This window comes from Macrotis lagotis, chromosome 8 (assembly GCF_037893015.1).
Source record: "Macrotis lagotis isolate mMagLag1 chromosome 8, bilby.v1.9.chrom.fasta, whole genome shotgun sequence".
Lineage (NCBI taxonomy): Eukaryota > Metazoa > Chordata > Mammalia > Peramelemorphia > Peramelidae > Macrotis > Macrotis lagotis.
The window spans coordinates 68,185,521-68,317,007 of record NC_133665.1 but is presented as its reverse complement, the minus strand read 5'-3'; the positions used below and the strand labels follow the sequence as shown (position 1 = coordinate 68,317,007).

Below are 131,487 nucleotides of genomic sequence, written 5' to 3'. Positions count from 1 at the left end.
GATGCAGGAGCTTGTGCTTCTTCATCTTCAGACTGAGTGCTTTGATCCTTCTTGGGCTCATATGCAAAATATTTCTGAATGGTGTTCCTCTTTTTCCTCTGTTTGCTAATTTTCCCAGCCTGAGCCTGTTTTGGGGGTGATTCCTGAGCTTTTGGGACACTCCCACAAGGATTTCAGTGTGTGAGGCTCTATCCTCCCTCCTGGTCTGTGAATGACCATAGGCACCCCCCTCCGCCACGGGGCTGAGGTGGGGGGGAGGCCCTGCTGTTCTATGGGGGGACCTAGACTGTGATTAGGATCTGAATGTGGTCAGAACCCCAGAGTCCTGTTCCAGGGGCAGAGGACAGAGCTCTCTTCACTCCCCTCCCTCAGCTTAATGGGCTCATGCCCTGGGGGCTCCTGCTTACTGGCTCTGCCTGCTTCTGTTCCGGGATCTGGGCTGCTGAAAGACCAAGTTGTTTGCTGTGTGCCCCGAGGGCTGGGCTCCACGTGCTTGCTCTGGCAGAGTTCCCCCTCTGTTCCCCCACTTTGTGCCCAGTGCTCCCGGGGTGCAGCTCAGGAAACTTCCCTGCTGCTGTGAGCCTGGGCTCCCAGTGCCCTGTGGCTGCCTCCCGGAGGCTGAAGCTCTTTCGTTCTGGCGGGCTGCCCCTCCGACCCCGGGGAGCAGAGCCTTTCTGCTCTTTTCCAGGTTACCTTGAGTAGGAGAACTGCCTCTCTGGGTCCCTCTGTGGGTTTTGTCTCTGGAAAGTTTAGAGTCCTTAGCTTATGAGTTTTATCAGAGAGCGCCTAAGACTCGATCCTTTCTTGTTGCCATCTTGGCTCCGCTCTTTCTCTCTCTATTCTTGAGGTTTCTCATCTTCTTGGGGGGGAGGGGGTTTATGTTTACTCTTATAACATTCAATTTACATCAGTGTATAGCATGGAAACCATGTAGAAACTGTCAGACAGCCTTCTATGGAGGGGAAGGGAAGGGGGGGGAATTGTAGAATCGAGAGTCTTGCAACAAATGGTGGGTTCCTAGTACTATTGTATATAATTGGAAAACAAATAAAATGTTAAAAATGTTAAAAATCAATCAATCAATCAGTCAGTCAGTCAATCACATAGCTTGTACCTTGTTTCTGCAATTATTTTTTAGTGAGCCAGTTAGGAGATTGAGAGGGAATCCTGGCTCCTGCAGTGTCCATTTAGAATTCCCTAGAGTATGGTTTGATTGGTTTTTCATTGAGGGAATTCTTGGTAAAATATTACCTGAGAAGCCAAATTCCCCCTTGAATTCAAATTCTTCCAACCTAAAATAAGCTCTCACACTATTGAGAAAAGCTCCCTTCAGGCAATGATGGGATCCAATAATAGCATACTGTAGGGAACCTTCCTGGAAACTTTCTTATTCCTTGGGACCAGGGGAAGCTACTGGTTCAAACTGGAATGATTTTTAAAAAAAGCATGCTATTGAATTTTTTGAAATTTAGTCTAAAATTATAAGAAATTAAGCTGATAATTTGTTTTGGCTCTAGTCTAACACTTTTGAATATTTCAAAATAAAAAAAATTGAGACTAGCTATTGAAAAATCTCATCCATACCAGATGGAATAATGATTTTGCTGGACCACTTTATCTGAATGCCTGTGCCCAAGACCTCCAATGACTTTCTTCTCTATATCCTACCTTGTCCCTTCCTCTTCAATTTCTTCTTCCTAGTGCTAACCTCTCTACCACTTTGGCTTCTCCTCTTTCTCTTCCATCTTATCCCACCTCCTCCTATGACAGATATGATCTCTCTCTTTCTCCATGTGAAGAAGAGATTTTCCTAAATTTGATCAGAATACTATTATAACTCAATTTCAGGCCATTTTTAGAGGTTATAACTCTACCTGGGAGATGTAAATGATTTAATGAAGACTTTATTCTCTCAGAGAACAGAATTGCCATTATTTTAGGTTTGGTTTTTTTTTTTTTGGCAAGGCAAATGGGGTTAAGTGGCTTGCCCAGGGTCGCACAGCTAGGTAATTATTAAGTGTCTGAGGCCAGATTTGAACTCAGGTACTCCTGACTCCAGGGCAGGTGCTCTATCCACTGTGCCACCTAGCTGCCCCAGAACTGCCATTATTGAGGAGTACTTGCTGGCCCTTTGGGTCTTCCTAATTAGCCATAACATGACCCACATTGGAACCTAACATTCCAGCTGGCTACACCAGGCTATAGCAAGCTAGGGAACCTTTGAACAGGGGCATGGAAACATGACTTATCCATGCTGAAAATTGGAGTAAGATCCAAGAAACTGTCTAGGAAGAAAATCAAACCTCTTTTATGACAGAGTGTCTAAAAGTGCTAAGTATGAGGAGTTAGATTCACTCATTCTGAGAGAAATGAGAAGGATTAATTAATTTTTTGCTAGACAAGCCATGCCAGAAATACAAAAATATTTTCATAAAAATTGCCCTGAATGGCATGAAAAGGGTATTGGTGAGCTTAAAAAATCACTCAATATGTTTATGAAGGGAGAAATAAAGAGAAGAAACCTAAGCCCAAACCTCATACAGTCTTGGCCCCAGCCCAAGCAGCTTTGGCTCCATTCCAAGCTTGGACCCCTGCCCAAATAGTGCTGGCTCCCATTCAAGATGTATCAGGGAAGGGGAAAAGGGGCTGCACGAGTGCTTTTATTGTCACAAAAAGTGCCATCTTGCCAGAATGTAGAAAGAACAAGGGGAAATTAAGAAATAGGCATAGAGTGGCCCTGGAGCAACCCAACATCTTTGGCATGAGATTGCAAGGGAGAGGTAGAGACTATAAATTCTGGTAAAAACAATTTTTATATTTTCCCTGCTCCTGATATTTTTGTCCTAATTATCCTGGTCTTTACCTCTCCCAGCACTGGTGAATCCATAAAGCTGCTAACATTATTATAATTGCTTACTGGATCCTGGAGCTTCTAATCAGATTCTGACAGTACTTTTTTTTTTTTTTGCAAGGCACTGGGGTTAAGTGACTTGCCCAAGGCCACAGAATTAGGTAATTATTAAGGGTCTGAGGCTGGATTTGAACTCAAGTACTCCTGACTCCAGGGCTGGTGCTCTATCCACTGTGTCACCTAGCTGCCCCTGACAGTATTTTTTTTGGATCTCTAAATGTTATCTGGATCTCAGGGAGGCCTCAAAGCAATCCCCAAATAGTCTCCCCATATGGTAATTCTTGGCCTTTCTCCTTATGCTCAGTTCTCTTGTCAACTTGTTAGGCTGTGATCTCCTTTGTAAACTTAGGGCCACAGTCCCCTGATGGCTCTCTAACTTTGTATTTCTTAGATTGCCTAAGAGAGTCCAGAGTATAGTCTGTTTTCCATCTATTATTCTTGACTCTCTGTGGACTATTTCATCCTCAGTTTGTTAAAATTCACTGTCCCTGTCACCATCAAGAATAAGGGACCACAGACACACACACACACACACACACACACACACCCCTATTCAAAGGTATCATACTCATTATTGACTCTCTGAGGGATCAAACTTATCGTTTCATGTAAATCCCCTTATAATAGAGGTAATGCTATCCTCCCTGTTAAAAAACAAGCCATGTCCTAATGGTAAAGTTATGCACTATTACTGCTTATGTTACATCCAGACACCCAATAGTTCCCAATTCTGTGACCATCACCTCTTCAGGTCCCTGTGAGGCTGCCTCTTTTACTATGAAAGAGCTTTACTCAGCTTTTTTTCCCCAAGTTTTCTCATTCATCTAGATCTCAGTACCTATTTGCCTTCACCAGGAAGAACACACAATGGATGTAGATTCATCCATGTACCTCAAGGTTATATAGAAAATCCCACTTTATAATAGGATTTAGCTTTTATCATTATCAAGGCCTCCTCTCTAGTTCAGTACATTGATGATCACCTACTATCAGCATACAACATCAAAGCTTGTTAAGACAACAGCCATCATCTTCTCTAACTTTAGCTAGGAGTGATAAGATTTCCAAATCAAAAGTACAATGGTGCTTCCCCAGATGAAGTACCTTGGTTTCATTCTGTTTGCTGGCCCTTGCTCTATTACCCCAGAGTGCATTCAAACACTTCAACAATTGTCAGCTTTGGAAGGGAGGAGGGAAGGGAAGGAGGGAAAAAATGTGAAACTCAAAACCTTGCAAAAAAAATTGATTATTAGGGGGCAGCTAGGTGGTGCAGTGGATAGAGCACCGGCCTTGGAGTCAAGAGTACCTGGATTCATATCCAGCCTCAGACACCTAATAATTACCTAGCCGTGTGGCCTTGGGCAAGCCACTTAACCCCATTGCCTTGCAAAATCTAAAAAAAAAAATGATTATTGAAAACTAGTGCTGCATATAGATGGAAAATAAATAAATACAGTATTTTTTTTTAAAAATCAATCATCAATTCCCATGACTGAAAGACAGTAACATGCTGTTTTGTGAGTAACTAGATGTTGTCATCAGTGGGTTCTGTCCTTTGGTGAGATCATTAAGCCCCTAGTTTTCTTCACCAAAGATAATGTTTCAGAACTTTCACCTTCAGAACATCTTACTGCCCTTACAGACCTCAAGAAACCCTGTTATCAACTCCACATTTCCAGATTATAGTAATCGCTTTTCTCTTTTGCTGAATAAATATAAACAGATGGTTTCAGGGATCCTCACTCAATCCCTTAGATCAGAGCTGTCCAAAATGCCATCCACCTGTGGGTTTACTAAATGCTTCAGTAAATGAAGCCAAGCTACCAAAGAGCTCTCACTAAAATATCAAATCAAAATAAAACTATTACAAGTAAGGTTGTATGGCCTTGCCATAGATACTTGTTTTGTCCTATTGCATATTATTCCTCTCAACTAGATTCAGAGGCTGCAGGGGTTCTGATCTGCTTGAGAGCTATAAACACCATTTTGGCTGAAAAGGCACAATTTGGTTTTGTGGATCAGACTTGTAGTATAATGCCCCCATGAGGTTAAGGCTGCATTCTTGAGACATTGCATTCAAGTTTTCTCTGATCAAAGACTTAATAGGAAATGACAATTCTGGGCAAAAAAAAAATGTTTCTCTAAAATTTTGTTCATTTCTAAACTCACATTACTTCCAGATATACCTACCTCAGCAGAGCTTCTCCATGATTGTCCCTTTTTGTTGACATGGGGCAAGAAACCCCAAAACAACCCCTCTGAGACCCCCTTGCAAAACCCTACCCACGATCCTCTACTGATGGTTCCTCTTCTTTGGGAGATGGCATCTAGTACACAACACTGCCTCAATCTCTGATCTTGACACTGTTTTTAGGTTTGTTTGTTTGTTTGTTTTTTTTTTTGCAAGGCAAATAGGGTTAAGTGGCTTGCCCAAGGCCACACGGCTAGGTAATTATTAAGTGTCTGAGGCTGGATTTGAACCCAGGTACTCCTGACTCCAGGGCCCGTGCTTTATCCACTTCACTTCGCCACCTAGCCGCCCCCATGGTCTTCTTTGATAACAAAAGATAAACGTGATTATTTAGAAGAGGGATTGGCTGAAAGAAACATAACAAAGGGTGAAAATTTCAACATGGAAATGACACTGTTTTTGAGCTGTCTCTCTGCCACCAAATCTCAAGACCCAAACTGCCTAATTGATTGCCCATTCACAAGTTTGCCATCTGGTTGACAGAAAAAGTGCAACCATCTACACTGACTCTCCTTATGCCTTTGGAATTTATCTTACTGTCAAGATTCAATGATTGCAGAAGGATGCCTTGACTTCTGGTAAACTCTAATGTTTTTGTCCTTCATTCTCTAAGAAGGTCATGACATCAGGGAGGTGACAAGTACTTGAATTTGAGTGAGATGGAGCTGTGCTAAGTCACCAGCCTCACGTTCTCCTCCAGAGCCATCAGAGTTCAGTAGTCAGATATGAATCTGTATGACTGGAGTTGGATGTGAGGCAATTAGATTAAGTGATTTGCCCAAGGTCAAACAGCTAGTTAGTGTCAAATGCCTGAGGCCAAATTTGAACTCCTGCCCTCCAGGCTCCAGGACCAGTGAACTATCCACTGCACCACCTAGCTGCCTAAAAAAGAAAATTTACGTGTAGGTGAACTTCTAAGCTCTGACTTGTCCATTGTTCTGATCCTGTTTCAAGGGGTAACAATTGTGCTGACATTGCTGCAAAACTTGCTATCCTTGAGGGCCCTAGTCCTTTCATCTTTCTTTTTCTGACAAAGTTGACTTCTTACAATGACTGAAAATGCAAAGTAGAAACAGCTGGTATCTGAGGTCTGGCAAACCTCCCCTCCTTCTGAGTTTCTATCACTGGGTATGTCTGTCTGTCCATAAGGAAAACCATTTTGGCACACAAGGAATTGAAGGGCATGGGTCACCCCTTGTTGCCCTTGTTGCCACATGTATTTGTGCCTCCTGTCCCACCTGTCAGGATTTAATCAGCATTCATTCTGTACTTACATTTATTTTAAGCACTTACAAATTAATTTCATATATGTGCCTAAGTCTGAGTAAGGTCTGCCTTGTTGTCATTAATCAGCTCATTCCATCAACATTTCCCATTTCCAAGGTCACAGCAGCCTTTATTGCTAAAATTATTTTAACAAACATTATGCCCCACTTTGACCCTCCTGATCACCTCATTTCATTGCCGTGATTCTCTCCCAAATTTATTCCTGTCTTAGGGTAACTCCCAGGTTTCAAATCTTTATTATCCCCAGAGTTCTGGTCAAATTGAACATATGAACAAAGAACTTAAGACCTTGGTTGGCAAACTGCATTGAGACCCATCTTAAATGGTTTAAAGTGCTATTCCTTGCTTTATTTCATCAGCAAAGCAGACCTAGGTGGGATTTTGTATTCTTTTTTTTAAAATTATTTTTGGTCATCTTCCTATAAAAGCAAAAACCTTTCTTCTCAGCATATACATTATTACCAGAAGGAGATACTTTTGTTGCTTCTTACATACAAGAACTGCAAAATAGACAGAGGTAACTTGACAATGCAGGGTTTCAGGTAAAGACTGAGCCCTTGAATTTTTCACAACATGATTTTTCACCCTGGAGATAAAGTCTACATCAAGAATTTCTGGTGGACCAACAGAACTCAACCTGCCTGGGAAGACCTATTCCAAGTATTGCTGACCACCCCAAATGCAATCAAGATCAGAGAAAAAGACACTTGGATACTCTGTACCCACATAAAACCTTCTCTGTACTATTTCACAACAAAGCAATGTATCCAAAAATCTTTTTGTTTTGCTTTATTTTAATACCATCTTCTCCATTGGGGAAATGAAAATTAGTTAACTATGAGAAATTGGATATTTTTTATAATACCATTTAATTTATGCCTCACAATCACACTCTCATATGTTTTAAATCTTGCTTATTTCCTTCTTGTTGCTTAACTCTGATATTATTAACAATTGTTCTTTCCAAATTCTATTCTTCCTTAGGAGGAATGGAAAAGACTTAATGCTGTTAGTAAGCTTCAAAGTGATGTGGGATATGTTTTGTATCATTTTAGAGCAATTGGACCCCATGGTGGATGACTGGTGACCTATCCATTAGTATGGCCCTGATCAATGGATAGTACTCCCTATTACTTAAAACCATCAGGTTATATTGTCTCTGGGTATCCTAAAACACCACCTTTGAAAGGGACTTTTATATCCTTTGTTTTAGTCACTTTATGCCCCCCCCCCCCCCCCCCCCGCCCCAAAGAAAAGTAGAAGCAACACTGACCCAATTTTATGTGATGATTGAAAAGGTTTTGAAAGACATAGTTTCTGGGTAATTTAATAATTTTATTAATAAGATCAGCATGTTATTAATAAAAAGATAGTCATATGGTCATCTCTTAGACCAAAGACAGTGATGGTAGTGGGCTCACAGTTTATATACCCTTCAAAGAGTAGGTGTTCAAAGGAGCTTAAGAGTGACATTATGCCACCTTGGATAGAGACACTATCTCTGCACTCAGACCACCTCCCAGCCTTGGGTTATCTAGACAAAAGGATCTGTCTTCTCTCAGGTCTGAGTAGAATACAATGGACTTCATCTGTTAGATTAAATTCCTAGTAAGGTTGGGTGGGTTCAATCTCATTATCAATAATATACTTCAAGAGACAGAACTTAAAATCAGGACTTTGAAAGAAGGGGAGAACTTTGACGCTGCACAAGATATTGATTATTAATAACAATGTCTCTCATTTATAACAAACAAGTTATTTTCAAATTTAATGGGGCTTTGATGCTAGCAAATTGAGAACTTTAGCTGCCAACCCCTTTCTGAGTATTCATTTCCATGTCACCAAGAAACAAGTCCATCAATATCCATTAGACACTGTAGATTTAGGTTTGAAGGTGTATAGTTAACTTTTGATTTTCCTGATATTATCTAAGTTATTCTTTTATTTGTGCTAAAACATACACATACAGAGAGAGAGAAAGAGAGAAACCCTGTCTCTGTTATGAGATTAAAGACAAGAAGCCTCAATATATTTCTTTGGTCAATCTTTTTTATGACTCTAGATGGACCAAGTATGAAGTAATCTTCAGGACAAATTTATATTATAAGAATTATTAAAACTTTGGGGGAATTAATTATCCTTCTTTAGAAGTTCTTAGGGGACTAGTAATTAGACAATTCTTTGTTTAATGCAGTAAAACTTATTCCTTTCTTCCCTTAAATTGGTTTGGTATATATATTTGATTCTTCCAACATCATCTAACAATACTCCTAGAAACTTGGGAGAATGGGTTTAAGCATCAAAAAAGAAGAGATTTTAGCCAATAGAGATGTGACTGCATTTCAATAGCCTGTAAAAAAAATATGAACTCGATATGAAGATTCTCTGGTTCCTATTCCCATTTTGTAGGGGTCCACAGCACTACAGTAGTTTGCTAGAAACCTTTCACTTGAAATTAAGAAAGTCATACAGGTCATATATGAATTCATCTCTTCCCTCCAAATTGAGATAGATTATATAGCACAAATGGTCTAACGAAAATAATATGGTCTTAAATTTTATTTTAGTTTCACAAGGAAGGACTTCTGGCATGATTAATAAATGTTGTTCCTATATTAATCAGAAGAGACTTCTTCTTGAAATCCAGCAGGTTATAGCAGAAATGCAATTGCCTAGTAACCCCTAATGGCATTAGCTGTTCTAAACTGTTCAAAAGGCCCTTCCCAGTAGTCTTTTTTTAGTGTATAATGTGGATAATAAACATATTAAAAATCTTGTAAATAAATGTAATTATAGAAAGTGGTCCATGGCGGGAAGGGACAGACCTTCCTCCAAAAATCAAAGAGAGAAATTGTAAGAACCAAATTGGCTCCCTTTTGTGAACAATAAGGAAACTGAAGCATAGAAAGGTTAAGTGACTTGACCAAGACCGTATAGGTAGTAAGTGAAAATGTTGAGATTTGAACCCAGGTCGTTTGACTCTAAAACCAATGTTTTTTTTCCTATCTTATCACAGTAAGTGTCTACAAAAAATGTTACCTCAGTATAAGGTAATATACTATCCCTGGGTCTAGCTGTACTACTCTATATTGGTTATCAGCTTCACAGACCTAGAAGCAATCAATCCCTTTACCCTTACTCTAAACCCTTCCTGTTAAGAATAACCAACCAAAAGAACAACCAAGACTGACAATCTATGTTCCATTTCATAACTGTAGATGATAGTGGCTAGAGTAAGCTTGGAGTAAGGAAGACCTAGGGTTAGAACCTCCCTTAAACTCTCTGAACCCTCAGTTTCTTCCCCTGTAATATGAGGGAGTCAGACTAGATGCTCCCCAAGGTCCCCTCCAGATCTAGTAAACAACAGATTCAGTATACAGAAGGAAAAACAAACCCAGAAACCCCTGAAACCTTTGTAATCAATATTAAGAGTTCAATCAAATCAAAGGATTTATGGTTGATTCTATTGCTGCAAAATTAGGATCCAGGGACGCTGGACAGAGTATGATCTGTACAATAGTAAAAAGTAATCTTTCTTAGGATGGTCTTCTGTGCCATGAAAACCATCCATAAAAACAGTGAGTGATAAATAAACCCAAGAACACAGAAACCACCATTAAAAAAAAGAGCAACCCCATAGTATGTTCCTTGAGAGAGAACAGTTGTGACAATAAAAGGATTATATAATTTTCCTTATGTGACAGTTTAGTTTGTGATCTGAAAGAGGAGAAGGGAAGCCCATTGCATGGAAATTCCAAGAAACATCCACATGGATGTACTTTTGGGAGGGGAATTTCCAGTGGTTTCTTGGAACTTTGAGCAATGAGCTAACATTTTAGCTTCTCTTTGGTGTGGACAGAACCAGCACTTCTCCCAGGATATTTATCAGGAATTGTAGGGTCAAGTCTAATTTCTAAAAACAAAACAAAAACACTCATGGGTACACACCACATTCATTTTCTGTTAGTTCCACTTTACTCTGACCTTCCCAGTTCCAGGAAATCCTGGGAATGACAACACATAAGAGAGGACTAGTTGATTTATTAAAGAAATAATTATTTAGCTCCTATTATGTGAAAAGCAAGGCACTTCCTTAGTGAATAGAATGTTAGTATTTCAATGACGAAGACCAGGATTCTAATTCCATTTCTGACACATACTAGCTGTGCAATTACTTAAAAGTCACTCAACCTGGGGCAACTGGGTGATGCAGTGGATAGAACAGTCAGGACTCAGGAGGACCTGAGTTCAAATGTGAGCTTCAGACACTTAATTACCTAGTTGTGTGACCTTGGGCAAGTCACTTAACCCCACTGCCTTGCCAAAAAAAACCCCCAAAAAACAAAAGGTCACTTAACCTCTTTACCATTCAGGTGTCAGATTTTGCTATTGTACTCAAGGTTAGAAGAGGAAGTTTCCATTCTCAATGTAATTCTCAACAATACTGTGATCAATGACAATTCCAAAGGACTTATGATGAAAAATTCTATTCACCTCCAGAGAAAGAATCCATGGAGACTGAATGCAGATCGAAGCATACTGTTTCTCATTTTCTGTATTTATTCCCTTTGAGTCTATGTCTTTTTTCACAATATGACTAATATAATAAGATGTTTTGCATGATTGCTTATACTGTCTTAGGGAGAAGGGGGTGAGGAAGAGATAAAATATGAAATTCAAAAAGTTTCTTAAATGAATGTTAAAAATTGTCTTTATAGGTAAATGGGGTCAATAAAACATTTAAATAAAATTTTAAAAAGAAAGATACTGGAAGCAAATAAAAATGAAAGTATTGATATTTGCTGAGCAGAGTAGAGAAGATTCAAAGCATAGATAAGACATCATCTCTGTCTTCATGCAGTTAACTTTTTTTTTTTTTTAGTTTTTGCAAGGCAATGGGGTTAGGTGGCTTGCCCAAGGCCACACAGCTAGGTAATTATTAAGTGTCCGGGGCCGGATTTGAACCCAGGTACTCCTGACTCCAGGGCCGATGCTCTATCCACTGTGCAACCTAGCCGCCCCATGCAGTTAACTTCTAATGGAAGTATATGACTGTGATTTATAACAAGATCTTCAACGATCCCTTTGAATAACCTTTTGGGTCATTCTCTCAAATAAGCAGCCTCAAGTTGCCAAGAGTTTACAAAAGTTGACTTCTAAATCAGTTGCCTAGAATTCATTGTATTTTCCCAAAGAAATATGATCAAGGGTGTTTAGGTTCCTAAGTCAACCTCAGTAGTCTACTTTGATCGACTAAGTTCTCAGGGCAGCTAGGTGGCGCAGTGGATAAAGCACTGGCCCTGGAGTCAGGAGTACCTGGGTTCAAATCCGGCCTCGGACACTTAATAATTACCTAGCTGTGTGGCCTTGGGCAAGCCACTTAACCCCATTTGCCTTGCAAAAACCTAAAAAAAAAAAAACTAAGTTCTTAGAGTATAGTATTATGTATATAATATAACCTCTGTTTTTAATGGAAAAACCTATTCAGGTTCCACTTGAAAAGCCAAGACAGAGATCACTGATTTATACAATCTCACAATTTGAAGCAGGGATGTATCCTGGAGTAGTTGAATCAGCAGGAAAAGCTGTAGACCAACTAGAGAACTGATGTTAAATTTTTAGTGTAAACTTTTAGCCTGCAGAAATAAAAAAAAAAAAACAGGGCTTAATTTACTGTTTTATTCCTTGTATAGACTTAAGAAAGTGATGGAGGGGCAGCTAGGTGGTGTTGTGTATATAGCATTGGCCCTGGAGTCAGAAGTACTTGAGTTCAAATCTGGCCCCGGACACTTAATAATTACCTAGCTGTGTGACCTTGGGCAAGTCACTTAACCCCATTGCCTAGCAAAAATCAAACCAAACCAAACAAAACAATATTGCTGTTACTGTATGCATTCTCTTGGTTCTAATAATTTTTGTCCTTCATTTTTATTTTGTGCAAGTCTTTCCATGTTTTTCTAAAATGAACAATCTCATGAAATCTAAATCATTAAAACTAGAATGCTTCCTCCCTTTAATTTATGTAATAAATTTTCTGCACCAGTTTTCTACCAATATTAGTATTTTAATTTGTTAAACATTTACTAACCCACCACTGAGTGGAAGAATCCTGAGAGATCATCTAGTCCAGTATGAAAGTGATCCCAAATCCCCTGGACAACAATCCTAAGTGTCCATTCAACTTTACCTTGAAGGCATCCAATTAGGAGGAGTCCTCTCTCTCTTGAGATAGTCCATTAAAATCAAAATTTTTAAATAAATATTTTTTAAAAGCAGTGTTTTGGGATAATTCTAATTACTAGAAACTTTTGGTACTTTTGGTTTATTTATTTTTTAACACCATGCTTACATTTGTCCCTTTGCAACTTACAACTAGCTCTACTGTCTAGACTCAAGTCAGAGCCAATCTAATCCTTTCACAAGATTGTCATTCAAATACTTGAAGACAATTTTTGTGTCCCTCCTATGTCACTTCTTCAGGCCAACAATTTCCACTTCCTTTGAATGATCCTCATATAGAATGATGTAGAGGCCTTTCCCCTTCCTGGCTGTGCCTCCTCTGGATATTTTCCAGTTTATTAATATCTTCCCTAAGATGTGACATCTGAAACTAAACCCCAGACTCAAATGTATTCTGACCAGGGCAGAGAACAACAGAACTATCATTTCCCCACTCTGCCAATGTCTCTCTTGATGCAGCAGCCTAAGATTGCAGTGGTCTTTTTGGATACTAAAGCACACCATTGATTCCTATCTTTTCCAAGCCAAACTAATGTCTTACCCATGTCTATTTGATCTTATGCTTCTGAAATTAATTTTTTGGACCAAAATATAAAGATTTTACAAATTTCCTTATCCTCATTAAATTTTATCTTATGATATTTGATCCAATACTCAAGCTTTTCAATAACTTTTTTAGATCATCGCTATTATCCAGTGTGTTTTCCAGCCTCCTTGGACAGAGCCATCTACCTACTCTTATTATATGTTGCTTCCAATTAGGATTTTTTCTCACCTTAGCCACTGTGGAGGAGAATGGAATCTGACCCCATTCTCTTATTTCTAATGCAATATGATTTTTCCCCTTCTTTTTTCTCTTTTTAATTTTTTGAATTCAATTATATATTCAGTGCCAAATTCACTCCTTTCTCCCTTTCTCTCACTCCCTCAGTGACAATGCCAAAAAACCCCAAACAACTAAAAAACTGAATTACAAATATGTATAGTCAAAGCATATTTTTGAAATTTTTTAAAAATAATAATAGGGAAACAGAAGAAACTTTTCTTTCTAGCTTCTCCTTTTTATTTTAATTTAACTATTGTGGGAAAAAGAAAGGCACACATATAATCTTAGGATTTAGACATGGAAAGAATTTGGAAATCTTTAATCTAGCTCTACATTTTGTAGGTTAGTAAAATGAGGCCTAGTAAGTGAAGAGGTTTGACCAAAATCACATAGCAAGTAAGTGGCAAAACCTAGAGTAAAATCCAGGCCTTTTAATCTTAAATGAAGTGATTTTTGTTTCTAAGGTACGATGGGTCTCTTATAGAATTACTTTATTCTAAATGTTTAATGCTCTACTTAGTATATCATTGGCTTATTTATACCTCCCACACTGGAGTTGTTGGTTGGCTCTTAGCTCTTACTCAAGTTAAATTAAATAATATGAAAGAATCATAAGGTAAGGTATTAAATAAATCTATCATTTATTTTCAGCCTCTTTTCTGTCCACTGGTCTCTTCTCTACTGCCAGGAATATGCCCATATTCCCCCCATTTAAAAAAAAAAAACCTTCACTTGATCCTACCATCTCCACTACCATTTGTGTCTAGAACCTCAACAAGACTGTCAGTAATATGTACCTCCACCTTCTTTCCTCTCATTCTCTTCTTAATCTCTTACAATCTGGTTTCCAACTTTATTCCATTGAAATTGCTCTCTAAAGTAACCAGTGACCTCTTAATCACCAAATACAATGACCTTTTCCTAATTCTCATTCTCCTTGACCTGGCTGCAGTCTTTGACACTATTGATAACTCTTCTTCTTAATGATCTCTTATCTTCTGATTTTGGGGAACACAACTCTTTCCTGATTCTTATACTATCCAAATGACTGCTTCTCAGTCTTCTTTTGCTGGATCCTCATCCAGAAAGTGTCCTCTAATCATAGATGTTGCACAGGGTTCTAATTCAGGTCCTCTTTTCTCCCTCTACACTTTTTCACTTGGTGACCTCATCAGCTTCCGCTGATTCAATTGGCATCTCTATGTTGATGATTCTCAGATCTGCATATCCTGCCTGACCTCCAATCTTACATCTCCAACTGCCTTTCAGACATCCTGAACTGGATGTCCAATAGACATCTTAAGTACAACATGTTCAAAAGCAAACTCATTCTCTTTTCACCTAAACCCTTCCCACCCCCCTCCCTTCCATATTATTGGAAATGCCAATACCATCCTCCTATTTCCCCTGAGGCTTGCAACCTGGGTATCATCCTTGACTCCTCATTATCGTGCACCCCTCATATTCAAGCTATTGTGAGTTTTATCTTTGCAATATCTCTCCAATAAGTCCAATATATCACCTATACCTGGATTATTGAAATAACCTGCTGATGGGTTTGCCTGCCTCAAATTTCTCACTCCAATACATCCTCCATTCAAACACTAAAGTGATTTTTAAAAAACATAGGCATGATCACATATCAACCATCTCTTTCCCACCTACCCCCCTTAAGCACCATTCCCACCCCAACCCAACCCCCTTTCAAGTAAACTTCAGTGTCTCTATTGCCTCTAGTATCAAGAACAAAATCCTTGGTTTAGTGTTTAAACCCCTTCATAATCTAGTCCCCTCCTACCTTTCCAGACTTCTTTTTTTTCAATGTTATTTTTTCCAATTATGTGCAAAGAAAGTTTTCAACATTTCACCTTTTTGAGCTTCTGAGTCCACATTTTTCTACCTCCCTCCCTTTCCTCCCCTTCCTATGGCAATGAAAAATCTGATAGAGTTTATCCATGTGCAATCATGTTTAACATTTTCCCATATTAGTCATTTTGTGAAAGAAGAATAAAACTAAAAGAGAAAAACATGTGAAAGAAAGAAAAAAACATAAAAGAAGTTCTAAAAAGTAGACAAAGTATGTTTTGGTCTGCATTCAGACTCAGCAGTTCTTTCTCTGGATGTGGATGACATTTCCCATTACAAATCTTTTAGGATTGTCCTTGATCACTAAACTGACAAGAGGAGTTGAATCTATCATAGCTGCTCATCTCACAATTTTTCAGTCTTCTTACTCCTCATTCCTCTACACATATCCAGTGACATGGCCTTTTGTATGCTCCATCTCTAGCTCCAGGCATTTCTCTTCATTCCTGGAATGTACTCCTTCTTCATCTCCATTTGCTGGCTTCCCTGACCTCCTTTGTTTAAGTCTCAACTAAAATCTCACCTTTTATTTCTAGTGCTTTCTTTCTCTTATTTCCTGTTTCTTCTGTATATAGCTCATATGTATATTTTTGTTTGTTTGTTGTCTCCTCCCATAAATTGTGAACTCCTTTAGAGCAGGGGATGTCTTTTGCTTCTTTTTGTATCACCTAACTCTAGGGATTAGAACTGATTGTAAAACAGGACCTGGGCATATTAGTCACTAAATAAATATTTGTTAAATGGATGAATCAAATTGGGCCAGTTAATAATAAGCATTTTAATAAAATTTAAAATAAGACAGCTAGATGGTACAGTGGAAAGATTCAGTAAGAATAGAATCCAAATCCTACCTTGGACAGTTCCCTATTGGTTTGACTCTGGGCAAGTTACTTGACCTCTCTGCGCTCAAGTTGCTTCCTCTGCAAAATGAGGAAAATTGTGGTACCTATCTTACAGGGAAGGTTAGGAAGATCAAATGAGTTAACATGTAAAGCACTTTGCAAATGTTAAAGCACTATGTTTTAGCTGCTGTTCAGTTGTGTCTGATTCTTCAGGATCCCCATTTGGGATTTCCTTGGCAAAGAATGGTTTGCCATTTTCTTCTCTAGCTCATTTTCCAGATAAGGAAATTGAGGTGAAGTTTCTTGCCCAAGGTCATACAGCTAAGGAAGTGTCTGAAGTCAGATTTGAATTCAGGAAGATTAATCTTTCTGACTTTATTCTAAAACACAATACAGGGACAGCACTGACCCTGAAATCAGACTTCAAATCCACTCAGACACTTAACAATTATCTAGCTGTGTGACCTTGGGTAAATCACTTAACCCCATTGCCTTGAAAATACAAAAAACAAATGAAAAACAATATAAATGCTAGTTATTATTATTGATATATCTAAGCCTCAGCAAAAGTATAAATCTAGCTAGCCACATCAGTTTTTTGGTGAGAGAGGGTACTGAGATAGGTGGAGGACGAACTCACTATTGTGGAAATTCAGATCAACCATTTGTCTGTAACTTACAGTGTTAAGAAAGTTGTCTGAAACCCTGAGAGGTACATCTGCAATATGCAAACTGAAGTATGTGACAAAGTCAGGACCTGAGAGCTGGTCTTCCTAACTCCCAGCCTGGCCCTATATTCAGAGTCATACAACTACTATATTAGATATAACAACAAGAATTCTTCAAAAATAAATAAGATAAAAAAGAAGAATATATTAAATAACATTACCAAGCTAACTATTTATCTATTTATTAATAATAATAGTTTATAAGGTCATGGGAGCATAGGATTTAGAATTTGAAGGGATATAAAAACTCATCCAAGTGTAGTCTACTTTGTATCTGTTGCTTGGCTTCAAAACCATGGAACGAGACTCACAATCACTTAAAAGAAATCATTTTAGCCATCCACAGAAGGAAAACAAAGTGAATGAAGAAAGTATACTGCCTAGATCATGTCATTGGCAACCCATTGAGTTAGTCTATAGCATAGACTTGTAAAGGGAGCTACAGAGCCCATGACAAACTGATCATTTTTAACTTCAACACCATGCTGCTTACTCAAGCCTTGGACGCTCAGCACCTTCCTACCATCCTCAACCTCCTCTGGTCTTTGATTAGAGGAATAGAAAATGGAGACAAACTCCTCTGAAAGTTTTTCTCTATAGAGGACAGAAAATAGACTCAGCTCACTTCACTTCAACCCATTTTCCAGCTGCTTCTTCTGTGTTGTCCTCATGCTCTGTGAGGACAGGGACTGTTTTTCATTTTCTTATTTGTATCACCAGCACTTAGCACACTGACTGATAGGAAGCACATAATGAATATTTATTGAGTTGAATTTAACTGAAATCCCAATTTTTATAAGTGAGAGAACTGAGGCCCAGGGAGGGGAAGCAACTTGTCCAATGTCAAACAGGTACCATATTTCAAACCCAGGTTTTCTGACTACAAATCTAGTATGGAATAACATTATAGAAACAATCATACAAATGAAATATAACTGCTATGAAAGTTAATTTTTTTTTCATTCAAAGCCCTGAAGTAGTTTAAAACTTTTTCAGGTGATTCACAATCACTTAAAAGATATCATCTTAGCCAACCACAAAAGGAAAATAAAGTGAATGAAGAAAGTATACTGCCTAGATCATGTCATTGGAAACCCATTGAGTTAGTCTATAGCATATCAGTATTGTACAGGAACTACAGAGGGCCCATAATCTGGGCCTAGAACTGAATAATTAAGAACAGATGGTATTACATCCCCAGTTGGACAATCGTTCACTTGCTTCCTGACAACAATGTCTAAACTTTTATAACAAATGTTCTTATGATAGTGCTACTTGGCTGTGCATTATGGAACACATGATCTCAGAAAACTTAAAATTATAGCTTAATCAAGGCATAATGGAAGGATGTATTAGACTGCTTTCTTTGGTAGCTATGGTAACCATTTGTTGACTTTTCATAGAGCTACTGCCACCTGCTGCTTCTCTGCTAAATTGCTGGTGCTATGCTATTACTTTCTTGCAGGGAATAGTAGGCCTCTTTTGGGAAATAATCTGCCCCCTAGGTAGAAGAGTCAAGTGCTTAGTAACACCCAGGTCAAACAAACAAACAAACAAAAAAGTCCCTCAGGTCAAGTATCTCTTTAAAAACTTTTATACATGAGTTTAGATGAGTAAAATTCTTTCCTCATCCATCAAGTCTAAGAGCTAATGTCAGACTCATGTAAATTGTCCTAATGCCAGGGCCAATATCCAGAAAAACCAAAGATTAGAGGGTATGAAGAATGATGACTGTTAAGTGGCTCAGTGTATAGAGGGCCAGACCTGGAGTCAGAAAGGTTCCTCTTCCTGAGTTCAAATCTATCATCAGACATTTACTAGTCACTTAATCCTATTTATATCAATTTCCTCATCTGTAAAATGACAATAGGAAATGACAAACCACTCCAGTATATTTGTCAAAAAAGCCCCAAATGGGGTCAGAAGGGTTGGATATGACTGAAGATAACTAAACAACAAGAACAGTAATGGATAAGGAAAAATGTTTGAAGCAGGGAGACCAATTTCAATAATCCTCTGGATATCTACAGTTATACTCCACTGGTATTTACTTTATTTTGTCCAAAATGAAAGCCATTATCTTCCTCTCCAAAACCAATCCTTTCCCTTTCTTCCCCCGTCAAGTGTATGACCATCCTTCCAATCACTCACTTCCAATCACTTTGGAGTCATCCTTCATCTCTCACTCTCACTCACCCTTTATATCTATTCAGTTGCCAGGACTCTCTATGAGATCCTCCCTATATCTATCCCCTTTCCCTACTCACATAGCTATTGTTTATCCTTAATTTTGAAGCAGACCAATGACATCACAGGGGGATGGCTTGACTTGCATGTGAATTTTATTTAAGTGAGGCAGAATTACACAAAGTAGACAACCTTACTCTTTCTTCTAGAGTCATTGAATCCAGTGATGAGACAAAAGTCAAGATGATTGGCAAAAAAAATAGTCCAGGATGCAGTAGATGACCTTGGCATCTTCAATGGCTAACCAAGCTCTAAGCATTTGACAATACCTATTTCAACTACCTTTATGACTGTTTGAACAAATTGTTCTCATCTATCCATTCTGCCAGGGGAAATCTTCACATGCTTGGGGTAGCCAGTTTGAAGCCTGTCAGGTACCCTCAACCTAGTTTAGCCTTTTTTGCTGAAACAATTTTACCAGGGCTTCAGCTTCTTGGAGTCACAGGTGAGAGTTGGGTGGAGATGGACACCAAAGGTAGATGAGCAGCCCTGAAAAGGGCTTGGCAATCTTTCACATCAGAGGTAAGAGTCCTCCCTGAACAATTCATGCACCCCACCACATAACTACCAGCAAATTTAAGCCCTCATGAATTCTCTTCTGAACTTTTACAAAGTTTTCCTAAATGCTCTCTCAGCCTCTCCCTTCTTCAATCCATCTGTTATAAAGTTGACTGATAAAATGCAAACCTGATTATGTCACTGCCCCATTCAAAAAAAACTCAGTGAATCTCTATTGTTTCTAGGATCAAATGCATATTATTCTATTGGATTATGTAAAGTCCTTCACATTCTGGCCTATATAACCCTTCACAACCTATCATTCTTGACTATTATCACACTTTTTCCTAGTTTATAATCTGCATTCCAGTAAAGCTATTTGTTGCCTCATATGATATTCCATCTCCCACCTCCATACCTTTATTGACCAGGTTATCCCCTGGAATGCTTTTTTTCCTTCGCCTTCATCTAATAAAACATAAATTTTCCTTCAAAGCAAAACTCAAGTACTACCAGCAGACATCCTTTCTGATCTCTTCACTTATTTGACTTCTCTCCCCTGCCCTCCCCATTTCAAGTTCCTTTGTATTTATTCAATATTTATTCTGTACAAACTCATCTAAATTATTTTTTCCCCAGTAGAGCATAAGATGCTTGAGGGTAGGGATGATATTTCTGGAATCATTAAATTGAATTGAGGAATAACTTACTAAGACTGATTAATAAGATTATTCTGATAACTGCGTGAAGGAAGAATTGGAGAGGGAAGTAAATAAAACTGGAAAGATGTGAACAAACTTACAAAAGGAATCAGGGAGAGAAGGAAAATTTGGAACTTGTCAATCATTAGCTGACCAAGCAATCAATCAAGATTACTGAGGAAGGGTGGGGTCAGTGGGAAGATAGAAGGGGAAGAATAGAAAAGAAATATTGAAGAAGTAGAATTGACATTGATTAGAGAAGAGACATGAAGAAAGAAGAAATCAAATTTTAACTCCCAAGATTATGAAATAACAAGAAGGTTAGTCACAAAGTCATCCAATTTTCCACAAAAGAAGCCTTAGGATGACTAACAGAATTTATGGGACCACTCCACCCATTCACACTTGCTGAATTGACATTTTCTTTGGCTGATTTGAGGGAATGATTTCACAACACTTATTTCTTCCAGAATCAAACTCTTCATGATCAAAGCCTGTTAGGTACAATTAGGAAAATATTTCTGGATTTTTCTCTATCTTCTAGGGACCCTTCCCCAAACTCCTTTCCAAAAGCAGCTTTTCTGCTTTTTTCCCCATTAGGGATATCAGCTTCTTGAAATCAGTAAATAAATAGAAATAAGATAATTCAGGCATCTCAAATGGAAAAAAAATCTTTCCATAATGTTGGGATTTGAATTTTGGAAAAACAACCTCCCTTTTTTTCCTCCCTCCTCTCTCCCTGTGCATAAGAAAAGATCATAGCACCATCTACTGTTTTCTGAAATAAGGGCACTTGGATGCTTAGACCAGCTGAAAGTTTTTCAAGTTGAAAGAAAAAAATTTCCATTTCAGGGGAAGAACTAGGGATATTTAGCTTGGAGAAGGGGCAGTTGGGTGGCATAGTAGATAGAAGGAATGAACTGAAATCAAGAAGACTCATCTTTTTGAGTTCAAATGTGGCCTCAGATGCTTGTTATGTGACCCTGGGCAAGTCACTTAACCTGGTTTGCTGCAGTTTCCACATCTGCAAAATGAGCTGGCAAAGGAAATGGCAAACCATGACAGTATCTTTGCCAAGGACCCTAAATGGTATCACAATGAGTCAACCTGATTCAATAACAACAGATAACCTAGAGAAGAGAAGGATCTTTGTGGACCTGGCATCTGTCTTTATGAATATGAAGAGATATCATGTATGATTAGACCTGTACTGCTGGCCCCAGGGATGCTGCTAATTATTTGGCATAGTAAATAGAGTGCTAGAAGACCTGAGTTCAAATTTAGCTTCAGACATTTCCTAGCTATATGAGACTAGGTAAATCACTCTCTGCCCCAGTTTCCTCATCTACAAAATAGGGATAATCACAATGTTTATCTGCCAGGGTTGTTGTGAGAAATAAATAAGACAATGGCAAAATGCTTTGCAAACTTTAAAGTGCAAAATGAATGCTAGCTTTAAAAAAACAGGCTAGGAATAATAAGTAGAAGTTATAAAGTGACAGTCTTAGGTTTGATGTCTTGAAACTCTTCCTGACAATTAGAATTGTTCAAAAATGGAGTGGGGTAGGATTCCCTTCATTTTTAGCAATGTTGTATGACAACTTATGATTCTTTTGCTTTGGGTTAAATGCTTTATCCATTAGACCATTTGCTCTAACTCACATGGAAAACATATCCAGACCTGATTTTTTACATTTTTACAGTCAAATATGTCTATGGAGAAATCTCTTATAAGGATTCTCTTGAAACAGACAATATGGCTGAAATGGAGTTATGCCCAAATGAAATTATACATGCAGATAATAGCTCTAGAGGAGACCTCAGAGGTCATCTAATTCATCCCACTCACTTTTCAAATAAGGAAACTGGATCTTAATATGATTAAACAAATTATTTCATGTCATGGAGGAGGTATCAGAGGAAGAACTTGAGGGGCAGCTTAAGTGATGAAGTGGATAGAACACCAGTCCTGGAGTCCAGAGGACCTGAGTTCAAATGTGACCTCAGACACTAAATAATTACCTAGCTGTGTGACCTTGGACAAGTCACTTAAACTCACTGCCTTGCAGAAAAACAGAAAAAGAAAAAGAAAAAAGCAGAGGAAGAACTTGAACCCAAGTCCTCTGACTCCAAAACCTGTAGTTTCCATTATAAATCAATCATGTATGTAATTTCAGCTTTTGGAATGGGCAAGTTCCATGCAATGTGTTAGCTAACGAGCTTGGTAGGTGTCTGATTCTGCTATAGAACTGAGAAGAAATTGGGAGAAGGTACTGATCAAGAGTAGAGGCTGTCCTCAAGGCAGTCTTATTTGAATAGGACCTTAGCTGTCTTGTAGTCCAGCTCATCATTTTACAGCTGGGGGACCTGAGGTCCAGGACCAGAACCTGAGCCCATGACCTCGGACTCCCAATCCAACTTTCTTTTCACTGAACCTAAAATCTTTGGTCAATTCATAATTTTATTAAGGATTGGCAGTGCTTGCTTAAAATTCTCCTTGATACACCATAACAGCAACATGGGGGTGATGATCAATCAACCTTAATGGACTTGCATATTCCATCAGTGCAAAAATCAAGGACAATTTTGGGGTATCTGCGATGGAGAATACTATCTGTATCCAGAGAAAGAATTGTGGGGTTTGAACAAAGACCAAAGACTATTACCTTTAATTTTTTAAAAAGTTATCTTATGTAATTTTGCTGTCTCTTATGTTTTATTTTTTTTTATAAGGATATGATCTCTTTCTCAACACATTCAACTTAGATCAATGTATAGCATGGAAGCAATGTAAAGACTAATAGACTGTCTTCCATGGGGGTGGGGGGAGGGAAGTGAGATTTGGGGGAAAATTGTAAAATTTGTAAAATTATAAAATTTGTAAAATTGTAAAAAATTGTAAAATTTATTTTAAAAAAAAATTCTGCTTTAATAGACCATCAAAGAAAAGGTAACTTCATTGGAGTAGGTGAATGAATACATAATGTATTGGACTTGGAGACAGGAACATATGAGTTTAAATTTTATCTCAGATGTTTACTAACAAGCATGTCCTGGGCAAGTTACTTGACTTTTCTCTGCCTCAAGTTCTTCATTAGTAAAAATTGGTAAAACTTCCTTCATGGGTTTGTTGTGAGGATCAAATCATATAACATATATAAAGTACTTTATAAACCTCCCAGATACAACTATGAATCAAATTAAAATATAATTGTGAATCTGTTTAACAAAATAAATGAAAATACAACAGTGATAGTGTCAAAGTATGATTTTAAAAGTCAATTTTAGCTTGCAAAGAGGTGTTTCTATTTGATTTTGACACCACTGCCTTACTATAAAAATGCTAGTTATTATTAATATATGATCTTTTTTTTTTTTTAGATTTTTTCAAGGCAATGGGGCTAAGTGGCTTGCCCAAGGCCACACGGCTAGGTAATTATTAAGTGTCTGAGGTGGGATTTGAACCCAGGGACTCTTGACTCCAAGGCCAGTGCTCTATCCACTGTGCCACCTAGCCGCCCCAATATAATGAAATCATTTTTTTTTAGGTTTTTGCAAGGCAAGTGGGGTTAAGTGGCTTGTCCAAGGCCACACAGCTAGGTAATTATTAAGTGTCTGAGACCAGATTTGAACCCAGGTACTCCTGACTCCAAGGCTGGTGCTTTATCCACTACGCCGCCTAGCTGCCCTATATATGATCTTTCTAAAGGACAAATCTGACCATGTCACATCCTTCTCCCACCATAGCTTTAGTGGCTCCCTGTTACCTCCAAGATCCAATATAAAAATCTTCCATTTGGTTTTGAAAGTCCTTCATAACCTTTCCTTCTCTCATATTTTACAGTTTTCTAGGTTTTCTATGATGTAGTGATAGTACCTTTTCTTTGCTTTTCCTCACACATGAAATTCCATCTTTCAACTCTGCATTTTCACTGGCTGTCCCTATGTTTGGAATGCTTCCTCTTTTCTCCCTCCCAGCTTCCTTTGTCTCAGCTAAAACCCCATTTTCTTTGAGAAGCCTTTTCTGGTTCCCTTTAATGCTAATACCTTCCCTCTAAGATTACTTTTCACCTCCCTGTATATATTTTATATGTACATGTATATATACATGTACATGTTTGAATATGTGAGCTCCTGGAGAATAGGTTTTGCTGGGGAAAATTGTAGCTGGCCAAAGATTCAGAGCAAGAACAAGAAAGTAAAGACTGACTGCCCCAGAAAGAATTTTAGGGACAAAAAAATAAATATTGCTATGAGCTAAAAGGAAAGAAAGACTAAAGGGCAGAAAACTACTGATTCCTAAACAAAAGCAATATGAAAGGTTGAGCAGTAAGAAAGGTACAGAAAGGGGCAGCTAGGTGGTGCAGTAATAATTAATAATTACCTAGCTGTGTGGCCTTGGGCAAGCCATTTAACCCAATTGCCTTGCAAAAAAACTAAAAATAAAAAAAAGAAAGGTATAGAAGTATGAAAAGTTTTTTTGGGGATGACACTTAAAAGTGGGCTAGCATACCAATGGAAAAATAAATCATCAGGGTATAAACAGTAAGAAAGAGAATAGCGGAAGGAGAGTTTGGGGGGGATCATGCTTCTGCAGAGTGGGTTGCCCTCCAGAGAATGCTGAGCAGCACAACTGAGGAATGAGCGAGGTTTTCTAATGGATATTTTATTTTATTTTTTCAATATGTTATGAATGTTTTTTCAAATTTCATCCACATGCATATCTATAAGTTACACAATTTTCTTCTACCCACCCTTCCTACCTCCCTCCCTTTCAGGGGTGAAGAGCCTACTGAACATTGTCCATGTAAATTTGTGTTTAATATATTATCATTTTCTGTTTAGAAATTAGGACAAAGGGGAAAAGAGAGAAAGCCATGAATTAGGAAGGAGAATCATAAGAAAAATTTTAAAAAAAAGTGAACATAGAGTTTATTCAGATTCTGTAGTTTATTTTGTCTTGCTTTGTTTTTTCCTCCATCTGGATATGGATGGTATGTCCAAAACAGGTCTACCAGGGTTGTCCTAGCTTTCTGAATTGCTGAGAGGAGCTACATCCATCAAAGTTGATCAACTCCCAATATTATTGTTAATGAGCACAATGTTCTTTTGGTTCTGCTCCCTTCACTCAGCATCAGATCTTATGTTATTCCATGCTTCTCTAGAGTTCAACCATTCATGATTTCTTATAGAACAATAGTACTCCATAACATTCATATACCATAACTTGTTCAGTCGTTCCCCAATCGATGGGCATCCCCTCAATTTCCAATTCTTTGCCTCTACAAAAAGAACTGCCATGAATATTTTGGAATATTGGACTTTTGCTATTTTTTATGAGTTCTTTTGGATATAAGATTAGTATTGGTTTTAATGGGTCAAAGGGGTATATTCTTTGGGCATAGTTCCATATTGTTCTGAAGAATGGCTGGATTAGTTACAACTCCATCACCAATAAATTAATAGGCTAATCTACCACAACTTCACCAGCTTTGATCTTTTTCCCTTCTTGACATCTTAATCAATCTGATAGGTGTGAGTTGGTATTTTTTTTATTTATGAGGTATATATTAATGTAGGTATAGTTGTTTAAATTTGCATTTCTCCAATCAATAATGATTTGGAGCATTTTTTCATATGATTATATACTTTTAATTTCTTCATTTGAAAACTGTCTGTTCATTTCCTTTGACCATTTATCAATTGGAGAATGACATATAATCTTATAAATTTGATTCACTTCTCTATATATTTAGAAATGAGACCTTTATCAGAACCCCTAGCTGTGAAAATTATTTCCCAGCTTTCTGTTTTCCTTCTAATCTTGGCAGCATTGGTTTTATTAGGGGAGAACCTTTTTAATTTAATATTGTAAAAAAATTACTATTGTCAAAACCTTCCATTTTATAATTCATAATGCACTTTAATTCTTCTTTAGTTATAAATTTCTTCCCATTCCATAGATCTGACAGAGTTTTTCTTGACCTGTTGATTGGTCTATGGTATCACCCATAAAGGACAATTTAGACATAAAATCTAAATCCTGTTCTCATTTTTAACCTTATTTTGGGATAGGATGTAAGATGTGGGTCTATGCTTAGTTTTTGCCATACTATTTTTCAGTTTTCCCAACTATTTTTCTCAAATAGTGAGTTCTTATCCCAGAAGCTAATGTCTCTGAGCTTGTCAAATAATATATTACATAGTCATTTACTACTGTTTCTTTTGTACCTTTCCTAATCTACTGGTCCATTATTCTATTTCTTAACCAGTTCCAGGCACTTTTGATGACTGCCATTTTATAATATAGTTTTAAATCTGTTAGAGCTAGCCCACCTTCCTCTACACTATTTTCCAGTTCCCTTAATATTCTTGACATTTTGATGCTCCAGATGAATTTTGTTATTTTTTTTCAAGCTCAGTAAAATAGTTATTTGATAGTTTGATTGGTATGGCACTAAATAGTAGTTTAATTTGAGTAGAATTGTCATTTTTATTAATCAGTTCCACCTAACCATGAGCAATTGACATTTTCCAGTTATTTAGATCTGACATTATTTGCGGGAGAAGTGTTTTATAATCATGTTCATACGGTTTCTGGGTTTGTCTTGGGTGGTAGATTCCCAAGTATTTTATATTGTCTGCAATTACTTTAAATGATATTTCTCAGATCAAAGCAATCCATAGCCATATGAAAAAATGCTCTAAATCATTAATTATTAGAGAAATGCAAATTAAAGCTTCGCTGAGGTACCACCTCACACCTCTCAGACTGGCCAGTATGACCAGGAAGGATAATGATCATTGTTGGAAGGGTTGTGGGAAATTTGGGACACTATTACACTGTTGGTGGAGCTGTGAACTCATCCAACCCTTCTGGAGAGCTATTTGGAACTATGCCCAAAGGGCAACAAAAATGTGCATACCCTTTGACCCAGCAATACCACTACTGGGTCTATACCCTGAAGAGATGAGGAAAAAGAGTAAAAACATTACTTGTACAAAAATATTTATAGCAGCCCTGTTTGTGGTGGCAAAGAATTGGAAATTAAGTAAATGTCCTTCAGTTGGGGAATGGCTTAGCAAACTGTGGTATATGTATGTCATGGAACACTATTCTATTAGAAACCAGGAGGGACGGGATTTCAGGGAAACCTGGAGGGATTTGCATGAACTGATGCTGAGTGAGATGAGCAGAACCAGAAAAACACTGCATACCCTAACAGAAACATGGGAGAGATGATCAATCTTGAAGGACTTGCTCATTCCATCAGTGCAACAATTGGGAACAATTTTGGGCTGTCTGCAAAGGAGAGGACCATCTGTATCCAGATAAGGAGCTGTGGAGTTTGAACAAAGTACAAAGACTATTCCCTTTAATTCGGAAAAAAAAAAACAAAACAGATGTCTTATTGTCTGATCTGGTTACCTCTGAGAATTCTGTTCTCTTTAAGGATATGATTTCTCTCTCATCACACCCAATTTGGATCAAGGTACAACATGGAAACAAAGTAAAGACTGATGGAGTGCTATCTGTGGGGTGGGATGGGGGGAGGGAAGCAAGATTGAGGGAAAATTGTAAAACTCAAATAATATCTTTAATAAAAATTAAAAAAATCTAAGAATACTGACCAACTGATGACTGGAAAAAAATAAATGATATTTCTCTTTTTTTATCTCTTGCCCTTAGGCTTTGTTGTTCATATATAGAAATGCTGATGATTTATGTGGGCATATTTATATTATAATATATCCTTAATTTGTTCATTGTTTCAAGTGGTTTTTTAGATGATTTTTCTGGCATTCTCTAAGTATACCATCATACCATTTGTGAAGAGTGAAAACTTTGCTTACTCATTGTCAATTCCAATTCCTTCAATTTCTTTTCCTTCTCTTATTGCTAAAGCTAATATTTCTAAAACTATATTGAATAGTAGTGGTAATAATGAACATCCTTCTTTCACTCCTGATCTTACTGGAAATGCTCCTAGTTAATCCCCATTATATATAATATTTGTTGATGGTTTTAGATAGTTATTGCTTATTTTTTTAAGGAAAACTCCATTTATTCCTATACTCTCTAGAATTTTTCATAGGATGTTGTCATATTTTGTCAAAGGCTTTTTCAGCATCTATTGAAATAATTATGATTTCTGTTAGTTTTGTTATTGATATGTTCAATTGTGTTGTGTTTTCCTAATATTGAATCATCCCTGCCTACCTGGTATAAATTCTACCTGATTGTGATGTATTATCCTAGTACTTGCTGTAATCTCTTTGCTAAAATCTTGTTTAAATTTTTTTGCATCAATATTCACTAGGGAGATTGGTCTATAATTTTCTGTTTTAACTCTTTCCAGTTTAGATATCAGTATCATATTGTTATCATAAAAAGAATTTGTCAGAACTGCTCCTATTTTTAAAAATAGTTTATGGAGAATTGGAATTAATTGTCCCTTAAATGTTTGATAAAATTCTCTTGTAAATCCATCTGGACCTGGAGACTTTTCTTAGGCAGTTTATTGATGATTTCTTCAACTTCTTTTTCTCCAAATGATTGCTTTAATTTCCTCCTCATTGGTGCTGAGTTCATCCTTTTCATTTTTGATATTGCTAATTTAGTATTCTTTTTTTTAATTAGATTAACCAAAGGTTTTATTGATTTTTTATTGATATTTTCATAAAATCAACTCTTAGTTTTAATTTATTAGATCACCAATGATTTTCTTGCTTTCAATTTCATCATAGTGTTTGTTATAGTATACTCCTTTGATTTTCAGAATTTCTAATTTGGTATTTAATTGGGGATTTTTTAAGCTATAAAAGCTATAAAAATAGTTTTTTATTTACATACCAAATTCATCAATCTCCTCTTTCACTATTTTATTCTTATAAGAATTTAGAAATATAAAATTTCCCCTAAAAACTGCTTTACCTGCATCTCATTAATTTTGGTAAATGTCTTATTTGTTATCATTTTCTTGGATGAAATGATTGATTATATTTCTATGATTTGTTGTTTGATCAACTTATTTTTTTAAAATGAAGCTATTTAGTTTCCAATTAATTTTTGGTTTAATAGTATCATGGCCCATTATTACAGATAATTTTTATTGCATCATGATATGATATGAAAAGTGCATTTATTATTTCTGCCTTTCTGCATTTGATTATAAGGCTTTTAATGTCCTAGTATATGGTGGATTTTGGTATAGGTGCCATGTACTGTAGAGAAAAGGGTTTATTCTTTTCTATCCCCATTCAATTTTCTCTAGAGGTCTAATTATATATCTAAGTTTTCTAAGATTTTAGTCACTTTCTTAACTTCCTTCTAGCTTTTTTTGTGGTTAGATTTATCTAGTTATGAGAGGGGAAGGTTGAGGTCCCCTTCTATTATAGTTTTGCTGTCTCTATCTTCCTTGTAATTTATTCAGTTTCTTCTCTAAGAATTTGGACACTATACGACTAGGTGCATATATGTTTGATAATGATATAACTTCATTGCCTATTGTGCCTTTTCAGATGTAGTTTCCTTCCTTATCCCTTCTAATGAGATCTATTTTTGTTTTTACTTTGAGATCAGGATCTTATAAACAACATACTGTAGGATTTTGGTTTCTAATTCATTTTGTTATCTGCTTCCATTTTATGGGAGACTTCATTCCATCCACATTTACAATTAAGATTATTTGTTCTGTATTTCCCTCCATGCTATCTTTCCCCATTAATACTTTTTCTTTTCCTCTTATTCCTTCTCATTAATGTTTTGCTCCCTTTCCCCTTTAACTTTTCTGTTAAATTTTAACTTTAAATTTATTTTTGCCTTTCCTTTTATGTTTCTTCTTCCCTCTTCTTTCCCTTCCCCCCCACTACTTTCCTAGGGTAGGATAGATTTTTGAACCCATTTGGGAATGTATGTTATTCCCTCTCTAGGTTAAATCTATTGAGCAGGAATTACTCAGTGTTCATACACTCCTTTTTTCCCCTCTATTATAATTTGTGCCTCTTTATCTGGTGCTATTTATCCAATAATACCTAGCCTTTTCCTAGTATAATCCTTCTTATGTGTTTATTGTTTTAACCCTATCTTGTACTTACATTCCCTTTGTCAAAATATACTCCTTTTTTTCTGACCTGATAGAAATATTATTCTCAAAGGTTGATTACCTGATTGATTGATAAGCAGCATTGCCTAATAGTCACTAAGTATCCTCCCCTCTTCTATCTCATTAGAAACACACTTCTCAATAGTCAGGAATCACATCAAATTATAATCTACTTTATAACTTACCTCCTTACCTCCATGGATACACAATCCTCATGAGCCAAAGCATCATGCAAAGTCAAATCATTTCATGAACCATTTTTACCCCTCCCCCAGGCATACTCCCTCAATTGTAGTCAAAGTGCCAAAGCTAAGCAAAATCTTTTCACGAGGTTTTCATGTCCAGTCCCTGTAAGTATACTCTCTCCCTCCATCTCTTTGGTACTCCAACCTTAGCCCTATGGTCCTCCCCAACCAGTATTGGGTGCATTCCCTCCCACTGTCGCTTTAGCAACCCAACCAAGGTATTTAAATCCTTGTTAACTAAAGTATGGATTAAGATAAAATCATTTCGGGCTCGGTGACTGTGCCGGAGCTGAGTTAGCCCGGCCCGCGCAGCGGCCGCAGCAGCATCTCCACAGCCTCGCGCCCCGCTGCCCCCTCAGCCGCCCGGCGTCCCCAGCCATGCCCTTCTCCAATAGCCACAACATGCTCAAGTCGCCCACCGAGGAGGAATACCCCGACCTCTCCTCGCACAACGACCACATGGCCAAGGTGCTGACGCTCGAGCTCTACGAAAAGCTCCAGGACAAGGCCACATCCAGCGGCTTCACTTTGGACGATGTCATCCAGACCGGTGTGGACAACCCAGGACACCCATTCATCATGACTGTGGGCTCTGTAGCTGGAGAGATGAAGAGTCCTATGAAGTGTTCAAGGAACTGTTTGATCCTATCATTGAGGACTGACATGGAGGCTACAAGCCTTCAGATGAGCATAAGACTGATCTTAACGTTGACAATCTGCAGGGTGGTGATGACCTGGATCTCAACTATGTGCTGAGCTCTCATGTCCGAACTGGCCGGAGCATCCGAGGATTCTGCCTGCCCCCACATCGTAGCCGGGGCGAGTGCCGGGCCATAGAGAAGCTCTCTGTGGAAGTCCTGGCTAGCCTGGAAGGTGACCTGAGTGAGAAGTACTATGCTTTGAAGAATATGACTGAACAGGAACAGCAGCAGCTGATTGATGACCACTTCCTCTTCGACAAGCCTGTCTCCCCACTCCTCTTGGCCTCTGGCATGGCCTGAGACTGGCCTGATGGCAGGGGCATTTGGCACAATGAAAACAAGACCTTTTTGGTTTGGATCAAATGAGGGTCATCTCCTATGCAGAAGGGGGAGGGGGGACATGAAGGAGGTGTTCACACACTTCTGCAATGGACTCACCCAGATTGAAACCCTTTTTAAGACCAAGAACTACAAGTTCATGTGGAATCCTCACCTGGGTTATATCCTGACATGCCCCTCCAACCTGGGTACAGGCCTACGAACAGGTGTGCATATCAAACTTCCTCACCTGGGCAAGCATGAGAAGTTTGGTGAGGTGTTGAAGAAGCTGAGGCTGCAGAAGAGAGGGACAGGGGGTGTGGACACAGCAGCTGTGGGTGGTGTCTTTTATGTCTCCACAGATGGTGGTGGATGGTGTGAAGTCGCTCATTGAGATGGAGAAGCGTTTGGAGCAGGGGCAGTCCATCGATGACCTTATGCTAGCCCAGAAATGAGCAGTTGTGCCCTTCTCCCCCAATTCTGTGCTTCCTCATTTATTGGATGAATGAATAACCATCCTTTCCTCCCATGGCACCCTGGGGGGCTCTGAATGCAGTCCACCTAATCATGCTTTAGAGAAGTCTTCCTTCCATCCTTTTGTGTTAGAGTTTTATTTTTGATGGCTGAGATGTTGCTGAATGCAGAAATAACAAACTATTGTTTTGGCCTGATCCTGTTCTCAGTGCAATTAGAAACAAGAATCATGAAAAAAAAAGATAAAATCATTTCCTAATCTCTGTCCAACACTTTTAAGTAGGTTCCCACCCTCTGCCCCATGGTACTCAAAACCTCTAAGTATCTAGGAAAATAAAGTCCCTTCCAATTTAATTAAGTATAGAACCCTTAAATATTCTAAGTACTGGGACACCCTGAACATTTCTCTTAAGAACTTTACAATTGCTTTCCTTTGGGGGGGGGGGGAGTAAGATTGGGAGAAAAATTGTAAAACTCAAAACTGAAAATCTTTTAAAAAAATAACTTTACAATTGATTGTAAGGTGTGGCAGACAATGGCATACTTTCCAGCATAGGATACCCTTATCAGAGACACTGCTAAAGTGAACTAGTTTTTTAAGGGGGTTGCACCATATTTTCCCATGTATAAGATGCACTTTAATTTTGGGACCCAAAATTTGAAAAAAAAGATATATAAAGTTCTTGAATTCATATTTTATCATTGTGAAATTCAAGGACCTTCTGCTCATAACTTTCAGGCATCTTTTGGGTAAATCTAGTGCATGTACATATGCCTAGTCCATTCCATTTCACGAATCTGAAACACCAATTGTGTCCTCCTCTGAAATCAGCAACTTCTTTTTTCATCAGTAAATCTTCTTGCCTCATGCTGAACCATCTTTGTGGACACAGGAATTACAATGACCCTTTGCTTTTCAATCCATTTCTTCAATTCCCTCTCTAAATCAGGCCATTTTGCTGACTTGCCTCTCATGGCCTTCTGCCATGGTGTTTTCATTAGGGTTTCTTCTTCCCATGGCTAGTCTCAGTTTGTGTTCTCAGTTGGAGGAGGACCAAACTTACATTCAGCAACACAATTTCCATTCACTTTTTTCAAACTGGATCACTTTTAACTTGAATTCAGCACTTTGAAAATCTTTTCTCAGCCATTTCTAGGCAGAATGTAACGTAATATACAGGTAACAAATGGGAAACAATGAGAGCAAAGACAACAAGCATAAAAAAGTAGAAAATGCAAGTAAAAAATTACAATCACCATATAAGATGCTTCCAGTTTTTGGACCCCAAATTTTTCAGAAAAGGGTGTGTTTTATACGTGGTACATGGGGGTGGGTAGCTCAGAGAGCAGAGATGAGAAAATTGATGATGTTTGTCCTTCATTTTTGAAGAAGACCATGACATCAGGGATCATGATAAGCACATGAATCAGATTTCAGTGAGGGGATGCTGAGCTAAGTCACCAGTCTTACTTTCTCCTCCAGAGCCACATGAGATCAGCGGCCAGATATGAACCAGGACAACTATAGAAGGCTCTGGATGCGAGCTAATCATTGTTAAATGATTTAACCAAGGTCAAACAACTAGTAAGTATCAAGTGTCTGTGACTCCCAGGTCAGTGCTCTATCCACTATGCCACTTAACTGCCCCAAGAAAATAATTAAGGATATATTCACAAGGAGAAGTAGCTCAAAGATTTAATTCTTTCAGGCTAGGGCAAAGACCATTATTTATTTTGTTGATAGGACTTCTGGGAGGGTAAGAGGGGGAGGCTAAGTGGCAGCAGTGGATAGAGCACAAGCCTTGGAGTGAGGAGGATCTGAGTTCAAATCCAATCTCAGACACATAATTACTTAGCTGTGTGACTTTGGGCAAGTCACTTAACCTCATTGCCTTGCAAAAACAAACAAATAAAAAGTTCATTGATTTCATCTCAATAAGTTGAACAATAGAATGAGAGTAGGAGAAGGTACATGATTAGTATAGAAGATTAAAAACTATAAAACATATCTTTGTCCAATATTTCCCATACTTCATAGGGACTGTTTTTTCCTTTCTTTATTTCCCCATCATTTAGCACAATTCCTGGATTATGGCATTGCTTATTGATTGATGACTCAGTAAGAAGAAAAACTATCCTAAGTACTAACTGAGAGAGAAAATCAGGAAAAACTAACTTCACTAGAATTTCTTTTGGCCTCAGAGAAGTTACATGGTTGGGTGGATAGAGTGCTGGACCTGGAATCAGGAAGATCTGAATTCAAGTCCAGTCTCAGACACTTACTAGCTGTGTGACTCAGGGAAAGTCATTTATTTAACCCCTTTGACTTTTTTCTTCACCTTTAAAATAAGTTGAAGAAGGAAATGGCAAAGTACTAAAGTCAGAAAAGAGGGTCAGAAAGAGTTGAATGTGACTGAACAACTCAACAACTACAAACAGAACTAGGATAATCTAGTCTCTGTTGAGTTTTCATACCTTAATATGGATCCCAGAGGAGTTAATGGGAAATAGGGAAATAGTAGTGAGACTGAATAGAACTAAAGATCATTCTAAATCATATTTGTATCCTCCCTCCAAAATATTTTACATGTAATAAGTATTTTAATAAATGGTTGGAGAATGAATGAATTAATCCCACACCTACACATATATATCTCAAATCTAAGGGTAAAACCACATGAATAATGATTGTCCTTCATTTTCTAAGAAGATCATGATATCAGGGAGGTGATGCCATGCCAAGCACATATATTGTATTTGAGTAAAGGTTGCTGTGCTAAGTCACCAACCTCACTTTCTTCTCCAGATCCATCTGGGTCCAGTAGCTAGATTTGAATCAGGACATCTGGAGATGGCCCTGGATGTGAGGCAATCAGGGTTAAGTGACTTGCCCAAGGTCACACAACTATTAAAAATCAAATATCTGAGACCAAATTTGAACTTCTGTCCTCCTGACTCCAAGACCAGTGTTCTATCCACTGTGCCACCTAAAAACACTAAACTACATATATGGTGTGTGTATATATATATATATATATATATATATATATATATATATATATATACATATATACATATGTTATAACAGTCATTTCTTGTACTTGTGCTTGTTGAGTACCCCCCTTAGTTTCCAATTCTTTACCATCATGAAAAGAGTTGCTATAAATAATTTTGTACATGTAGCTCTTTTCCTTCTTTTTTTGATTTCTGGGTCAAAGGACATGCACAGTTAAATAGATTTTGGGCCATGGTTCCAAATTGTTTTCCAGAATGGCTATACTAACTCACAACTCCATGTGATGTAAAATTTTGAATGAAAACTTATCCACTGTGAGTAAATGTCACAGTTTATTTTAAACCTTTCCTAAATTCACTGCTATTTATTTTTAAAATTATGTCACATACTCAGTGATATTACTGAACAAAAAAGATCTGATAACTGAATAAACAAATGAATAAACAAAACATAAAACTGTATGCCCTTCAAAGATAGGCTAGGTGACTCAGGCCATACATTGTTCTACTATGAAGCCATTGGCTCATGTTTCTCTCTCCTTTTTTTTATCATCATTTCATTTGAGGCAGGGAAGTGGGAAGCCTTAAATTATTTTCAATACTAGTCTACTGCTAACAGCATGACCACTTGCCAGAATTATGTAAAGGAGGAGGTATGGGCTGGACTAGATGGTAAGTGTCTGAGGCTGGGGTCCTTTATCATTGTGAGATTCTATGAAATATGTGAAAGAATAAGATCACAGATGTCTAAAGTGGGGTCCTGGGGCTACCTAGAGGACCATGGCTTGAAGCAGAGATATGTAATCAACAAGGGTGTAATCAATACAGAGCAAGTGGCATCCCACTCTCTCTGCAATAATCAGTTATTGTGGGATCTGTCCCCAAAAGAACATCTTTTCTTGGTCCTCAACATTCCCCTACTCAGTGCCATTCCCTGCTGGTCAATCTTTCAACTGCCTGAGAAGGGCATTGATTCCTGAGAAATTACCCATGCACTCAAAGTAGTAACTTTGCAATTGCCATTGGGAAAATTCCTTGCCCTATACTCCAAAGCATACCTACTCCCTTTCCCCTATCACCTGGGACTTCTCAAAGAATGGGTTTAATGTTCCAGGGCAGTGAATTAGAGCCCTTCCCCTCCCTCCTTTTTATTCGAGTTAAAGTGAGTTTCCTAAGTTGAGCAATTAGGAATGTGCATTGTAGAGCTTATTATATTATCTTTCCAGTCAAACGCACTTCTCTTCTAAGTTCTATTACCAAAGAGGGTACAACTACCTTTCTAGTCATCAGGTTCACAACCTTGTGTTAACCCTCAACCCTTTAGTCTCTTTCACCCCCATATATTCAAATAGCTGTCAAATCTTGCTGCTTCTACCTCTACAACAATTGACACATGTGTTTCCTTCTCTTCACTCACACTGCCACCACTGTACTTTCTGCCCTTTTTATTTCCAGTATTGGATCATTGATTTGGAATTAATACCTCTTTGCCTCAAGTACCTGTCCCTCCAATATATCCTCCAAACAGCTGCTAAAGTGATTTTCCTAAAGTGCAAGTCCAACCATATCACTCTCCTCTTCAATAAACACCAGGGACTCTCTGTTGACTCATATCAAATATTTTTTCTTTATCCATTTGATTTGGCAGAGATTAGCACTGAGTAGGGGAATTTTGATATTTATGTAATGCCCCAAATTAGCAGCATATTAATATATGTATATAATTTACAATTAAGTAACTACATGTGGGAACAAAATTCACCCTGAATGACCAGAAGAGTAACTTAGAACTCTGGACCAAAGCACTTTTGGGACTTGGTCCCAACTAATGAAATGGACCCTGAACCTTCCTCATGATATGAGGTGTTCTCTATTTCCAGGGTCCTATTTTTATTGACCCCAATATTTTAACTTTCAAGAACTGTTATATTAAATACAGAATAATTCTAATGGTTCACATATGCTATATAGGCAAGAATAAACAAAACAACGTATCAGCAGTGTCATAGGTTGGGCAAGGTAGGAAATACCTCCTCTGACTAGGTGATCACAAGATGAATGGGCTACTCCTAAGGTTGGGCAAGAGGAAATGGTACTGGAACATATACTCCAAGAACATTTTGGGGTGGGGGAACTTTCTATGCCATGCCCCGCCCCATGGTTGGTTGGAATTTGAGTCATGGAATTTGAGTAAAACAGGGTGGAGATGTCCACGTGAACATTCTTAACAGTCTTGCAGTTATGCAAGTAAGCTCCAAAGCTGATAAATAAGTATTGAACTTATATTAAAATTTGAAGCCTGTTATAGGACCTTCCTTTTAGAATCTATATTCTTGTGCAATTTATAGAAAATATAGATTAAGAATAATTAGATGACTGACTAAATATGTATTATTAAATGAGTATATTAAAATAATTACTAACAATCATTACTTCTAAAGACATAATAACAAATAACTGATTAGAATCTTGAGTAGGGATCCTCAAGGAATCAATTTTATCATATTATACATATAAAAGCATAAATTTTTGGAAGTAGAAAACCTAGGTTCAAATACTGATTCCCGTATATGACTGTGGATAAATCATTAAACCTTTCTAGGTTCCTTTCTCTTCATGTGGAAAATGAGAGGGTTGGCAAATAGATATCTGTATTTTATATATATATATATATATATATATACACATATATACATACATATACATATATATAAATATATACAATATTATACATATATTGTTTATGTGCAACATTATGCATGCATATATGATATATTTATACACATGCCAGGTATGTGTATGTATGTGTATTTGTGTGTGTATGTGCATGTCTGCATAAAATCTTTATTAAGCCTACTATATGCTGAATACTATGATAAGCACTGTGGGAACTACAAAATGTGGATTAAAACATGGTCCTTGTTCTCTAGAATCTTGCAGTAAGGGGGTGGAGTACTCACCAATTGGGTTCTGGCTGAACAAATTATGGCTATGAATGTAATAGAATAATATTGTTACACAAGAAACATTAAAGGGAATAATTTCAGAAAAATGTGGGAAAATTTGTCACAACTCATTCAGAATTAAGTCAGCAAAACCAGGAGAAAACAGCAACATCTGAAAATGAAGGACTTTGACAGACTTCAGAACTCATGATCAACTGTGATTCAGAGACCAATGATGAAAATTGCTGCCTACTTTCTGATATGACAGAAAGGTTATGTACTGAACAAATGTCTAGAATAAGACACATTTTTGGATTTAGTCAACATGAAGAATTTATTTGACTTAATTTTGCATATTTGTTGTAAGGATTTTGTTATTCTTTTTTCTTTTCTGGGTGAAGGGACAGTTGGAAAGAAGGAAAATAAATTGATTAACTAATTAAAAATAAATTTGAAAAATAAAGGAATACACATTTATACTTCCCTTAGTACTCTGAACGTAGCAGGGGATGAGTTCTGCAATCACATGCTGAATGATCACTTGCCTAGTTATTCCAGTGGAAATTCCTTTTAAGTATGAATTGGATTAGAATATCTTTGAAATCCCTTCTACCTCTTCAATGATTCTGGGACAGTTTCCTTGAAAGAGCCTACCACAGTTCTCTTTTGAGGAAATGTGAAAAGTCTTTTAGTCTATCTTTACCTCCTTCCTTCTTTAGACAGGAATTTCCTTAATTTCAGAATTCTACAACCTCTTTCTATTAGTTATTACAAAATTTGCCAACTCTTATGGGGAAGATTTGTGATTCAGCTCTTATTATCAGGAAAACTTTCCCCCTATACTATTTAATTTATAATATTTTATTTTTTTCCCAATTACATGTAAAAACAATTCCATACATTCATTTAAAAAATTTTTTTTAAATTCCAAATTCTCTCCCTCTCTTCCTCCCTTCCCCTCTCATTGATTGGGCAAGTAATTTGATATAGGTTACACAAGTATAATCGGTTATCTGATTTAAACTAAGTACTATGATGGAAAAAGTAGGAATTCTGGAGTCACTAGATGTTGAAATCTCTCCTCTGACATTTTATCATACAACGCTGGATAAGGTCTTTAATCTCTTTGAGTCTCAATTTTCTTATCTGTAAAATAGGAAGTAATTATAATACATACTCTCCTTATCAGACATTCTAGTGAGGATCAAATGAAATTAGATAGCTAGCTAGATACATAGATGTAAGATGTATACATACATAAATATATGGTGCTTTGTGAACTTTAAAATACCAATTATGTTTATTTTTATTGTTTTTAACATTTTGACATATTGTTGCTTTTACAAATGTTTCTCTTCATGCTGCAAATTAATGTATTTCTTTCTCATCTACATGAAGACTTTGCTGAAAAATGAAGTGAGAAGAACCAGGAGAATTATATACACAGTGACAGCAATCCTAGATGATGATCAACTGTGACTGACTTCAGTATTCTCAGCAATACAATCATCTAAGACAATTTCAAAGGACTTATGATGAAAAATACCATCCATTTCCAGAGAAACAACTTATGGAGTCTGAACATAGACTGACACACTGCTTTTCACTTTCTGTATTTTTTCCCCATGGTATTTGGTTTTGTATTTTTGGTCTGTGTTTTCTTTTACAACATGAAACTAAATATAGAAATGTATAATGTACAATCTATATCAAATTACTTTTTATCTCAGGGAGGGGAAAGGAGAAAGAGAAAATTTGGAATTAAAGTTTTTAAGAACATTTTTACATGTATATTGGAAAAATAGCATTAAAAATGAAATTTGTTTTTTTTCCTAGTTTTAATTCTCTTATCCATTGGAAATGACTTTTTATATATTTTATATTTATTTACTTGTATACATATGATATCCCTTCCATAGACTGTCATCTCTCAGAAGGTAGGGACTATATGGTAGAGTTTGGAAATTTTTTTACCTATCTCTTGAACCAAAGTGATTGTATATGATAGACACATTTTGTGTTGAATTAACTCATTTGACTTAACTCAATTGAATTAACTCAATTAACTCAAACCAAGTTCTTCCTTCTTTTTCTGTTAAGAGGAAATACAAAGCAGCTGGCTACTATTATTTTGGTAGGAGTCCCACATTTATTTAGACTTGTTAAATTACCCCTGCCCCCTGGGTTTCTTCTCCCTAAGGACTAAACCTTTCTTCTTTCCACTCCTTTAATTGCTCCTATATTTCCTTTTTTGAAATCTCTCCAAAGTCTCTACATTTCTCTTGAGTTTTGGAAACCAGAACCAGTCTGACCTGTACCTTGTATAATTGAAGTATTATTCCCAGGGAAGCAATCTGAATCTGCCTTTAATAAAGGGCTATGTTTAAGCAGTCTGACTTCAGGGCCTGAATCTTTCCACAGTACTAGGCTGCCCCTTGTGGTTACTGTATTGGAAGTTTTTGCTTAATTGTTTTTCTTGATTACAAGGGAGGGTCCTGTTTGAGGGACTGGTGGAATAATGATGCAATATAAAAACAAAAGACATCAGTAAAATTTGTATTATTTTGAAAAGGTTGTATTTTCTCTTATGGAAATTATCTCAATCCTTAGATAACTGCTTTATTTGGTAGTGTTTATTATAGATACATATCAGTTCCTTCAGATTTTATTTGGTATATTCATTGTCAAAGTTTTGACCTCAATACCATTCTTTAACTACAAAAGGGTATGTAGTGTTTGTATAGTGGAACCAGCATTGAATTTATAGCCAAATGTTCAAGTCCAGGCTTGACCTTTTATCATCTATATGATCTTATATATATCATGCCATCTTTCTGGTTCTCAGTTTCTTTATCTGTCAAATGAAAGAACTGAAACCAGATAAACTCTAAAGTTCTTTAGAATTTAGATATGTTGTTTACCATTTTTAGGTATTATTTTTGTTGGGCATAGTATTTTTACCTGTTCAATATCAAACTCATAAATTTTGTCTAATAATTTTTTCTGGTTGGTTGATAAAACATCCCTTTCCCATAATTTAGACAAGTATGGTACTATAATCCTTTTTCTTCTAGGTATTTGTTAACAAGTTATTCCATTAAATATATGTAGCAGGATTATATATGTATAACCTGTATCAGATTGCTTCCTGTCTTGTTGAGGAGGGAGAGAAGGGAAGGAGGGAGAAAAATTTGGAACTCAAAATCTTGTAAAAAATGAATATTGAAAACTATCTTTATATGTGTTTAGAAAAAAAATCAATACCATTAAGTGCAAAAAAATAAAAATACAAAATGAAAAAAGAGTTGTTCCATTTAATTTTATCTTACCATTTTTTTAACTTCAATCACACTTTCTTATCATTTGTTACTAACTAAAATTTAACAAAACTAATCTAATTTCAATTTAATCCAGTATGTACTTATTAAATGTCTACTATGTACAAGGTAAATGATTGGTTGAATTGATGTCCACAGGGTTAGGAAGACCTGGATTCAAATCCCAACTCTGACACCTTCTGATTGTATGATCTCTGGCTGTGACTTAAAATCTGAGTGCCTATGCAATGCTCTGAAAACATAAATTGCAAAGCAGGTGCCAAATGTATTGGTAGAGGAAGCTTCCTTGTCATAGTTCCTTATACCAAGGAAATCGCAGGTCTTTATCTTTGTAATGTGAAAAGCTAGTGCTGCAGCTACAAAGACAACAATGGAACACTCTCTTCTGTCCTTAAGGAGCTTACTTTCTACAAGACCAGAGAGATTCAACTTCTATACAAATTGGCAGCTGAGGACAATATTGAGAAATATGTAGGTACCTTTAGTTTGAATTTTCCCTTTATCAAAAATAGAAGCTTCACTTGAATGGATGGTTGTCTAGCTGGCTGGCTGACTGATTGAATGAATGAATGAATGAATGAATGAATGAATGGATAAATGAGTAATTGAAAAAAGAATTTAAGTGCATATTAAATATCAAGCCCTATGTTTAAGTGCCAAGGATACAAAAACAAGAAATCAAGTCAGCTCCTGTTCTCAAGGTGCTTCTATTCTAAATTTGCTGTTGTTCAGTCATTTTCAGTATGGTCCAACTCTTCATGGCCCCTTTTGGAGTTTTCTTGGCAAAGATACTAGAGTAGTTCACCATTTCCTTCTCTAGCTCATTTTACAGATAAGGAAACTGAGGCAAACTGGGTTAAGTGACTTAACTGGTAAGTGTCTGAGGCTGGATTTAAACTCAAGTGCCCATGGCTTCAGGTCTGGCACTCTATCCACCTTGCCACCTAGCTGCCCTTGCCCAATATTGCATTACTCTTTTTTTTTTTTTAGGTTTTTGCAAGGTAAATGGGGTTAAGTGGCTTGCCCAAGGCCACACAGCTACGTAATTATTAAGTGTCTGAGGCTGGGTTTGAACCCAGGTACTCCTGACTCCAGGGCCAGTGCTTTATCCACTATGCCACCTAGCCACCCCTAAAATATTGCTGTTGTTTCACTGTTTTTTTGTTTGTTTTTTAGGTCCCTTTTTTTAGAACACATTATCTGTGTTAAGTGATCAAGGCTCTAAGTCTTAAAGTTTTTATTTATTATGGACCTCTTCTGGTGAAGCCTAAGAACCCCTTCACAAAATAACGTTTTTCAGTGCATAAGATGACAAAAGAAATGCAGTGACCAAAATACTTTTAAGAATACAGAACACAATAAGAATCCCTGTTTTATACAGATTTTTGAGAAAAGTTTCCCATCAAAGGGTGTCTTTTATGAAGAATTCTATGATGGAACTCTTTTTGCTTTCTTTGTTCTAAAAATAAAACTTGTTTGTTGTTCTTTTGAACTGTGAACTTGCAAGGGCAGTTAGCACTTGAATAATGGGTGGTGTCAGAAACTGATTTCCTTAGATACTTTGAGTGGGAGCTATGAGTAATGTAGATGACGTTTCTCAGTGTAGACCTCAGGGCCCTTTATGGAGAGAGGTTTCTGACCCTAGGTCTAAAGTTCATATTCCCTAGTATTTTTATACTTTAATACATTTCTAAGGTATTATTCTAATAAATTTTCTGTTGGGTTTTTTTTTTTGTTGTTGTTGTTTTTAAGTTTTTGCAAGGCAAACGGGGTTAAGTGGCTTGCCCAAGGTCACACAGCTAGGCAATTATTAAGTGTCTGAGACCGGATTTGAACCCAGGTACTCCTGACTTCAGGGCTGGTGCTTTATCCACTACGCCACCTAGCTGCTCCTCTAATACATTTTCTAATACATTCGATTCTGTTCTAATATATTTTATCTTTTTCTATTCTATTCTAATACATTTTATCTTTTTCCAACTAAATTAAAAGTTTCTGGTGGAGTTGAGATCTGGTACTAGACTTAGCTATATTCTGGTCTTTATAGATCTCAGTAAGAGGTAGCAGGGGTATGGGGGGAGGGGTGTTCCGAGAGAATTAGTACCTTTGGTGTAAGGACTTGCCTAGCCCTTTGCAGGGTTGCTCATCCATCTTTGGGATTCACTTTCATCGGACTTTTACCTTCAACTCCAAGAAGCTGTGGCAGGTGAAGTGACCTCATCCAGGTGAAACTGTTAAACTTTGTTGAGGGTAACTGAGAGACCTCAGCTTAGGGAGATGTCTATTCCAAGCATGTAAAGCATATGAAGACAGGCCTTGGCAGAATGGGCTGATGAGATCAGTTTGTTCCAACAGTCATGAAGGTGATTGGAGCAGATGCTATGTGGACTGCTCAGGGCTTGGTGAGACATTAAAGACCCCATGGTCATCTACAGCATCCTGGGCCATCACAGATCATCTTAACTTTTGTCCTACCACTGGACCTCCCTATTCTAGTGATTTGTAGAGAGTGTACTTCTGTGTGTATGTTGGGGGGGGGGGATGAAAAATTTAAAAAGTAGCAAACATCTATTCATAAAGTAGCTATTTTCTAAAAGTAGCAAACATTTGATTGGGAGCAAAGCAATAATATCATTTTTCTCACCTGGTATATACGATAGGCTAGACCCTGGTGCTTTGCCTTAAATGAATATTTGTTAATTGATTGCAGTTCTTTAAAAGGGGCTTGTGTCTTTGGTTTATGGAATTGTATGGAAAGGGACAGAAGAGCCACATATTCTTATCCTAATAGATCTAGAACTTATTGGGTGACCTGATTGCAAGAGAGAGTGTTAATGGTTGGATGTCTATCTAAACTTACTGGAATATTATGAGGAAAGAATGTAATAAAATGCTATAAAAATGTCTCTAATGAAGCATGTTACTTACCTCCCAACAAATTCAAAAAGATTCCCTGGGGAACACTGGAGAACTACAGGTATTTGTTTTACTTTGCCATGGTTATCTGTTACAAGGGTTTGTTTTTATTTCTCTGTCAGTTTTAACTTAGAGCTGGGAGGAAGGAGGTAACAATAATGTCAAAAAGGGAGGGGAGTATTGAAATAATTTTTTAAAACTACAAGAAAGGGAACAGAAGGAAATACAAAAAGAAGCACAAACAGGACACTTCTGAAAGTATTGGCTAGAATCACAGTCCTTTATATTTCCTTTTTTTTTTTGTAAGCAAGCAGAATGGACCTGCCTTTTAGACATGTCAAAGTGGATGTCCTTAGGAGTTATCCTGGATTCCTTACTATCTGTCAGACCTCATATTCAATGTTACCAAGACTCGTGATTTTCACCTTTGCAATATCTCTTGAATAAGTTTCTTTCTCTCCTCTGATACCACCAGCACCCTGGTACAAACCTTTATCTCCTCATACCTATCCTATTGCAATAATCTGCTGGTGGGTGTCCCTACTTCCAGTCTCTCCTATCACTAATTGTTCCTCCTTTCAGTCACCAAAGTGATTTATTTCCTAAATTAGAGGTCAGATCATGGAATCTCCTTCCCCCACTCTGTAAGTTCTAATGACTCCCTTATGCTTCCAGGACTAAATACAACATGCTCTATTTAAAGTCCTTTAAATCCTAGCCTCCAACTACATTTCCAATCTTCTTACACATTATTCTCTGATACTTACTCTTTAGGTCTAGTAACACTGACCTCCAGGTTATTCCATGAACAAGGAAGTCCATCTCTCAGCTCTAAACATTTTCTCTGGTTGTCCCTTAATGTTTGGAGCCCTCCTCCTTCTTCTGCTCTAACCACTGATCTCCCTGGCTTCCTTTAAATGTCAAGTAAAAATCTCACCTTCTACCAGAAACTCTCAGCAATCCTTCTTAATTCGAGTGCCTTCTCTCAGTTAACTGCCTATATATTCTATATCTTCCTTTTAAATAATGGTTTATATATTCTTCCCCTGTCCCAAAAAATATTGTAAGCTCCTTTAGGGCAAAAGACTGTCTCTTGTTCATTTTTGGTATCCCAAATGCTTAGTACAGGGCCTGATACACATAAATGTTTATTGATTGATTGATTGACTAATCATGGTTTCCTATACCATCCTCTCTTTGTATTCAGTTGCATCTATGGAAGTATTCTATTTCTTTTTTTGAGCATGTATTTAAGTTCAGAATAATAAAAAAAAACCCCAACCCCACTATCCTTGTTCTCTTTCTATTACCATCTGAGTTCTCCTCAGGAGAACTTTGCTAGCTCATCATTACTATAATTTCCTTTAAGTATGAATGTTTCCCAGTGCTTTGTTCTGGTTCTCTCCTCTCCCTTTCCTTCCCTCTTTCCTCCACTCCCCTCCCTTCCCTTTTTCTTTCTCTCTTCCCTTCCCTCTCCTCTGTCTCTTGTCTCTATCTGTGTGTGTCTGTAATCTCACCAATGTTTATTGTACAAAAGTCGATGGTTCTTGGATCTATACAGAGTGTCCAAAAGTCTTAGTGCTCTATGACTTCTGGGACATGACAAACATTTAGTGAAATAAATAATGATCTTGATTTTAACCCTAATTGAAATAGTTAGTGCCTTTCCAATAAGTGGTTCTCATTGTAAAACTCAGAGGCAATTGTTACTCTTTTAAAGTTGTCTATTTTTTTAGTCTCTTAATTCTCTTGTATATATTGTTGCTTCATTTAGTGCAGCTCCTTTGTCTTTTTGCATATACTGCTTTATGTCTTGATTTATTGCTTTTATATATATATTCTCTTTCCTGGATCTTCTTTTGTAGAATCACATTCATCTCATTTTTTTTCATTATAGCTCTTATTACATCTTTTGAAGTATTTCTTGGATGCCGCAGATCACATCTGCAAGTACTTCTTGCATTTCTACTTTATGGGTTTCAATGTAGGTTTCCATTTTTTATCTTTTTTGCATTTCTTGTCAGCACCATTGCATTTAATTGTTTTATTCTTTGTATTTTTGTCCTTAGCACTTAGCACAGTGCTCAGAATATAATATGAGGTATAATAAAATATTTGTTGGATGATTGATGGACAATAGAAATACAAAGAAAATACTCTTGGTGGTGGTGAGAGATGCTCACCAGTAGGGAGAATCAGGGGAGATTTCCTGGAGAACCTGGAAGAGACTGGATAGGATTTGATGATGTGAAATAATAGAGGATAGGTAATTTCATGCCTAGAGAGATTCATGGGCAAAGGCACGGAGTTGGGAAATTTGGTGTGCTAGAGTTCAGAATAGTCTATTTTTTTTCCCTGGAACACATGGAAAGAAATATAAGAAATATGGAAAGTGGGATGGTATCATATTGTGGAGGCCTTGATATGTGCCATACTAAGAAAGGGTAACTTTACTTGGCATATCAAGTCCTTGTAGGGACTTTGATCAGTGAAATGACACTGAATGATTTATATATGCTTAGGGAAGATTAGAAGTAGGGAGACAAAGTCTTTTTAGATTGCTACTGTGGCAGTCCCAATAAGTGGTAATAGACTCATAGAACAGAAAAAGAGGGGATGAATGCAAGAGACATTAATTACAGAGATAGAAATCTTGGGGCTTGACCACTGTTTCACAAGAAATCCTTTCGTCCCATCTGACTCAAAAAACCAAAGTAACAAAAACATTTGTAAATATTTTCTTGCTTCTTTTGACTTGTAGCTGAATCTAACTTTCTACTTGCAAGCAGGTAAAGTGCAGATGAAAAGTTTTAGGAAGAAAGGAAACAAGCATTTATTAATTAGCTACAATGTTCTTTGCTAAGTGGTTTTTAAAAAATATCTCTTTTGATCCACACAACAACCCAGGTTCTTTATTGCTCCCATTTTTTTAAAATAGTTGAGCAAACCAAGGAAAACAGAATTTAAATGATTTGTCCAGAGTCCTATAGCTAAGTCAGATTTGTACTGGTCTTCCTGCCTTAAACCCAGTGCTTTATCCATTGCACCACCTAGCTACCTCTGTCATCATCATCATCATCATCATCATTATTAAGAGAAGGAAAAACAAAGCAGAGATTCTTGAGGAGTTCCTAATCTCAAAGGTATATGTAAATTCCCTGTATTTCTCTGATGCACCCCCCCCCCCCCCCCCCCCGCCCCATATAGATCCTCTTCCCTGTTGGTTGATGGTTAAGGAGTGTTTCCCTTCCCTTTTTCTTCTCCCAATTTCCTTCTGGGCTCACCCAGCTCTGAGCAACTTTCTGAGCAAAAACATAGCTCTTATAAAGGCTTCACAATGGTAGTGGGTGAATATGAATGACAGAAATCCTCTTTCTCTTCTGTATATGCCCTACTATACACTCTCACCTATGCCCAGAATCGTGGCAGCTGAATCATCAGTGGATCTTGCCATAGTGCTGACTCGGGTCTTAATCCTCAACTTCTTCACTGTATTTGGCCAAGGTGCTGACCTCTAGTTAGTCCCTTCCCTTTTCTGGAGTTATGTTTCCTCTTCTATAAAATGAGAATGTCATGATATGGCAGAAATGAAGTTGGATTTGGATTTAGAGGGCCTTTTTCAAATCCAATCTGCCATGTACTACCTATGTGACCCTGAGCAAATTTTTTAAGGTTTGTGAATTTCACTTTTATCCAAAAAACAAAGGGGGTTGCACAGGATGATGTCTGAGATCTCTCCAACTCCAAATCTATGATCCTATTACTGGATGATCTTAAGTAGCCCTGTCAGTTCTGACATTCTGAAGTACTATGTTTGGGAAGGGATTAAAATGAAAATAAGAGGAAAAGAACATTTTTTAATGTAATGAAGGACAATGGAGATATGTATAGTGGTTAGAAGTAGCCTGAAAAGAGTATATTTGTATCATAAAAATATCATCTAAGAGAAATATTTTTATTATGAAACAAGAGTCCAAGTGTTGCTAAGTACCATGTAATTTTAAAAAATCTGAAGAAAAGCCTTTCTCATTTTGGATGGAATCATTTCTATGGAAGAGCATATACAATAGGTTCACAGAATAAAACAGCATAGATAAATTGCAGTCTGCACCATAAGAGCAAACATCCAGATTCCAGATTCCCCTGGATGTATTGAAGGAAGTGGGGAACAATCACAGAATCACCTAATTTTCAGAGTTGCAAGGGAACTCAGAGGCCAACTGGACTAAAGAATACTGTTGTTGTTTGGTATTGTTTTTCAGCAGTGTCTGACTCTTTGAGGCTTTTTCTGGCAAAGATCCTGACATAATTTGCCATTTTATTCTCCAGTTCATTTTATAGCTGAGGAACTGAGCAAAACAGGATGAAGTGATGCTCAGTGTGGGAGGCTGAATTTGAACTCACAAAGATACTTCATGACTCCAGGCTGGATATTCCTCTGTACAACCTCTTTGCCTCCAATGAGTACTCCCAGAATAATAATCCTTTCTACAACCTATACAAAGTGGACTGCTGGCCTTTGCTTGAACACCTCCAGGAAAGGGGAACTTATTACCTTAGAAGGAAGTCCATTCCACTTTATAAACCTCTATTAGGAAACTTTTCTTTTCATAACCCCAATTTCCATGTTGAAATTTTCACCCTTTGTTATGTCTCTTACAGCCAATCCCTCTTCTAAATAATCACGTTTGTCTTTTGTTATCAAAAAAGACCATGGGGGTGGCTAGGTCGTGCTGTGGACAGAGCACTGGCCCTGGAGTCCGGAGTACCTGAGTTCAAATCCAGCCTCAGACACTTAATAATTACCCAGCTGTGTGACCTTGGGTAAGCCACTTAACCCCATTTGCCTTGCAAAAACCTAAAAAAAAAAAAGACCATGACCTCAGGTAGTTGATGCTGTGACAAGCTTATGAATTGGATTTAAGTGAGGGGATGCTGTGCAGAGTCACCAGGCTCACTTTCTCCTCTCCTCGGGAGCCATCTGGGTCCAGTGGTCAGCTATGGATCAGATGGCTGGAGATCAGGGTTAAGTGACTCACACAAGCTCAACAGCTAGGTGGGAGGACTTGTGTTCAAATTCAGTTTCAGATAATAACAAAAGAGAAGGGGTGAAACAGCAACCAAAGAGAGGAAAGAGAAAGAATAGGTCCTTCCCAAATGATCGATACTGATAAAGGGAAAAATCTTTGGCCCTGTTTCTTTTTTGTGCTCTTATTTCTGGAAATCCGGGCTATAAAACACTGATCGTTTGGAATGAAAGAGAATTGGACTAGGAGACAAGATCTGAATTAGAATTTCCCTTTTTGACATTGGACAAAGTTACTCTTTCCCTGGGCCTTAGTTTTTTGCTGTGTAAAATGAGAGGGCGGGGATTAGCCTGGGTGAACTTTAGAGCTAGAAGCGTTCCTATGGGAGGAGAGAAGGGAAGGAATGAAGGGGGAGGCTCTGGCTCCCTCCCCTGCGGGTCATACCAGTCTGCTGAGCGCCCAAGAGCAGAGGAGGAGAAGGCGGGCAGAGGAGTGGGGCGGGCAGTGGGCGGGGCGGCCAGTGCGCTTCCGGGAGGCCTAACTCTTTGCATCGGAGACACGCGGACTTCAGGGGGGCCAGGCCGCTGTCCCCCGAGATTCTGTTCGCAGCCTTGCGGCCCCGGCTGCCCGGATGGCCCGGAGCCGCCGCTGAGGCAGGCGGGCCCACGCACAGGCTGGCCGGAGAGCCCGGGGCCAGGTCCCCCCTGGGTTCTACCCTGGAGCTGGGCGCTCGGGCTGTCCGGCAGAGATGGGGGCGACCGGGCGCGTCCTGCGGGCCGTGATCATGGGGCCCCCCGGCTCCGGCAAGGGGACCGTGTCCTCGCGCATCATCAAGCACTTCGCCCTGAAGCACCTCTCCAGCGGGGACCTGCTCCGGGACAACATGAATAAGGGAACAGGTGGGACACCCCGAGGAGCCGATCCTCAGCATTCCGACTCCCCTCCCCACGTCCAGCGTCTGATCCGCGGGGCCCTGTCCCCTCCCTGCCTTCCAGGGGAGGAATCTGTAAAAAGTGGCAACCCCCAGTCTGGGCCGGGGCCGGGGCCGGGGCCGGGGCCGGGGCCGGGGCCGGGACCGGGACCGGGACTGGGGCTGCGGCTGCCCTCTCTCCGATCTGGGAGAAGGGTGGCCATTGTTAACCTTCCACCCGGTCACTTAGCTTAGAGACGCATCTCTTGGGCTTTGAGTTGACACCTTATCGTCCCATAAAATGCACGTTCCTCCCGGACAAAGACCTGGCCTTATCTGAACTTTGAATTTTCCCCCTTCATCCCCCACCCCCCTAGTGTGTAGCCTCGGGTCCAGCACTCTGGGGGGCCTTAGTGACCCGTGGCCTATCTTTTGACACCTTCCCCACTGGAAAAGTACTTGCAGTTCTCCAAGGGCCCTCCCAGCTCTCAATCTAAAGGGCACCCCATCCCTTTGTTTAGCCCGATTGCCACCCCTTGTCATTTCGGCCTGCACTCCTAGACCGCGGGATTGGCTTCTGCTGCTCTCGGGGTGAAGGTGGGGGGGGAGGGGAAGAGACTCGCTGCGATCTGCAATCATGTACTTTTCTGTGAACCTCTGACTGGGAACGTCTTCCCTTAGACCCTAATTCCCTATATGAGGAGAGAGAAGAGAGGTGGAACGAAGAAACTGAAGTTTGGCGGGTTTTGTTTTTTGCTGTGGTTCAGTTTTTTTTTTTTTCCCAGTCGTGAACGGTTCTTCAGGACCTCGTTTGCGGTTTTCTTAGCAAAGATACTGGAGTGGTTTGCCATTTCCTTCTCCAGTCCATTTCACAGAAGAGGAAACTGAGGCAAACACTAGTTTGCCCAGGGTTTCCCCAGCTGGTGAGGCCAGATTTGGAGTTTTACAAGATGCTGTTTGCTCTCTCCAGCACATTTAGAACCATTTTCATGCTGTCTTTGAGAAAGTTGTTCAGCGATGATCACTCCTCCTGAAGAGGTTAATCTTTTTTGCACTCCTATTTCTGGAAATCCGGGTTATAAAACAAGCTAATCATGTTTTTAGTCGATTCGTCCAGCTACCACACCCATAATCTCCTTCCCTCCCCCGTTTCTTTTTTTCCATTTTTGGGAGCAAGTTGGTCTGAATTTCCCCTCGAATTTTAGGACTGGGTGCTTTTGTTTTGGTTCACTTGGTTCTTGTTGGGTTCCCCTCCCCCGCAACTTCGCCTTTGCAGTTTAAAATTTGCCTCTGGATTTCCGGGAGAGTTTTTGATCAAGGGAAGCTGTTTTCCTTGATGCTCTTCCAAAAAAACTTGTTTTGTTCCCGTGGCCATATTCTGCAAAAAAGCAGAATTTTGCTCTAAATCAGTTTTTCCTGAGTGCAGAACTGTTGTTCAAGATGTTTCAGCTGGGTTGCACTTTAAAGGGAGAATTAGACCAGACCGGATTCCTATTTCAATTTTACATTTTTATGTTTACTGCCTTGGGAGAGTACAAAGAGTGTTATAAATGGCTTGGAGTCAGGAGTAACTAGATTTAAACCCCACCTCAGATACTAGGTGCTTTTGTCTATGCCTAGTACTTAACTCTTTTTTTTTAAAGTTTTTGCAAGGCAATGGGGTTAAGTGGCTTGTCCAAGGCCACACAGTAGGTAATTATTAAGTGTCTGAGGCTGGATTTGAACTCAGGTACTCCTGACTCCAGAGCCCGTGCTCTATCCGATGTGCCACCTAGCCGCCCCTAGTACTTAATTCAAGACTTAAATAGGATTTGTGTTTATGAAGACTATATCTTTTTTATTTGTGTTTTACAAGTCAACTGGTGTTAAGTGACTTGCCCAAGGTCACACAAGGTAACTATTAAGTAACTGGGTCCTCCCGACTCCAGGGCCTGTGCTCTATCCATTGCTCTCTACCTAGCTGCCCCATGATCCTATCCTAAAGAAATCTTAACTCTAGAAAGAAAAGGGCCAACTTTCTTGATCTAAGTGGTCATGATATTATAATTAATCACATATTACTATTCAACTCATAGTTTTCAAATATTTTTGATTTAAATATTTTTACTGAGGTTTATAATTTTTATACCATCAAAATTTTTCCCAGCATCATCTCTCTCCCACTTCTTCCCAGAGCACTATATTATCTAACATCACATTTTTAAAGAAAAGAAAAAAAAAGAGGAAGAGTTAAAAGAACTCATTAAAATAGCTAATTAACATATCAAAGAAGACTGAAATTATATGTCATGTGGATCTTTCATCTTTTCTTTGAAGTGATTTTTGTAATTTTGCAACCCTCTCTTGATTGCTTTGTGGATGTTCTTTGCTAAAAATTTATATTGTCAGCGTGTATATTGTTTTCTTGTCTGCTTAATTTGCTGCATCAGAATCTATCAGATTGTGGAAAATCTTTTCATACTTCTCTGTATTCATCATTTTCATAATTTTTGATGGCACAGTAATATTCAAAATATTCATGTACTGCAATTTATTTGGTTGTCCTCAATAAGCATCTACTTATTTTCAAAGTATTTTCACACATCAGATAGGGATTTTGGCCTTAAAATTAGAACTCTAAAATAAGGGAGCTGAGGACAGGTGGCAAGTGGATAGAGACCAGAGTTGGAATCTTGAAGACCTGAGTTCAAATCCAGCCTCAGACACTTACAAGCTGTGTGACCCCAAGCAAATCACTTAACTTTTTTGCCTTGGTTTCCTCATCTGTAAAATGAACTGGAGAAGGAAATGACTAGTACTCCAGTATCTTTGTCAAGAAAACCCTATATGGGGGTCACAAAGTTGGACATGACTAAACACTTTTTTCTTTTTTAACATGCAAAGTTAGTTTTCAACATTCGTTTTTGCCTCCCTCCCTCCCCTTCTCCATGACAGTAAGTAATCTGACATAGTTTTTATATCTACAATCATATTTAACATATTTCAATTTTGTTGTGAAAGAAGAATCGAACTAAAGGGAAGAAAAACCATGAAAAAGGGAAAAAAGCATAGAACAAGTTTTAAGTTTAAAATTTTACTTATTTTGAGTTTTACAATTTTTCCCCCAATCTTACTTCCCTCCCCCACCCCCCCCACAGAAAGCAATTTGTCAGTCTTTGCGATTGTTTCCATGTTGTACATTGATCCAAATTGACTGATGAGAGAGAAATCATATCCTTAAAGAAGAAACATAAAGTATAAGAGATAGCAAGATCAGACAATAAGATACCAGGTTTTTTTTCCCTAAATTAAAGGGAATGGTCCTTGAACTTTGTTCCAACTTCACAGTTCTTTATCTGGATACAGATGGTATTCTCCATTATGGACAGCCCCAAATTGTCCCTGATTGTTGCTCTGATGAAATAAGTGTGTCCATCAAGGTTAATCATCACCCCCATGTTGCTGTTAGGGTGTAGTGTTTTTCTGGTTCTGCTCATCTCACTCAGCATCAGTTCATGCAAATCCCTCCAGGCTTCCCTGGATTCCCGTCCCTTCTGATTTCTAATAGAACAATAGTGTTCCATGACATAGATATACCACAGTTTGTTAAGCCATTCCCCAATTGAAGGACATTTACTTAATTTCCAATTCTTTGCCACCACAAACAGGGCTGCTATGAATATTTTTGTACAAGTGATGTTTTTACCCTTTTTCATCATCTCTTCAGGGTATAGAACCAGTAGTGGTATTGCTGGATCAAAGGGTATGCACATTTTTGTTGTCCTTTAGGCATAATTTCAAATTTCTTTCCAGAAAGGTTGGATGAGTTCACAGCTCCACCAACAATGTAATAGTGTCCCAGATTTCCCACAACCCTTCCAACAATGATCATTATCCTTTTTGGTCATATTGGCCAGTGTGAGAGGTGTGAGGTGGTACCTCAGAGATGCTTTAATTTGCATTTCTCTAATAAATAATGATTTAGAACAATTTTTCATATGACCATTGATTGCTTTGATCTCCTCGTCTGTAAATTGCCTTTGTGTATCCTTTGACTATTTGTCAACTGGGGAATGGTTTTTTTTTTAATATGCCTCAGTTCTCTGTATATTTTAGAAATGAGTCCTTTGTCAGAAACATTAGTTGTAAAGATTGTTTCCCAGTTTACTACATTTCTTTTGATCTTGGTTGCAGTGGTTTTATCTGTGCAAAAGCTTTTTAATTTAATGTAATTAAAATCATCTAGTTTGTATAAAACAAGTTTTAAAAAGTAAAAATACTATGCTTTGGTCTGCCTTCAGACCCTATAATTTTTTGTCTGGACATGGATGGCATTTTCCATCACATCTTTTAGAATTGTTCTTGATCACTGAAGTGCTGAAAAGAGCTAAGTCCATCATAGTTGATCTTCACATTGTTTTACTGTTAATGTGTACAATGTTCTCCTGGTTCTGTTCATGTCACTCAGCAACAGTTCATATAATTCTTTCCAGACTTTTCTGAAATGACTGAACATTTTTTTTTTACGATTTTGCAAGGCAAATGGGGTTAAGTGGCTTGCCCAAGGTCACACAGCTAGGTAATTATTAAGTGTCTGAGACCGGTTTTGAACCCAGGTACTCCTGACTCCAAGGCTGGTGCTTTATTCACTAAGCCACCTAGCCGCCCCCATGACTGAACATTTTTAAACAGTATAAAGATGCCAGATAATTTCTTCCCCCTAAAAAAAATTAATCAGCAGAAAGCTGATCAGCTGATCAGCTCTTTCTATGGAAGATAGATAGTCAGACTTTGGTGGTGTTATTTCAGATGTTGCTATATTTCATACATGATGGTGAAACTCAATATATATACTTCATGAATAATTCCAAGGTATGACATGAAATTATTGGAAGTGTTTCCCTAGTTACTAAACCTTGAAATTAGTCAGTCTTGAAAATTTTCAAATCATATTATGAAGTTTTTTCCCACTTCATAGCATTTTTTTAAACCGATTACAGTAACATTTAATTTGGTATGATTTTGAGTTCCAAATTTTTCTTCCTCCTTCCCTTTTCTCTTCCCTCCTCAAGAGAGTCAATAAACTAATAGGTCATACAGGTGCAGTCATGTTAAACATATTTCTATATTAGTCATGCTGTAAAAGTAGAATCAGAACAAAAGGGATAAAACCACGAGAAAGAAAAAAAGAAAACAAATTTGAAAAAGTGAAAATAGTGTGTTTTGTCACTTCAAACTCCATAGTTCTTTCTCTGGATATAGATGGTAATTTGTATCACAATACTTTGGGAATTGTCTTTGATCACTGTATTGCTGAGAAAAGCTAAGTCCATCAGAGTTGATCCTCACACAATGTTGCTGTTAATCATACCATGAATTAAAGCAATGGTCAACCTTGAAGTAACAATTGAAGAGTAATTCCTTACACTTGTTTTCCTTCTCCCACTCTGCTCTTTTGTGCTCCAAGTTATGATTAAAACTACTAGCTCTATCTTAGTTTTTCCAGGTCCTTATTTCTGTATCTATAAAACAAGTAGAATAATATTTATCTTTTTCTACCTCATAGGGTTGATATGATTAAGAAATGTGAAGTGGTTTATTATTATAATCTTTCTCATTTCTGGCCTCTCTCTCTGCCCCTCCTCTTTTTTTCCCCTCCTACTTACTGCTTTGCATCAACATTCTAAGGGTAAGATATTCAGACTTTTCTTTTTCTTTTTTTAGTTTTTTTTTTTTTTGCAAGGCAGTGGGATTAAGTGGCTTGCCCAAGGCCACACAGCTAGGTAATTATTAAGTGTCTGAGACTGGATTTGAATTCAGGTACTCCTGAGTCCAGGCCAGTGTTCTATCCATTGAGCCACCTAGCCGCCCTGCATTCAGACTTTTAAGGCCTTGATTGTTTAATATGTAAACATATACTTGTAAGATGGGTACATATATAAAAATAAACACATATACACACACACACACACACGGATACATACACACATATTGTATGTGGGAGGGCTTGACAAATATTTATTGGATGTTTTTGTAATAGGTTTATGGAGTAACTACTCTTATTAGTAACATCTTATACCTTTGACCTCATCCCATGGATATCTGTTTATTCTCTGGATTGACCCTTGATCACCCTAGCAGGTATGGGTTCCAAGAGAAGAGCCATCATTAAACTATTATACTCAAAACTGCTCAGGTTGTCAGGGGATAATCTTGTTGAAGGGAAATATACTCCTTGCCAAAACAATACCCATGAGTCCCTATTAGTAAATTTCTATTTATATAACCAGTCACTCAAAATAATGACACTTTTAAATTTTAAATGCAACTTTATTTAAAAATAAGATAAAATCAATGGATAACATCATATGTTCATAGATTTAAGCAGTACATAACTAATATATATGTATATACACACACACATATATATATATATATATATATATATCACAGTCTACAGATAAATCTGAATCACAACCTCCTACCAAAGCAGTTAATATCTGGGAAATGTGTGGACACAAACTTATAGAAACCTGCCAAATTTGTGAGTGGAAAACCCCATGTAGTCAGTTCTACCTACCTGATGTAATTGTCCCATTTCAGGAAGTGTCCATAAAGACACCTTAATTAATTTTCTTAGTCCCTTTAGTTGCAGGAACCTCCTCTAAGACAGCTATATGATTCAGTGAATAGAGTGCTAGGTGTGGAGTCAGGAAGATTCCTTCATCTTCCCAAGTTCAAATCTGGCTTAATAACTTCTTGACCCTGAGCAAGTCACTTAACCTTATTTGCCTCAGTTTCCTCATTTGGAAAAATGAAGTGGAGAAAGCAATGGCAAAACCATTCCAGTAGCTTTGCCAAGAAAACCCTAATTGAGGTCACAAAAAGTCAGGCATGACTGAAAAACTTAACAAAAATTTGTAATGAATGTATGCTGAATTGAATTAAATCCTATAGGTTTTAGGTCTTCATGAACTATTGTTGAGAATTGGCAAGGTGAGTTCTATCAGAGAGAAAGCAATAAAGGAAAGAAGTATGGTCAGAAAGGTGAAAGGCAGCCAGAAACGTAAAAGACTTATGCTTTTATGCTAGAATTCTGTACAGCAGCTTAGTGGGAACAGTGAATAGAATGCTGAATCTGAAGTCATAAAGACCAATTCAAATGTGACCTAGATATTTACTAGGTGTTTGACCCTGGGCAAGTCATTTTATGTCTGTTTGCCTGAGTTTCCTCAATCTGGAAAATGGTAATAATATCACTTACCTCCCATGATTCTCTTGAGGATAAAGTTGAGATTATATTTATAAAACACTTTGCAGATCTTAAGGCCATGTAGGTAGGTATTATTAGAATAAATGTAGATCACAATCATGAATACAATATCTAATGAATATAATAAAAATTTAAGCAACTGTAGTTTGTTGAATAATTTATTCATAGAGACTCGAGAGATTTATAATTCCTTTCTCAATTAAGGTTATGTATTTTTTTAAAAAATAGATTTTTTAAAAAGAGTTTTAAGCTAACTCAAAACTTCTTAATTCCTCAGAGCAAAGTTTACAAACCACTGTTCAAATGGAGAATAGATTGTCTCAAGCAGTCAAAACTTTCAATACTTGTAAATTTGAAGGAAAAATGAAAGAAATGAAATTTTGTGGATGTGTTTTTCTGCTGAATTGTGTACTCTGAATTAACCCCTTGAAGTCCTAACTGAAAAGATTATACTCATTTCAGGAATTAATCAAAGATCACAGGTATCTGCATGCTAGCTCATTAATGCTTCTTCACAAGATTTTTGCCCCTCTCAGTCAAATTTATCCTGACAAAAATCACAGTTCTCTGCCTTAGTTTTGTAAGCTACTATGACTGGGTCATGCGAGAAATTCTAAGAAACAAAGTTCCAAGCACAATCCATTTATTAGTAAGGCTAGCAGCTACCAATAAATGGGGTCAGTGACCCATCTCAATGACCAGATACCTTGAATTAGCATGATGACAGTGCCTAATCTGAAGCAACATAGTTTCTTCTTCTGATTGGCTATTGATGACATAGTCAGAATTAAGTTTATATCATTTGGACCTCCCCTTCTGAAACCCCACTTAATCATAGCTAAGAACATGTCATAAGACAAAGGTTCCCAGATCTTAGAATTAGTTCAAAGCCAATGAGGTTGCTACAATAGCTTAAATTGATAAAATTTGCCTTTTTTCGGTTAACTGTGTTTTTCTGGAATGTAGGTGATGGATGAGTCTACAGAGTTGGGGGTAATTAAATGATCAAAGCTTGACCTTTAAATTTCTCCAGGATGTGCATAGTGGGTGAAGTTTACAAGGGAAAGGAACCACTAAAGAGAATGTTAAACTAGCTTGATTAAGACTTAGCAAAATTGAATTAAAATCAATTTTCAGTTTTACAACAAACAAAGGAGGTTCCTTTTCAAACTTATTCCTTCTGGTACCTGGATGACTGACCCACAATCTGTTGTCCAGTTCCTCTTTGAGAGATTCCTAGCTTGGTAGGACTTTCCTTAGCTTTTGTTTTAGTGACATAACCTTTAAGGCTAACTTCAGAGCACACTGAAGTTTTGGAAGAAAATGTTAATAGAGGATGGCATGATGGCAGCTTACTCAATTTGAAGTGTACTATGCAGATTTGCCTTTAGTACTCTATGGCTATATAGTACTTTAAAGGTATTATCTCATTTCATTTATTCATCAACCCTGTGGGGTAAGTAGTACAAATATTTACAGATGAAGAAACTGAGACTTAGATCTTATAACTTGCTCAAGCCACTCTATTAGGAGCATTTTAACTTTGTTTTCCTAATTCAAAATCAAGGGATCTTCTGTTTTTCTATGAATATCTCAAAACACATATTAAGTAGTAGTAATAGACACTTAGAAGCAGATTTAGGATTGGATTTATTCCAACAAACTGGATCTTTTGTGAAGTCTGACAATATTAGGATTTCTCAGAGCCCATGTTTACGAAATCAAGTCACTTGTGGCTTTGGAGGGCATCAAAGCAAACTGACTAATTTTAACTGATTCTCTGGTTCATTTCTCCTACAGAAATTGGTGTGCTTGCTAAGACCTTCATTGATCAAGGGAAACTCATACCAGATGATGTCATGACCCGACTGGCCCTGCATGAATTGAAAAATCTAGCTCAATATAGCTGGTTGTTGGATGGTAAGTGGACCCATTGACTAAATTTCACAGGCATTGGTTAAAATCAGAAATAAGAGTTAATATTTATGAGCAGGCTTTTTCATCCTCAGTTCTTTTTCATTTCTCCCTTTGCCTTGGAGAGATACAAATGAATTGGGAGGAAGGAGGAAAGGTCATGAAGGATCAAATTTTCCATTAGATGGGTCCCTACTTGGGTCAGTATTTCATCAGTATTTCATCAATATTTCATAGGATCATAGGATGTTAGAGCTGGAAGGAATATTAAGAGATGTTCTAGTCCAACACTTCTATTTGCAAAATAAAATATAGTATTAGAATATACCATATAATGATATGTAATATTAATATATTAACCATGTAATAATGTTATGTAGTAATATGTGTAATAATGTTAATCATATAATATTAATGTATTATAATGTATCATATGTACATATATATTAAGGAGATAAATTTATGTGATGAAATCTGTGATAAGGATCATTTAGGAAGAAAAAGAAGCATAGCCATAGAAGTTTACTATAGAACCTTTATCCAGAAGGAGGAAAAAGACAAGATAATATGAAATCCAGCCACAAATTTTATATTAGAAATAAAACAGTATTTGTGGATCATAGGGATTTTTCAGTGAAAAATGGCTTTAAGGGGCAGCTAGGTGGTGGATAGAGCACTGGCCCTGGCCTAAGGAGGACATGAGTTCAAATTCAACCTCAGACACTTAATAATTATGTAGCTATGTGACCTTGGGCAAGTCACTTAACCCCATTGCCTTGCCAAAAAAAAAAAAAGACTTTAGGAGTCACTTAGTCAACCTTCATGTTATAAGTAAGAAAACCAAGACCCAGAAAATTTAAAAAGTTTGCCTAAGGTCTGTCTGTCCTTCTGTCTGTTTGTGTCTCTGTCTCTGTCTCTGTCTCTCAAACACACTCAAACAGCCTAGATTCAAACCCACACTGGGGACTGCTAGAGCTCATTCTGTACCTAAAACTGAACAATTGATTCATTCTTCAAATGCTTGAACAAAATCATTTCATTCCTCAGAAGTCATAATATCATCATGAATTATTAAATGACCACAGCAATCTAATCCTAGAAGACATAAGTAATTTCTAATGAGGAAGAATAGAAGGAGCTAGGTAAAGAGACCTATGTGGAAAATATAAGACTCTAACAACTTTAATGAAAAAAACCCATTGAAAAATAGAAGCATGGGTATTTTTAGCTGAGGATGAATATAAGATAATACTGTTTACCCCAGCCCTCCAGTGCTTATCTCCTAAGGTTCCTCACTCTAGAACTTTTAGCTTCTTATCCATGAATCCCTATAACTCTTCATTGTTGCACCTGACCCCATCTAATAATCTCCATCCTTCTGGATCCCTTGTCCTGCACCATGAAAGCCACCTCCTCTTTGTCTATCAAGGAAGCAGTGGGGAAAGAAGATTGTGGGAAGGGATAAGGGATATAAAGATATGCTCCTAGTATTTCAGGTGGAACCTTGAATGAATTTCCTCTGGACAATGCATGTGATGTTAGATTCTATTGCAAAAAGCCACATACTATCTGTCTTGCCTAATAGTTGTGAGGAAAGTGCTTTGTAAACCCTAAAGCTGCAAAAACATATTAGCACAGGATTATGCTGGTAGAGTGGAGAAAGGACTAAATTCAGAATCAGATTTTGGTTCAAAAACCTTTTTTGATACTTACTAGCAATGGGATCCAGGGTAAGCCAATTAGTCAGTCAACAAAGATTGAATATTCCTGTGCCAGATGTTATGCTAAGCCCCAGAAGAGTCTTTGCTTTCAGGGAGCACACACTCTAGTGGTACAGTCATGTAAAAAAAAATGTACATATAAGATATACACAAAGTATAAAAGGCGAACTAAACTTGTTACTTCATATAAAAATGGATATAATAACATCAGAATTAGTCTCATAAGGTTGTTCTGAAGATCAAATGGGATAAATGTAAAGTACTTTGCAAACCTTGAAGGATTATGTTAATCCCAGTTACTATTATTTTTATATTTTCTGTAACATAGGTTTTAATGGTTGGAGGGGATAGGGAAGGTGGAGCTCACTCTGTTTATTTGGAATATTTTCTCTTTGAAACTGGTGAATTTTGAGATAGTAAGCTATTGGAGAGTTGAGGATTATCTACAGTATTATAGTTTCCATAAAAAGAGTGGGTAGTTAGGGGCAGCTAGGTGGCACATTGGTCCTGGAGTCAGGAGGACCTGAGTTCAAATGCAGCATCAGACACTTAATAATTACTTAGCTGTCTTACCTTGGGCAAGTCACTTAACCCCATTGCCTTGCAAAACCAAAACCAAAAAAAAGAATGAGTAATTGCCTTCTATTGGAGGGAAGAGGAGGGAGAAAAAAATTATAAAACTCAGAACTTTGCAAAAAAAATTCATTGTTAGAAGCCACCATTGTATATAATTGGAAAACAAATAAAATATTTATATAATGGAAAAAATATATCATTTTAAATTAAAATATATGCAATTGAACACCACTGGAAAAAAAAAGAGAATGGGTTAGGTCTCACTTCATTCAGACTCATAGGGAAAATCCAAGGAAGAAGAGAACATAATAGAAGGATAATGGGGTGATGATATAATGGAAGAGCTGTTTTTATTGTTAGGAGGGAATTTCAAACCAGCATTTGATAAACTACAATATTTATTTGCCATGTGACCCTGAGCAATTTCATGTCATTATTTTTTTTTCTGATAATTCTCTATTCCCATAGAAACACCCCCAGGGATCAATGGGGTACAAAGTCAGTTTGCCTACATAGAGGATAATTAAGCAGAAAAGAGTTGAGGGAGAATATTGAGAATCCTTCTCGTGAGTACATTATAATTTTTCAGTGCCATTGATCAGTATAATAATAAATAAACATTTATTATGTTTTATAAAATGTTAGAGCTGGGAAAAAAACCTTAGAGGCAATCTGGTGGTTGGTCAGCTGACCCTCCTCTCCCCCATTTTAAAGATGAGGGAAGGGCAGCTAGGTGGTGAAGTGGATAGAGCACTGTCCATAGAGTGAGAGAGCTCTGAGTTAAAATTCAGGCTCAGAAACATTAATTGTGTGAACCTGGACAAGTCATTTATCCCAGATTGCTCAAAAAAGAAAGAAAAAAAGGGGTAGCTAGGTGGCACAAAGGATAGAGGAACATTAATATGTTGATTTTTGAGGGTGAGAAGTACAATAATTATTTTCTTTTTTTCCTAAATTAAAAAAAAAAGGTTTCCCCAGGACTGTCCCACAAGCTGAAGCCTTGGACAAAGTCTACCAGATAGATACAGTGATTGATCTAAATGTACCCTTTGATGTTATTAAACAACGTCTCACTTCTCGGTGGATTCATCCAAGTTCTGGTCGAGTTTACAACACTGAATTCAACCCTCCTCGAAAAATTGTAAGTATTTGTGGATATATTTGATATTTCTGTTTAAAGACAATTAACCAGGGGCAGCAGTGGTGTAGTGAATAGAGCACTGACTCTGGAGTTAGGAGTACCTGAGTTCAAATCTGGCCTCAGACACTTAATAATTACCTAGCTGTGTGATCTTGGGCAAGTCAGTTAACCCCATTGCCTTGCAAAAACAAAAAATAAATAAATAAAGACAATTAACCTCCTACTATCTTTCCTCAGAATGTAGCCAATTTCCAGGTTTAACAGTGTTAGGCCAAGTTAGCATTTAGATGATGTTTTGACTGTTTTCATTTATATAATTTCACTTACATGAATTTTAGGTGGTGCATCAGATAGAGAGTTGGAATCAAGAAGACCTGAATTCAAATACTGACTCAGGTACTTACTAGCTATGTGACCCTGGGCAAATGACTTAATGGCTGTTTGCTTCAGTTTTCTCATCTGTAAAATGGGGATAATAATAGCATCTCCCCAATTGTTTTGCAGATCAAATGAGATATTTCTAAAGGTATTATGTAAATATTGTCATTTTTGTTCTTAGTTTTTTGCCCTACAGCAGTTCTTGCAAGTTTTCCTGTATTTTTTTTTAGGTTTTTTTGCAAGGCAGTGGGGTTAAGTGGCTTGCCCAAGGCCACACAGCTTGGTAATTGTTTAGTGTCTGATGTCAGATTTGAACTCAGGTACTTCTGACTCTAGGGCTGGTGCTCTATCCACTGCGCCACCTAGCCACCCCTTTACTGTATTTTTCTGAAGCCCTCTTAGTCATCTTTTCATGTGGTTCATTGCTTCTATTTATTTATTTTTTGATTTTTTTTTTCCCATGCTCTAAGGGCAATTCTTTTCTAGTTTTTTCCCCTAATACAAAAAGTACCACAATCAATATTTTTTGTTTATACAGAATTTTCCAAAAGTCTTAATGCCTTTCTAAGCTTGAATAATTTTAAGCTATTAAATAGCTAGTATTTACATAGAACTTTACAAATGTTGTCCCATCACAACAATATTTGAGATAACTGAGGGATAAGGAAGTTAAATGACTTGCCCAGGTTCTCATATTTTGTAAGTATTTGAAACTCGATTTTAGTTCAGTTTTTTCTTTTTGAGGACTAAGAGTCATATTAGGTTAGAGAGTGTGAACAGTTTATTAACTTTTCACAGATGAGAAAAATCTTGATCTTTGCGATATTGTTGTATCTAAGATCCCAAAGCTAGTTCCTGGTGGAGCTGAGACAAGACTTCATTGGGCTCCTAGTTTAATGTTCTTTCAACCCACTTTGCTGCCTCAGAGTCTTCTAGAAATTGTGTGGGTGAGCCCTTTTTTCAGTGTGTGTGTGTCATATGCACATACCTATACATATATATATATAATATATATAAGCATAAATATACATATTTACATAAACATACACACAATATGCACACATTTATAGACATAGAAAGAGAGATAGACATAGACACTGAGAAAGAGAGAGAGAGAGAGAGAGAGACAGAGAGACAGAGAGACAGAGAGACAGAGAGAGACAGAGAGCAAGGTACCTTATGGTACTCAGAGTCTTAGAAACCCTTAAGTTTGACCAAAGCTCTTTTCCCAGAGGGTTTGTACTGATGCCAGTCCACAAGTATTTATTTAATATTTACCATATGAAAGATAATTGTACTAAGTTCTAGAGATACAAAGAAGGGTCAAAAGATTCCCTTCTCTCAAGGGACTGAATTCAAATGGGGGAAGATAATTTGTAGGTAAGTACCAACATAGGATTTATTTAGAGAAGATGGAAGTTAATCAAAAGGGAAAGCATTAGAACTAAGGGAACCAGGAAAGGTTGTTTGCAGAGGGTGGTATTTAAGTTGAATCTTGGAAAGAAATCAGGGAATGGGACAGAGCCAGTGCTAAGGCCCAGAATGAGATATGGCATGTCAAATGTGAGGACATAAGAAAATCATGTTAGCAGAAACATAGTGTATAGCGGGAGGAAAGGGGTGAAAAGAGTTAAAAGACAGAGTATTTTGTAATTCATTCTGAAGGTAATAAAGAACCACTGCAGCAACTTGAGTGGGGTTGGAGGGATGGTTATAGTCACATCTATGCTTTAGAAAAATCATGTTGGCAGCTGAGGATTTGCTTGCAATGGAAAGGAAACTTAGGGAAAGGAATCCGATTAGATGGCTATGTATGGCCCAGGTGAGAAGTGATGAATTCCTGAAATAGAGTGGTCATTGGATAAATACAGAAAAGGATAATTGGTTTATTCACTCTGTACTTCCAAAAGTTCCCCATGGCAGGGAATGAATAGAGATTATATAGTGTTAGTAGCAAAACAGAGGGATAATGTGTTCTTAGTCTGGAAGGCAAGGTTCCCAGTCATTAGTTGCAAATGTCACTGCATGAAGTCAGATATTATTTATAGAAAGAACAATGCCCCTCTGAGGTGAAGATTTTTCACCAGAACCTCAGTCTTCAATACTCTTGAGGATTGCTGAAAGTTTTATGTTATGACTGCATTGGGTTTCATTATTAACCAATTCTCTCTTGTTAGCCAATTCTGTTGAAAAAGATATGGGATGATGGTGAGGTTTTTTTTTTTTTGCATGTAGTTTGGACCTTGTATCATATTTGATAGCTAAAACGTTTATGTTTCAGGCTGTTATATAATGGGGTTTTTTTTTGTTTTTTACAAGGCACTGGAATTAAGTGACTTGCCCAAGGTCACACAGCTAGGTAATTATTAAGTGTCTGAGTTCAGATTTGAACTTGGGTCCTCCTGATTCTAGGGCCAGTGCTTTTATCTACTGTGCCATCTAACTGCCTGAAGTCTTTTTTTTTAAGGTTACTGATTGTTTTCTTTCATATCCTTCATTTTAGGGCATTGATGATATTACTGGAGAGCCCCTTATACAGCGTGAGGATGATAAACCAGAAACTGTTTCCAAGAGACTAAAGGCTTATGAGGCCCAAACAAAACTTGTTCTGGAGTATTACCGGTGAGTTGTTTACCCACCTTTATCTTTCTTTAATTCTTGAATATTCCTAGTGATTTCACATAATCACTTTTTTAGTCAATATTCAAAGAGAAGGGTGGCACAGAAATTGCAAAATGCACCATTCAAACCCCACTCATTTGGTTCTAAAATTGAATTTCATAAAAATAGAAAATTCTAACAAATTAATGACTTATGATTGAATAAAGGTGTATTTGGTGTTCTGAGAATTTATAATACTTCATATGAACACAAAATGAAACAGTGCAGCTAACAATTTGATATAGGAGGCTAGAAAGTTCTAGAACTTTTCCATTTAATCTCTTTGTTTAGCTTCTGCCTACTTCTTGTATAGTATAGACAGTATCACTTATCAGTTATTATTATTATTGTTGTTGTTTGTCCTTTGTTCTTGAGGAGAATAATGACATCTGGGAGGTGATGCCATGACATGGAAGGGAATTGGATTTAAGTGTGTGTGGGGGGGTTGTACAAAGTCACCTGCCCTACTTTTTGCTCTGCAGCCAGTGGCAAGATATAAATCACAATGATGGAAGATGTCCCTTGACCTTTTAAAGCTAATGTCTTTACTGGGTTTCAGTTTGAGGCAATACCCATTCAGTGATTAAGGTTAGGTAAGAAATGAGGCAGAGGATGAACTCTTTTACCTAGTCAAAAAAAAATCAATTTGGAGCAAAAGATCTTCAGGGTTTCTGGCCCAAACAGAAACAATTTCTATTTATAATTTTTGTGAGCTAATAGGGCCCAGATATAGGACTTTCTGTGTCCTTTAAATTCTCCTCCAGTTTTTTCTTGTCTTTAGGTTTATGACCTAATAAAGAATTTTGATTTTTTTTTTTGTTTTTGGTTTTTTTGCAAGGCAGTGGGGTTAAGTGGCTTGCCCAAGGCCATACGACTAGGTAATTATTAAGTGTCTGAGGCCGGATTTGAACTCAGGTACTCCCTGACTCCAGGGCTGGTGGTCTATCCATTGTGCCACCTAACCACCCCTAGAATTTTGATTTTTTTTTAGAAGTTTTATGGTGCCTTTGTCTATTAAAAGTAATATTGTAACATATATGAATAGTATTTTAACATTCTAACTTTGTCTTTCCCCTTTCCCCCCTTGCATTGAATCTTTCCTTCCTTTGTAACAAAGAGAAAAATAAGCAAGACAAATGAAAATGTGTAACATTCTGCATTTGTTGTATCCCTTCTCCTAAGTGAAAGGAGTAAAATGTGTTAGAGGGATAGGGAGCCAGTAGCCTTTGAATCTGGGAGTAACATGGTCTGTTCTTTAGTCCTCAGAAGGAAGACTGTGTTATCACATACTTTAAATTCTATTTTCTTTTGGTGTTATCTTCATTTACATTATCATGGTCATTGTGTATATTCTCGATTCTTCTTTCTTCACTCGTATCAGTTCATCCAAGTTTTCCCATGTTTCTCTGATGTTGACATTTGGTATCCTACAATAATACTATTATATTCTTATATCACAATTTATTCAGCCATCCCCTGACTGATTCATGTCACTTTGTTTCTAATTCTTTGTTACTACAAAAGTGTTGCTATGAATACTTTCTTTCAACTTTGACCCCTTGAGCGATGAAGCCTTTATTTCCTGAGCTTTGAAAGAAACAGATTCTACGAGGCAGAGGAAGGAATGGATTCTAGGGAGAGAGAGATGGAAAATATAGCATCTTATATGACAAGAAGGCCAATTTGATTCTTTGTACAGGAGGGCTATTAATGTCTAATAGAAACAGATCCCCACAGGTCACAGAGTGACGTATCATGAATTAGTCACAAATTAATATTAACTAAGTTGTATTAATTTTTTATTTTGTTTAACATTTGCCAGTTCCACTTGAATCTGGTTCTGGGAACTCTGACCCACAGGCCATATTGATGTGGTGTGGCCAAGGCAACTGCATGTAGGACTTGAAATTCAATAAACCTAGCAGCTTTTTAGGGATGGATTAATTAAATATTTGACAAAAAATATAGCCTACAGATGATGTTATAAATATCCAAATGGCCCTTGGCAGAAAGGTTTCTCACCTTCCATAGAGTATGTACAGAGGAGCAAAGGATAGAAAGTTAGGTTGGTTCCAGTTTGTGAGGAATTTTAAATACCAAAGGAGTTATTAGAACAAGGAACCAGTGGAGTTTGAGTATGGAAGTGATCTGGTTAGGACTGAGTGTTAATGAAAAATCACTTTTCATGAGAGCACAAAGAATCATATCTACTTTTTTTTTAGGTTTTTTTTTTGCAAGGCAAACGGGGTTAAGTGGCTTGCCCAAGGCCACACAGCTAGGTAATTATTAAGTGTCTGAGACCAGATTTGAACCCAGGTACTCCTGACTCCAGGGCTGGTGCTTCATCCATTATGCCACCTAGCCATCCCTCATCTACTTTTAAAACCAAGTTGAAAAACAATTTGGAATTATATTTGCAAAGTCATAGAACTGTAAATAGCTTTTGACCCAGGATTACCACTAGTAGGTATGTATCTCAAGGAGATCAAAGATAGAGGGGAAAAATTTATATAAAATGCATACATTTAAACAGATTTCATTTATTTTTTTTTTTTTTAGGTTTTTGGCAAGGCAAATGGGGTTAAGTGGCTTGCCCAAGGCCACACAGCTAAGTAATTATTAAGTGTCTGAGACCGGATTTGAACCCAGGTACTCCTGACTCCAAGACCGGTGCTTTATCCTCTACGCCACCTAGCTGCCCCTAAAATGCATACATTTAAACAAAATTATTCATAGAAGTACTTTTTATGGTGGCAAAGAACTGGAAGGATAATGGATGGATGTTACTTGCTTGGAGACTAGCTGATTAATTTCTAGTATATGCATTAGGGCTATTAGATGGTATGATAGAGTATTCCAGGTTTGACCTGGAGTCAGGAAGACTCATCTTCCTGACTTTAAATCTGGCTTCAGATACTTATTAGTTGTGTATCCCTAGGAAAGACCCTTAACACTATTTGCTTCCATTTCCTCATCTGTAAAATGATCTGGAGAAGGAAATGGCAAAGCACTCCAGTATCTTTGCCAAGAAAAGTAGTGTTTTCTTGATATTAAGAGTCAGACATGAGGTGGCTAGGTGGCGCAGTGGATAGAGCAACTGCCCTGGAGTCAGGAGTACCTGAGTTCAAATCTGGCCTCAGACACTTAATTACCTAGCTTACCTGGCCTTGGGCAAGTCACTTAACCTCATTGCCTCAAAAATAAAAAAAAAATTAAAAAAAAGTCAGACACAACCAAACAACAACTGACTATGAATTTAATGTAGTTATTGCATCCTGAGAAATAATAAATATAAGGAATCCAGGGGAAATGGAAAGACTAATAAGTGAAGTGAGTAGAGCCAGGGGAACATATACACATAAATCACACAAGAAATCACTGAAAGAAATAAGAACTCTGGCCAGTGGTGAATACTGAAGGCTGGTGGTAAAGCATGTTCTGACTTCTCAGAAGAGAGATGGACAATAAGGTGGTCTAGTGGATAGAGTATGAGACTTGGACTTCAGAAAATCTGAGTTCAAATTCGGACTCAGACACTTTCTGTGGAACTCTGGGCAAATTAACCTTTGCTTGTCTTAGTTTACTCATTCAAAACATGAGGTTGATGATAGCACCTACTTCACAGGGTTATTGAGAATCAAATGAGATAGTATTTGCAAACCTCAAAGGCTTTGTGAAGGTGAGTTGTTATCGTATTACTATATATTACACACTAGTATGTATTACTAATATATATATATAGGAATGAGGAATAATTTGTAATATATTGTTAATGTGCTAATTTGCTTTGCTTAATTATATGTTCTAAGGGGATGTTCTGTTGGGTAAGAGCATCATTTGGAAGTGATGGGATAGTTTTAAAAAAAACAATAAAGCATTTGTTTAAAAAATAAAAAAATCATAAAACCAAGTTAGAATGGTTGAATAGGGAAAATCAAAAGTACTTATTTGTTGTTTTGTTTTTTCTTTTAGGAAAAAAGGTGTGCTGGAAACTTTCTCTGGAACAGAAACCAACATGATCTGGCCCCATGTATATGCTTTTCTCCAAACAAAACTACCAGATATAAGTCAGAAAGAAGCAATGACTCCCTGAAGAGTTAGAACTCACTCTAAGAGGAGCAGAAAACTGGTTTATTTTATCAAAGAGCTTCTGAATTATGGGATTCAGATAGATAGGAATTCTTCTAAGATCATGATCTACTCTCATTTTTGCTGATTTTTCTGGAAACTAAGTGATGAGTCAATCATGAAGACTAGTTTCTTAAATCTTTATTGCAGTGACTTGAGTCTCATCTCCTGGTGGTTTGTGCAGTTTTTTAAAAAATCCTATTTATGTATCTAATCGTACTTCATTCTGTAAAATGTCAAAGACAGAAAGGTGACTGTTCATTTTAAAATGATATGAAGTTCTTTTCAGTAAGTAAGCAGCTTCAAGCATTTCCCTCTTTTTCAGGAAAAAAAATCTATGCTTACATAGCACTAATTGAGGTCAAATACACTGTCCAAAGACATTCTCTTCCCCCTCAACCTTTTAGATTAAAGCTTAGATAAAAATTCTTCTGACTTTAACTCTGAAGTTACCAGCACTGTCTTTTTTTTTAATATTGAGAGAATCTGCCTTAGAAAATCACTGACACAAGAATGTCAATTCATCTATACTAAAAAAAATAAGGCACATATGAATCAATTTTATTTGATGAATATAATGGGTTTATTTTGCTGGTGAGTATTTTCTCCTTTGAGGATAGCTAGGTGCTGCATTGGACTTGGAATCAATGAGTCATCTTTCTGAGTTCAAATCCTGCCTCAGACACTTAGCTCTGTGACTCTGGGCAAGATGCTTATATTTGTTTGTCTTAGTTCCTAATTTGTAAAATGAGATAGAGAAGGAAATGGCTAATTACTCCAGGATCTTTGGTGAGAAAGTTCTCAAATAGAAACACAAAGAGTCAGTCATGACTGAAACCACTCAAAAACAAACTCATCCTCTTTCAATTCTGCTGGTTTCAGGAGTAATATAGAGCAAAATGCTGAATTCAGAGTCAGGGAATTTGAATATAAATCATGATTCCTGCTGCTTATAAACTGTAATCTTGGGAAAGATCACTTAACTTCTCTAGGTTTCAGATCCTCATTTGTAAAATGAGGTTGAATTATATGACCCAGTGAGGTTTCCTCCATTTCTAAACCCATTATGATGTCATGAACTATTAGAAATGTCCAATAGTCATTTGGAAAACATTCTGTGCTTCACTCATAACGTGCTTTAGCATTTAGAAGGTACCATAGCAAACATAATCTCATTTGACTGAGATAATAAACCTGTAAGAGATGCACTAAAGGAATGATCATCCTCAATTTGTGATGAGTTGTTCAGTCCTATCTGCCTCTTTTGTGTCACCATGCATCACAGCACTCCAGGCTTTTCTGTCCTTTGATATTTCTTAAAGTCTGTTCAAGTTCATATGTTCATAGTTTCCATGTTACTATCTGTTCATCTCATCCTCTGCTATCCCCTTTTCCTTTTGCCTTCAATCTTTTCCTTAATGTAGCCAAGAATTTAAGCTTCAACTATAATAATTGTCTTTCCAATAGTTTAAATAGTTTCCTGTTTTACAGGATTAGGAAAATGAGCCTTAAGAGTTACCTCATCTCAGATTATAAAACTATATAGTGTCACTGCCTAGAAATAATTGGTCACTGTGTCTATTGCTCTTTTTTTCTTTTGAAAATATTTGCTGGCATTGAGGCATATGACCCACAAGAGTCTACCATAATGAAATTTTCTTGGTGAGCAATGAAGAGGTATAATGTTTATCCCAAATGGAAAGTTCCTAGTTAGGATATTGTAATTTACTCTTTATTCTGGTTGAGAAATATGGATTTTAGGATATAATGTCTGGTTTTCTTCCTTGTTCTCACTTAACTTTTGCTGTTAGTAATCTATACATAGGAATTCCTAAGGTACTGAGAAACAAATAGGTTATCCATGGGTCTTTGCAGAATGAGTGTGTTTTAAGGGAGAGTTATCCCATTCACAATCAAAGTTATAATTACTAAGTCGTTATTGCCCTCATGCTATTTTCCCTCTGTTTGTATTTTTCTCCTTTTTCCCCACTCCCCAGTATTTTGTTTCTGAATACCACCCCCTTCAGTGTGTTTGCCCTCCTTTATCCACCCCCTTCCCTATCCCTTTTTTCCCCCCTTCCTTTCCGTTAGTTCCCCTTTTTCTCCCCCTCCCTGTCTCCGTCCCTCCTCCCCTTTTCTCCTTTTAATACTTGAAAGGTATGTTCTAGATTTCACAAGGGGAAAGAACAATGAAAAATTTGCCACATCAAATCAAAACACTAAGTTCTACAAGTGCTAGGCCACCATCTGGCTGAAAGCATGCCCTAAAACTTCCAAGGTGTGAACCAGAACCAGATAGGGAAACTGAGTTATGTTCCATGGGATTGATCCTATAGCTGTTTCATCTGTTATATTAGTTTGTTGATGAATCTTCTTCTTCTCCCCCCCCCCCCATCTGATAAATAAAATTTGACTTGCCCAGGGTCACACATCTACTCTGAGATTAAGGATTCAAACTCTGATTTCCTGACACCTGGACCTTGCTGCCTTTTTTTTTTTAATGTAACTGCTTGAGAACACCTGGGCTTAAATCCTGATTCAGACATTTATCAATTGTGTGATCCTAGGCAAGTCATTTTGCTTCTCAAGCCTCAATTTCCTCATGCAAAAAAGGAGTTTGAAGTTAATGATTTCCAGCTGGAAATCTGTTTCTATAAACTGAAGCTGGGGCATCAGAGTGGAAGACTAAAGTGTCATGGTTTTGAATGTCTTACCTGTCTTTCCTTCTCCAGGCTATATTTTGATAAGTTAATTTTAAGTGCTATTTCAAGTTTGCCAGTGTCTTGAAAAACTTGACACCCCCCCCCCCCTTTTCTGAGATACCCTTCTTGGCAATTAAAATACAAAAACTATTTCAAGGAAAATTTTTTTTTTCCTACTTGGTATTTCTCAGTCTTTTTCAAGACAATTGGAATGAGGCATCTTGAAAATATTACCACTACTACATCTCTCTTTGATACATTTTTCTTTTACTCTATACAAGACTTCCTGTAATGCCTTATGTGAGTATCATAGTATACCCATTTTTAATATACTAACTGTGGAATATTAGACTGATTCAAACAGCACTAGACTATAATGCATGCTCTATAATAAAAGTAATAAGATATCAAAACAATGTTCCTTTCTCCTTGACACACAAGACTATGTGTACTCTAGACTTTTTGATACTGTTTTAAAAATCAATACTGCACCTGCTCTATCAATTATATTGATGCTTTATTCTCCTGGTACTTACAAAAACCCCGTGAATGAAATTCAGATTCTTTTTTCATAGTATTTATAAAATGTATTTACTTGTATTATTTTACTTGATCTTCCTTAGAATCAACTGTAAGAAAAGTGAAGGGCATTACTGTTATTTAGCAAATGAAGCTTATCTCCCTATTGGCATTCTTCATTGAATTGATTTTCTAATTTCGTGCAACTTGTATTTATTTGGGTGCTTACTGTATTCCCTCTTACCCGCTCCCAAGCAGTTTTTCATTTTTATCTTTATTCCAGTGCCTATGGTAGTACTTGGCACACAGTAGGTGTTTTAATATTAGTGAAATTGAATTTGGGGATATTGCCAAGGGTTAGCTAGAAAATTGGTAGGTGGAGAGATGCTGAATGATACTCAGCATCCAAAAACAGATGCTAGAATGATGGGCTAAATCTAATAAGAAATCACTGTTAGAGAGGTCAAGAGAATCAGACTCATCTGATGCAACCCACTGATCTACCCTATTTGCTCTAAATGAGGATTCACTTCCTAAAGAAACCCATCAACACTTTTGGATATTACCTATTTTTCCTTCTGTGCTTTCGTACTACTCTGGTGCAAAGTAAAACAAAGCTAAATTCTTTTTCCCCTAAGATAGCCTTTCAAATACATGAAGATATGCATTCAATCAGTTCTTGTGTAACATGGTCTTCAGTCTGCTTATCTTGATCAAACTAATTAAACTAGTTAGCGTCATTCTTCAAAAATGGGGCTACAACATTGCAGATGTGATCTGCCCTGTTTGAACCTTTTATCACATCACCTGTTTTGGCTGCCATGTTTTACTGATTTGTACCTGAACTCCATTGAAATCCCAACTTTTTTTTTTGTAAGGCAATGGGGTTAAAGTGGCTTGCTGCCCAAGGCCACACAGCTAGGTAATTATCATGTGTCTGAGGGTGGATCTGAACTCAGGTCCTCCTGACTCTAGGGCTGGTGCTCTAACCACTGCGCAACCTAGCTGTCCCCCCCCCCCCAACTCTTGATATGAACTATTGTCTGACCATGTATCTCATTCTTTATCCTCTCAGCTTATTTTTTGGCTCAAATACAGTTTTAAACATTTATCATTTTCATCTTAATAGATTTGGTTAATTTCTTATTCCTACTAAGAACTTTTTGGATTCTATCTTACATCTTGTTAGCTATTCCTTTGATCTTTATGTCACGTGTCATGCTAATGTGACTTTACTAAGGTCACACAATAAGTAGAAGAGTTAGGATTTCAACCTAGATTCTTTGATTTCAAATGCTCTTCAACATTAGTGTATTATCTCATTACAGTGAAATACTAAAAACTAATGTCCCTGTGTCACTAAACAGATTGAAATAAAACATTTCAGATCTCAAATCTATTACCCATATATTCAAGCAACATTTAATGAATATTCTGGCCATTTTAAGTTTACAATGATAAAAAAAATTGAACTGCACCAAACAATGAAAATAAGATATTATTCTTTAAAATGATGTGTTTGCAATTCATTGCAATAGATTTGCTTTTATTCTAAAAGTATTGAGGATAGCAGAGGGGATGGAGAGCTGGTGTTGAAGTCTTGAGTTCAAATCCTGCATCAGCTGCTATCTCTGTCCCTAGTAAGTCATTTCTCTTGTTTTCTTACATAATGGGGACAATGGTATACTGTTCACACACACACACACACATACACCCCTTGTAGATTTCAGTACTTTTTAACCTCCCTGACATGGATCTGCCAGAATTCAGTGACCATCAAGGGTATCTGGCACAAATCAAGACTTTACTTGGATTTCAAAAGGTTTGTTCTATTTACAACACTTGGAATTTTCTTCCAAAGAACTCATCTCCTACTCAGGGTAGGCAGGTAATCCTGGGTCTAAAGTTACACCAATAAAGCATTAGCTCTGGCAGGTACTTACCAAGCTAAAGAGGATTTACTTATAGGCTGTTTGAAATGTGTTTGGTAAAGTTCATCACGTGGTTAAATATAAAGTGAATAATTTTTTAATGGCAATTTTCAGAGACCATCTACTAAAATACAGAGTTGCATTCTGCCTATTCCAGGGAATACATACTGTTAAATATCTGAAATACTGAACTCAAGACAGTATTTAAACATGAAGATTAGAAGGATACATGACTTTTCTTGTGGCAATCAGATAATTCATCTTTTATATGCTAATTTAGACACAAATAAGAAAAGGGAATCAACACAAAGCCTAATTTAGGAGATAATTTGTTGGGTTAGATTTCTTAGTCTAGACAAAGATTCACAAAAACCACCTGCTTACTATAGGATGAACATTAACTTTCATACTTCACATCCATGAAAAAAAATCTCAGACATAATTGAAAGATAGAAGTATATAGATTAGACAGTATCATCCCATTTTACTGCTTTTGGCAATAAAACATGAGAGAATGATGGCTATTTTGACTTTTAAAATATTTAATTGGAAATATGAAATAGCAAACTAATACACAATTGTTTTGTCGGCCAGCATGTTTCATGGGGCTGTTAATAAATTCAAAATGTTCATTCTATTTGGTTTAAAACATTTCAAACTGATGTTAAAACCAATGTTTGCATCCCATTATTTTTTAGATATACAACATTGCTAACATTTAAAAAAAAACACCAAGAAAACTGAAGTCCTACTACTGTCTAAGTATTAGTGATAGCCTAGTGCAGAGTTTTTGAGTTTGCACAAAGGCATCTAGCTACCACAGATCTTTTAATATCAATTATAGCCTAATAAATCATCCCCATTCAATTCTAAATAAAAAATATTAATATGCATTAGATAAGAATATATTTTCAGATATGGATACAAATCCATGTACTATATAACTCCAGGGGTCAGTTTTGCCTTATTTTGTAATAAACTCAAATTTGAATAAATTCAGAGCTAAAATATCGTAACCAAATTTTAGAATAGGACTTTGGTTTCTATTGTAGTAAGTCTTAAACATAAATTTTTTAGGCTCATTTTCTCTCATGTCAGACTATTAAAATCTAGTTGCTCAAAAGCAACCACTGGAAGACAGTGTAGAAAGTGAAAGCAATTGTTAAAATGAAAATTGATTAAGCTACCTCTGAGTATTTTAACCCTATGTTTTAATTCTGCTTGTATTTGATAAGCTGAGAGCTAGCTGCTAGAGATTAAAAAATTCTTTGTTCATTAGGAAAACCTCACTTAGAGGAGGACCCAGATAAAACAATTAGAAGCTGAGGAGCCATTAAAACTTCAAAATGCCAAAGTTCTGCAATTTAATTGGTACTGGCAATTGGGTCTAAAAGACCCAAATCCCTCCATGTGTTCTTTCTCAATGAGTTCCTGTGGCCAGCACTGAATACCAACAAATACAATAGCCTGTCAATTTGTACAAAGCAAATTTTTTCCTATCACAAAATTTTTATTCTGAAATTGAGAAAATAGGGGAAATGTGCTCTATGAAATATATTTGATTCACATACTCAGTCTATGACTATTAGTTCAGTTGGGTCTGTTGACTTTATTAGTTCTCAAATACAAATTCCAACTTTCAAGAGCAAGCAAGTATATATTACCAGTTCCAGAGAAGAGTTGAGTTAAAGACCATGTTTCTCAAAATAACAAGCTCATATTCTTCTAATGGTAGGCAGGACAGGCATGTCTTTTACCAAAAGAAAACAGCTAATGTTGGTATTGACACCAAAGAAAATAAATTTTATGGCATATTTGGAAACAAGTTGTAGAAGACATAAAACTCAAATTTCCTGTGACTGGGCTAGAGTTAAATGAAATTTACCACTGTGACAAAGTAACCATATTAAGAAAAAAACTAGCTTCATTGAGCAGTTTTAATCTCAACTTGGTATGCCATTTACCCCCTAAAGCACTATGTAAATGTTGAGTTATCCTTATTAACAATGTGCTCAGGGAACTAAGTTCTCATAACAAAATAAAATTTTATGTCATTTTTAAAAAATTGAATTATCGTATAACTTGAAGGTACTTACTGTTCATGTAATCTACAGGCCATTTATGGATCTTCCTCTTCCCACTCCCACCTCCCCCCAATTTTTTTCAGGTCATTTAGTGGAATGAAGTTAAAATGAAAATTAAGTTGTTCTTATTCTAAAGAAGGACCTAGGTGATTTTTTTTTATTTTGCAATATTTATAATGATGGATGTGTATTGTGTTTTGGTGGAGAGAGCACTGGATTTGGAGTTGGAAGCCCTGGCCTTTAGTCCAGGTTTAGCCCTTTTACTAACCTTGTGATCTCTGGGTCACCACTTAACCCTAATTATAGTTTTTTCATGTGCAAATAGGGAGAAAATTAACACCTGCAGGACTTGCCTTACACAAGAATTGTAAGGAAAGTACTTCACCAATTTTGCAAAGTGCTCTAGAGATTTGAGGTTTGTATTTTGTTTTTAATGAATTAGTATGATAATCAAGTAAAATCACCTAGTAAAGAATACCATTTATTAAATCTAGCTTTGAATAGACATTGGGGTGAATTTCTTAAAATATCAAATTACATCCTGGTGTAGTAGAAAGAGACGGGTTAAAATACTCCTTTGATCAATACTTCTTAGCTGTGTGACCACTGGGGGGAGCAATATACATGACTTCTCAGAGCCCTGGTTTCCTAATCTGTAAGATAAAAATACTTGCACCACCTACCCTCACAGGGTTATCAAGAAAATGATTTGTAAACCTTAACACCATAGAAAACATGAATTGTTGTTATTACATCCATTTAAAGGCTAGAACTGACAGATATCTTGGAGATAAAAAATAAATATTTAATCCTAATAAGGTAAGATATTTGTTTTCATCGATTACCATCCAGCTAGGTTAAGTGGATATCAGTTACTGATTTATTGCTTTTAATATGATGAAACACCAGATTTAACATCTAAGTTAGCAATATGATACAAGTATATTTTATCTTTAATTGTCTTTGTAGAGTAGGACACGAATGTCTTTATAAAAAGAGACTGTAGCAGATGCCTCCTAGAATCAACCAGTTCTTGTAAACATTGTATTTGTGCAGATTTTCATACTTTGATTCCAAAATTGAGAACAATAAGATTAAAGGCAAATTTAGGAGCCCCAAAAAAAAGTCCAGTTTCACATCCTGCAACATATGGTGTACCTCTCTCTCCCTCCAAGGGGGAAAAAAAACACTCCCCACCCCCAAGAGACAAAAACAAAACAGAAAACCTAGCAGCATATTTTTCAAAAAAAGAGAAAAAAAATTACAAAATGTTTCAGTACTTTCTTCACCTCCCATCAAAAACCAAACAAAATAAAGTGCAGCACCCATAAAAGTGTCAAGAAAATAGCCAAGTTCTTCCTTTCTTGTAACAAAATAGCACTTGGCCTCAGCAGTCTTAACCGAACTATACAGTGTCCATCATTTTCGGTTCATCATCGTCTTTATGAACCACTGAGTTTAAGCTGCAGAGCGCTGTATTTGTACAATACTGAAGATAATCTGGATTCTGAAACAGAGAAATGTAAGAACAATATAAGAAATCAGTTTTCTCAAAGTTTCACAATATCTCAAGAAAAATATGAATACAATGATTTCAATTATTCAACAACTGAGTATCAGGTGATACATGTGATTTCAATTCCGTAACTTTCAAAAATACATATTGGAAAGAATGTGACAATTTCAGAAATCAATCTTGAATATCAAATATCAAAACATTCTTAAAAGAAATAGTCTATTAACAAAATAAGATTTTAGACTAAATGACAATTTAGTAAATTAGTAAATACTGAAAATAATTTGAATTGCTTTGAAAACTAGCTTGGGGAGATGGGGAAAGGGATCTCTTTAGCATGTGAATTTTGCTGTTTAAAGTTAAACCACAAAGATTATGTTATTTTCTTCTTATTGATCCACATTAAAAACAAACCAAAAACATCAAATGAATGGCAAATAAAACTTAATTTTGGCTTCTAAAAATTGTTTTTACAGAAGGAGAAATCTAAAGTATTTCCACTTATCTACATCAACATTTCACAATGAAGAACACACTAGTCAAGAAATAAAACAGGTTTCATTTCATTGATCATTTATAAAATGCCTATTTCCTTCAAGATGTGTACTAAATGTTGTGGATTCAGGTCTGAGCAGTGATAGAGACATCAGGGAGGGGAAAAGAAAGTTTAAGAAAAGGGGAAGGGGGATGCAGAAAAGGGGCACAGACAACTGTAACATGAATAGAGATTAACCAAGTTAGTATAGCTATGGGAACATTTTAATATTTATGACTATTCAACAAATCATTCAGTAACAGAATGACAGCAATGGAATAAATGATTACTTCTCCACACCTACCTGTGGTAAGGATTCTAATACACCTATAGATCCAACACCAACGTGGGGAACATGATTCTGAACTGACATAGGCTGAAAACTTTGTGATTGAGAATAGTGTCTTACTCTTGACTTGAATGCTTCAAGTTCATTTTTGAAGGCTTCAAAATAACCCTCTTCCTCAGCCTGGAAAATAATAAAAAAAAAAATAACCACCAAAGTTTGTTTTAACACATTTCAAAATTTCTAAATGTGAAATGGAATGGATGCTGAGACTACAGCAGAAGGGCTTATTATATAATAAAAACTTTTAAACAAGCATTTGATTACCTTCTCCTTTATGTTCTACTTTGCACCACACTATAACTATTGTTAGATTATAGAGCCCTTTGAGGATAGAACTATTGTTTCATTTTGCATCCCCAGCTCCCAGTGAAGTTTCTTGGGAATGGAATACTGGCCCAGAGTCCCATAGCTAAATAAGTTTCAGTGAATTTGAAACCATGTCTCCTAATTCTAAATCCTCCACACTCTTCATTGCATTAATTAAGTCCAGAGAGACTGAAATCTGGTCTCCTGCAGGGAATACCTGAAGACCCAAGGAGACAATTCTCTCAATCAGTAACTCGGAAGTGGCTGGGAGCATTTATTACTGCAATGGTCTCTTCCTAGACTGTGTCCAGGCTTCCTACCAGGTATGGGGAGAGCACAAGCCCTCAGAAAGCACCTCTGCTCTTCCTTGAAACCAACACTTAAGGGTTGGGAAATCAGTCAGAAGTTGATTCTTGGTGGTCACCGTCAGCAACATTTCTCAGAGCTGATACTATTAACAAAGGAATCTGTTTAAATTGGTTTTTGAATTAAGCTTTCTGTTCTTGATATAGCAATAGCACAATCTACTCAAGAGTTCTTATTTCTTTTCAAGTATAAAAATACTACATTCAAAAGGCCACAGGTAAAATAAAAACTTGCTATATCTTCTTCAAACCAGCCTATCTTGGCATGCACATCTCTTTGGGACTCTTAAAATTCACCCTTCATATTCAAAATTATCTCAACCACAAATTCACCTTTATTCTTATAGTTTTTCTTATATAAAAACCTCTTTCCCATATTTTCTTTCATGTTCTTTAAATGGCACTGAAATTTTTTCATTTTTTTTACACTGCTAGCACTTCACAATGACACCCTTAATTCATCTCTACACCAACACACCCCACCCCCCCTTATATCAACAAAGACACTGTTAACTTTCCTTATATTTTTCAATACCTCTGAATGGGTGTTTTATCTGTCATGTTTATTTTATAGCTCCACCCTAGAGAAATGAGCTATCTTTTATGAATCCTCCTTATCTCTGAGACCTTAGTATCTTCCTTCCATCTGTTCCAGAGTTGGTTATATTTTTCTTTCAATCTTTCAAAGTTACTTATAATAGATAAGGGCACAAAATTACAGAATTCTAGACCACAGTGCCCAAAGTATTCATATAAAGAAAAAAATCTCCACTATAATATACTTACTAAATATTCTTTCAATCTCTTCATGGAGTCTTTCAGTTTGTACATGTAGACTCTAAAGTGGAGAGAACCACTGATCCTGAAGCAGCCCCTTTTACTTTTACAAGTGTTTCTTTCTCAAGGTGTCTCTTTGCAACTTCTCATTGCTCCTGATTCTGTCCTCTGGGGCTAAACACATCAATCTTTATCTCTTTCACATGATAGTCCTATAAATACTTGAAAATAGTTATCCTGAACTTCCAAAGTACAGGAAGCTACATGGCTCAATGATAGAGTGCTGAGCCCTGAGTCAGGAAGATCTGAGTTCAGTGGTAGAATTCAGTCCATGTGCACATGAACTGGTTTGGTAGAATCAATACCCAATATGTTGAGTTCAGATGAACTGGTTGCTAAAATGGCACTTGTAATCAGGGTTCTCTCTAAGGTGGGTGCCCAATGTGGAAATAACAAATTAACATTCCTTACTTTTTTTTAACATTCATCTGTGTAATGGCATTTTCTAAATGACTTAAGTTATTATTATTATAATTACAATTATATTTATATTATATTTATTATATATTACATATATACATATTATTTATATTTATATTACATATTTATATAATTATAACAACATTATTAATAATGCTTATTCTGTTCATAGGTGAAAAAAAATTGTGCAAAAAGTGCCAAACAACTGGGGGATGGTGGTGGTGACAAGCTGTCATTTGTTTCCACTTTTGTGTTAGGCCCCAAATTCTCCTGAGATATTATGAGTGCACTGTTATTCCCTGACTGCTGAAACCAATAGGAAGCTGGGACACAATGAACCAATAGAAATATAGATTTTTAAGGGTTATCTTATCACCCACTTCAAAAGCCATGGGAGCAGAATACTAAGTTTTGGTTCTGTGTGTTTCAACATTGGTTGCTATGTGGTCATGTGGCTGCTTTCACTCCATAAAGATATAGTTTCTTGGGGCAGCTAGGAGGTCTAGTGGATAGAGCACCAGGAGAACTCAAGTTCAAATCCTGCCTCAGAAACTTAATAATTGCCTAGCTGTGTGACCTTGGGTGAATTACCTATCCCCATTGCCTTTCACCCCCCCCCCCCGAAAAGTTAAGATATAGTTGCTTACTGTGAATAATATATAACAACCTAGTTTTGGGCAGCTTTTTTATTATTCTTATTTCAGTATTAAATGCATGAAATATTAAACTACTTTTTGGTCTATCTTTTTGTATACTTAAAATGGTCATTAGGGCAGAGAACCAGTTGTTAATTTATTTCAATTTCACCACTGCCTGAATTCTCATTTGGCTTCAGACACTTACTAGCCATGACTCTAGGTAAAACATTTAAACCTCTGTTTGCTTTAATCCACAAGAGAAGGAAATGCCCAAAACACCCATGGAAAGTATGGTCTACAGAGTCACAAAGAGTCAGAAATGACTTAACAACCACCTAAGTCTTCTATGAACAAAGTAATTGTCATTCCTTTGTGAACCTCATCTGGTATAAATTTAATGCCCTTTCCTATCCTTCACTCTCCTTTATAGGTTCTCCAGATTTTCAAATTCCTTCCTAAATTCTGGTAGTATCTAGAATTAATCCATACTTCAGATACAATCTGAACAAGGCAGATGACACAGAACTCTTATCTCCTTGGAGGCTATGGTTTCTCTTAAATAATTCGAAGATGAAATTGCTTTTTTTTGTTGCCACATCCAGTGCTTTAGCCTAGCACCTGGTACATGACAATGAATGTTTATTGATTATGTGATTGATATCACACTGCTGACTCATATTGAACTTGAATTGCAATGCAGTTCTTAGATCTTTTTCGGAAAACTGTTGTCCAATTATCGGAATTCTTTATTTGTGTAAATATTTTTGAACCCAAAGGCAAAACTTAGGTTTCTTATTAAATTTCAATGTATTAGATCTAGCCTAATATTCCATATAAAATTAAAGTATAAAAAAAAACTAAAAATAAACCCAGTAAAAGCAAGCTATACCTCAATTAAATACTCAATCCTTCTGTGTTCTACTATGGAAATAATTTTCAGAACTTATGTTAGGGGGTCCCTTCTTCAATAATTTTTATGCACTATTTATTACCTAGTTCCAGTTTTTCTACTAGTTTATGTACCACACCCTTACGGGGAGGAGAAACCTGGGACATGAAAAGCAATGAAGTTAGTATCTCAAAATTTGACATCTTTACTATAATAATTTATTGTTTTGAGGTTAATTTATTTTTTAACTATTTGAGAAAGGATTGAAACATAACAAGTGCATTTAATTAAAAAGAATACTCTTTATCATTAAGACCATAAATTTATTAGCCAAATTCTCAACTTAAACGGCCCCCCTCCCAACTGGGAAATGCCTGCTCTATTACAGCCCCAACACTTTCAAAGGGTAATTATTGAACTCTCTGGACTTTCTTTTCCTCAATGGAGATAATACTTGAAACACAAACCTTATTCTATTTTTTGAGTATTTTTTTAAGTATTTGTAAGTATTTTGTAAACCTTAACATGATACATATAGGTTATTATTCACAAACCATCTTTTTCTTCATGAAAATGTCCTCCAATGCATCACCCATTAATGATATAATCGTGGCACCAGGCCTGAAGTTTACTATCCACACTGTGAGGTCTTCCAGAGATGACTAAGACATGTCTCAGGGACTAAGAGCAGTATTGAAAATCTAGTTTGTCACTGTACACCCTAACAGCAACATAGGAGTGATGTTCAACCTTGAAGGACTCGCTCATTCCATCAGTGCAACAATCGGGAACAATTTTGGGCTGTCTGCAAAGGAGAGTGCCATCTGTATCCAGATAAGGAGCTGTGGAGTTTGAACAAAGTTCAAGGACTATTCCCTTTAATTTAGAAAAAAAAACAGGTATCTTTTTGTCTGATCTTGTTACCTCTTAGACTTCTCTTCTTTAAGGATATGATTTCTCTCTCATCACACCCAATTTGGATCAAGGTACAACATGGAAACAAAGTGAAGACTTTCCGTGGGGAGGAGGGAAGTAAGATTGGGGGGAAAATTGTAAAACTCAAATATCTTTAATAATAAAAAAAAGAAAATCTAGTTTTTTGGTTTTCAGTACTTATGTCCACTTGCTGCCCTATACTACTTTGTGTCACACACACACACACACACAGACACCCACCCTCCCCCATTGCCTTGCCCAAAATTATTAAGTGTCTGAGAGTGGATATAACTCAGGTCCTCCTGACTCCAGTGATCTATCCACTGCATGACCTAGTTGCCCCCAGTTTGGGATAATTTAACATTAATATATAGTTTGGTGCCTACATTCACAAATGAAATACTAAATTTCAGCTGGAAGTTAGTGAAAATAAAAAATATAAAAGTTTTTCCAACCTAGTTCACAGGTCCCCTAAAATTTATCTCCTTGTGAGTCCATGAACCTGAAGCATAGAACTCCTGCTCTAAAGAGATGGAATCTTTTCTGTATGCTCACAGCATGTTCCCTACTTCCTTTGAGGTCAAAGTATCTATATATTTCATCTTGCTCCTCCCTGGGTCTAGCCCCATACCATTCTGCTACAGCACAGAATTCCCTGTCTGGCTGTCCTTTTCTTCTCAGAGATAAACCTGAGACCTCTCCTGTAGTCAACCTGATTTCTATTCTTTTCAGGGCCCAGTCAATTAGGTGGTTAGAAATTAAAAAAAAAAATGTGATCAGGGCTGCTAGATGGTGCAGTGGATAGAGCATTGGCTTTGGAGTCTGGAGTACTGGAGTTCAAATCCAGCCTCAAAAACTTATTACCCTAGCTGTGTGACCTTAGGCAAGTCACTTATAACCCCACTGCCTTGCAAAAAAAAAATTATTTAAAAAAAGTGATCTGGGGGCAGCTAGGTGGCATAGTGGATAAAGCACCAGCCTTGGAGTCAGGAGTACCTGGGTTCAAATACTGTCTCAGACACTTAATAATGACCTAGCTGTGTGGCCTTGGGCAAGCCACTTAACCCCATTTGCCTTGCAAAAAAAAAAAAAACCTTAAAAAAAAGGGGTCTAGGCCTGATAGTGATAATTACCTTGTTACCTTGGCTCTCCCTATTCCTTAAACTCTTAATCCTCTCTGGAGACTAGTTTTCTAGAGTACAATGTTCACAATAATAAAAGAAAAAGATCCTTGTTAAATTTGCTTTTACTTTTATATGGGAGTCTTCATTTGAGTGATAATGTAGATAAGCTATACCATCACCAGTCACGAGTGTCTAAATCCAAAATTCTATGAAGACTCAAAAGTAGTCAAAATTTGAATCATCCATATGTCTCAACTTGGTTTATGTTTTGCAGCATAAAATTTGAGGGCTTCCCTTAAATCTGCAGCTTCCCCTCTTTCCTGCTTCAAATAAGAAGCCTTTTAATGCCACATAAGATGTGAGATAATAGCAATCAATATCTCACCCTGGAAGAATGATAAAATAGTTCCACTGAAAGCCTTTGACAGAATTATCTCAGATGCTACAAACCCTAAACTTTTCATTCAACAATCTCCTTCAGCTACTTACTTTGGCTTTCTGGAAAAATAAACGAAAACACCCTCGTGGATCCACATTACAGTTTTTGGCCATTTCCATAATAAACTGCATTACGACGGCTTGATGTGCTACTTGTTCCATTAGAGCCCCTTTCTGAAAAGAAATTGATTGAACTTATAATAAAAGTGTATAAAATATGTAATATGGCATAATGCTTTGCATTTAAAAGGTATTTTAGTTTGTGCCCTCTGTTACCTATTACATATCTAATATCGTATGATTTTTACAAGTACCTTAATTTTGGTCAATAGATCTGTTATTAACTAAAACTAATCAGACATAATGATTTAAAACAATATTTGCTGTTTTTATATAAAAACATTTTAATGCATAAATTAGATTGAGAGAATTTTTGGAGATTATTGATTTTTAAAAGCCATACTGTTCTAAATAATGTCCATCAATTGGAATTTGAATGAATCGATTCTTTTTTTACATTATGGCTAAATGAATTCTAGAAACACATGTGAGACTTCCAATTTTCTGCCCATGAGAGTGTCTCTTCAATATAGATGCAAAAAAACCCACCAACCTAACAGAAAACCTAAAGAAGTTAAACAAATCAAAATATTTCCAAGGTTCCAGAAATTCATGGTTTACCAAATACCTTTTCAGCTTCTAGGTGAAAACACCACAAGATGAGATACTTAGCAGTTTCTTCACACACTAGGTATGGTTGGTCAGACAAGAATCTCTGACTATCATCCCATCGACTTAGCATACCTATTAAAAAAGAATTATAATGTAAATGACAAACACTTTGTGTTTCTGGGGGAAAAAATGTCACTCTGAAAAGACTTCCTTTTAAATGGATACAGAATATAGTTGGAGAGAACATAGTGAATATAGTAACAGTAGTAGAGAATATAGAAAATAATTCAGTGGTCATTGAAAAAAAATTCAGATTAAAAGTGACTTATAGGGGCAGCTAGATGGCACAGTGGATAGAGCACCGGCCCTGGAGTCAGGAGTACCTGGGTTCAAATCCAGTCTCAGACACTTAATAATTACCTAGCTGTGTAGCCTTGGGCAAGCCACTTAACCCCATTTGCCTTGCAAAAACACCCTAAAAAAAAAAAAGTAACTTATAGCCTCTTTTAATTGGTTATTTTTGTTTGTGCAGGTCAAGATAACATTTCAATAAACATAAAATCTTTCCAAACAGATGCATATTGCTATAGAAATCATTTAAATTATTTTAACATCTCAGATCATTAAATAAGATCAAACTGAATATGGAATTAAGAAACATTATGGACTTCAAGTTATGAAGATGAGTTCAAATCCTAACTCATACTCTTATTGTGTGACCTAAGTTATTTGCCTCTCTCTATGCCTCAGTTTCCTCAGTAAAATGAGGTGGTTGGATTTTATGGTCTTTAAAATCCTTTCTAGGCCTAAAGTTATGATCCTAAGTTTCAACCATTTGAAGAGGTTAGTCCAAGTAATAAAACTTTGCACATAAGCAAAGAATAAATTAAAAATAAATTAAAGCCTCAGGCGAGAGATTAAGTGATTTGTCCAGGGTCACAGCTGAGACCTGAACCCAATTCTCTTGCATATGAAATTTCTTCATAGATTTGAAGACAGTTAAATAGGATTAAAGATTCAACTAAATCTTAAGAGATTTTTTTTAGAGGGGGCAAAACAGACATTTTTTATTAGATAAAATGTAAAAGTTTTTGTACAAATCAAAATAATTTAGTTAAAATTAGAAGAGAAATAGGTAAACAAAAAAAATATAGCAAATTTCATTGATAAGGGTTTTTCATTCCTAAGATATACAAAAATGTATCAGCTCTTAATTTTTCATTCACTCTATAATTATGGGGGAGGAAGGATTTCATTTTAGTCATTAAAATATTTTCCTTCATTTTTGAAATTTTTGAAGTATTACTTCTAACCCCACCACTCAAATGAAACTATTCTCTCAAAGGTTACTAATACCTAAATCTGCTAAATCTAGTGTTATTTTCATTAGTCTTTATTCTTCATGATATCTCTGAATCTTTTGATACTGTTATCTACTTCCTTTTTCCTGGACACTCTCTCCTCTCTGATCCTTCCTGACATTGACCATTCTTTCTCACTCTCCTTTGCTGAAATGTCAACCATGTCCCATTATATTTAGCTGCTCACAGATTTAAAAGAAAGTTTTAAAAGTAAAAGCGGCAATGTTGTGGAAGCAACACTGGATGCAGAAGCCGAATTTGAGTCAACTAAAATCTGGATCTTAGATATGTGACCTTAGACAAGTCAAAATCTGAGTCTCAGTTCTGACCTCTGCAAAATAATAGGGTGTGGGAAGGTTTGCCTCTTTGTTCCCAAAGTTTTTCCTACCTCTATATTGTATGGTTCTATATAAAATTTCAGAGGAAGGAGAGATTACTTTTGATGGAAGAATATCAGGAAAACCTAAAAGAACAATCTGAATTGGGCCTAGATGAACAGATAATAGACTAAATGAGGAAGCAGAATAAAATTATATAAGAGCAATCTGAGGTTCTAGTCCCAGCTTTGCCATTAAACAGCTGTATGATTTTGGACTTTCCCCCTCTGGGGAATTTAGTTTCTTCACTTATAACATAAATTAGTTGGACTAAATAAATGACTTTGAAGGTCCCTAGTGGTTCATACATCCTGATTCAAGAATAGAGTAGAAGAGAAAGGGGAAGAATCTTAATGAGCTTGATAAATAGTCAAGCACACAAAAAAATGTCACATTCAGGAACATTTAATAAAATATTGCTGAGAACCAATCCACCCCATGTTTTATCTTTGACTGTTTTTTCATGTTTTTAATTCATGTTATCTTAACACAATGTAAATATACTATTAACACCCAGTCATTCTGTGTAATAAAATCTCTAATCTCCTTATTCAAAACATCACTGAAATCTACCTGAATTATAAAAATGTACTCATTTAAAAAACTGAGTTGCTATTTGGTATCTAACTTTCAAGACAGCAGAAGACACAAATTCAGCTTATGATCAGTCTACTTTGAGACTACTTGAGACCTCAGGAGTCAAGCAACCACTTAACAAACGAAATGATAAGCAATCAGTTGAAACAAAGTTTTTGTTTTGTTTAACTCTGTTCTGTAGAGAAATCATTAAATGGAAATCCAACTTGGGCCAAATTCAAGTACCAAGAGAACCTTATGAGACAGTATTGAACAGGCAGTCTTATGCTATATTATATTAAAGCACCACATTATATCAAAAGATGAAAGCCAAAATAAAGAGACATTCTCAAGTCTCACTGAATTTGACACTTAACTCATCAAAATTTAATGAACTGTCAATATCATATTAGAAATTACTTCAAAGTAAATTGTCATGTTTCTAATTCTAAAATATTTTAGACACCAGAGTTGAACCCAGGTCTTCCTGACTTCAGGATTGGTGCTCTTCCACTGAGTCACCTAGACAGGCAGTCTAGCTGCCCCCTAGACTATATTTCTAATGGAACTAGAACAAAGAATAATTTATTTATGTAATCTCAAAAGTTATATTCAAGTAGTTTCTTATACCACTTCTCCTTACTCAAATGGCCCTCAAGGTCATTTAGGTCTTCTAGGCCTTAACATCTACCATAAAGCTATGACTTCCATACTCCTGGGTATTATCATCTTCCCAGACAATGAACCCCGAGGATCCCTTTCCTTTAGGACTTTTAAAGACTGTCTTTGAACTCTTTTATATGTTAGTTCCCTTACTAGGGAATACTCATGAATTCCTAGACAGTAGGACTTTTTTTTCCCCTTAATGACATTCTCAGAGCTTAGTAGAGTGTAGCAATTATTTAATAATTTTTTTTTCATTCATTCAGGTCCTTCTCACCTGTTGCCTGTATTATTAATTGCCTCATAATTGGTCTCTCCTCTCTCCATTTCATTCTCCACACAGCTGCCAAGTTGATTTTCCTCAAGTGAAGATCTGATCACATCATTCTCTAATGTACTCCCCTTCACCTCTCAGTATACTGTTTCTTTCAAAATACTACTTATGTGACACATTCTCCATGAAAGCTTTCCTAATCCCCATAGACTTTCATTTTTGTCTTTATATCCCCAAAATCTAGCACAGTGAATGAATGAATGAATGAATGAAAAAGAATTTACAGAATGCTTACCGCAGGAAAAACACAGTGCTAAGCACTGGTGGTTCAAATGAAAATGCAAGATAGTCCCTGCTTCCCAGAAATTTCACATTCTAATCAGAGGAGACAATATATAAACAGAAAGTTTAGCTAAGGGATTTTAGGAAAATTCAACTGCAGTTGGTCAGATGATATGCTCAGGGTGTAGAGGGCAAGGATACAGATGAGGCTGTAAGACCTGGTGGCCTTTATTTCACCAGAAGGAATAGAATTGGTGTCACTCACCTTATTCAATTGGTATAAGCAATCAAAAGGCCCAGATAGGGACTAGGTACTAAGAATGGGTTAAAGGAAGACAATGGCACACTTTGTTTCAGAAAACTGAAACTAGGACTAGAAGAACAGACTTAGGAGTCAGAAAAGAATGAATTTTAAAGTTACATGATCACAGGCACTCAATTACCCCAATAATACCCACAACATGGAATTAGAGTTGTGCCTACATTTTTGATCTAATTTGCCAAGCATATTTACCCTTCTCCTGATTACCCACCTGGTTAATAACTTTTGTCTCCTGACTTAAAAAAAATAGGCATTATTGAACATCTGAAAAAAAATATACACAGAACAAAACAGAATGGAAATACAGACATTGTTTATTACTTTTTTCATAAGGGTATGCAAAAAAGGGCAGCAGGACTTGTAAAAGCTCCTGAAAGACATAATTCACTAGATATAAAAGAACAAGTAAATTAATAAGAGACAAAACCAGAATTCAGAAAATGTCAATCCCTTCAGATAAATGAACAAATTCCTATTTGTACAACTTTGGTCACCTTTAACTCAGTTGCACATTAAATTATGGGAAAGGGAAAAGATAAATTCCTATATAGGTCCATAATTCCAGGTTCTTTTAAGGTTCAGGGAAAAGAAGCATTTAGCAAACTGGCTACAAAAACTGACTTACTAAATGCAGAGATAAAATCAAGTCAGTAAATTTAAGCCCCATCAGTCACATAAGTTATGACTTGGGGACTGATTGACTCTCAGTTTGCAGCAAGAAGAATAGTTACTATTTATTGAACCAAAGGTCAGGATCAAGGTAACCTCTCCACTATTTGTTGCCACCTCTCTTATAGTTCCACTAGAGGAAAAGGCATCATTGACAGCTGAGTTAGTCCAAATAATTTGTTTGGTGATTTCATAGCTATCATGGATTCAATTATTATCTCTATGGAGAAGATCCTCAGATTTATGAGTTCAAATGCTAACTTCTCCAGACCTTCAATCTCATTTCCAAGTGTCTATGAACTTTGAGTTGGATGTTCCATAGATACCTTAAAACATCTCAACGTGTCCCAAACCTGTACCTGTTAATTTCTTGCTCCCCCCCCATTTTATTTTCTTCCCAGGCTCCCCAATCATCAGCACCACCATTTTTTCAGGTGTCATCCTTTACACTTCATTTTTTTATCCTCCATATTAAGTCAAGGCCTACAAGATACTATACACAACAACTCCTTTGCTTGACACCCTCATTAACTCCTATCTGAAATACTCCAATTGCAAACTGGATAATCTCCTTGCCTCATGTCATTCCCTATTCCAATCTATGTTCCACTTAGCTCTCAAACTGATCTTCCTAGAATGCAGATCTTACTCCTCTAATATATGTTACTCCTCTATTCAGTAAGTCCCAGTCTTATTACCTCCTGGATCACATTTAAATCCAATTTGTCTTTCCTGTCTTCTGATACCCTATTGCCTTCCACAATGATTGACCCTCCCAGCTATTCCTCTTGCCATACACTCCATCTTCTGACAGTGCATTTTTCATTGGCTGTTCATCATGCTTGAAATTCTCTCCTTTATTTCAGTCTTCTGAATTCTTTGAAGGCTCAGGTGAAGTCCCACCTTTTTCAAGAAGACTTTCTCAAGCAACTTTAATCTGTGTGCCTTCTCTTCCATCTATTGGGTATCTAAACACAGCTGTTTGCAAACTGTCTCCCCCCCCCCCCCCAGCACCCATATTGGATTGTGAGCTCTTTGAGGGCAGGGCCTATTTTGGTTTTTACTTTGTATCCTCAGCATTAAGGGTTTTTTTGCAAGGCAAATGGGGTTAAGTGGCTTGCCCAAGGCCACACAGCTAGGTGATTATTAAGTGTCTGAGACCGGATTTGAACCCGGGTACTAGTGCTTTATCCACTGCGCCACCTAGCCGCCCCTTATCCTCAGCATTAAGCATAGAGCCTATAGCCCATTGAAGGAACTTAATAACTGCTGGCTGGTTGACTTGAACAAGTAGTGATTCAAATCCTACCTTTGATTCCTGCCATAATGACCATTCTCATTATCAAATTTGTACCCATGCTCTCAAGTAAGGCAAGAGACATATGCTCAATTTATAAATTGAGGGAATAAAAATGGTGCTGACTGTCACCTTCAAGACGCTTTAAATGATTTCAATGACCAAATATGGAATGGAAAGGATTATAAATAATGGCAGGGGATTCATTGAAAGTCCATCTTTTCCCCTGGAAGAGGATGTTCAGTTTAGCTGGGTAGTTGATTCTTGGTCGCATTCCAAGTTCTTTTGCCTTCCTGAATATTATATTCTATGCCCTACAAGCCTTTAATGTAGTTGCTGCTAAGTCATGTGTGATCCTGACTGCAGCTCCATGATATTTGAATTATGCCCTTTTGGCTGCTTGTAATATTTTCTCTTTGACTTGGGAGTTTTGGAACTTGGCTATAATATTCCTGAGCATTGTTTTGTTATTTTTTTGGTTGTATCTCTTTCCGGGGGAGATCAGTGATTTTCTCAATTTCTATTTTGCCCTCTGCTTCTAGATTATCTGGCAATTTTCCTGTAGGAATTCTTTAAAAACGATGTCAAGGTTCTTTTCCTGATCACGACTTTCAGGTATCCCAGTAATTTCAAAATTATTTTTCCTGAATCTGTTTTCCAGATCAGTTGTTTTTTTCAGTGAGATATTTCACATTTTCTTATTTTTCATTCTTTTGGTTTTCAAGTATTGTTTCTTGATTTCTCATAAAGTCAGCAGCTTCCCTCAGCTTCATTCTACATCTGAAGGATTTGTTTTCCTCAGAGGGCTTTCTTATCTCTTTTTCCATCTGGCCAATTCTGCTTTTTAAAGCAATCTTCTCCTCAATAACTTTTTTTTTTAGGTTTTTGCAAGGCAAATGGGGTTAAGTGGCTTGCCCAAGACCACACAGCTAGGTAATTATTAAGTGTCTGAGACCAGATTTGAACCCAGGTACTCCTGACTCCAAGGCTGGTGCTTTATCCACTATGCCACCTAGCCACTCCTCCTCAATAACTTTTTGAACTGTTTTATCCATTTGACCTATGCTGTTTTTAACATGTTATTTTCTCCAGCATTCTTTTTGATCTCCCTGACTAAGCAGCTGACTTCTTTTTCATGTTTTCCTGCATCTCATTTCTTTTCCCAATTTTTCTTCCATCTCCCTCACTTGATTTTTTGAGTTGTCATAGCCTGAGCCCAATTTCCATTTTTCTTGCAGTCTTTAAATTCAGGAGCTTGGACTCCCTCCTCTTCAGATTGAGTATTTTGATCCTTCTTGTGATCACAATGTGTTTCTCAATGGTGTTCCACTTTTTCTCTGTTTATTCATTTCCCTAGCCTGTGCCTGGTTTTTGGGGGTGCCTCCTGAGCTTTTGAGTATTATTGGGATACCCCCTCCCCCCCAACAAGGATCTCAGTGTGTGAAGTTCTGTCTTCCCTCTTGGTCTGTGAATGACCACAAGGGCACCCCTCTGCTATAGGGTGGGGGATCCCTGCTGTTCTATTGGGGGGGGGGGGCTAGACTGTGATCAGGATCTGAATGTGGTCAGAGCCTCAGAGTCCTGTTCCAGGTACAGAGGATAAATCTCATAAGTCTTTCTACACCCCCCTACCTAGCCTCAGCACAGAAGGCTCAGTTGCCTGGGGGTTCCTGCTTACCGGCTCTGCGGGCTTCCAGTTCCTGGATCTGGGCTGCTTGCTGAGTACCCTGAGGGGCTGGGCTTCATGAGCTTGCTCTGGCAGGGGTCCCCCCTGCTGATCTTCCAAGTTGTGCCTGGTGCTCCCTGGGGTGTAGGTCAGGAAATTGCCCCCTGCTGTTGAGCTGTGGCTCCCAGTGCCCTGGGGCTGCCCCTCTAACCACGTGGAGCAGAGCCTTTCCACTATTTTCCAGGTTACCTTGGGCTGGAGAACTGCCTCAATGGATCCTTCTGTGGGTTGTGTCTTGAGAATTTAGTTAGAGTCTATTTTTATAAGTTTTGAAATATTAGAGAGAGAAAACACCTAAGAAAGACTCTTCTCCTGTTGCCATAATCCCATTTACTCTTTCTTGACATTTTCTCTGCTCCCTTTACTTTGTGTTAACAACTACTCTGATAGGACTCATATTGTTTCTATTACTTCCGTTTTGTTTCTTTCTCATCCTATTTCCCATCATTAGGGATTAGTGTTTTTCAATTCTCTGTCTCTGGTATTTTTTTTTTTCTATTATATTCTCTCTTTTGGTGATTTTATCTAATCTCATGGCTTCTATAATCACTTTTTCATGGACCCAATGTTTCTCCACTCATAATCTCTCCTCAGAGCTCTAGTCCTATACTGCCAACTCTTTATCTCCACCTGGATTCCCTGTTAACACTTCAAACTTGACAGGAGCCAATATGAACCAAAAGACTTTTCCTTTAAAATCTAACTTTCTCATCAAGAAAGTTGTATGACACAATCATAAAAATTCTGTTACCTAGAATTTTCATGTTGGAATTACCCTCGACTTCTTCCTTTCTTCCCATATATAATGAATTGCCAACTCCTATTAATTTTAGCTTTGAACTATCTCACTCTCTCCCCTTCATAATATTATTGCAAACACCTCAGCTTAGGCCTTTATCTCTTAGGATCATAAGTTTTAGGTCTGAAAGGACCTCAGTGATAACACAATCCAATTCCATTTATATTATAGCTGAAGAAATGGAAGACTAGAGAATTTAAGTGAAATATGAAAGATTATAAGTGCAGGAATGGCAGAGACAGGGCTAAATCAGGTTATCCAATTCCTTTATTTTAACACAAAATCATGTTACTTGAATTATTTTAATATTCTAACTAATCTTCCTGTCTCTAGTTTATACTTTTTCCTACTCATTCCCCATATTACTAAATGTCTAAATCCACTGTATCATTCTGATGTCATTCCTCTGCTCAAAAATCATCAATGGCTCACTACTTTTTGAGTTAAGGTAAAAAACTCTTTATTCAACTCCACTGGCCACTTGCACTTGAGTTACCTTTACCAATGCAACCAGAAAGCACAATCAAAGGTTTTAATCCTTTTATCTTTTGAACTCCAAAGCTGGCCCTGTGACTCCGCTGGGATCATCTCCCAAGGACCCAGGCAGCCCTCCATTTTAAATGACGAATCATCCAGCATTTGTACCAGGCTCAATGTAAAATCCTTTGTGCTTAGCTAGCACAGAGTAGGCATTTAAATGCTTGTGGATTTGACCTTTCAGGAACTCAGGCAGTTTTCTAAGACAAAGTTACTGAGCATGTGACAATACTGATAAAGGGAGTGCCTTGTGTCAATGACTTCACTGGTTCAGTCCCAAAAAACTTCTTTGTGTGTGTGTGTGTGTGTGTGTGTGTATAGCTTCTTCCTTTCCTCTCTATTTCCAGTTTAAAATTCCCTCATCAGACTTAACATGGGTCCAGAAAAATTTATTTTTATTAGATTACTAGGTATACCTCCATCTCTAGTCAAACACTAAATGCTCCACTATTTTATGTTTAGGCTCATTTTCTTATGAGATTTTAATAAAAATTATTTCTTTAAAATTATTATTGATAGTGAGGGAGAACAGATAGTTACTGATAATTGGAAGAGTGGATAAATAGTTGGCTGGCAAGTCAACTGACATGAAGTTAAGTGTTCCTTATGACACATGCTAACTATGTAGCCTTTCAATGCTATAATGCTATAGGCAATTCTCTAAATTTATAAATTGTAGAGAAAAGAAGGTGCTAGTTTACATAAGTAGAGAAGTTTCCTCATCTGGGAGTTCCCTCTACAAAAAGTACAAGGCTAGTTCCAATATTGTTATTGTTCTCTTTTGTTTTTACAACACCTTCATTTTGGATTCTCTCTCTCTCTCCCTCCCTCCCTCCCTCCCTCCTCTTATCCCTTGGGTTCTGTTATTTCATTTTGCATCAATTTATTTTTCCATTTCTTCTTTCAAAATTCTTCATGTTTGTCATTTCTTGCATTGTAAAATTATGTTACAACCAAGTCTAGCCATTCCTCAATCAATGAACACCAATTCTATTTCTAGTTTTTTCATGCCACCAAAAAAAAAATACTGCTATGAATATTAATATATGTCTGCTTTGTCTTTGGTCTCCCTGTATGTTATGGATTATTATAAAATCTCTTGAGTCAGAGAATGGATGTTTTAATCCTTTTCTAACCATAATTCCAAACTGTTTTCTAGAAAGGCAAAAGCAGAGCTCTACCCATTATCGATCAGTGTACTTGTCCTTCCCACAGCTTTTTCAACATGGCTATTTCTAACTCTGGTAATCTCTAGGAATTTGCTAGGTATGATTTGCATTTCTTTTATTAGCAATTTAAACAATTTTACAGTTTTGAATAATTTTTAAATCTTTTAATTGACTGTGCATATCCTTTGTATCCTGGGGAATGGTTCTTAGGTTTTCTATAACATAATATTTGCAAAGTGCTTTGTAAACCATAAAGCACTATACAAAATAGTATTGCTATTACATACTTGTCACTCTAACTTACAAATCAACATTTTTTTTACTTTCCAAATATAATTCTATCTTATATCCCACGGGCAGGAAATCTCTGGCCCAAGGGCTGAATTGGTCTGGTGTTGCCAAGGTAACCACAGGTAGAGGCTTGAAATTCAATAAATCTAAGAGTTTTTAAGGGGTGAATTAATTAATGTTTTGACTACATATAGCCCCATAAATGATGTTATTATGTTCAAATAGCCCTTGGTAGAAAAAAAAAGGTTGCCTAGTGTTGACCATAGTGATAAAAATACTATTTTTAAGACAGTATTTTTTACCCTCAGATTTAAAAACCCACAGCAATGCTTTCTAGCATGGTCATGTCTCCTTCCACTTCACTTCTGCTCTACAAGTTTCTAGAGACTCTAATACATCCCATTTATCCATTCCAACTTGGCAGCAAACATCTTTACTAGCCTTATCAAGTTACTTGCAACTGCTTCAGAAGAAAGTTATTAAGGACTAGAACCGAGGCCTTTTCCCTCTAAGTATTAGTATAGGACATTTTTCCTAGGAGCACCTGTGGATCAACATATCTTCATTGAGTTCAATGAGCTGCTTCCTTCTCACAGAATTTAGCTCCACATCTAAGAAGAATGTCTTTAATGCTGTATAGCTTGCTCAGTGTTCCTTTTCTCTCTTCTCTTTGCCACATTTATCTACCTTTCAGTCTCTGGTCACATGCTATGTGCTGTTTTCTTATTCTTTGTTTTCCCTTTGACATTCTCACCATTCTTTCTGAGAAAACTTCATTTCCCACAGAACTTGGAAAAGAGACAATGCTTTCCCCTTTTTCTCTAGTTGGGAAATCAACTTGTATTTTCTTAGTCCTAGTTGTAATTCAGCAATGGCAGAAACAAATGTACATTCTTTGCATGTAGTTGAAAAATTCTTCTTTCCCTACCTACACATTTGTAGAAAGTCCCTCAGTTTTCAGCAGCTCTTGCAGCTGTCTATTTTGCCATGCAGGACTGATGAATAGAGGCTCAGTTACCCTGTATAATGATCTGTTTTGTAACTCTCTAATGCAATTGTCATTTTAATACTGTTATCTCATTTCTTCATTAGATCAGGTTCCACAAGAACAAGGGCTCTGTCTTTTGAGTAAACCATTATTTAGTTGCTTTTGACTGGCTGTTAGAATATATCTTCCAAAATCTCAATGTTCAGTTTTTTTCCACTTCCTCTCTTTCCTTGACAGAGACCATGGTACCAAATGTTTAGTAAACCAAGGATAATGAAAAACATGGGATGAAAAAGAGGTTCTTCCAACCCTTACATTAAAAATGTTCTAACTAATAACACGTCAAATTTGACAATTAGTCGAACAGGGTTTGATTACATAGATTGGTTCCCTATGTTTCTGGGATGAATTTTGCTCACACATAGGAAGGGAAAGGATACAAAAAAGTGACAGCACTTCAAAATCTATGACCATCAGGGGTCCAATTACCTCTAGAGTAAAATTTCTAGTTCCAAGACAAAAAAAAAGCAGACTGCATTTACAATCATTTACAAATGATTGAAACAATATCAGAGAACACTGAGCCCAGCAGTTCAGAAATCAAATCATACCTGCTTTCAGAAATTCCACAAGTTAATTACCTCCTTTTAGTACAGCTGCAGATGATATGTATTTAAATAAATGACTTGATTACCTGTAAAGTTTTGTCAATAATATTAAGGTCTCCTCTTTAAATACTTGTCCTTTTTTATTCCCCTTTCTTATTTGGGTCCTAAGATTCAGTTCCTGAATTAAATAGCATACTCTTTTTCAGTTCTTTATTTTGTTACTGATTTATTATTTTAGGGTTTTGCGAGGCAATGGGGTTAAGTGGCTTGCCCAAGGCCACACAGCTAGGTAATTATTAAGTGTCTGAGGCCGGATTTAAACTCAGATATACTCCTGATTCCAGGGCTGGTGCTCTATTCACTGTACCACCTAGCACAGCCCGTTACTGATTTAAAAAAAAAAAATTAGACAAAAGCAAATTTAATCTTTTATGGACTTAATGAACTTAAGCCTAATGAAATAATGAAACAGAGCTCAAGACTCAACTAGCAACATCAGAGAGAATTGAAATTATCATTCATTACAAGTACTTTTCATAATGAATGCTCATAGTGAAAATACTTCTAATTTCTAATCAATCAAAAAGTTCATCAACACAGCAAAAAACAAAAAATTCACAATAAACCCATACACAATCAAGATTCATATGAATATGGAGTCAAATTTATATCTTTAACTTTTATAATGAAAACAGTAGGAACTTTTTTCACATTCTTTTCTTGCTTCTAAATTCTACATAGTAAATAGCAGCTTTGTATTGAAGGGCAAGCAGGCAAAGAATTCCTCTAACATCAAATCCATAATTATTATTAAATCAAAATCTTGAGAGGAAGATCTCTAGCATGTCTCAATTCATAATGAAAATCTCTTGGGTATAAATTCTCTTTTAAACAATAAAAACAAAAATATAACCTACCCTCTTAGACAAGGAGAGTAACATGCAGTCAACAGAGTCAATGAATTCATGATCTCAAGAGTAGAAAATCTTTCAATAGTACAAATTACAAATGACCAAATAACAAACCAAATTTTCATCCTATATGATTCTTTACCAAGTCTTTCATTAAATCTTCTATTAGGAGAACTACCCAAAGACATGAGCTCTTTTGATTTTCAATATTTTGGTGATATCAATATATACTTGAATTTTCCATGTTGGTTATTTCTCCTTTCAATCAGAAATATATCTAGTAGTTAAGAGTACAAATAAAGTCTCAGACACTTACTAGTTATGTGACCTGTTTACCTCAGTCTCTTCAACTGTAAAAATGGGTATGATAATAACGTTATCTACTTCCCTGAGCTGGTGTGGGGAGAAATGAAGTAATATTTTTAAAGCACTTAGCCCAGCAGCTGGCATAAAGTGGGTACCAAATAAATGCTTATTTTCTTTCTTCCTTGTTTCATATACCATTACTTGTGCTCAAGTTGTTCATAAGGCAATTTTGATTCTAATTAACTAAGATGCACTTATTAAGTAACCACTAAGTACAAGGTACTGGGGGAGACACAAGGACAAAAACTGAGCTGGTATCTATTCTCAAAGGAATTACCTTCTTTCAAGGGAGATAGCACATACCCATGTGAGAAGGCTAAACAAACACCAGTTAGAGAGGGATGCATCAGAAAAGGCTTACTGTGCAAAACTGTGCTTTAGTTGGGTGTCAAAAGACAAGAATTGGAGGTACATTCCAAACATGAGAGTCAGCTACAGCAAAGTCTCAAGAGGCAAGAGAAGATATACTGGGTATGAGGGAACACAGAAAACTGGCTAGAATATACGGTGGAAGTAGAGTGATGTATAATAAAGATGAAAAGTAGACTATGAAGGGTTTAAAATGGCAAACAGATAAGTCTGTGTTTGATCCCAGGAGCAAGAGGGAACTCCTAAGTAAAAAAGTGATTGGGTCAAATCACTGGCAACTAAGTGGAGAATTAAAGTCTTGAGTCAGGAAAACTACTTAAGAGGTTATTTTTAAAAACCAAGGAATAAAGAATATTACTGTGGGGTGGAGCCAAAATGGCATGTGAAGGCAGCATTTCCTGAGAACTCCGAACCCCCAAATGCCCCCCCCCAAAAAAAGGATGACTCTAGTCAAAATTTAGAGGGGCAGAACCCACAGAAGTTCCAAGGTGTGTTTCACCAGGACCGGGGGCTGGGAAAAAAGGTGCAGCACAGCCCAGCTGCACCAGAATGAGTGTGGAGTGAGGAGCACCGGCTGCAGAATTTGCAGTGAGAATCTGGAGAAAGCAGCCTGGACCCCCAGAGACGGCAAGTGAAGTCTGCAGAGATTTCTCTGCTCTCCCTTGCAGTAGGACTCTGCTGTTTGCCTACACTCAGATATTGCAGTTTGGGCTTCCATACTAGATAGAAGGATCCCTCCCTATAGCCCTAGGAGAGAGAGAAGTACAGGGACATCTACATATCAAAGCACAGGCAAGAAAGCATAACACCTTGGAGGAATAAAGGTTCCAGTGGAGTGCCCCCCCCAAAAAAAAACCCAAAACCCAAAGCCTTGGAAGTGTTGTAAATTAGTCTCGGGTTGAGAAAATGAGTAAACAATAGAAAAATCTGACCACAGAGAATTACTTTAGTCCCATGAAAGATCAAAACACATACTCAGATGATGACAAAATTGAAGCTTCTATATCCAAAACCTCCAAGAGAAATAGAAAATGGGCTCAGACTATGGATGGGCTCAAAAAAGACTTTGAATGATGCAGAAAAATCATGAAAACCAAATCAAAAGCTTGGTGAAAGATATACAAAAAAATACTGTAAAAAAAATAATGTTAATAACCAGTATAGGCCTAATAGAAAAAGCAAAATAAAAGGTAAATGAGGAGAATGCCTTAAAAAGCAGAATTGAACAGCTGGAAAAGGAGATAAAAAAAACTCTGAAGAAAATAACTCCTTCAAGTGCAAAATGGAACGAACTAAAGGAAGCTGATGACTTTGCAAGAAATCAGGAAGAAATAAAACTCTGCCAAAAAAACCAAAAATTAAAAGAAAATGTGAAATATCTCATTGGAAAAACAATTGACCTCGAAAGCAGATCCAGAAGAAATAATTTAAAAAATTATTGGACTATCTGAAAGCCATGACCAGGAGAAGAGACTAGACTTCATTTTTCAAGAAATAATAGAGTAAAATTGCCCTGAGATCCTAGAAGCTGAGGGTAAAATAGAAATTGAGAGACTTCACTGGTCACCTCCTGAAAGAGATCCCAAAAGAAAAACTTCCAGGAATATTATAGCCAAATCCAAGAGAAAATTCTAAAAGCTGCCAGAAACAAACAATTCCAACTACCAAGGCTCCATAGTCAGGATTACACAGGATCTGGCAGCATCTACATTAAGGGCTCATAGGGATTGGAATATGATATCCCAGAAGGTAAAAGGTCTTGGTTTACAACCGAGAATCAACTACCCAGCAAAAGTGAACATCCTCTTTCAGGGGAAAAGATGGACTTTCAATGAAACTTTCCTACTGAAACAACCAGAGCTGAACAGAAAGTTTGATCTCCAAGTATAGGATTCTGGTGAACCATAGAGGGAGTGGAAGAGTGGGACTAACTCTGAGGAACTTAATGATATTGAACTGTTTGTATTCCTGCATGGGAAGAAGATATTGAAAACTCATATGAACTTTCTCATTTATAAGAGCTGTTAGAAGGCACATATATAGACAGGACATAGGAAGGAGCAGAATATAATGGTATAATATAGTAAAATGATGGAGTCAATGGGTGATAAAGGAAAGAACTGGGAGGAAGGGAAAGGAGATGAAGAAGGAAAAGCTAAGAAATTTCACAAAAGAGGCAAGAAAAAGATTTTTCAATGGAGTGGAAAGGAGGAAGGCAAGGGGAATGAGGGAGTCTTCATTCTCATTAGAAATGGCTCAGAGAGGAAATAACATTAAACACTTAATAGGGTGAGGAAATCTATCTTACCCTAGAGAAAAATAGGAAGAAAGGCACGGGATAAGAGAGAATGGGGGGGGAAGAGGTGATAGAAGAGAGGGAAGATTGGGGAGAGGGTAGTCAGATCCAACACACTTTTGGACAGGACCAGGATGAAAGGAGAGAGAGAGAGAATAGAATAAATGAGAGTGGGGAGAAATAGACTGTAGGTACAGCTAATAATAGCAAGTGAAGGAAAAATATTGAAGCAACTTCTCTGGTGGACTTATGATAAAGAAAGCAACTCATCCCAGAGATAGAGCCAATGAAATATGAACAACGACTGAAGTACAATTTTTCCCCTCCTCTCTCTATTCTTGGGGGCGAGGATAGGGGGTTTTATGTTTACTCTTATAACATTGGCATGGAAATATTGTAGAGACTATCAGACAGCCTTATGTGTGTGGGGGGGGAAGGGGGTAAAAACTGAAGAATTCAGAGCCTTGCAAAAAATGATGGATACATATTACTACTGTATATAACTGGAAAAAAAATAAAATCTTAAAAAAATATTACGATGGAGGCAGAAATGACAGTATTTATCAAATGAATGAGTATGTGGGATGAAGGAACTTGGGGAGTGAAGGACAAAGTAGAGTTTAAGAAACTGAGAGATTTGGGAAAATGTTATTTGGTACCTTTGACAGAAATAACAAAATACAATTGAAGAGAGATATTGGTGAAAGGTAATAAACTTTGCTGAATTTAAGATTCTCCAGAATATTTAATTTTAAACACCCAAACAGGTAGTTGGTGATACAGAATTGAAACTCAGGACAAAATCTGGGGCTGGATATCTAGATCTAGGAGTCCTCTGCAAAAAAGATAATTATTAAACCCATGGACAAAGTTTTGGGAATATCCACAATTAAAGACTTTGATATGGATAAAGGGAAGGGGAAAAAGTGAAAGATAGTGGTGAATGATATCAAATTTTTTTCAAATACATAAGAATCAAGGTCTTTAGTGAATAGGGGAGGGGTGAGAGGAGTGGGAGATTTGAAGAAGGTAAAGAAAGTCTGAGACAATTTCAATGGGGAGTGAGATAGGGAATCAATTAGAGCCAATAAAAAGATTTCCTAGAGGCATTATGGGCCTAGTTGAGCTTAGATAATAAATCTAGAATGTACCTAGTCTGAAAGTTGTGTGACTTCCTTTACATCTCTTCAGCAGTATGTGAAGAACAGATAGTTGGAATAATCCAGGGAAAACTGAGAAGCTATTTTTGGAGGGCCTATCATATTACTTGGATATGAAGGCTTTACAGTGTCCCAATCCATCTCCAGGTGGAATGTTCTTCAATAAATATTTTTTTGGATATTTAAGTCTTATGCAGGGGTTTCTAGTACACATGATGAGTTCCTTTGTAGTAACACAGCAATGCTCATTAGAGAAGAACTTATAGTAAAATGAAAGAATTGAAATAGGCAGGAAAAACTAATTAAATCTCATTTTAAAATTTCTCAAACTCATTAAGTTTTTATTCCAGTTGCTCAATTTACTCTTCTCTTTCTCTATAATCTTTCATCTCTCCTAATTTACTGGCTTCTTCCAGGTTGCTTATGAAAATGTCTCTATCCATCTTCAAGGAAAAAAATACCCCCTCACTTCACCCTACTATTCCCTAAAGTCAGCAGAACTCCTAGAAAAAACCTGTATACAATCATTGTCTCTACTTCTTTACCCTTACTTAAAAAATGAAATACTTTAATACAGCCTTCCCATTCCCATCTCAAGAACTATCTTTTAAGTATAGTCAAGGGAAAAAAAAGGCAATCTTCATTCCACACCTATAGTTTACCTCCATAGTCAAGAGGAACTGTTCACTAAGCTTTTGAAGTTATAATTGATCACTGTATAGATTAGAGTTCTGTTAAATGTTATTTTTCTTGAGTAACTGTTCTTCTGGAACTTCGCTTTTCATCAGTTCATAAATTTTTCTCATTTCTTTGAATTTTTCACATTTTTTTTTATAGAACACTAATATTTATTCTATTTGTATACTACAAATTGTTAAGCTATTCTACAGTTGGTTAGTACTGATTTGCTTTCCAGTTCTTTCGCACTACAAAAAAGTGTAGATATTTTTATCTATATGGGAACTTTCCTTCTTTTAACCTCCATCAGGTTAAATTTCAAATTGTGCCATCACTGATTCAAAGGGTAATACAATTTAGTGATAACTGTCTTTCAGAATTGTTTGACCAGGGCGGCTAGGTGGCACAATGGATTAAACACCCTGGAGTCAGGAGTACCTGAGTTCAAATCCGGCCTCAGACACTTAATAATTACCTAGCTGTGTGGCCTTGGGCAAGCCACTTAACCCCATTGCCCTCCTAAAAAACAAAAACAAAAAAAAAACCAAAAAAAACCAAAACCAACCAAACAAAAACTGTTTGACCAATTCATTAGTGTCCCTACTTTCCCATAGTTCTGTCAACATTCTCTACTTTTGTCTTCATTCCATGTTTTTCAATCTCTTCTCTTCCCACTTTCTTCCAGTGTAAATTATGATTTTTCTACTCAGTTGAAACAGCTCTTTCCAAGGATGCCAAAGACCAATTACTAAATCCAAATGCCTTTTCTTGTTTTTTTTCTAAGCTCTGCAGCATTATACTCTTTGACACATTACACTATACTTCAGAGATACTCACTTCTCAGGGTTTTGGGGAAACTGCTCACTCCTTGTAATCCCCTGTCTGTATGGTCATTCTTTCTCAGGCTCCTTTACTGGATAACTCATATCTTGTCCTCTATAGATATAATTCAAATGTTTGGTCCTAGGCCCTCTTTTCTCTCTACATTCTCTTGGTAAGCTCAGCAGGCTCAGTGGATTCAATTATTTCTATGAAGATGATTTCCAGATCTATATATCTGGCTATGCACATTTCTCCTACACTGAAGTCTCATGCTACTGACTATTGGACAATTTACATAATTATCTCATAGGCAAATCAAACTCGGTGCAACAATACAGAACTTTAAGTTTATTAAAGTCCAGTCATAATGATGATAGTAGTGGATAATGAAACTAGAGACAGATTGTAAAATGCCAGACACAGGAGTATGTTTGCTATAGTTTTTATTCTAGGGGTAAAAGGGAGTCACTGGAGTCTACTGATCAGGGAATGTCATGGTCAGACTTCTGCTTTAGGAATTATCACTTTGACACAATTTAGGAGGCTCTTATAGGAATTTCCTATAGAATTGTGGAACTAATCTTCCTAAACCTCAGGTAGAAGCATGTCACTGCCTTGGTCAATAGACTCCAGTGATTCCCCCCAGCCCCTAGGACAGGGACAGAAACTTTTCTGCCAAGGACAATTTGGATATTTATAACATCATTCTCAGACCATACAAAATTATCAGCTTAAAATTAGCCTGCTATATTTGGTCAAAGAATATAATGCTGCAGAGATTAGGAAAAAATCAAGAAAAGGTATCTGGATTTAGTAATTGATCTTTGGCATCCTTGTAAAGAGCTGTTTTAAGTGAGTAGTAAAGTCATAATCCACAGTGGAACAAATTGGGAAGAGAAGAGATGGAAAAATATGCAATAAAGACAAAGTAGAGAATGTTGACAGAACTATGGGAAGGCAAGCACACTAATGAATTGATCAAACAGTTTTGATGGCAAAATTAATTCACCCCTAAAACAGATAAAAGCTAGATTTATTGAATTTCAAGTCCTGTCTTTATTGTAAGTCAGATGTTTCCCACTTCTGCTCTAGCTCTACTGCAAAATAAGAGCTTCCAACCTATCACTCAGGCAATTACATACTACTCCTCAAAACATTTTTTGGCAAATCAGCTTACTGCTTCTCCTTATAGATAGAATGATTTAAAAATACCTCCTCCTTAAAAAGGGGGACAGGAAGGAGATGAGAGGAGAGAGGGGACTGAATGGGGTAAATCTCATTACATTAAGAGGTACAAAAGACTTGGGGAGGAGATGAGAAATACCTGAATCTTACTCTCATCAGACTTAGATTAAAGTTAACTTATATACATACTGAGTTAACTTAAAAAACATACCTTTCAAGTATTAAAAGGAGAAAAGGGGAGGAGGGACGGAGACAGGGAGGGGGAGAAAAAGGGGAACTAACGGAAAGGAAGGGGGGAAAAAAGGGATAGGGAAGGGGGTGGATAAAGGAGGGCAAACACACTGAAGGGGGTGGTATTCAGAAACAAAATACTGGGGAGTGGGGAAAAAAGGAGAAAAATACAAACAGAGGGAAAATAGCATGAGGGCAATAACGACTTAGTAATTATAACTCTGACTGTGAATGGGATAACTCTCCCTTAAAACATTAAGCGAATAGCAGACTGGATTAATAACTAGAATCCTACAATATGCCGCTTTCAAGAAACTCATTTGAAGCAGAGATACATATGGAGTAAAGGTAAAAGGTTAGAGCAAAATATATTTTGCTTCAGCTGAAGTGAAAAAAGCAGGGGTACCAATCCTTATCTCAGACACAGCAGCAGCAAAAACAGACAGCATTAAAAAAGATAAGGAAGGTGATTTCAATACTGAATATATATGTACCCAATGGTACAGCATCCAAATTCTTAGAGGAGAAGCTGAAAGAACTACAGGAAGATATAGACAGCAAAACTCTACTAGTGGGAGACCTCAACCTCCTGCTCTCATATTCAATAAATCAAATCATAAAATAAACAAGAATGTCGTTAAGAAGGTAAATAGATTGTTAGAAAAACCAGATATAGGGGCGGTTTATTTGGCGAGGGGTGGCTAGGTGGCGCAGTGGATAGAGCAATGTCCCTGGAGTCAGGAGTACCTGAGTTCAAATCTGCCCTCAGACACTTAATTATTACCTAGCTGTGTGGCCTTGGGCAAGCCACTTAACCCCATTGTCTTGCAAAAAAATAAAAAAGAAAAAAAAAGAAAAACTAGATATGATAGACCTATGGAAGAAAATGAATGAGAATAGAAAGGAATATACCTTTTTCTCTGCAGTACATGGCACTTATACAAAAACTGGCCATATACTAGGGCATAAAAAAAACCTAATGATTAACTGCAGAAAGGCAGAAATAGTGAATACATCTTTCTCAGATCACAATGCAATAAAAATCACATGCAATATTGGGCCAAGGAGATATAGACCCAGAATTAATTGGAAACTGAATAACCTCATTTAAAAAATGAGTGGATCAAACAACAAATTATAGAAAGAATTATTTTATCCTAGATAATGACAATAATGAAACAACATACCAAAACCTATGGGATTCACTCCAAGCGGCTGTCAGGGGATATGTTATATTTTTAAATGCTGACATGAATAAGTTAGAGAAAGAGAAAATCAATGAACTAAATATGCAACTATAAAAATTAGAGAAAGAACAAATTAAAAATCCCAATTAAATACCAAATTAGAAATTCTAAAAGAAATTCTAAAAATTAAAGGAGAAATTAATAAAATCAAAAGCAAAAACCCCATTAAATTAATAAATAAAACCAAGAGTTGGTTTTATGATAAAACCTATAAAATTGATAAGCCTCTGGTCAATTTGATTAAAAGAAGAAAACCAAACTGCTAGCATCATAAATGAAAAAGGTGAACTCACCACCAACGAGGAGGAAATTAAAGTAAAAATTGGGAATTATTTTGCTCAACATAGATAAATTTGACAGTCTAAGTGAACTGGATGAATATTTACAAAAATATGTTGCCCAGGTTAAATGAAGAGATTAAATACCTAAACAACCCTATCTCAGAAAAAGAAATCCAACAAGTCATCATCACTGAACTCCCTAAGAAAATTCTCCAAGGCCTGATGGTTTCCCAAGTGAATTCTACCAAACATTTAAGGAACAATTGGTTCCAATTCTATATAAGCTCTTTGGAAAAATAAGGGAAGATGGGAAGATGGAACTCTGCCTAACTATTCTATGACACCAATATGGTGCTGATCCCTAAACCAGGAAGAGTTAAAATTGAGAAAGAAAATTATAGACCTATCTCCCTAATGAATATAGATACAAAAATCTTAGCAAAATGATTACAGCAAGTTATCACTACGATAATACATTTTGACCATGTGGGAATTCATCCCAGAAACGCTGGGTTGGTTCAATATTATGAAAACTGTTAGTATAATTATTTAATTATATCAACAACAAAACTATCAGAAATTATATGATTTTATTAATAGATGCTGAAAAAATACAGCACCCATTCCTACTAAAAAACACTAGAGTGTAGGAATAAATGGAGTGTTCCTTAGAATAATAAAGCAGTATCTCTCTGAAGCCATCAACAAGTATTATATTCAATGGGAAGAGGCTAGAGGCATTCCCAATAAGATCAGGGGTGAAACAAGGATGACCATTATCACCACTACTATTCAGTATCTTTTATTTTTTTTAGGTTTTTGCAAGGCAAATGGGGCTAAGTGGCTTGCACAAGGCCACACAGCTAGGCAATTACTAAGTGTCTGAGACCGGATTCGAACCCAGGCACTCCTGCCTCCAGGGCCGGTGCTCTATCCACTACGCCACCCAGCTACCCCATACTACGGCACCCAGCCGCCCCATACTACGCCACCCAACCGCCCCACTATTCAGTATCTTATTAGAAACATCAGCTTCAGTAAGTAGAGAAGAAAAAGAAATTGAAGGAATTAGAATTGGGAAGGAAGAAACAAAACTATCACTCCTTGCAGATGACGTGATGGTCCACCTAGAGAATCCCAAGAAATCATCCAAAAAACTACTGGAAACGATTAGCAATTTTAGCAAAGTTGCAGGATATAAAATAAACCCTCAACTTTTCTATATATGACTAGCAAGATACAGCAGGAAGAGCTAGAAAGAGAAATCCCATTCAAAGTAACCTCTTGATAATATAAAATACCTGGGAGTCTATTTGCCAAGGCAGACTCAGAAATTTTTTTCAATGCATTGGGGTTAAGTGGCTTGCCCAAGGCCGCATGGCTAGGTAATTATTAAGTGTCTGAGGACAGATTTGAGCTCGGGTATTCCTGACTCCAGGATCAGAAACTTTTTCTTTTTAGTTTTTTGCAAGGCAAATGGGGTTAAGTGGTTTGCCCAAAGCCACACAGCTAGGTAATTATTAAGTGTCTGAGGCCGGATTTGAACCCAGGTACTCCTGACTCCAAGGCCAGTGCTTTATCCACTATGCCACCTAGCCACTCCTATCAGAAACTTTTTGAAAACAATTATAAAACACTTCTCATACAAATTAAATCAGATTTAAATAACTGGGCAAATATCAACTGCTCATGGATAGGTAGAGCTAATATAATAAAAATGACAATTCTACCAAAACTAAACTACCTGTTTAGTGCCCTACCAACCAAAATTCCAAAAAAAAAAATTAATGAGTTAGAAAGAGTTCTAAGTAAATTCATATGGAGAAATAAAAAGTTAAGAATTTCCAGGGATTTAATGAAAAAAGTGCAAAAGAAGGGGGCTTAGCTGTACCTGATCTAAAATTATATTATAAAGCATCAGTCATCAAAACTGTTTGGTATTGGCTAAGAAATAGAGCTGTGGACCAGTGGAATAGGCTAGGTGCAAATAGCAGGAGACAACTATAGTAATTACCATAGTAATAAGTAAATGCTGAGTGAGATGGGCAGAACTAGAAAAACACTGTACACCCTTAACAGCAACATAGGGATGATGATCAACCTGGATGGACTTGCTCATTCTATCAGTGTAACGATCAGGGATAATTTTGGGCTATCTGCAATGGAGAATACCATCTGTATCCAGATAAAGAACCATGGAATTTGAAAAAGGTTCAATGACTATTCCCTTTAACTTAGAACAACAACAAAAAAAAGATTATCTTATTGTCTGATCTTGTTATCTCTCATTACTTTTTGTTTCTTCCTTAAGGATATGATTTCTCTCTCATCACTCAATCTGGATCAATGTACAACATGGAAACAAAGTAAAGGTGGGAAAATTGTAAAACTCAAATAAAATCTTCAATAAAAAAAATAAATAAATATAAAAATGTCTGGTATTGGCTAAGAAATAGAGTGGTGGACCAGTGGAATAGACTAGGTGCAATAACAGGAAACGATTACAGTAATCTGCTGTTTGATAAACACAAAGAGTCCAGCTATTGTGATAAAAACTCACTCTTTGATAAAAACTGCTGGGAAAATTGGGAGTTAATATGGAAGAAACATAGATTAGACCAACACCTCACACCCTATACCAAGATAAGATCCAAATGGATACAGGATTTAGACATAAAGAACAATAATATAAGCAAACTAGAAGATCAAGGACTAATTTACCTGTTAGATCTATGGAAAGGGAAGCAGTTTATGACTAAGGAAAAGATGGAGAACGTCACTAAAAACAAACTAGATGATTTCGATTACATTAAATTAAAAAGCTTTTGCACAGACAAAACCACTGTAACCAAGACAAAAGAAATGCAGTAAATTGGGAAACAATCTTTACAACTAATGTTTCTGACAAAGGACTCATTTCTAAAATATACACAGAAGTGAGCCAAAATAAAAAAAAAGCCATTCCCAGTTGACAAATAGTCAAAGGATATGAAAATACAATTTACAGATTAGTAGATCAAAGCAATTCATAGTCATATGAAAAATTGTTCTAAATCATTACTTATTAGAGAAATGCAAATTAAAGCTTCTCTGAGGTACCACCTTACACCTCTCTGGCTGGCCAATATGACCAAAAAGGATGATGATCATTGTTGGAAGGGTTATGGGAAATCTGGGACACTATTACATTGTTGGTGGAGCTGTGAACTCATCCAACCTTTCTGGGGAGAAATTTGGAGCTACACCCAAAGGGCAACAAAAATGTGCACACCCTTTGATCCAGCAATACTACTACTGGGTCTATACACTGAAAAGATGACGAAAAAGGGTAAAAACATCACTTGTACAAAAATATTCATAGCAGCCCTGTTTGTGGTGGCAAAGAATTGGAAATCAAGTAAATGTCTTAACAAACTGTCGTATATGTATGTCATGGAACACTATTGTTCTATTAGAAACCAGGAGGGATGGGAATTCAGGGAAGCCTGGAGGGATTTGCATGAATTGATGCTGAGTGAGATGAGCAGAACCAGAAAAACACTGTACACCCTAACAGCAACATGGGGGCGATGATCAACCTTGATAGACTTGCTCATTCCATCAGTGCAACAATCAGGGACAATTTAAGGCTGTCTGCAATGGAGAATACCATCTGTATCCAGAGAAAGAAGTGTGGAGTTTGAATAAAGACCAAGGACTATTAACTTTAATTTAGGAAAAAAAAAACCCCTCATATCTTATTGTCTGACCTTGCTCTCTCTTATACTTTATGTTTCTTCCTTAAGGATATGATTTCCCTCTCATCAAATTCAATTTGGATCAATGTATACCATGCAAACAATGTAAAGACTGGCAAACTGCCTTCTGGTGGGGGGTGGGGGAGGTAATAAGATTAATAGAAAAATTGTAAAACTCAAAATAAATAAAATCTTAAAAAACAAAACAGGCAGAGAACTAGTGCCTGACTGGCTTGTACCTTCTTTTGTGCTCCATATTTTATATTCCCATTTTTAGTACAGATGGCATTAAGAATTACAAAAGACGAAATTCAAGTAAGGTACTTACCAAAATGTCTAATTTTTTGCTCATACTTCTGCATAAATGATTTGGATTTATCTTCATCTTCTATTTCTTTACTTTTATCTTGATTAATAAAACTCTGAGAAAACAATTTATGAAGTGATCAGAATACTGCTCTGCTTCATTTGAACCAGAAATTCTGAGTAGGCTATATATAATATTCTTTTAAAGCTCAATCATCATTTATGTCTAGACAGCCTTCTTTTGGACAGAGTAAACTCTACCACTATATCAATCCAAGTCCAAGTTTTAATAGATTGCCCTTAAAATCACCCTTTTTTTCTCTCTCTACAGCATTTAAGATATAAAAAACCACCAACCCAACTACCACTGTAACAACCCATGTCTAAAAGTCATATAGAAAAAACAGAGCTAAAGTTTAATTTTAAACTGTTGTAATTTTAAATAGATAGATTTGAAATAAATCCAACCTTATTCATTCATTCATTCATTCATTAGGTTTTTGCAAGGCAAATGGGGTTAAGTGGCTTGCCCAAGGCCACACAGCTAGGTAATTATTAAGTATCTGAGAATCCAACCCAATTTCATAAACATTTAGCATTTTGTGAGATACAAAGTTTCTATAAGACAATGGTACCAGCCCTAGTAGGAATTCTCAGCTTTCTTTTTAATCCATTCTCATTATACCCCACCCCTCACTCCTGGCCTCACAATCGCTTCAGTTTTTTTCCTTTGCATCTTCCTTTTCCATTCTTTCTTTTTTAAGATGTGGTGACTAGAATTCTAGACAGTATTCTAGAGTGGACTCAAATCCAGAGATAAAATGTGTGTGTGTGTGTGTGTGTATCTGGATTAGTTTCCTATAAAAATTTCCAATTCTGGTCCTAATTAGTTCTAATTTACAGAAGAAATCTTGTTCAAGCTAAAATAAAATATATAATTACTTCTATTAAACTCTGTTACTTCCTGAGTAAGACGGTAAAATGTAGTTGAAATTTCTAAAAACCTTTAAGGGTACTACAGAAAGTTTTGTTTTCAAAGTCATTTGAAAGCTCTATTAAAGGACATTTTTTTCAGTTGAATAAACACAAAAAATGACATTTAATCAAGTCCTTATTTAGCTAGGAAAACTGTTAAAGAACAACTTTTTCAGAACATTCTGTTACTACATTGATACACTGAGATTATTACTGCCCAAATAAAAATAATTGTGTTCCAGTTTTCTGCCAACTCTTAGAATCAGCAAGTATTCAAAAACAAAGTATGAGCACTTCCTGTTAATCCTTTTCTCAGTAAATTTTGCCATCCAGATTTCATCTCCATGCCTTAAATTATCTTATAACAAGCACAAATTTAGCCTAGAATAAATCTATATAAAAAGGCACTATTATAAAACATTCCTAATTAATTTTTTTGATAAATTCAGGTCAGATAAGAAACTAGATTTAAAAAGAAACAATTGATACATGTTGAAAATTATAGTATTCCAGATCTGCCACTTATTAGATGTGTGACCTGGAGTAAGTCAGTTCCTGTCTGTGGGTCTTAGTTTCTTATCTGTAAAGTGGATGGTCTCTAAGGTCCCTTCCAGTTCTAAATAAATGATCCTATAATCTTCTCCCTTGTGATACAACTGATTTTCTAAATTGAAAACATTTTTTCTTTAAGAAGAACTTAATAGACAATTCACAATAATAAGACAAATGTTATTCACGCTTTCTGGAACATGCAAGATATCATTACTTGGCATTTAGTTAAGATATATATCCACTCTAGAATGTTTTATGTTTCTGGTCACTGTAAATCAAAAAAGATATAATGGAAATGAAGAAGTAAAACAGTCAAAGAAGGGCAACTGAAGTAATGCACATGTAAAAGTCTTAAAAAAAAGATTAAAATGATCAAAGAAAAAAAAAAGACAATTATATATGAATTAAGGTGACAATTTATAGTTTGATCAAGCTTATAACAGAATAATAGGATAAAAGTACTATCTTTACACCCTGGATATGCAAAATTCTTTTTTAAAAAAATTAAATACATTTTCTCTTCTTCCTACACACTCTGATCACCAGGAAAACAAATAAAAGACAAAAACAAAACAAAACCTTTGTAAGATATATGCACAGTCAAACAAAACAAATTCCCACGTTGGCCATATCAAAAAAATCTGTTTAATTCTGCACTCTGAATCCATCATCTCTTTGTTAGGATGTAGGGCACCATAATAAGCAAACTTCTGAACCACTCCCTTCTCCCCAAACTAATGAAAGAGAAATTTAAAAAAAAGTTTAAGATTCGTTCCTGAATAAATGAACATACATTTATTAAGCATTTTCTATATGTCAAGCAGTGTGCTAAGCACTGGGGATAGAAAGGGGAAAATTGACAGGATTTGATCCAAAGGAGCTTTTGCACTCTAGCTCAGGGAGACAATACTTAAAGAGTGGTGGAAGGCAGGATAGAAAGACTAAATTCTTTTTTTTTTTTTTTTTTTTTAGATTTTTCAAGGCAATGGGGTTAAGGGCTTGCCCAAGGCCACATGGCTAGGTAATTATTAAGTGTCTGAGGTCGGATTTGAACCCAGGTATTCCTGACTCCAAGGCCAGTGCTCTATCCACTACGCCACCTAGCTGCCCCCACTATGCCACCTAGCTGCCCAAGACTGCTAAATTCAAAGGATGAAGCAGTATGTCAAATGGGTAACTAAAGGAAGATGGTAAATCAAGAGTATGCCCCTAAGTTTTACATCAAATGAGGATAATGATGTTTTTCTCCTATAGAGCAATTCATCATTATACATTTTATCATTTTGTTTTTGGGGTTTTTTTTGGCAAGGCAGTGGGGTTAAGTTAAGGCTTGCCCAGGGTCACAGAGTGTCTGAGGCCAGATTTGAGCTCAGGTACTCCTGACTCCAGGGCCGGTGCTCTATCCACTGCACCACCTAGCGGCCCCCAAATTCATTTTATACCATGGTGTCAATTTCAATCTATTCAAGACAATAACTTAATAAGGTAGTTCTTAAAGTACTTGTTAATGATGAAAGCAGTAACATTTGTTTAAAGCTAAGGGTTTTCATTTTCTGAAAATCCCATCTCCATAAGTATTTGATATAGTAATCAGAATTATCTTTTATACGTTGTATTTAATTACTGTTTCTGCAAAATAAATATTACTATTGAAGTTCAATCTGCTAAATAAGCATTCGTTATCTGAAAATTATGCTACATTACTACTACAGAGAGAATGGTAACCTCAATCATTAAATAATATTGTGACATTTTTATTATATATTATAAAATAACAATAAAATTAAATAACTTTATTATTTTCTGACTTTATTATTGAAGTTTTTTGTTGAGAGACATAATTTAGCAGGCAGGTAGAAGGTAATAAAAGGCTTCCTATATAGCTAAATGCCCCAACTTCTTTTCAAGATAAGAGAACTTGGCTCTCCAATTCCTTTACTCAGAGAATTTCAATAATACCAGCTGATGCCTGTTTAGTGATGTTTTTAAAATTTTATTATGGATTCACTTATGAGAATGTGTTCAGGACTGATCCTAGAGAAAATCCAACAACTATTTCAATAGATTTATGTGATAAGAAACTTCTAATTTTGGAAATCCTCAAATCATTGGAAAACAAGTTTTTGAGGTCATAGGATTTTAGAGTTCAAAGAAAACAATTTAGTTCAGCCCCTCATTTAATAAGAGTATATGGGTCTGAAAAGGTTTTAAGTAACTTACCTAAGATCACATAGATATTAAGTAGCAGGTCTGGGTCTGAATCCATATATTCTGACTTCAAAACCCCATCTTTTTTTTTGCAAGGCATTTGTGGTTAAATGATTTGCCTAAGGACACACATTAGGTAATTATTAAATGTCTAAGGCTGGATTTGAACTCAGGTCCTCCAGGGTCAGTGCTCTATCCACTACACCACCTAGCTGCCCCCAGATCTTTCTTAAGGTTTGATTATTGCCTCTCTATCCTTTGACTTTGCCATTTCCCACAATAATCATTATCTATTCCATTCTTAATGATATTTACAAATGATATTCTACTTTCCTAGATTGATAGTTTAGTTTCCTTTAGGTTTCTATGTCTGGAAATTTTCCCTTATTTTTAACTCTTTAGCAAGTATTGTCAACTTTGGCACTTTATTTACCCTTTCTCAGTAAAATAAGGGGTTTTTTTCCTATGCTTCTAAGTCACTATCTTACCTAAAAGTTCTAGGACTAGAATTTAAGCTCTTTTCTTCTTGAATGAAGAACATAGCCATAAAGGTTTGATCACATGGTCTTGGTTCATACAATGAGTCAGTCAATGGCACTATCAAGAAAAGAATTGTTGCCAGAAGTAATTGTGGACCCCCTATAATCTATATCTATAATCTAACCTTGACTTTTACATAGTCTCAGATACAAAAACTTTTTAGAGACAGAGTAAAGGGCTAAGTTATTTGAAATATCCCTTCCAAAGTGATTCTGCCAGGAAGTACATGCTATAATCCAAATGGGAAAGACTACTATTGTTAAACAAATTCAGTAGCTACAAATTAGTGTAGTACAATCAACATTATAACTTTGAGTGAGTATCAAAAACTGGCCATAGTAAGCACAGTATTGAGGATATTTGTTATTGCTAACAGTTTCTATAAATCTTATTGAAATTTGGGGAAAATGCTGAGTGAAAGGATCAGAACCAAGAGAACACTAGACATGTTAACATTATGAGTTGACCAACTATGAAAGATGCAGTTCCTCTGCAGTTCAGAGATCTAGGGAAAACCCTGGGAGACCTGTTTTGGACAATATCATCCACATCCACATCCAGAGGAAAACAAAAACGACTGACAGAATCTGAATGGATACTATGCTCACTTTTCAAAAACTTCTCTTTATGTTTTTCCTTCCTATCCCAAGGTTTTCTTTTTTTACCCTTAGTCCAAATTCCTCATATACAAAATGACTGATATGCAAACATGTTAAACACAAATGAACATGTACAAGTTTTACTAGGCTATTTGCTGCTAAAGAGGGGGGGGTAGAAAAATGTATAATTTATAAATATACAAGTGGAAAAATGTTGAAAAACTTTCATAACATGTAACTGAAAAATAAAAGATAAGAAGTGGGTCACAAGTACAATAAAAAATCCTACTCACAAAAAGAAAAGAAAAATTTTGGAAAAAATGGGGAAAATAATGAGAATATTCTAGGATTAGAATATTAAATGTCCACAAATATACAGAAGTATATTGATAGCTTTTGCATTGTATCCTTTAATAAAAGCTTGTACCTTATTAAAAACATCCTTGCTAATGGCATCCATATTCCACAAACACATTCTCTCTCGCTGTACCAGGGCCTCTTCTTTTTGTCTCCATTCTTCTTCCCTTTGCCTCAGTTCTGACACTGCTGTTTGTGCTTTGGCATGTTCCTGATCCAGGGACTCAGAGTTATGCAGTGCTAAGCTACCAAGTTTCTGCTGAGCTTCAGCTAGATTCCATTTGCATGCTACAGAGCTTTTCACAAACTCTTTCTGCTTTTGGCAAGCCAGTTCAATTCCTTGGTTATACATCTGGATGGAGAACAAAACATTATTTATAACAATTGAAGGAAACAAAGCACAGATTTGTGCAGTACAAACAATTTCATAGTGGTTAGACAATTTTCAATTTTCATTGATAGAAATTACTCAAATTTCTGAGTAAGTTAAACTTTTTTTGAAATTTACCAAATATTAACTAGGAGAAAAAAACCTTCAACTAATGCACCTTTATTATAAGAATCTCATTTACCCTTTAGTATAAATAACCTTGAAGGGTTGTCTTGTGCTCCCAACTTGAACATAAACTTAAAGGATAGGGAAATTTTTTGTAATCTACACAGCAACACAATGCCTTATATACATTTTGATCTCAAACATTTGTAATAATTACAGTGATATTGGGGTGGCTAGGTGGCGCAGTGGATAAAGCACCGGCCCTGGAGTCAGGAGTACCTGGGTTCAAATCCTATTTCAGACACTTAATAATAATTACCTAGCTGTGTGGCCTTGGGCAAGCCACTTAACCCCATTTGCCTTGCAAAAACCTAAAAAACAAAAACAAAAACAATATAATAATTATAGTGATATTAACAGAAGCCTGTAATTTCTCTCCTAAATATAATGACAACAAAATCTTTGGAGTTTTCTTCTGTGGAGAACTAACTTCCTTATACTATGGAATATCAAGAAGTGATTACTTTTTTCTAGCTGTATTCACACTTGCAATCCTAAGTGATTAAAGTCTCTTACTCTAAAATACAACCAACCTAAAAAAATGTTCAGGTGTTGTTTTCATTTAATTCCATTAAAAGAATGCAAAAATGTAAAGTGGTTCTTTTTAAGGTATGCTGAAGGACTCATTGCAATAGTTTGACTAGTAATTCATTAATTGTAAATCACCAAGGCAAATATCCTCCCTCATTTGCAAATTATCTATATTATACGTGCTTCTAAGGGTAAGGTATTCCTCAAGCAAAGTCCCTGGTTTTGTAGCTTCTGGCAAACTTGGAATATAGGACAAAATAGGCATACTCTTTTTTTTTTAAAATTTTTACAAGGCAACCAGTTGCCCAGGATCACACAGTCAAGTATTAAGTATCTGAGGCCCAATTTAATCTCAGGTTTGTTCTCGTTCTCTCTTTCTGTCTCTCTCTCTTAAAGTTTTTGCAAGGCAATGGGGTTAAGTGGCTTGCCAAGGCCCCATCCCATAGCTAGGTAATTATTAAGTGTCTGAGGCCGGATTTGAAATCAGGTCCTCCTGACTCCAGGGCCAGTGTTCTATTCACTGGGTCACCTAGCCAAATAGGCATACTCAAATCCAGATGTAGCACCCACTCACTTTAGGATTTTGCAAATGTTTACCTCATGCTTATATTCTACAACATAATACTTTGCATGTATATAAACACCTTGAAAACTAAAGCACTTTCTTCACAGCACTACTATATGAATACAGTACAAATACTACTCATTTTAAAAAAAAGTTACTGACTTGTACATGGCCGTGGACTTTGAAAATGTCAAGGCCAGACTACAATTTAAGCTTCTAAGCATTTTATACTTGGGGGGGGGAATCTTTGTCCTTATTCAGTTCTCACACTTTACACAGAACTATTAATTATTTGTAAATTCTAAATAAGGTAGCTATTAGCATCCAAGTCTTATTTACTTATTCAGTTGGACTAAATTTCTATTTCTTTACATAACTGAAATCTGAGGACTTCTTTGAAACTTTTCCTCTTCCTCACTGGCAAAAACTGAATGAGAAATTTAAGACTTTATAAAAATGTTTATAAACTGATAAACATTTCCTTCTAATTGGTTCTAATACAGAAACTGAAGAGTTTTAAAGTCAGAAAAACAAATCTCTTAAGTGTGCTTAGTGCAAAAAAATGACCAAAACTTGTAAACTGAAATCAAACTACCATTTTGTAAACTGAAATATCATCATTAGAGTATTTCATCCAAATACTGTTTAACTGTGTCTCTTAACTTTGATCCAAGTATGTAATCTCTCTCTCACTAAAAGAAAAAACTTCACCCACTCAATAAATTTTGGGGAACTTCTGTGAAGCAGTCTCTTTGAACTGAAATTCCTTTATGAAACTTAAAAAATCTATTCCTCGTTTGCTCCTGCAAAACTGATTACAGGGGAGGCTAGGTGGTGCAGTGGATAAAGCACCGGCCCTGGAGTCAGGACTATCTGGATTCAAATCCGATCTCAGATACTTAATTACCTAGCTGTGTGGCCTTGGCAAGCCACTTAACCCCATTGCTTTGCAAAAAAAAACAACCCTAAAAAAAACTGATTACAGAAGTTGTTGTGCAATCTTTTCTTCAAGATATAATGCTACCTTTCATATATGAAGATATTACTGGCTCATAATTAGTAGGACACTGCCAGTGACTCATCTACTCTTTAATACTGTCTTCATTTTTCAGATGGCTGGTCGAAAAACTGAATTTGGTCTGTTAGAGGAATGGATCAGTGTTTTTAAACAAAGTTTTATCATCACATACAAAAAGAGTTTAAGAGAAAAGTTGTTAATTTTCTGAAAAGCATCATTAAGAATCGATTTATTTTGCAATAAAATGAAAACAGAATACTTTTCATTTCACTGCAAATGATTACAACATTGCCTAGTCTCTGGCTTGGAGAAATCTTCCCAAAACACTTCCAGGTAAGGAGAAAAACAGAAAAAGATAAACTAGTACACTGAAAAGTATTTTACATGATAGGATTCAAGAATCCCAAATGTAGTGTAGAGTCTGACATTGCAGACCTGTTATTTTAAATGGTTTATACATTCATGTAAAATAGATGACATTATATAGTTTTGTCTTACTTGATGCTCAAAACAAATTGATGTGTTAAGTACTATAAATGATTCATCATCTCATTTTATAGGTGATGAAGTTGAACCTTAGAGGGGATAAGGAGGCTTTGGTCAAACATGTTCTCATATATGGTTATGAAAGCATAGTCAAAAATGTTGTGAAAAATAAAAGGATACTGGTCATTTGAGTAAGAGGAGGAGGCAGTTTATTATGGAAATCAAAACCAGGATTTCAAAATTGAGTTAGATATCAAAGAAAAGTCCAAAATTTCATTAGAATTTTGTTCAGGGAACCAGTAGACTGGCACTTGTCTCCCTGTTAGTTATTTGTTTCACCAAAGTGATTAGTGAATCACAGAAAGAGAACAAGGCAAGTTTATTTAAAATTTACAATGGGATAGTAATCAGAAAAATAGAAATCTACTAAAAATGTATATGGCATTATGAAGAAGGACTGCCTCAACTTCTTTCAGAATGTAGCTCACAGAATTTAGAACTGGAGGGGATGCCAGCAATAATCCAATCACCTCTTTTACAGATTTCTTTTCAATTTTAATTTTTTGCCTCAAATCGCATATTTAAATCCAAGCTTTCTTATTTCAAAATCAGAACTGTTTCCATTAAGCTAGTATCAAGCTACTCTGAATCTAAATTTGCTGGTGCACCTCACTGTGGAATCACCCAGTCTTTTATTTCCTGAAAGCAAACTACCAAATTCTTCAGGGAAAAAAAAGTCAAAGTGAAAAGGTATGTGTATCAGTATCTAAATAGACATAAGCAAATTGAGGAGCTGGCAGAAGCATTAGCGATGCTTCAGGAGTCCTAGGTCATTCATGGATTTCACTAGGAACTTGGGAGAAAATTTACATCATAATTTACATCATTTTCTTTGAAATTCTATTTATTTTATTCATTTCAAAACATTATCCCGAGAAGGGATCCACAGGGTTAAACCAGTGTGCCAAAAGGGTGCATGACACAAGAAAGAATTAGGAACCCTAGATCTAGTCCACATTTTAGAGTTGAGCAAACTAAGATTCAGATAGTAGGTGACTTGGTAATAAGTTAACAGTCTAAATTCGAACGCAGACTGTTTTTCATTACAGGGCAATACTCAAAAAAAAAAAAGCACGTTTCATGCCAGGGACCCAACTCGGTGGTGCATTTTATGTTACCATTTCTCTTGCGGCCTCTCGGGTTAAGAAAGATAATTCTGCTAATTCTGACCTCTCTTCCAGGTGAAAAGCAAAAAAGGTGCCTGTGTGGGCACAAGAGGAGATCTGAGTGGTAGGAGTGCAGAGGCAGGATTTGGAGCAGAAAGGGTCCCTCTCACCCGGGAGGAAACGGGGTTCAAAGAAAGGGGAGCTACTTCAGAAACGTAGGAAGGGGTCCGGCTGCCCCCAGCTCCCCGCCCCGGCCCCTCCCCCACCCCCACGGGGGAGGGTCGGAAGGATCAGAAACCTGAAGCGGCCAAGAGCGAGCGGGCGGAGACCGTGACCCGGGGGGCGGGGCCGCAGCCGGACCCGGCCGGCCGGCGGGGGCAGGGGTCTGGCAGACCCTCCTCCCTGCCCTCCCAGTCGGTCTCTTTACCTCGGGGTGGTCGCCAGGCGGCCGCGGGAAGCGGGAAGAGCCCGGAGACACATCCAACTCCGACTCCTCGTCGGCCTCCCCGCCTTCCCGAGGGAGGGTCCAGGGTCCGGGCGGCGGCCACGGCCGCTCCATAGCCCCGCTCCCCCCGGCCCCGCAAACCGCCACCTTCAACGGCCCTCCCGGCAGACCGGAACCGGCTGCCCTGCGGCCGCCGCCCCCGGTGGGGGGGCCGTTACCCAGAATTCCTCCGCGCGCGCCGAGACACCGGCACACGCCGAGCGTCTGCCCGGCCCCGGCCCCGCGGCGGAAGGAGACGGCCGCGGCTTTAATGTCGTCACTTCCGGGAGCAAACTCGGGACGCGAGGCGAAATGGGAGAAGGGCCGGGGAAAGGGGCGGGCGCGGTGGGCGGATCCCTGCTCGAGCGCTGGTTGGCTGGGCCAGGGAGAGAGGGCGGATGCGTGGCTGCCGCACCGCGCGCCCGGAGAACTGGGCTTGTTTACCTCTCCTGGGCATTCGGCGGCTTTATGCTGCCACCTTGGGCAGAACTGCTCAGCGTTATTTTTATCACTAATAATTTTGATCGTAGAGTCTCAACAGACATGAGTGTAATAATCATTATGATCAAGTAATAATCATTATTATCAAGTAATCATTATCAAGTAATAATCATTATGATCAAATATCATTATCAAGTAAATCATTATGATCAAGTATTAACAAGTAATAATCATTATGACCAAGTAATAATCATTACTATCAAGTAATAATCATTATTATCAAGGAATCATTACTATCAAGTAATAATCATTATGATCAAGGAATCATTATTATCAAGTAATAATCATTATGACCAAGTAATCATTATTATCAAGGAATCTACTATCAAGTAATAATAATTATTATCAAGGAATCATTATTATCAAGTAATCATTATCAAGTAATAATCATTATGACCAAGTAATAATCATTATTATCAAGTAATCATTATCAAGTAATCATTATGATCAAATATCATTATCAAGTAAATCATAATCAAGTAATCAGTATCAAGTAATAATCATTACGACCAAGTAATAATCATTATTAAGTAATCATTATGATCAAGTAATGATAATTATTATCAAGGAATCATTACTATCAAGTAATAATCATTATGACTAAGTAATAATCATTATTATCAAGTAATAATCATTATGATCAAGGAATCATTATTATCAAGGAATCATTACTATCAAGTAATAATCATTATCAAGGAATCATTATTGTTAGGTAATCATTATTACCAAGTAATCATCAAGTAATCATTATTATTATTATCAAGTAATAATCATTATTATCAAGGAATCATTATTATCAAGTAATAATCATTATTATCAAGAAATCATTATTATCAAGTAATAATCATTATCAAGTAATAATCGTTATTATCAAGTAATCATTATCAAGTAATAGTCATTATCAAGGAATCGTTATTGTTAAGTAATCATTATTATCAAGTAATCATCAAGTAATCATTATTATCAAGTATTAATCATTATTATCAAGGAATCGTTACTATCAAGTAATAATCATTATTGTCAAGGAATCATTATTATCAAGTAATAATCATTATCAAGGAATCGTTATTGTTAAGTAATCATTATTATCAAGTAATTATTATTATCAATTAATCATTTATTTCTATAGCTATCCCCTAGCAATATTGTGAGGTAGAATAGTTCCTCTTCCCTTTGCAAGTAACGTCCTTATTCTACAAATGAGGAAATGTGCCCAGGAGTTAAACGTTAACCGATAAGGATTTATACAGTAATAAAAATGAAAATAGATGACCTTTAGGTAGGACTTTAAGGTTTACGGCGAGCTGGGCGGTTGACCCATGGTAACCTTGGAAAGAGAGGTAGCAAAAGGGAACACAGAAGGGGCCCGGGAAACTCACTTTTTCCTAACAAGTTGCCCCAAAGGAGCGATTCTGATAACAGCGATTAGTGGCTTCCTGATCTTTGAGTGCCACCAACTGGGAGAACAAGAGAGAGTGCTTCAGGGAGGCATCTTAATAAGCGATTTCGTAAAAGCAAGAAAGTGGGTAAATTGGATTATAAAATAAGTTGTTCGTTTGAGGGTAAAAGTCTTTGCAACGAATTCAATTCAATAAATATTTATGAAACGCTCACTATGGTCAAGATACTGTGCTGAGGGCCGAGGATACAAAAAAAGGCAAAAGACCATCATTCCTTAAGAAGTTAACAATCTAATGGAACAATAGATATCTCTAAGAATCTGAAAGTCAAGCTATTTAAGAAATCAACACAGAAAACCAAGCTTTGTTCCCCAATGACTTTTCAAAGGTTAAGAACAAATAGTTCTCCAAAAAATTGTAACAAGTGTATTAACAACTATATGAAAGATGAGTCCAAACCAATAATAATAAGAAAAATGCAAATCAAAATTCCTCAGGATTGAATAGACTGAAAAGAGAGGCACAATAACACATGGTTAGTCCAATATTTTGGAAAGCAATTTTGTACTTATGTTAAGAAATTATTAAAATGTTACCTTTGACCCATAGATCTCATATATATATATATGTATATATATATATATATATATATATATATAATATATGTATGTATGTATATACATACACTCCAAGGAAGTCAAAGGCAGAAAAGTTTTGTATACCAAAATATACTTAACAACGCTTTTTGTGGTAGCAAAGAACTGGAAATAATGTGTATACTCATCATCTGGAGGATGGCTAGACAAAATTTTGTTAAATAAATTTGATTGACTATCATTGTGCTGTAAAAGATAATGAGTATAGGGGTGGCTAGGTAGCACAATGGATGGCCCGAAAGTGAGGAGTACCTGGGTTCAAATCTGGTCTCAGACACGTAATGTGTGGCCTTGAGCAAGTCACTTAACCCCATTTGCCTTGCAAAAACCTTAAAAAAAAAAGGTAATGAGCATAATGAATTCAGAGATGCGTGGGAAGATATAAAATGATTCAGAATAATCAGAACCAGGATAAAGATATACAATCACTACCAAAAAAAAAACTGGAAAAATTTAAAAAACTGAAATTGAATGTTGTATAAATACAGTGACCCAAGACTGGCTCTAGAGAAAATTCACTTCCTTCACTTTGTAGAGGAGGAGCAATGTGGTCGTGGGATATTGCATATATATTATCAGATGAATATATGTGTTGATTAGTTTTGCTGAACTTTCTTCCCCTACTTTTTCAATCTTTGTTATAAGAACTGCTGAATAGGGTAAAGGAGGGGGGAGGAGATATTCAGAAATGAAGGTGATATAAAAACCAAAAAATACTAATAAAAATGATTTTAAAAGAAAGTGAGTATGAGAATAAAACAATGACAATGGTAGAAGAAAGGAGAATTTAAGAAATGAAAGGGATATGTAAAATGTGAGAATTTCAATAATTCCCTTCTGCCCAAAATTGGAGTCAAATAGTCATGTTCCCAATTTCCTTTGGCAATTTTTTCAGAAACCATGGTATTTAGTTATGATGAAAAAAACACGGTTGTTGGAGGTTTCTTCCACTTTTCTGTGTTCAATTAATTTCTTATAGTTTTGGGAACATAAACAGTTTGTCAAAAGCAAGTTCTATAGGTCTCTGGGGCATATTTTAGTTATGTTTCCTGGACCACTGAACACATATATTTTCCAATATTTCCAGTACTTGTTCCACTGACTGACTGCAATTTTCTATAACTTTGCAGGTGACTTTCAAGAGTTGTAATTTTAAAAAATTACACTACAGTCAACCCGTTCATATGCCAAGGTCTGTCAATTTCACCTCTACCACATTTCTAGAATTTATTTTCTTTTCTCCTCCGACACTGTTTCTATCCTGGTACAAGCCCTCATGACCTCAAACCTTGCACTATTACAGTAACCTGTTGGTTGCTCGGCCTGTCCCAAGTCTCTCCCTACTTTAGTTCATCCACTGCCACTAAGATGATTTTCCTAAAGCCTCAGTCTTCCCCATATTCAATAAACTTCATTTCTTTGAGAATTAAATACAAAATCCTCTGGTGTTCAAAGCCCTCTCTCCCTTCCAGTTTTCTTGTACTTTATATCCCACAATATACTCTACAATCTAATTCATTTGGTTACCTTGCTCCATGAAAATGACACTTCATCTTTTAGTTTCCAGAACATTTTTCTTGAAGTACCTCATGCTTGGAATGCCCTCCTTCCTAATGTCTATCTAATGGTTTCCTTCAAAATTTCCAACTAAAAGTCTACCTTCTACACAAAGTGTTTCCCAATACCTCCTAATTCCAGTGCCTTTCCTCTATTTCCTATTTATTTTTCTTATAACTTGTTTGTACATACTTGTTTGCTTCTTGTCCCACATTAGATTGTGAACTCCTTGAGGACAGGGACTGTCTTTTGGCTCTCAGGGTATCCCTAGGGTTTAGCTCAGTCAACAAATGCCTATTGATTGATCAGCTGACTAAGTTTTCCTGAACTGATCTAAAGGGTGACTTTTATGTCTTTATGAAGATAGGAACTTTGATTACTATATTTTTATATAAGAGTAGCAATATTTGACATTTATATAGCACTTTACAGTTTACAAAGCAATTTCCTAACAATCCATTAAGGAAGTGCATAATTAAGTTGTCATATGAATAAAGGTTTATATATGCTACATGTAAAAAATTCCATAATTTAAAGAACATAGGAATTTGTTTTTCTGGTAGACAATTTTTTTGACTTTTACTTATCTATTTACTTAATTATTCATTCATTTATTTTTGGCCTGGGTCTTTCTAGCTTGCCTAGACTCAAAATACAGCAGACTTTCCTGGGCCCCATCCCTGTGCTTTCTGGTATGGAAGCTTTGACTTGATAGTGCTGTGATCAGGGGATTCATCAGATGGTGATAGATTTAGTTCAGAAATCCAATAGCAAAGATTTTGGTGATAAATGAGTGGGAAAATGAGAGAAAGTAAAGCATTCAAGATTAGAATAATGCTTAATAAATCCAGAAGGGTTTCCAGAATGCTTAAGTTATGTTTGTTCAGCATGTAAGTACAGAGTCTTCATCTGCCAATAAGCCAAAGAACACAATAAAAAGTGTCATATGAGATAGTCTCGTGAGAGTTCTATAAATAAAGAACTATAAAATATTTCTTGTCTGAGATGTCAGACTCCAAATAGTTTGGAGTCAGCTAAAAAAGTGTTCAAGGGCAGTTAGGTAGCACAGTGGATACAGTGCAGGACCTGGAGTCAGGAAGACTTGAGTTCAAATCTAACCTTAGGTAGTTCTGTGATCTTGGACAAGTCACTTTACCCTGTCTGCCTCAGTTTTCTCATCTGTAAAATGAGTTAGAAAAGGAAATATTCTAGTGACTTTGTTTGCAAGGAAACTCCAAATGAGGGGCACAAAGAGTCAGATATGACTGAGATGACTGAACAACAACCAAAAAAGTATCCATCTGAAACTTAATTCCTGTCTTTTTTAAGTCCCAATACTTATTAAAGATACATGAGAAATTGGTCATGTTAATATTCAGATTAATTCTCCCTTTCAGTATAGTCTAGGAAGAACAATAGAAAACTGATATTTTTTTGTAACAATAGACTTCTCTTTCCTCTCTACCTTTGAATAACTGGTAACAGCAGTTTTCTCTTTTCACCTCTTCTTGGGCTTAGCAGACATACAGATAACAACTTTTGCATATTCAAGGCTTTTCTTTAGAGTTTTCACATTTCGGGAAACTGCCAAGAACCACCCCCCCCCCTTTTAAATTTATTATTTTATAATGGGGTAGAAACTTGGGCTGTTCTTAGTATATAAATTTTGTATATTTTTGTGTTTGGTATAGTCATATTTCTCCATAGAAATTTCACACAAACTTTGGTATAATCTAGTTTCTAGAATCATAGATTTATAACTGGGAGGGACCTTGGAGATAAACTTTTAATTTACAGATGACAAAATTGAGATCCATTGTGATTAGATCTAGAAAAGCAACTGAGCCCAACCCAATAAGCTCTTTGACATACCCAGTAATTTGCTAAACTTCAGTGTCCAGCTTTGTTCCATTCTTTTTCTTGATGCTACAATTAATTGTCATGGAAAATATTTCAGGAACATTAGGACATATTCTGTAATTACCCCTGAAGCTTTTAGTCAAGGACTAAAAGAAAATCAGTTCAAATCATGGTTAAATTCTGTACTTCTGGGTTACTGGTCTAGAACAGAACTTTGGTGCTGTTTTAACCATTGTTGCCACATAAAATTGGTTGGTTGATTCTTGTCCTTCGTTATCAAAGAAAACCAAAATGACATTACTATGTCAGAGGTGGGTTATAGTGTGTCCGCTTGTGTCTACTCAGACTAATATGAACTTGGAATGTTCTACCACAAATTGGGTACAAATAATCCATGTGGACACCTGGGGTGGTTATCCTAAATACAGATTTAGCACTGTATAGAAACCAAGATCTAACAAGTGAAACCAGTGGAGTGAATGGAAAAAAGAGAGGGACCATTTTTATATTGCCCACCAAATAAAATGGGGAGGGTGCATTTTTTATTTCCTACAGTTCATATAGAATTGCTGGTATTTACAATAGCTGGCATATTTTCATGAATTTATTATGTCATGGTAGATAGGGTGTTGGAAGATAGGGAGATAGGGACTTGACCTGTGACACCACTGGTATATATCTTCAGCATGAGGAAATTCCCTATACTAATGCAGGTTGGTTTTCTTTTATTTACAACTGAAGGCCTAAAGATTGAATGGTTTGACCAGAATTATAGGACTCTTTATCACTAAGTTATATTAGAAATACACACACACACACACACACACACACACACACATCACATACCAAAGCATCAAACACTTGATTGGAGCAGGAGTGTTAATCTGCGATCCAGGCCATGTCTTAGCTGACACCTGTATTTATGATAACATGCTCAAAGATTGCTCCCTTACAGTTCTCCATGAACCCTGAAGATTTATGCAATGCTAGATAAGAAGCCTGGGAACGGAGTGAGTATCCAATTTAGGAAGAAAATATGCCTGAAAATACTAAAGTTATTAAGTGCAGAGACTAGTACTGAGTTAGACAAAAAAAAATCTTGTACCTAGGACATGGGAAAATAGTGCATGGAGGTCTGTGACCAGATCAAAGGGTACAATTCTCACAAGCTTGCATTTTTGATTACATACCTTTTGCAGTTTTTATCTTAAAATATTCTGGCTCTCTGGACAATAAACAGATTGCTCTCTTGCATTGCCCGCCTGCCTGTGTCTTTTCTCTATTCAGCTCCTCATTGAGGCAGTGGGGGCACAGATTGCTTCCCACCATACACACACACACACATAGACACACACACCTATCACATAGCAAAGCATCAAACATTTGATGAATTTGTCTTTATTTTTTTATTTGACTTGTCTTTCCTTTGTTGTTGTTTCTTTGTTTTCATTCCAACAGTTCCTTCTAGTATCTGAAAAAAAGTGATATGAATTCTTCTGGGGAAGGTGTTATATTAATTTAAAATGATTATTCCCATATAGGTCCAGGTTCAAGTCCGGTCTATTGATACATACTGGCTCAGTTTCCATGGGCAAGTCACTTAATTTCTCAGTACTTCTAAGTAATCTCAGTACTTCTGAGATGTAACTTTCAGAGAAGGTACTGAATAGCACTGGCAGAAAGTGTTTCTTCACTGAGGAGTTCCCTAAATTAATAAAATTAGAGGTCTAATTCCTATCCCATTAGTATTCATACTTCACTGAATAACTATTTGAAATTTTTCCTCTTATGTTGATTTCCTAAAAATAAAGTTAACAGACAAGTCTCACATTTTTAGATGAGAGTCAGGATACATGAACAAGACATATTTATTATTGTTGTTTAGAATGAGGAAGATTAATTTGTTTAGTGTTGTGAAGGGAAACCCAGGGTATTGTAAAGTCATCCCAGAGATGGTAAAAAGCCAAACACTTGGGTTGCTTCTGCATTCATTCACATGTTGCTAGCAGCTACCAAGGTGCCTGGACTGTTTTGTAAAACTGGGCAGAATGCAGAATGACTCTTCCCCAGCATAAGTTAGTAATTTGTCTTTGTCCAGATCTTTGTTCTCCTTCTTTTTTTTTATTTTTTTCAAGGTAATGGGGTTAAGTGGCTTGCCCAAGGCCACACAGCTAGGTAATTATTAAGTGTCTGAGGTCGGATTTGAACCCAGGTAATCCTGACTCCAAGGCCGGTGCTCTATCCACTGTGCCACCTAACCGCCCCAAAGATCTGAGTTTAAATCCTGATTTTTTTAGGGTTTTTTTTTTTTTTGGCAAGGCAATGGGGTTAAGGGGCTTGCCCAAGCCCACACAGCTAGGTAATTATTAAGTGTCTGAGGTCACATTTGAACTCAGGTACTCCTGACTCCAGGGCCAGTGCTCTTTCCACTGCACCACTTAGCTGCCCCCAGATCTTTGATTTCACTGAAATATAGAATTCCCAATGAAAAAACCTCTACCAGATCACTACCAGTTCTATGAAATAATAGTATTGAAAGAGTTGCCTGGCCATGGTTAGCTCTCTTTTTCTATTATCCTAGCCTGCTTTATTAAATGAATTAGAGAGCTTAAGTGACTTGTTGGAAGTCACAAAGATAGTAACAGTTGGGATTTGAATTTAGGTCCTATACCAAGATATTATACTGCCTTGGCAGAAAATAAGAACAAAACAAAAACCTGTGCACCAGAAAAGTTGGTATTTGGTCCAGGTCATATAGCCTAGTATCAGAATTTGAACCTAGGTCTTCTTGCCTCCAAATCTAGCCCTTTAAAAGACACTCTCTAATACTGCTAATTTTTCTTCTATGTTATATGGGTGATTCACTTGGGTCCAGAGCAGCTAGATGGTACAGTGGGTAGAGTGCTGGCCCTGAAGTCAGGAGGACCTGAGTTCAAATGTGACCCCAAACACTTGCTGGCTGTGAGACCTTGGGCAAGACATTTAACCCTAAATGCCTCTCATCCAGGGCTATCTCCAATTGTCCTGATTCATGTTTGGTCATTGGACCCAGATGGCTTTGGAGGAGAAAGTAAGATTGGTGACTTGGCATAGCACCCTCTCACTGAAATCCAATTCATGTACTTGTTTTCATTCCTATGATGTCATGGTTTTCTTTGAAAATGGACAAAACCTTGGCCTTCTGGGCTTATCTTGTCAACTGCTTAAAGGTTATAAAATAAATAAAATAATAATAATAATAATAATAATAATAATGATAGCACCCATCTCAAAGTGTTGATATAAGGATCAAATGCGATAATGTATATAAAGTGGCCTTCCATCAGTGAACTGGATTATATGGTGACTATCATCCCAAAACTTGATTATGGTGGTTCTATAGGTTTTATAGTTAGTCAATATGGTTGTGGGTTAGAGGTCAGCATGGAAGCTCTTTTAATAGGCTATCTTTAAGATTAATAGGAGGATCTCAAGTATCTGACCAGTCTATATCCTGTGAAATTAGCTTCAGAATGGTAGGTTGC

The 131,487-nt window shown here is 36.7% G+C and overlaps 2 protein-coding genes and 1 pseudogene across 2 annotated transcripts; 2 read left to right on the top strand and 1 right to left on the bottom strand.

The window, feature by feature from the left end:
- Positions 1-31,126: 31,126 nt before the first annotated feature.
- LOC141494837 (creatine kinase B-type pseudogene) lies at positions 31,127-32,222 on the top strand (annotated as a pseudogene).
- Positions 32,223-50,068: 17,846 nt separating this feature from the next.
- AK3 (adenylate kinase 3) lies at positions 50,069-72,206 on the top strand. Its single transcript, XM_074197467.1, has 5 exons — positions 50,069-50,381; positions 59,445-59,564; positions 62,824-62,996; positions 65,878-65,996; positions 70,008-72,206. Exons 1-5 carry the CDS (start codon positions 50,231-50,233, stop codon positions 70,126-70,128), a joined length of 684 nt encoding a protein of 227 aa, XP_074053568.1. The 5' UTR covers positions 50,069-50,230; the 3' UTR covers positions 70,129-72,206.
- A 2,243-nt stretch (positions 72,207-74,449) lies between these two features.
- Positions 74,450-122,242, bottom strand: CDC37L1 (cell division cycle 37 like 1, HSP90 cochaperone). The gene is made up of 7 exons (XM_074197466.1): positions 121,933-122,242; positions 117,254-117,535; positions 111,975-112,068; positions 86,441-86,556; positions 85,804-85,926; positions 79,755-79,919; positions 74,450-78,906 (listed from the first exon to the last, which is right to left on the bottom strand). Exons 1-7 carry the CDS (start codon positions 122,062-122,064, stop codon positions 78,805-78,807), a joined length of 1,014 nt encoding a protein of 337 aa, XP_074053567.1. The 5' UTR covers positions 122,065-122,242; the 3' UTR covers positions 74,450-78,804.
- Positions 122,243-131,487: the final 9,245 nt, after the last annotated feature.

Bases quoted from the DNA above. Each gene is read 5' to 3' on its own strand.
- AK3 (XM_074197467.1), top strand. From the start codon at position 50,231: ATGGGGGCGACCGGGCGCGTCCTGCGGGCCGTGATCATGGGGCCCCCC. The intron at 50,382-59,444 runs GTGGGACACCCC...TTTCTCCTACAG, and splicing joins CAACATGAATAAGGGAACAG to AAATTGGTGTGCTTGCTAAG. The intron at 59,565-62,823 runs GTAAGTGGACCC...TAAAAAAAAAAG, and splicing joins ATATAGCTGGTTGTTGGATG to GTTTCCCCAGGACTGTCCCA.
- CDC37L1 (XM_074197466.1), bottom strand. From the start codon at position 122,064: ATGGAGCGGCCGTGGCCGCCGCCCGGACCCTGGACCCTCCCTCGGGAA. The intron at 112,069-117,253 runs GTACAAGCTTTT...TTGTTTTCTCAG, and splicing joins GCAAGGATGTTTTTAATAAG to AGTTTTATTAATCAAGATAA. The intron at 79,920-85,803 runs GTAAGTAGCTGA...ATTATTTTCCAG, and splicing joins TATTTTTCCAGAAAGCCAAA to GCTGAGGAAGAGGGTTATTT.